Source organism: Hyperoodon ampullatus (assembly GCF_949752795.1).
Source record: "Hyperoodon ampullatus genome assembly, chromosome: 4".
Classification (NCBI taxonomy): Eukaryota; Metazoa; Chordata; class Mammalia; order Artiodactyla; family Ziphiidae; genus Hyperoodon; species Hyperoodon ampullatus.
In genome coordinates this window covers 95,892,317-96,036,495 of record NC_136917.1, presented here as the reverse complement: position 1 = coordinate 96,036,495, position 144,179 = coordinate 95,892,317, and the positions used below count along the sequence as shown (strand labels likewise).

Below are 144,179 nucleotides of genomic sequence, written 5' to 3'. Positions count from 1 at the left end.
TAAGTATGATGATGAATATAAGATAAATGAACTTTATTGGAAAATTGATCCACTGCCACCAGTCCCAGTGCATTATCTGTTAAAACACTTGTCTGTAGTGACATATAGCCCTAGGGGATTTCTTGCATAGTGACTAGTCTTGTAAAATCAATCACAGTTTTACAAAACTATGCAAAATAATGCTATTTATTACATAACTGCTGAAATTTTTTTGAAGGCAGGTAAATGACCAATATCACAGACTGATATTTATTCATATTTATATACCTCCTACCCTTTATTGCTGTAAAGACTAAAACCAAAAAAGATCAATACTGTATGCTTTATTAGAGAGAAAGCAGAATAATTCAGAAGAAAAACATGTCCAAACAGCATGATTACCAGCTATCTATAACTATATAACACCATAACAATTAAAACAGTGTGAAACTACCTCAGAATGAGAAAAATAAGCTAGGAAAACAGAATAGAGGTCAGAAGTTGACCTGAGCATAAATAGGAACTTGATATATAATGGAATTGATCATTCAAATCAGTGAGAAAAGAATGAAGTATTTAATAAAGTGTGCTTGAACTGTTGCTTATTCACATGCAAAAACTGGCATTGTATCCTTACCTCACTCTAGATGAAAATAAATTCCAGATGATTTAAAGACATAAATGTTAAAAGAAAAACCTTTTTAAATTTGAGAAGAAAATATAGATTGATTGATTGATTCATGACCTTAAGTTAAGTAAGAATTTCTTAAACCATATACTAAAAGCACAAGAAGCAAACTACATGAAAAAAAGATTGATACATCTGCAATATTTAACTTTGACATAAAATTTTAGGACATATTATTTTGTTATGTGAACAAAAATATTAAAAAGTGAATCATTGTCAACTTGGGAGAGGCATGAAGGGAAAGAGTCTGAGAAGGTATCCAGGAGATTTCAATTATATCTATAATTTATCTCTCAACAATATGTATAAAAGCATATATGGCAAAATGCTATGGTCTGACAAAGTTGACTTACTGGTGTGGGTTGTATTGTTTTCTATAACTTCTCTATTTTATGCTTAAATAGTTTATAGTAAAAACAAATTAAAGAATGCTTAAGAGGCATGCTGATAGAATGTGAGGTCCATCATACGTAAAACACAGGTTCCAGAAGGGTATGTTAGAGCGAATGGAAGAGTGGTATATTCAAAGAGATAATGGCTGAATATTTTCTAAAATTGATGAAAGACATGAATGAAGACATAAATATACACACACCCTCTCATGAATTCTTATGAATACACACTTTTTTTAAAGAGAAATTGAGTTTGAGCTGAGATCTTTTTGGCTACAATTTGTACCAAGAGAATAAAAGTGTCTGGGATGGGACATAACAAATGTATTATGAAACTTGAATACCAACAATTAAATATTCTCATGTGCCTGCCAATGAACAAATCGCTACTGGTAAAATTCCTTATTCAAATGACACTGTTAGTTGTTATATAATATGAATGGCACATAATGTGGATGAGCAATCATTTTCTTCTGGGTGCTAGTAGATCGTTTACTTCATTGTTAATCACCAGTGGTCAAAGTATGGTTCAGATTTTGGCATCTATGCGATACTTATAAAGTAGAAGTATTTGATGATTTACTGTTTATTTGCTTTTTACTGAAAACCCAGGCTACGTAAGAACAGACTTTTCATTTTGTTAACTGGTTTCTTTTTGAGCCATGATATGGGCCAGGGGTTAGAAAACTATAGCCCACAGGCCAAGTCTGACTCACCACCTATTAGCCTACCAGCTAGCAGTAGCTTTTATATTTTTAAATGGGAAAAAAAAATTAAGAGTAAATTTCCTGATATGTGAAAATTATGTGAAATTAAAATTTCAGTGTTCATAAATACAGTTTTTTTTTAACACAAGCACTTTCATCTTTATATTGTTTATGCTACTTTGATGCCACATTTAGGCCTGCAAAACCTAAAATATTAACTCTCTGGGCATTTACAGAGGGTTTGCTGACCCTCTGATATAGAGTATAAATGTAGCTCAAAACATTCCAGCTGACATGCAGGAAGGAAGAGACGTAAATTGCAAATAATTTATACATTAATGCAAATTTACACACTGCTTTATTTACAGAGAACAGTTATGTAGAATATATGACATTCAATCATGATTTGCCACTAAATGAAGTTGTGAAAATTATTAATATAATTAAATTGTTGTGATGACTACAGCTGCTTTTCATCATGTTATGTGAAGAAATAATAAGTAAATGATTCTGCTTTTACATATCACAGTAAACTGGCTTTTGAAGGGAAAGTTGCTCTCATGAGTTTGTAAAAGGAGAGATGAAATAAGACACTTCATCATGACAATGAAAATGCCAGTGAAGACAGTATTTTTACTTTCATGTTGTGCTATTATTCTAGTGATTAGCCAGAATCTAATAATTCAAGACCAAAATTCCACAAGGCTTAAGGTTGAAAATAAGAATTTGAATGAAAATAATGTTGAAGATAAATTATCCTAAGAAGACAAAATTTGGGTTCAAATCACTGCATTGTTGAGTTTGACTGTTTACAAGAACTCGATTTTTTTTCATCCTTCAGAGAATGAAATCAATGATATATTACAGTACAAACCTTGTCTCTACTTAAATGCTAAAACAGAGCATGAAGAAATGTTCCACAGCTAAATGAAACCTATAAGTTCAACTTTATATGTTGAAGCAATCAACTTTATAGGTTTTTATTGTTGCTAGTGTTGTTTTCAGTGTAATAACTCATCTACACAGTGTCCAGCAAAGTGAGGAAAGTTATTTTCAGTGAGCAATCTAACTTCAATGTTATGTACAATACAAACATGGAAAACTGATTATCAAAACATTTCTCCCATTCTTTTTTTTTTGCGGTACGCGGGCCTCTCACTGTTGTGGCCTCTCCCGTTGCGGAGCACAGGCTCTGGACGTGCAGGCTCAGCGGCCATGGCTCACGGGCCCAGCCCCTCCGCGGCATGTGGGATCTTCCCGGACCGGGGCACGAACCCGTGTCCCCTGCACCGGCAGGCGGACTCCCAACCACTGCGCCACCAGGGAAGCCCTCTCCCATTCTTAATGATACACAAATGTGATTTTCTACTCCAGTTAAAATAGAGATCAAAATAAGAAATACCCCAGATATGGAACCTCATTGTGCTACCTTCATGAAGACTGCAGACACTGTCATTCTACTCCATGGTTTGAAACAAAGATCATTCATGTTTTAAGTATTGTTCCCCTTTTGTAAGTTGTGATGAATTCTTGTTTTTTGATCTGCCTAAAAATTAGTGGCTAAACTTTGGCTATAAAGTGACCCGCAGCCACTGTTAGTTTACATAAAATGTTCAAAATGTAATAAGTATCTTTTTTTTTTAAGAAGTAAATGGTGAAAATGCCACAAAGAAAATAGGAAATAAAGTGGGAATTGAAGGACAAGTAAGACTTTGCTAATAGATATATTTCAGGACTCAGAAATGTACATGCAAAGGTACAGAAGCGTGAAAAGTGAGGTAAGCTTGGGGGTGGTGAGTAGACCAGTGCCTGAGACTGAAGAATTAGTATATAGGAGATTGAAAACAACTGCAAAGGTTATTCAAAGGGCAATTCTTTGTTTCCTCATTGATGACTTATAAAACTTCCATTTACTTTGTTTTTGAAACTTTTGAGCTCTTTTTTTTTTTCAAAAGCTTTTTCAAAGGTGGAAGCTTATATGATCTTAAAGAATTTGCAGATCAGATTGTGAGTGTCTGGCACAATGAATGATTCAAGAAGGAGGAGAAGAATATGTTACAATATGGACAAGGATTGGAAAGCAACATATTCTCCTAAATCATTGGTTTGAAAAAAGAAAAAATGATTTCCAACCTAGATTTTTAAAGCCTTCTCTATTATCAATTAAGTTGCAGATTTGAAAAAAAAGAAAAGATATTTTTAGAAATACACTTTCAAAAACCTAATTCCTATTCGTGCTTTCTCAGAATGCTACTGCAGAATATGTTCCACCAGAATAAGGGGATAAACCCAGGAGAAACTAGGGGATCCAAGAACCAGGAGATCCACTGCAGGAAGGAAGCCGACAGAATTCCTAAATGAGGCCATAGTCATGCAGCAGGCTAGAGGCAGCCCCATCCCAAATAGAAAAGGTCAGAAGACTTTGGAAGAGACTTCTTCAAGAAGATGAAATTGAAACCTAACATGCCTGAACATATTAACTGAGGACATACAATTTAGTTCAGGGGGAGTTTGGAACTGAGTTGAGTACATAGAAAACTATTAAAAATTCCAAGGAAAATGAAATGTTGTGCAGGCAAGACAGAGTAATCACAGTGCACTGAGTATGTGGCTCAGGTGCAGATAGTGTTTAATATGACCCTCATAATGTGGAAACTGAAAGTGTTTCCTGCTGAAGTTGCATCTACACAGGAAAGACTGGAGCACGGGAACTCTACGGGGTGCAGATGGAGGTAAAATTGAACTGAATCCTCATCTTTCATAATGGAAAGTTATAATAGTTAATGCCTAAAACTGTAAGAGAGAAAAGCAGCAATACCCACATTTTATCTTGGTATATGTCGGTTACAATCATAAGATGGGGCAAGAGAGTTAAAAAGGGAGGTAAACAATGCTGTGGTGAGGTGATTAAGACCCAGGACTGTTCTTTTTCATAAAAGCTTTGTGGAGGTATCTCTATCTTTATATCATGAGTATTTTTAATTTCAATAAAAAGTATATTTCAAACAGTTAAAATGCAGAATACAAAAGCATATCTATGATGATAGGAACAAGAATTAGAAGAAGGTATAGACTAATAAACACATTGATTTGGAGAAAGAAATTTCTTCATTAGACCTTAAAATAATATGTTTACTTAGATTAAAATCAGGTTTTGGGGCATGCATACTTCTCAGTTTTCATCTCATGTTCTCAACTCAATTGATTTCAAAGGTCTGGAAGTGAGAGAAGTTCTGTGTTTTCATTTTGTTTTAAGTTAGTTAGGACAATAATCTTCCAACTGATGCACGTGAAGACTTTCTAAGGCATATGTGCATGTGAGTTCCAGATCCTCTTGTTTCATAGGTAGTATTTCTTAGAACTGTTCTGCCTGAAGCCATCCCTGAAGTTGAAGATCATGCTGGTTTTCCTTGCCTGCTCCCTCTTCATAATCAGCCTTCTCCCAATTAACACCTGAAATGCATATCCCTCAACCATCCCTAGTCTTACCATGGAACAATGCTCTGATTTGAAAAACCTCTGGAGCTTCAAGCCAGGGGACAATTCAAAATATTGCTTAAGCAAGTGAATGACTCTAATGAATGGGTAACAATCATTATGCAAATCAAATAGTTTTCAATTATTTCTTAGCACAAAATAGGAAGATCTAATCCAGTCATCAACTATAAGATCATTAAAACATTTCTGATGATCAATCACTATGTGACTTTCAGCATGTAACCTGGGAGGGGTTCAGATAACTTTGTGACATTGCCTGAACAAAACTCCTTCCATTTCCATCTACTTATTGATATGATCGAGTTTGTCAGCATAATAAAAATAAAATTGATGCTGAATCCTGTCTTATTCTAAAATAAATATATCCTCATCCACCTCATTAATATCTACATTTAAAATACAATTTTACTTTTTAGGTTTAATAATTCTATATCAATGTTTATAATACATGTATGCTATTGTGATTAATTGTATATTAGTAATAACTGTAATAATTATGGTCACTTGAAGTTTTTAAAAACTATATTTCGATTTATGTATGTATTTTTGTTGCAGGAAAGTGTGAGAGGGTGATCCAAAAAACCCTACAAGTATATGTGATGTAATGAAAGTGGAATTTATATACAAGTTAAGAAGAAAATAGAAAAATGCAAATTTTCCAATTGCTTAAGAAAGCTTTTTCCATGTATATTTTTTAGGGGTTAAAAAACAAGAGATTGTTTAATTAATAAAGTACAAGGATGAGGCCAGGTAGGGCAGGGGTAGCGGGGAACCACCTGGAGGCCTCCCTCCACTACATCCACCATTTTATTTTTGAATGGATGGTGATGGGTATCAAGTTGCCATGGTATTTAGTTTCCTTTGGATGGGTGGAAAAGGTGATATAAATTTTATTTTAAAATATAAATATTTCAAAATATACCAGAAATGATATCCTTTATTATAACATACAAAAATTATGTCCTTATTTTGAAATTTTTTAGATATGACTTAAACTTTTTGGAGGGATTCATAATTTTAAAAATTATTTTTAAGAATCTCAGAGCAAAAATGTTGCAGAACACCTGTCTTTTCTATGGTTCCTTTTAATGGGTGGATTCATACTGCCCTCTGGTGGTTACAGAGGTTGGAACACATGAAGTACAGATTTGGACCTGTGGCATTTTGGAAACAGAATTCCATTTCCTTTTTGCTGCATTGAAAAAATAGCAATTTGTCGTAGAGATGACTATATTTCACACATAATCAAAGTTTTTATGAAATGTGGATATAGTGACAGGATTTTGAAATTTAGGATTTGACATCCAATGGATCAAAAAAATCAGCTTGTCCACCTTTAATAACTGTAATTTGGCATTGACCAAGCAAGCAGATTTTTGCTTTCAAGAGATATCCAGACAGTACTCAAGAGTCCTCAGACAAGGGGACTTCCCTGGTGACACAGTGGTTAAGAATCCGTCTGCCAATGCAGGGGACACGGGTTCGAGCCCTGGTCCAGGAAGTTTCCCACATGCCACGGAGCAGCTAAGCCCGTGTGCCACAGCTACTGAGCCTGAGCTCTAGAGCCCGCGAGCCACAACTACTGAAGCCCGCGCGCCTAGAGCCCGTGCTCCGCAACAACAGAAGCCACCGCAAAGGGAAGCCCGTGCACCGCAACGAAGAGTAGCCCCCGCTCGCCGCAACTAGAGAAAGCCCGCGCACAGCAATAAAGACCCAACGCAGCCAAAAATAAATAAATAAATAAATAAATAAATTTATTTTTAAAAAAAGAGTCTCCAGACATAATAGAGACATTCCATCAGCTGAATGTACAATCGGGCGTTTAGGTTCGGGTTTTTCTCCATGCAATTGTGGAGCTTTACCTTCGTTTAACTCTCCCTATAGCATCCTCCCTCCTTGCCCTTCTCTGCCCCCTGGGGCTCCATGCCTTGAGGCTGTCAGTAACTGTGATGAACATAATGGAGAAAGTGTGGCATAGTGGAAAGAGTGGGGCATAATGAAATTTGAAAGAACTATATCTGAATTTTATCCCCAGCCATCACTAGCTGTGATCTTGGGAGAATTAACTTCTCTTGATCAGTTTCCACAACAGGAAAACGGTTAAACTACCGGCCTCGTAGGTGCCATGGAAAACTAAAAACCACACAGGTAAGGTGCTCAATAAGAGCAACCAACTGTACTTATTCCTATTTTATACGTTTGAAAGATAAGCAGGTTTGACCATTTGGGGGATAAGAAATAGAGTCACAGGGAGTCACTTGTTGGGGTATCTTGGTCATTTTTATTTAGTTAGTTACAGCAGTGCCATTATATGTATCTTGCTTAAATATTTCTTTCCCCTTAAGAGAAATAATTCACCATTTTCATCTTTATTAAACTTCCTCTCCCTTCTCCATTTCTCAGATGATTGAACTTGGTTTATAGTGAGAAAATAGATACAGCCTCTAAAATTACCAGCCTGTGAGCAATCACACCCATGTGCCACTCACAGTTCTTTTACTATGGACAGTAACTCCTTCCCCTGTGCTCTGAAACTCTCTCTTCATAACTCCCACCTTTATAAAGGCTTGATCCTTGCAATTATCCCCTCTCCTCTGCATCATGTTTTTTTCTTTCTACTGGGTAATTTCCACAAATGAAAAATATCCTCAAGTATCTCCTTCTCTTTCAAACAACTTCCGCCCCTAAAAAATCTTCCTCGATTCCACATAACCTTGTAGTTGATGACCTATTTCTCTGTTCCCCTTCACCACTGAACTTCTTGAAAATGTCTGTGCGTCACAGTTTCTATTTCCTCACCTCACACGCTTTCTTCAATCTACTTCACTTGCAATAATATCCTTCCATTTGGCTGAGACTTGTCAAGGTCAGAAATTTAATTCTCTGTTACCAAATCCATTAAAAAAAAAAAAAAACACCTCTCTGTTCTTATCTTAAGTGACTCAACAACTTTTGACAGTTGACCACATGAATGAGAAAAAATATGGTATGTGAAAATGGCACCGTAGGGATGACTTTGTGGTAAAGAATATAAACTCAGTCAAAGTAACTTAAATAGAAAAGAATTTGTTTGGAAAAAATCTAATATTATCTCACACAGTAAGAGGAGGAAGTACAGCCAAGCCCCATAAGATAATTCACTGGGCTGCTCTGAATGTGCATGGTCTCTTGTTTTTGCTTCTCTCTGCATGTCTGCTTCGTGCTGATGCTCCTTTAAAGATGACCACTATATACACCTTTCTAGGTCAAGGGATCAACAAAGACCCACAAGAGTCCCTAAGTCCCTCATAATAAATTCCCATGAGAGAAACTTGATTAGTCCTGCTTAAAGCGTGCATCTTTTCCCAATTAGCCATGGCCAAGAAGTGGCAGGGTCATGGTGATGGTTAATTTTATGCATCAACTTTGCTAGGCTACAGTACACAGTTGTTTGCTCAAGCACCAGTCTAGATGTTGCTGTGAAGGTATGTTTTAGATGTGATTAACATTTAAATCAGTAGCCTTTCAGTAAAGCCCATGACCCTCCCCCCCCACCCCCATTATGTGGGTGGGCTCATTCAATCTGCTGTAGGCCTTAAGAGCAAAGACTGAGGTTTTGAAAAAAAAAAAAGAAGGGCTTTTGCCTCCAGACTCTGCAACCTAGAAACCCTGACTCACTTTCCAGGCTGTGGGCTTGCCATAAGAATTTTAGACTCACCATGCCCTGCAGTCACATGAGCCAATGCCTTAAACTAAATCGATCTCTGAGAGAGAGAGAAAAATCTATCCTGTTTCTCTGGAAAACCCTGACTAACACAGTCACAAAGAACAAGCTTGGCCATAAGCGTCTCCCTTATGGCTGGCGAGCAGGTTTAGAGCTCAAGATATGGGCAGAAGTGACCCAGATGTATTATATTTAGGATTACCAGAGAATCTCAAACTTATAACCAGTTTTGCATGCTCAAGTAGAGATTGGCCAACACTAATATTAAAATATTAGCATGTGTTCATTACTATTTATTGTGCCATCAGTTCAAATAAATACAATTAATATTATTAGTTACATAATTTAATTTCAATCTCTTCTGTCATTATTGACATAGCTAGAATTAAAGTAGGAAAGATTCTTTGGAACCCTTTGCATTCTTGGAGTAAGAGAAGAGGTGACTGTTTCAAAAGATATACTATATATAAGAAAGGTTCATTGTAATGGAGCAAAGAGATGAGAAGCACAAGGAAAAGAGTAGGAAGGAATCTGACCTCACTTTCTGACAGCAACTAGTCACTAGTAAACCTCTTCTCTTGCTCCCTTCTTTCCAGGGTAGCAAAAGACTATCTTGAATTCCATTCTAAATATAAAATACTTATCCAGATGCTAAAATGACTGAAGAAATACAGATGAGGTGGTGTTTTGTTTATGTCTGTGTGTCTTATTTTCACGTCATTTATAGTTAGAGTAGATCCATAATTTAACTAGAATTCTACTCACTAGAAAATAAGTTATGCAGGAACTGAGGTGTGGAGAAACGGTGTGAGGAAGGCAAATGTGATGCTAAATTAAAAGCTCGGGGTGCTAGAAGACACCCGTTATGACCCTCCCAAGTCAGCTCCCTACAAGGGGTCTTTCTGCCCAGTGTTGCTCCCGTCAACAGAACGAGATGCAGTTCAGTTCAGAAGTAAAGGAAAGCTTTCTGCTTTGGTCAGAGAACAAGCAAGCTCTCTAGAACACGTGCTCTCCAAAGCCCGTGGGCGGGGCTGCTCTGTAGGGCTCTGGTCCACAGCAGAAGGGGCACAGCTGTGAAGGATCTGCTTCACTGTGGTCTCCTCAGCGGGGAGGGGCGGAGTTCTCGAGGGCTGGGGGCAGCTGAGCTGCTCTGGCTCCTGGTGGCAGAGGCCTGTGCCCGCGCTCCGCTGAGCTGAGGTGTCAGGCGCAGCCATTTCGCGCTAGGAGCTCCAGTCTGCAGCTCCGGGTAGGAGGCTCTGCACGCGCCATCCTTTGAGCAAGTGAAATTATATGACGCACGAAGGAAAAAAAAAGGTTAGACTTTATTTTATTACCCAGACTCCATGTTTATTTCCTGGGAATTGTTAACGCGCTTTGCCAGTGACAAATCCGTCCTCTGTCTTTCGTCCTGGTGTTCATTCTTGAGGGGCGCTGCGGGGCGCAGCTGCATCTTCTGAAACTGCTTCCTGCTGAGTCTGTGTGTTGTCATAACCTTGGGTGGAGGAGAAGAGCTTCTCCCCAGTGCCTTTAGATGCGTTTGATGGTCACCAGGCCTTAGCCCTGACTGTTCGCCTTCCTGAGTGACCAGGATTTGGAGCTTTATAGATTCTGTTACTGAACCAAACTTGGGTCTACCGCTCGCCCTTGTGCAGTAAAGCTAAATTACCCACCTCGGGTTGTGGTGAAGAAAAGCGCAGTGTTTATTGCAAGGCCAAGCAAGTACTGGTGGCTAATGGTAAAGAGACCTGAACTCCCTGATGGCTTTCAGGTGTCCCTGGTTTTTAAAGACAGGGTGAGGGAGAAGGTTGCACGGTGCACGATCAGCTCATAGATGTTCTTCTGATTGGTTGGTGGTGAGGTAACAGGGTGGTATTTTGGGAATCAACATCATCAACCGGTTGCTGGTTCCAACCGGTCTGGGGTCTACGTGCTTGTGGGCAGTATGCAGTTAACATCTTCCACCTGATCGGGCTTTTAGTGTCTGTGAAACGGCTCAAGGAATTGGCTCAGAATGTTACCTATGGCCCTTGAGGAGGAACTAAGGGTCCTTGACTTTGTTTAATGGCTAAAGTATTATTATTTTCTCTTGCTTGACTCTTTTCCTTTGTTTCTGTATTTTCTCACTTCTCTGATTAAATTTATTCTTTGGAACTCAGGGAAGGCCTAGGAGGCTAAAGATTTTCTACAAACAAGAGGCAGGTGGAGGACATGGGACAGAGGGGGCTTCTGTCCCAGAAAGGCCCCATAGGCTTCTGCTCCCTTTTATAAAACTTTTGAAGATGAAGGACACCAGACAATTTAGGATGCATGGCCCAAGTATTAGCAAGGGAATCATGGTCATTAGGGGCCCAGGAAAAGTAAAAACCAAATGATGCCAGGGAGGACTTGTTTTACGTTGCTCCACATTTGTTTGGTCAAATTCGGCTGACTGGTTTCTGCTAGTCAAGTTGCTTTTTCCAGTAGTCTGAAATACCTGACAGGGAAATCAATCTGCCAGTCTTCCCCAGGGTGTGCCGCTCTGGCTGAAAAGGCCTTATGTGGGAGCCTCCTCATGGGGGACAGGGGAAGGTGGTCTGGTATTTGTGTTGTTTATTGTGCATGTGGGGCATGTCTCGACTATTCGACTGATTATACTTTTCATGCCAGGAGTTACCATGAGCTCCACTAATCAATTATATAGGGCTTCCCTCCCATAGTCAGTTCTTTGATGAGCCTCCCTGATGGCTTGACAAGCTGCAGTTTGGGAGAAGAAGTATTGCTCATGATCCTTAACTAGCCACACATGGCTTCCTAGATTTCTGTTGAAGCCCCATTTCTGGGCTTTGTCTAATTCTTACTTTGTGTAGATTGGGGAGTAATTGGGTGGATCTGGCCTTCAAGGTATAAAAGGTAGTTGCCAAGTTAGTGGTTCTAGGGCCACCCTTTTGGCAGTTGCATCCACTTTTTTGTTTCCCTTTCTTGTCTCTGCATCTCCTTTTGGTGACCCCTGCAATGAATCACTGCCACCTCTTTTGGAAGCTGTACTGCATCTAGGAGTCTCAATATGTTTAATCCATGTTTCACCTGCTTATTCTATGCAGTAAGCACACCCCCTTTTTAAAAAAAATAGCTCTGTGTGCATGTAGGATGGCATATGTCTTCCGGGAATCTGTAAACATTTAAGATCTTCCCCGTCCCGAGCTCTATGGCCCAGGTGAGGGCTATCAGCTCAGCCTTTGGGAAGAAGTCCCTGGGGGTAGGCTTCTTGCCTCTATGACTTGAGTCTGGGAGGTTACTGTGTATCCCACCAGGCTTTTTCTCTCTCTCATAAAATCACTCCTGTCTGTGAACCATTCCTCTCTGGCGTTTAGGAGAGGCTCACTTCCTAACTTCCTAGGTTGGGGTGACTGTAATAGATCATGTCTATAGTTTCTATACAGTCATGCTCCAGGGACCCCGTTTCTGTGGGTAGCAGGCTGGCAGAATTTAGCGTGTGACAGGTTTCTATGCTAGCCACTGGGTTGTCTAAAAGCAGAGCCTGAACTTGAATCGACCTTCCAGGGGATATCCACTCTGTTCCCTTAGAACTTACTAAAGCCTGAACGTGGTGTGGGGTCCATAGAGTGGCTGGCTGGCCAAACGTTAAGTTTTCAACCTTCTTATCAGGGTTGTAGTAGCTGCTACTGCCCCTAGGCAAGGAGGCCATCCCTCAGCAGTTTGATCTAACTGTTTAGAGGAATAAGCAATCACCTGAGCAAGGGGCCCCAGTTTTTGAGCTGATGCCCAAAGGGCGATTCCCCGTCTCTCATGAAGGGTTTAGTTAAGGTCAAAGGGTTTAGTTAAATCTGGAAGGGCCAGGGCAGGGGTCTCTAGTAATTGCTTTTTCTTTTTCTTATTGTTTTTTTCCTCTGACATCTTGCACTTTATTTTTTTTTAATTTTTATTTTATATTGGAGTATAGTTGATTTACAATGTTGTGTTGGTTTCAAATATACAGCAAAGTGATTCAGTTATACATATATATATATTCTTTTTCAGATTTTTTCCTATAAACGTTATTACAGAATATTGAGTAGAGGTTTATGTGCTATACAGTAAATCCTTGTTGATCATCTATTTTATATATAGTAGTGGGTATATGTTAATCCTAAACTCCTAATTTATCCCTTCCCTCTATGTTTCCCCTTTGGTAACCATAAGTTTGTTTTCTATATCTGTGAGTCTGTTTCTGTTTGGTAAATAAGTTCATTTGTATCATTTTTTTAGATTCCACATGTAAGTGATGTCATATGATATTTGACTTTCTCTGACTTACTTCACTTAGTATGATAATCTCTAGGTCCATCCACGTTGCTGCCAATGGCATTATTTCATTTTTTATGGCTGAGTAATATTCTGTTGTATATACATACCACATCTTCTTTATCCATTCGTCTGTCAGTGGGTATTTATGTTGCTTCCATGTCTGGGCTATTGTAAATAGTACTGTAATGAACACTGGGGTACAACTATCTTTTCGAATTATGGTTTTCTCCAGATATTTGCCCAGGAGTAGGATTGCTGGATCATATGGTAGCTCTATTTTTAGGGTTTTTTTTCTTTTCTAATTATTTTTGGCTGTGTTGGGTCTTCATTGCTGCACGTGGGCTTTCTCCAGTTGCGGTGACCGGGGCTACTCTTTGTCGCGGTGCACAGGCTTCTCATTGTGGTGGCTTCTCTTGTTGTGGAGCATGGGCTCTAGGCACGCAGGCTTCAGTAGTTGGGGCTTGCGGGCTCAGTAGTTGTGGTGCCCAGGCTTAGTTGCTCTGCAGCATGAGGGATCCTCCCGGACCAGGGATTGAACGCATACCCCCTGCATTGGCAGGCAGATTCTTAACCACTGCGCCACCAGGGAAATCCAATATTTTCAGGTTTTTAAGAAACCTCCAAAGTGTTCTCCATAGTGGTTGTACCAATTTACATTCCCACCAACAGTGTAAGAGGGCTCCCTTTTCTCCACACCTTCTCCAGTATTTATTGTTTGTAGACTTTTTGATGATGGTCATTCTGACTGGCATGAGGGGATACCTCATTGTAGTTTTGAGTAGCATTTCTCTAATAATTAGCGATGTTGAGCATATTTTCATGTGCTTTTTGGCTATCTGTATGTCTTCTTTGGAGAAACATCTTTTTAGATCTTCTGCCTGTTTGATTGGATTCTGTTTTTTTTTGAGATAGAGCTACATGAGCTGTTTGTATACTTTGGAGATTAATCCCTTGTCAGTAGCATCCTTTGCAAATATATTCTCCCATTCTCCGGGTTGTCTTTTTTTTTACACCTTTATTGTACTATAAATGCTTTACAATGGTGTGTTAGTTTCTGCTTTATAACAAAAGTGAATCAGTTATACATATACATATGTTTCCATATCTCTTCCCTCTTGCATCTCCCTCCCTCCCACCCTCCCTATCCCACCCCTCTAGGTGGTCACAAAGCACCGAGCTGATCTCCCTGTGCTATGCAACTGCTTCCCACTAGCTATCTATTTTATGTTTGGTAGTGTATATATGTCCATGCCACTCTCTCACTTTGTCCCAGCTTACACTTCCCCCTCCCCATATCGTCAAGTCCATTCTCTAGTACGTCTGTGTCTTTATTCCCATCTTACCCATAAGTTCTTCATGACATTTTTTTTTCTTGAATTCCATATATATGTGTTATCATATAGTATTTGTCTTTCTCTTTCTGACTTACTTCACTCTGTATGGCAGACTCTAGGTCCATCCAACTCATTACAAATAGCTCAATTTCGTTTCTTTTTATGGCTGAGTAATATTCCATTGTATATATGTGCCACATCTTCTTTATCCATTCATCCGATGATGGACACTTAGGTGGTTTCCATCTCCTGGCTATTGTAAATAGAGCTGCAATGAATATTTTGGTTCATTACCCTTTTTGAATTATGGTTTTCTCAGGGTATATGCCCAGTAGTGGGATTGCTGGGTCATATGGTAGTTCTATTTGTAGTTTTTTAAGGAACCTCCATACTGTTCTCCATAGTGGCTGTACCAATTCACATTCCCACCAGCAGTGCAAGAGGGTTCCCTTTTCTCCACACCCTCTCCAGCATTTATTGTTTCTAGATATTTTGATGATGGCCATTCTGACCAGTGTGAGATGTAGTTTTGATTTGCATTTCTCTAATGATTAATGATGTTGAGCATTCTTTCATGTGTTTGGTGGCAGTTTGTATATCTTCTTTGGAGAAATGTCTATTTAGGTCTTCTGCCCATTTTTGGATTGGGTTGTTTGTTTTTTGTTATTGAGCTGCATGAGCATAAAGTGACCATATGTGCATGGGTTTATCTCTGGGCTTTCTATCCTGTTCCATTGATCTATCTTTCTGTTTTTGTGCCAGTACCATACTGTCTTGATTACTGTAGCTTTCTAGTATAGTCTGAAGTCAGGGAGCCTGATTCATCCAGCTCCATTTTTTGTTCTCAAGATTGCTTTGGCCATTCGGGGTCTTTTGTGTTTCCATACAAATTGTGAAATTTTTTGCTCTAGTTCTGTGAAAAATGCCAGTGGTAGTTTGATAGGGATTGCATTGAATCTGTAGATTGCTTTGGATAGTAGAGTCCTTTTCACAATGTTGATTCTTCCAATCCAAGACCATGGTATATCTCCCCATCTATTTGTATCATCTTTAATTTCTTTCATCAGTGTCTTATAATTTTCTGCATACAGGTCTTCTCTCTCCTTAGGTAGGTTTATTCCTAGATATTTTATTCTTTTTGTTGCAGTGGTAAATGGGAGTATTTCCTTGATTTCACTTTCAAATTTTACATCATCAGTGTATAGGAATGCCAGAGATTTCTGTGCATTAATTTTGTATCCTGCTACTTTACCAAATTCATTGATTAGCACTAGTAATTTTCTGGTAGCATCTTTAGGATTCTCTATGTATAGTATCATGTCATCTGCAAACAGTGACAGCTTTACTTCTTCTTTTCCAATTTGGATTCCTTTTATTTCCTTTTGTTCTCTGATTGCTGTGGCTAAAACTTCCAAAACTATGTTGAATAAGAATGGTGAGAGTGGGCAACCTTGTCTTGTTCCTGATCTTAGTGGAAATGGTTTCAGCTTTTCACCATTGAGGACGATGTTGGCTGTGGGTTTGTCATATATGGCCTTTATTATGTTGAGGAAAGTTCCCTCTATGCCTACTTTCTGGAGGATTTTTTTCATAAATCGGTGTTGAATTTTGTTGAAAGCTTTCTATGCATCTATTCAGATGACCATATGGTTTTTCTCCTTCAATTTGTTAATATGGTGTATCACATTGATTGATTTGTGTATATTGAAGAATCCTTGCATTCCTGGGATAAACCCCACTTGATCATGGTGTATGACAGTTTTAATGTGCTGTTGGATTCTGTTTGCTAGTATTTTGTTGAGGATTTTTGCATCTATGTTCATCAGTGATATTAGCCTGTAGTTTTCTTTCTTTGTGACATCCTTGCCTAGTTTTGGTATCAAGGTGACAGTGGCCTCGTAGAATGAGTTTGGCAGTGTTCCTCCCTCTGCTATATTTTGGAAGAGTTTGAGAAGGATAGGTGTTAGCTCTTCTCTAAATGTTTGATAGAATTCGCCTGTGAAGCTATCTGGTTCTGGGCTTTTGTTTGTTGGAAGATTTTAAATCACAGTTTCAATTTCAGTGCTTGTGATTGGTCTGTTCATATTTTCTATTTCTTCCTGATTCAGTGTTGGCAGGTTGTGTATTTCTAAGAATTTGTCCATTTCTTCCAAGTTGTCCATTTTATTGGCATAGTGTTGCTTGTGGTAATCTCTCATGATCTTTTGTATTTGTGCAGTGTCAGTTGTTACTTCTCCTTTTTCATTTCTAATTCTATTGATTTGAGTCTTCTCCCTTTTTTTCTTGATGAGTCTGGCTAATGGTTTATCAATTTTGTTTATCTTCTCAAAGAACCAGCTTTTACTTTTATTGATCTTTGCTCTCGTTTCCTTCATTTTTTTCATTTATTTCTGATCTGATCTTTATGATTTCTTTCCTTCTGCTAACTTTGGGTTTTTTTAAATTCTTTCTCTAATTGCTTTAGTTGCAAGGTTAGGTTGTTTATTCGAGATGTTTCCTGTTTCTTAAGATAGGATTTTATTGCTATAAACTTCCTTCTTAGAACTGCTTTTGCTGCATCCCATAGGTATTGGGTCGTCGTGTCTCCATTGTCTTTTGTTTCTAGGTATTTTGTAATTTCCTCTTTGATTTCTTCAGTGATCACTTCGTTATTAAGTGGTGTATTGTTTAGCCTCCATGTGTTTGTAGTTTTTACAGATATTTTCCTGTAATTGATATCTAGTCTCATAGCGTTGTGGTCGGAAAGGATACTTGATACAATTTCAATTTTCTTCAATTTACCAAGGCTTGATTTGTGACCCAAGATATGATCTATCCTGGAGAATGTTCCATGAGCACTTGAGAAAAATGTGTATTCTGTTGTTTTTGGATGGAATGTCCTATAAATATCAATTAAGTCCATCTTGTTTAATGTATCATTTAAAGCTTGTGTTTCCTTATTTATTTTCATTTTGGATGATCTGTCCATTGGTGAAAGTGGGGTGTTCAAGTCCCCTACTATGAATGTGTTACTGTCGATTTCCCCTTTTATGGCTGTTAGTATTTGCCTTATGTATTGAGGTGCTCCTACGTTGGGTGCATAAATATTTACAATTGTTTTATCTTCTTCTTAGATCGATCCCTTCATCATTATGTAGTGTCCTTCTTTGTCTCTTCTAATAGTCTTTATTTTAAAGTCTATTTTGTCTGATATGAGAATTGCTACTCCAGCTTTCTTTTGTTTCCGTTTGTGTGGAGTATCTTTTTCCATCCCCTCACTTTCAGTCTGTATGTGTCTCTAGGTCTGAAGTGGGTCTCTTGTAGACAGCACATATATGGGTCTTATTTTTGTATCCATTCGCGAGTCTGTGTCTTTTGGTAGGAGCATTTAATCCATTTACATTTAAGGTAATTATCGATATGTATGTTCCTATTCCCATTTTCTTAATTGTTTTGGGTTTGTTATTGTAGGTCTTTTCCTTCTCTTGTGTTTTTTGCCTAGAGAAGATCCTTTAACATTTGTTGTAAAGCTGGTTTGGTGGTGCTGAACTCTCTCAGCTTTTGCTTGTCTGTAAAGGTTTTAATTTCTCCATCAAATCTGAATGAGATCCTTGCTGGGTAGAGTAATCTTGGTTGTAGATTTTTCTCCTTCATCACTTTAAAGATGTCCTGCCAGTCCCTTCTGGCTTGCAGAGTTTCTGCTGCAAGATTGGCTGTTAACCTCATGGGGATTCCCTTGTGTTGTTTTTCCCTTGCTGCTTTTAATATGTTTTCTTTGTATTTAATTTTTGACAGTTTGATTAATATGTGTCTTGGCGTGTTTCTCCTTGGATTTTTCCTGTATGGGACTCTCTGTGTTTCCTGGACTTGATTAACATTTCCTTTCCCATATTAGGGAAGTTTTCAACTATAATCTCTTCAAATATTTTCTCAGTCCCTTCCTTTTTCTCTTCTTCTTCTGGAACCCCTATAATTCGAATGTTGGTGTGTTTAATGTTGTCCCAGAGGTCTCTGAGTCTGTCCTCAGTTCTTTTCATTCTTTTTTCTTTTTTCTGCTCTGCAGTAGTTATTTCCACTACTTTATCTTCCAGGTCACTTATCTGTTCTTCTGCCCCAGTTATTCTGCTATTGATCCCTTGTAGAGTATTTTTTATTTCATTTATTGTGTTGTTCATCATTGCTTGTTTCATCTTTAGTTCTTCTAGGTCCTTGTTAAATGTTTCTTGCATTTCCTCTACTCTATTTCCAAGATTTTGGATCATATTTACTATCATTATTCTGAATTCTTTTTCCGGTAGACTGCCTATTTCCGCTTCATTTGTTAGGTGTGGTGGGTTTTTATCTTGCTCCTCCATCTGCTGTGTGTTTTTCTGTCTTCTCATTTTGTTTATCTTACTGTGTTTGGGGTCTCCTTTTTGCAGGCTACAGGTTTGTAGTTCCCGTTGTTTTTGGTGTCTGTCCCCAGTGGCTAAAGTTGTTTCAGTGGGTTGTGTAGGCTTCCTGGTGGAGGGGACTAGTGCCTGTGTTCTGGTGGATGAGGCTGGATCTTGTCTTTCTGGTGGGCAGGTCCACGTCTGGTGGTGTGTTTTGGGGTGTCTGTGGACTTATTATGATTTTAGGTAGCCACTCTGCTAATAGGTGGGTTTGTGTTCCTGTCTTGCTAGTTGTTTGGCATAGGGTGACCGGCACTGTAGCTTGCTGGTCGTTGAGTGAAGCTGGGTGCTGGTGTTGAGCTGGAGATCTCTGGGAGATTTTCACTGTTTGATATTACATGGAGCTGGGAGGTCTCTTGTGGACCAGTGTCCTGAAGTTGGCTCTCCCACCTCAGAGGCACAGCACTGACTCCTGGCTGAAGCACCAAGAGCCTTTCATCCACACGGCTCAGAATAAAAGGGAGAAAAATAGAAAGAAAGAAAGAAAGAAAGAAAGAAAGAAAGAGGCTAAAAGAAAATAAAGTAAGGTAAAATAAAATAAAGTTATTAAAATAAAAAAATGATTATTAAGAAAAAAAATTTCTTAAGTAAAACAAACCAAAAAAACGGATGGATAGAACCCTAGGACAAATGGTGAAAGTAAAGCTATACAGACAAAATCTCACACAGAAGCATACACACTCACAAAAAAAGAAAAGGGGAAAAAATAATAAACCTTGCTCTCAAAGTCCACCTCCTCAATTTGGGGTCATTCGTTGTCTATTCAGGTATTCCATAGATGCAGGGTACATCAAGTTGATTGTGGAGATTTAATCCGTTACTCCTGAGGCTGCTGGGAGAGATTTCCCTTTCTCTTCTTTGTTTGCACAGCTCCCGGGGTTCAGCTTTGGATTTCGCCCCGCCTCTGCGTGTAGGTCGCCGGAGAGCGTCTGTTCTTCACTCAGACAGGACGGGGTTAAAGGAGCCACTAATTCAGGGGCCCAGGATCACTCAGGCCGGGGGGTGGTAGGGGTACGGAGTGCGTGGCGAGCCTGCGGCGGCAGAGGCCGGTGTGACATTGCAGCAGCCTGAGATGTGCCATGCGTTCTCCTGGGGAAGTTGTCCCTGGATCCCAGGACCCTGGCAGTGGCGGGCTGCACAGGCTCCCCAGAAGGGAGGTGTGGAGAGTGACCTGTGCTCGCACACACGCTTCTTGGTGGTGGCAGCAGCAGCCTCAGCATCTCGTGCCCGTCTCTGGGGTCCGCAAACAGCTGCTATTTTATGTGAGCTGTTCCATGACTTGATTTGAAATGCTTTCCTATAGTATATCCAATGTCATTTTAAGAGCAATGAGAGACTCATGACATATTTTTTGGACTGTCGTGCATCTCAGAAGGAAAATAACTTTGATAGATGGATGAATGTTGTTAATGGAAATGTTTTCTTTCAAAAGGGAATTGTTAGCTTGAAATTGTGTGCTCTCAGGGTGAGTGTGTAAATGGCACAACCTCGGAATACATGTGCAGGTCAGACATCTAGAGGACTTTCCCAGAAATGCATCCTGTTTTAGGAGCAAACGGCTCACTTGCTAGTTTAATGTACCTCACCTCTGGAGTCAGCCATTCTCGGACACTATGTAACACAGATATAGTGAGATACACATGTAATTCTCCTAGATAGAAATTAGCATAAGCAGGACAAGGCAAAATCAGCCCAAGAGACTTGTCTGCTCACCCCCTCGGACAGGTCTCTGGGTTGTCTTTTCATTTTGTTTATGTTTTCCTTGGCTGTGCAAAAGATTTTAAGTTTAATTAGGTCCCATTTGTTTATTTTTGTTTTTATTTTCATTACTCTAGGTGGATCTAAAGAGATATTGCTGCAATTTATGTCAAAGAGCATTCTGCCTATGTTTTCCTTTAAGAGTTTTATAGTATCCAGTCTTACATTTAGGTCTTTAATCCATTTTGAGTTTATTTTTGTGTATGGTGTTAGAGAATATTCTAATTTCATTCTTTTACATGTAGCTGTCCAGTTTTCCCAGCATCACTTATTGAAGAGACTGTCTTTTCTCCATTGTATACTCTTGCCTTTTTTGTCATAGATTAATTGACCATAGGTGCTTGGGTTTATTTCTGGGCTTTCTATCCTATTTCATTGATGTGTAAGTCTGTCTTTGTGCTAGTATCATACTGTTTTGATTACTGTAGCTTTATACTATAGTTCGATGTCAGGGAGTCTGATTCCTCCAGCTCCGTTTTTCTTTCTCAAGACTGCTTTGGCTATTTGGGGTCTTTTGTGTTCCATAAAAATTACAAAATGTTTTGTTCTAGTTCTGTGAAAAATGTCATTGGTAATTTGATAGTGATTGAATTGAATCTGTAGATTGCTTTGGGTAGTATAGTCATTTTGACAATATTGATTCTTCCAATCCAAGAATATGGTATATCTTTCCATCTGTGTCATCTTCAGTTTCTTTCATCAGCGTCGTATAGCTTTCAGAGTACAGGTCTTTTGTCTCCTTAGGTACGTTTATTCCTAGGTATTTTATTCTTTTTGATGCGAAGGTAAATGGGATTGTTTAATTTCTCTTTCTGATCTTTTGTTGTTCGTGTATTTGAATGCAAGAGATTTCTGTGTATTAATTTTTTTATCCTGCAACTTTACCAAATTCATTGACTAGCTCCAGTAGTTTTCTGGTGGAATCTTTAGCATTTTCTATGTATAGTATCATGTCATCTGTGAACAGTAACAGTTTTACTTCTTTTCCAATTTATATTTCTTTTATTTCTTTTTCTTCTCTGATTGCCATGTCTAGGACTTCCAAAACTATGTTGAATAGAAGTGGTGAGAGTGGACATCCTTGTCTTGTTCCTAATCTTAGAGGAAATGGTTTCAGCTTTTCACCATTGAGTACAATGTCAGCTGTGGTTTGTCATATATGGCCTTTGTTACATTGAGGTAGTTTCCCTCTATGCCCACTTTCTGGAGAGGTTTTATCATAAATGGGTGTTGAATTTTGTCAAAAGCTTTTTCTGCATCTATTGAGATGATCATATATTTTTTATTCTTCAATTTGTTAATGTGGTGTATCACACTGTTTTGCGGATATTGAAAAATCCTTGCATCCCTGGGATAAATCTTACTTGACCATGGTGTATGACCCTTTTAATGTATTGTTGGATTCAGTTTGCTAGTGTTTTGTTGAGGATTTTTGCATCTATTTTCATCAGTGATATTGGCCTGTAATTTTCTTTTTTTGTGGTATCTTTGTCTGGCACAGGTGTGCTGCTCCCAGCACTCCAGATCAAAGTGCCAGATTCTTCACACAGTAAGCTGCTGCCATCTTGAAGTGTCCTGAGCAGGGCTTGTGCACACGGCCCACTGAACTGAAATGCATGTAACCATTTTGCACTAGAAACTCCAGTCTGAAGCACTGAGTGCAAAGCTTCTGCACACAGCACCCTATGAGCAAGTGAAACTAGACTAAGTGCAGATTCTATTTTCATTTCCCAGGAACTGTTAATGGGCTTTGTTGGTGACATAGCTAGATGAAAATATCCCATGAGCTTCTAAAAACAGCACTCTAGAGTTTGGGAGAGGTTACCATTACAATGCTGTGGAAACCATGCTCTGAAACACAGTACTTAAAGATAGGAAAGTCAATGGGATTGCCAAGGGAGAATGTGTCAAGTGAAAAAGGAGAGCTTTGTACATTTTTATGGATTTCAAACAGGGAAAGAGGTCTGAGATAAGGGAGATAAAACATGCACTATGTAGCAGGCACTATCGTTTGCCTCTCAGGCACATTTTTCCTCTTTCATTTTTGCTGTCCAAGTCCCAGTTTATTCCATGTTGCCGTACTTCACTCAGGGAATGGTGAGCTACTGCCAGCTCCAGGGGTAAATTCTAAGTGATCTATGCTGATCATCATGCTCCATTCCTCTTGCTGTAGATTGATTTAGGCACATACACATACATATATACACATACACATACATGTATACATATACACAAGTCTGGCCAATGGATTATGAGGGGAAACCTGCTGTGGAGACTGCCAGGAAAGACATATTTACTACTAATAAAAAACACATGTGAAGAGGAGGTCCCCTTCTCCTGTGGTTGTTGTGCCTCTTTGAACTGCTGCAACAACCTTGTAGCAATGAAGGAAACTAGCTCAAGGATGGCAGAGTAGAAAGTGGAAGGAATCTTGGCTCTTGATCACATCACTGAATTGTTGTTTACCCTAGAGACAAAATATTTCAGAACTATGGGAGGTAACTTCTCCCCAGCATTTTTAAATCAGTTGAGTAAGATTTTCTATTACTGTATTTGCAGCCAAAAATGCAAATTAATACATGAATTACAGTCAGAGCCTTCAAGTCAAGGTGAGTAAGGATAAATAGTGTCAAATGTTTCTGATAATTCAAGAATAAGGGAAAAAAGTCATTGGTCTAGGTTGAAACTCAAAACAAAAATCTAATTTTGTAAGATACACATGTGCTATATTAAATGAATGCAGGTTAGAAGTACATTTTAATCATACTTGTGTGAATAAATGAAAAATATATCAGTCAGAGTTTAATTAGAAGAAGAATGACTAGGAGGTAGATGATGGATGGATGGATGAATGATGAATAGGTAGGTAGATAGATAAAATAAGGGCATTTGGTACAAGGATTTGACCTTATTGATTGTGAGAGCTGGTTAAGTAGTCTCTATAAGGTTGTTGACTTTGCATCTGATGCTGTAGCTTGAAGTCCACATAGCAGACAGTTGGGAAGGGAAAATGGATATAAAGTGAGGAAGAGCAAAAACAATCTCAAACTCACAAGCATGAGCTAGAGCCCATGAGAACAGTCTGACAAATGTGTCTGTTCTTGTTGCCTCTCACCTTAATGGAATGACTGTCCTGTGGGAACCAGGGCCCTTCATCAAGTCAGGGAGACAGAGACACTAACTCCAGGGGTGGCAGCCTCCAGGGGTTCAGTCCTGGCCACTTCCTCACCCTAGGTGAGCCAGCAGATAAGGAACAAGATGTCTAACACACATATGGCTGCTTCTTCACCTCTGCTCTCCAAATACCCCACAGAAATATTCCTTGTGGCCCACCCTAACTGGCAACAAACAGGTAAAGGAATTTAGGGGAATGTAATGTAGCCTAGCCAAGGTGGCACATTACAAAGTCATCAAAACTTGCCTGTCTCTTATGAAAGAAAGAGTCAATAATATCATTGTGTTACTTTTTGTAATCTAATAAGATGGCCTTTGGAAAGAACATTTAAATATTAACATGCATCCTTACCAGAGCCTTTTAGTAGCATCTGTTTTGAAAAATACTTGCACCTGCTCAGGCATCCTACTATTTCAATTAGAAGTTATAAATAAGAGAGCATTTATCACCACTAAACTTGGTGAATATGCAGATAGTAAGAATATATATTCTGAAAGCACTTGCTTTTACAGACATATATTCCTTGCTCTGATGGCAAGAAACTTCTATCAAACTTCCATCCTCTAGTCTTAATTTTGCCCAAATTTACCAAGAGTACTGTTGTCCCCACACAGAAGATTTAACCCCATAATGAAGGTCATGTGGGAACAAAGTAAATGTAAAAAAGATATTATTTAATATCTGAAAAACCTATTTTGCCAAACATGTTTTTCTATGTTATAGTCGAACTAAAGTCTCAGTGGCAAATAAATCATAGATATGTTCAGAACTATATAAAAGGCAAAGTCAAGAAGTATGTATTTTCTACTGATTTCACAATTAATTAGCCTATATCCACTTAGGCAGGTCAGTTGACCTCTTTGTGTCTCTCTTATTTATTAATTGAAACACATGAAGCAAATTCTAAGATTAATCTCTGACTCTGATTCTATATAAATAAAAACCTTTAGATGTATCCATATATTTCATTCCAAAATATTTAGGGAGTATAGAATAAAACAATTTAAAACATAAAAATACTTCTACTAATTCCTCTGACACTGATATATATATAGTGTAAGCTTATCATTAAAAGAGGCATTAACTATTTTGTTTTATTTGCATAGACCAAAAAACATAAATCCAGCCAGAGAAATTTTGCATCAATTGTATCACACATTTTTCCGTACACATTTTTATTTGTACAAATTAATTAGAAACGTTTAGTCCCAAATAAATAGACAATATGCAAAGAAAATATATATTGCTTAAAGATACATATGTGACCACATCAGCTTTGAGAACAGCAAAGAGGGTAGATTTGCCCTGCTACATAATAACACTTCTGTGATATAATAATAAAGTGGTCAGACAAGTGGATGATGCAAAAAAAATAGGAAGCACAAACTTAGACTCACGTCATGTATACGTAGGAACTTGATATATCGCAAAGTTTACACCACGGATCAATGGGAATAGGAAGGACTGTTACCTGATAGTGTTAGAGGAACTGGTTCACAATATGGAGAAAAGTAAACCTATATTCTCACCTAAAACTATGAACAAAGTAGCTTCTAAATGAATTAAAAAGTTAAATGTGAAATCTAAAAACTATAAAAAGTGAATAGAAGATAATGTAGGAAAACATTTTGTGACCAATGTGCAGATAAAGGACTTTTGTACCAAAAGTACAAACCATAAGGCAAGGAAAAGATAATGGACTTGATTATCATTAAGAATTTTTATTCAATAAAAAATACCATGAAAAAGTTAATGATAATAAATTGGGAGGTGATATTTACAATATTTTAAACCAATAAGGGACTAATTTTCTGGCATCCCAAAGGAATTAAGAATCAACAAGAGAAAAGAAAAGCAATAGAAAAAAATGGTCAAAATATATGATCAGGCAATTCACAGAAGAAACATAAATGAATATGAGATATATGAAGATATGTGAAGAGGATGCTCAAATTCACTGCTAATCCAGAGAAATGCAAAACAAAAATGAGAATTAAAAAAATAACATATGGAAAGACGTTCATCATCATGTATCATTAAGGAATTGCAAATAAAAATAACGATGAGATATTACTACACCCTTATTAGTGTGACCAAAATCCAAAACACTGACACCACCAAATGCTGGAAAGGATGCAAAGCAGCAGGAACTCTCATTCACTGCTGGTGAGAATACAAAATGGTAGCCACTTTGGAAGACCGTTTGGTAGTTTCTTACAAAACTAAACATACTCTTACTATACAATCTCTTTGGTATTTACTCAAATGAGTTGAAACTTAGGTCCACACCAAAACCTGCACATGAATGTTTATATGAATGCTTCATTCATAATTGCCCAAACTTGGAAGCAACCAAGATGTCCTTCAGTCTATCAAGGGATAAGTAAACTGTTACTTCTAGAAAATAGATTATACTTCAGTACTAAAAACAAACAAAAAATTATCAAGTCATGAGAAGATGGAGGAAACTTAAATGTATATTACAAAGTGAAAGAAGCCAATGTGAAAAGTCTACATCCATAAGATTCCAACTGTATGATGCTCTAGAGATGGTGAAACTATGGAGAGAGTAAAAGGATCTGTGGTTGCCAAGGGTTGGGGGGAGGAAGGGATGAGTAGGCAGAGCATAGGGTATTTTTAGGGCAGTGAAACTATTCTGTATATTATAATGGTGGATACATTTTATTATACATTTGTCAAAACCCATAGAATGTAAACAACCAAGAGTGAACCCTAATGTGAACTATGGACTTTGGGTGATAACAGATGTGTCATATAAGTTCATTGATTATAACAAATTTACCACTCTGGTGAGGGATTCTGGTAGTAGGGGAGACTGTGCATATGTAGGGGTAGGGAGTATATGGGAAATCTCTATACCCTCCAATCAGTTTTGCTGTGAAACTAAAATGTCTCTATAAAACAAAATCTATTTTTTTTAAAGACAGAAGCAAAAAAAAAAAAAAATCAATAAAACCAAAAGCTGATTTTTATTTTTTAAAGAGCAACAAAAATGGTAAACCTCTAGCTAGACTGAAGAAGAAAAGAAGAAGCTACAATGTTCCTGATTAATATCAGGAACAAAAGAAAAGGAAAACATTACTGCAGATCCTACAGAAATTTAAAAGATAATAACTATAGCCCCAAAAATTTAAAACTTAGAGAAAATGTACAAATTCCTTGAAAGACACAAATTGTCAAAACTGAAAAAGTAGAAAATCTGAATAGTACTGTATCTACTAAAACCAGTCCACATGGCTTCGCTGGTAAAGTTCTATCAAACATTTAAAGAAGAAATAATATGCCTACACAAACTGTTTTAGAAAACAGAGAAAAGGCACAGCAAAGGAAACCATCAACAAAATGAAAAGACAACCTACTGAATGGGAGAAAATATTTGCAAATGATATGACTGGTAAGGGATTAATATCCAGCATATATAAACAGCTCATACAACTCAACATCAAAAAAACAAACAACCTGGGCTTCCCTGGTGGCGCAGTGGTTGAGAGTCCGCCTGCCAATGCAGGGGACACGGGTTCGTGCCCCGGTCTGGGAAGATCCCACATGCCGCGGAGCGGCTGGGCCCGTGAGCCATGGCCGCTGAGCCTGCGCGTCCAGAGCCTGTGCTCCGCAACTGGAGTGGCCGCAACAGTGAGAGGCCCGCGTACCGCAAAAAAACCAACCAACCAACCAAACAGACAAAACAAACAACCCAATTAAAAAATGGGCAGAAGAATTGAATAGACATTTTTCTAAAGAGGAAATGCAGATGGCCAACAGGCACATGAAAAGTTGCTCAATATTGCTAATCATAGGGAAATGCAAATCAAAATCACACTGAGATACCACCTCACATCTGTCAGAATCTGCTATCATCACATCTGCTATCATCAAAAAGAACACAAACAGCAAATGTTGGTGAGAATGTGGAGAAAAGGGAACCTTTGTACACTATAGATGGGAATGTAAATTGGTGCAGCCACTGTGGAAAACAGTATAAGATTTCTGAAAAAACTAAAGATAGAACTACTATATAACCCAGCAATTCCACTCCTGGGTATAGATCTGAAAAAAAACAAAGACATTAATTTGAAAAGATATGTACACCCCAATGCTCATAACAACAATATTTGTAAACTGTAATTGCCAAGATATAGACGCAACCTAAGTGTCCATTAACAGATGAATGGATAAAGAGGTTGTGGTGTATATATATGGATGGACTTGGGGTGCATTATGCTAAGTGAAATAAGTCAGAGAAAGACAAATACTGTATGATATCACTTATATGTAGAATCTAAAAAATACAACAAACTAGTGAATAAAACAAAAAAGAAGCAGATTCACAGATACAGGGAACAAACTAGTGGTTACCAGTGGGAAGAGGGAGGGGCAATACAAGAGTAGGGGATTAAGAGGTACAAACTATTAGATATGAAATAAGCTACAAGGATACATTGTATAACACAGGGAATATAACCCATATTAACTATAAGTGGTGTATAACCTTTCAAATTTTAAATCACTATATTGTACACCTGTAACTTATATAATATTGTACAGCAACTATACTTCAATTTTAAAAAAACTAAAAATTACACAACACCATAAACAAAATGACAAACGGTTAATACCCCAAATATGTAAGATCCCTTATAAACCTGTAAGAAAATGACAAAATATTCAAAATCAAAATGGGCAATTAAAAAATTAGCCAACATATTTTAAAAAATTTTCACCTTCACTATTTTCAGTCATCAAAAAAGGAAACAGGGATCTGCTGGTGGGAGTGGAAAATGATCTCTCAGAAAGGCAATTTGGAAATATTTGCCCCAAATATTAAGACCCACAAATTCCACTTCTAAAAACTTATAGTAAGGAAATAGTGATGTGCCAGGTATATTTATTAAAGTTTTATTTATAATAAGGAAAAATAGAGTCTATATGCCCAACAGTGGGGATTGGTTAAACAAACTTGTGTTATGCAGTTATTAAAAAATATATAAAACCCATTTTATATCATATTGCTGTTATATCACATTGTAATATCACATTATTAAGTGGAAAGCAGGCTATAAATTAATACACATCGAACATATAAATACACATACATGTGTGACCACAATATTTTAAACATTATATTTAAAATATTTAAAAAAATATTAACAGCGGTTACCTATAGACAGTGGGGACAGTGCTGGAATTTTTTTACTCTTCTTTGTATTTTCCACATTTTCCAGATTTTCTACCATGGGAAAAGATACTTTTTTTTCTGGGAGTATGAACTTTGCCATTTTCACTATGTCTTATTTTCACAACTTTTGCCCTTTATTTTTGATCCCAAATAAACATTAATAGCTCAAAAAAAAAAAAAATAGAGAAAAGGAATATACTTCTCACCTCAACCTACAAGATCAGCATTATCCTACTCAAACTAGAAAAAGTTGTAAAATAATACAACAAAACTACTGACAAATATCACCATGAATATAGATGTAAAAATTTAAATAAAATATTAGCAAATTGAATCCAACAGTATATGGAGAAGGGAAATACACCTTGATAAAATAGGGCTTATCTGAGGAATGCCAGGTTGGTCTGACATTTAAAAACCAATGTAATTCATATTAATAAGAAAGAACAAAGAACACATCTCAACAGATATTTATGATAAAATGTCTCCACAAACCAATAAGAGAAGGTTAACTTACTAAGCCTGATAAAAGGCATCTATGAAAAACTTACAGCTACAATCATACTTCACAGAGCAAGACAAATGCTGAGATAAGGGATAAGCCAAGGATGTCCACTCCCACCCCCTCTCCCATATCAACACTGTACTGGTGGTAAGGAAAGGAAAAAAGTATACAGTTAGGAATGAAGGAATTACAGCTGTTTTTATTTGCAAACAGGATCATGTACATAGAAAGACCTGAGGAAATTATCCTCCCCCTCCCTGCAATCTACTGGAATTAATAGTTTAGCACATTGGCAGGATGCAAGGTCAACACAAAAATCAACAGTATAACTATACACTGGAATCAAAAAATTGGTAATTGAAATAAAGTACTTACAATAGCATCCAAAAATAAATAAATTTGGGACTTCCCTGGTGGTCCAGTGGTAAAGCATCTGCCTTACAATGCAGGGGATGCGGGTTCCATCCCTGGTCAGGGAACTAAGATCCCACATGCTGTGGGGCAACTAAGCCCGCGCACGACAACTACTGAGCTCAGGCGCACCACAACTAGAGCCCGCATGCTGCAAACTACAGAGCCCAAGCGCTCTGGAACCCCCGCACCACAACTACAAAGCCCACGTGCCCTGGAGCCTGTGCGCCACAACTAGAGAAGAGAAAACCCACACGCCACAACTAGAGAGAAGCCTGCACACCTCAACGAAGATCCCGCGTGCTGCAAGTAAGACCTGACGCAGCCAAAAAAAAAAAAATCCTATCAAAAGTCATCTAAAAAAAATACTAAATTTGTAGAGATAACTTTAACAAAATAAATGTAAATCTAATTCACTGACAACTAAAAAAACACTGCTGAGAGAAATAAAATATATAAATAATTGGAGAGAGAAAGCATGTTTGTAAACTAGAAGATTCAGTGTTTTATTAAGATGCCAAGTCTCTCCAAATTTATCTGTAGATTCAACAGAATTTCAATAAAATCCTAAGATTTTTTTGGTAGAAATTTACAAGCTGACTAAATGTATAAAGAAATACAAAGGACCTAGAGTAGCCAAAACAATTTGGAAAATGTACAGAGTTGGAGTACTACTCTTAGTACCTGACTTCAAGAATTATTTATAAAGCTACAGTAATCAAGATCATTTTATTTTGGCCCAGGGATATTAGATATATAGTCAATAGAAAAGAAGAGAATGTCCAGAAATAGACACACACGTGGTCAATTTTTTTTTTTTTTTTATAAAGGAGTCAAAAAATTCAATGAGGAAAGGTTACTCTTTTCAATAAATGATGCTACAGAAACTGGACATCTATATGGAGGGGAAAAAATGAATCTCAACTCTTCACATTGCACAGAAAAAATTAACTTGAACTGAAACAGTGACCTAACAGAACAGCGAAAACTCTTCTAGAAAAAAAAAGCTTTGAGATTTTAGGTTAGACAAAGATTTCTTACATGGGATACAAAATGTATAAAATATTAAGGAGAAAAATTAGAAAATGGACTTCGTAAAGATTTAAAACTTCTATTCTTTGCAAATTACTGTTGGGAAAAAAAAAGGCAGATCATAGATTTGGAGGAAATATTTACAATATACATATCTGATGAAGAACTGGTGTTCATAATATATTAAAAGTGCTTATGGAGGATGTTGATAATGGGAGACGCTATACGTGTGTGGGAGCAGAAGGTATATGGTAAATCTCTGTAGCTTCTGCTCCATTTTGTTAACCTAAAATTGCTCTAAAAAATAAAATGTATTTAAAACTACAACAGAAAAAAAAGCTTACAACTCACTAGCAAGAAAACAAACTACAAAACAGGCAAAAGATTTGGCAGGTACTTTACATAAGACATACAAATGGCCAAAAAGCACATGAAAAGAGATCAATATCATCAGTTATCAATAAAATGCAAATTAAAACCATAATATGACTGCATTACACAACTATTACAATAGCTTAAAAAAACTGACAATAGCTCATGCTGACAAGGATGCAGAACAACTGGACTTTCATACATTGCAAAGTGACACAGCTGTTTTATGTAAGTTTGGTAGTTTCTCTAAAAGTTCATTAAGTACTTACCATATGACTTACCAACTCTTTTCCAAGGTATTTAATTAAGAAATGAAAACATGCAAAAAACGACTTGTAAAGGAATGTTCAAAGAAATTTTATTCATATTAGCTAAACACTGGAAACCCATTTGTGAGGTGAGCAGTATATCCATACAATGGAATTTTACAAAGCCATAAAAAGGAACGAACCACGATATATGCAACAACATGAACTAATCTCAAAAACACTATGCGGAGGAAAAGACAAAGTGCATACACTGTATGATTTTTATTAATTTACGTATTAAACTTGTTAGACAAATCTAATATGTAGTATTTTAAAGCAGACCAGTAAGTAGTTTCCTGGGCTACCGTTTAAGTATGGAGATTGACTGGAAAGGGGCAATGAAAACTTTTGGAGTGACGAAAATATTCTATGTCATGAGTATATGTTTCTCAAACCTCACCAAACTGTACACTTACAGATCATGCAACTTATTGTACGTATATTACACCCCAGTAAAGTTGACTCAAAAAACCTCTCATTTGAGAGTTTCTCTTCTCAGGATGTAAATAGCTCCAAGAGAACATTCCTCCTGTCCTAACAAGAAAAAAGATGGTTAATCTAAAAAAAAAAAAAATCATAGTTTTTCTTGAACCCATTAGAGAGCAGAGGTCACCAGGCAACCAAGTGAGCCGAATTATAAAGAATGGCAAGACTCTCCAAGAGGAGCTAATATACATTAACTGTATACTATATTTGACATATTATGACAGGAAGAGAGAGTTTATAAAGCAGGTAAGAATAAATCAGTTCAGTTTGAATGAATTCTTAAAGACTGTGTGTGGGCTACTGCTGTGGTTTGCAAATGCAGCAAAAACACAGGGATGCTTCAGGAAATTTTAAATTTTCAAGGGAAACACAGTGACAAATATCTACTGGCCCCAAACAACACTAACTACCAGCTTCAGATGGTTCAGTTTCATCATTATATCCCATTACATTGCAAAGCTGTTTTTTGATGGTTTCTTTGATAAACAAGTACTGGGAGAAAATCAGTATGAAACAGGTGATAAGGGTGGCTGTCTCCAATCTGATTCCATGATCTGAGAAGTTGTACAACAGGTACACATATCCCATGAAAAAGTACTTAAGGTTATTTTAAGAATAAAAAACAGGGGCTTCCCTGGTGGCGCAGTTGTTGAGAGTCCGCCTGCCGGTGCAGGGGACACGGGTTCGTGCCCCGGTCCAGGAAGGTCCCACATGCCGCGGAGCGGCTGGCCCCGTGAGCCATGGCCGCTGAGCCTGCGCGTCCGGAGCCTGTGCTCCGCAACGGGAGAGGCCACAACAGTGAGAGGCCCGTGTACCGCAAAAAAAAAAAAAGAAAAAAAATTCTTTTAATACTCCAAAAACTAAGATTAGAAGAGAACTTCCTTAACATGACAAAGGTCATATACAAAAAACCTATGGCTCATACCATACTCAGCAGTGAAAGACTGAATTCTTACCTTTTCCAACCCACATGGGAATAAGGTAAAGATGCCCATTTTTACCAACATTATACTAGAGGTCATTGAAAGGACATTAAGGGAAGAAGAAAAGGCATCAAGATTGTGAAGATACAATTTTTTTCTTTTCACAGATGTGGTTATCTACGTAGAAAATCTCAAAGAATCTGGAATTAGAACTAATTAGTGAGTATAGCAAGGTCACAAAATAAGGTCAAATCCAAAGAACAATGAACATTTAAAAATTGAAATTAAAAAAAAAATAATAGTAGAAAAATATGAACTACTAAGGGGTACATTTAACAATATATGTGTAAGATTTGTACACTGAAAAACCACAGCACCTGATGAAATTAAAGACCTAACAACGGACATATATACTGGGTTCATAAGTCAGAAGTCTCAATATTGTTAAATTGTCAATATTCTCCAAATTGATTATAGATTTAATATAATCTCAATAAAGATCCCAGCAGGCTTTTTGGTAGAAATTGAGAAGTTAATCCTAAAATGTATGTGAAAAAGCAAAGGAATTTAGAATGCCAAAACAATTTTGAAAAAGAACAAAATTTAGAATTCATACCACTTGATTTCATGATTTACTATAAAGTACAGTAGTCAAGATAGTGTGGTGTTAGCATAAGGGCAGAAATATAAATAGGCCAGAATAGGGAGCCCAGAAACAGACCCACACGTATATGGACAACTGATTTTCAACAAGGTGAAATAAAAATTCAGTGGAAGAGGACAGTCTTTTCAATAAATGGTGCTGGAAAAATGGGATATACATATTCCAAAAACAAAATACGAAAAACCCACACGCAGTTTTGATCCATATCTCATACTACATACAAAAATCAACTTGAAATGAATCGTAGACTTAAAAGCAGTTCCTAAAAGTATAATCCTTCTAGAAGAAATCACAGGAGAAAAAATCTTTGTGACGTCACGTTAGGCAAAGATTTCTACACACAAAGAACGAATCTTTAGAGAAAAAAATGGATAAACTGGACTTTATCAAAATTTTTTAAATTCTGCATTTCAAAAGACTGTTAAGAAAATGAAAACACAAGCCATAGATTAGGAGAAAATCTTTGCAGCTTTTCTGATAGATGACTTGTATCAACAATCCTGTTTTATGAAGTTGGAAAAAACGTGAACATACTTTACCAAAGAGATAAGGATGGCAAATAAATACACTAAAAGATGTTATCACTAGTCACTAGGGAAATGCAGATTAAGTTACCACTGCACACTTATCAGAATGGCTAAGATGCTAAATGCTCACATGAGTAGGGAGTAATAAGAACCCTCATCTATATCTGGTGGGAACATAAAATGGTACATCCACTTTGGAAAATGGCAGTTTTTTATAAAGTAAAACATATGATTTACCATACCACCCAGCAATCCCACTCCAAGGTATTTACCAAAGAAAAATGAGAATATGTCTATCCAGAGACCCTTACATGAAATGTTTATAGCATCTTTATTCATAACCCGAAGACTGGAAACCCAGTTGGTGAATGGTTAGAAACAAACTGTAGTACATCCAATATGAGAAATGCTACTCAGTAATAAAAAGGAGGGGGTTTTTGCTATTTCACTTGAAAAATATTGCAAATGCAACCTATTTCTCTTGCATTATAGTGTCTTTACAAGTTGTGTTCTTTACTTGTGAGTAGGAAAAGATAGTGGCATGCCATCTAAAAACATAATTCCTCTCAAAAGATAAATAAGACAAATCAAAATGTTTTATATTTTCCTACTACATACCACATCTCTGAATATCTTTTCACAAAGTATCATTAAATTTCTTAAGTAACCATAAATAACAGAAACCAATTTTTCATTTATATGTAAGCACATGCATATTATTTGTAACAGTGGAATTAACCTCTATTATTCAAGTCAATAAATATTAAAATCCCTAAAAATATTACTTGGGCCCTTCTCTGCCAATTTTAATTTATGGAAATGACACTTAGGTGTTTCTCTATTTCTCAAGTGTCTCAGGTGATTTGTCAGGTTTAAAATCTGGAAGATAGTAAACAGACTCTAGTAATAGAGATGCTGATAAGGCATACAAAAGTTTCCAATAATACTAAAAGATCACGTAACAATGACAAGAAAGAAAAGTTTGGTAATGCTAGCCATTTATGGAACATAGCATTTCTGGGAGCCATCAAAATAATAAAAAAAACAGATATGTGAGGCACTGTTTTAGGTGCTGGGGATACAGCAATGAACAAAATAAAGGCCCTGCCCTACTAGAACTACATTCTAGTGAAGAGACAACGACAAATGAAAATAATAATAATAATGAAAAAGTCAAGTAATGGTTAAGCGTTAGAAGAGAAAGCAAGATAAGGAATGTAAAAATAAGGGCACAATACTAATCTGGAGACCTGAGATGACATTTGAGCTGAGACCTGAATTGGGTGAGGGAACAAGTTTTTTGCAAATCAGGGATAAAAATATTCTTAATAGAGGAAACAACAATCCAAAGACCCAAGAGTATTCTCGGGTGTATTCTAAAAACAATGGAAGTAACATGAGTGAGGCAAAACAAACAGAAATAGCTAGGGAGAAAGTGTCATAGATTAGAGAGCTGTGAATGCTGGGTCCATTCATCAAAAATTATGGAACATCTGGAAGTTGGTTTTTTTCTTTTTTTTTTTTTAACTGTCAGTGATGGAGAAGAGTTGAATCAAGTTTTATTATTTTAAAATTAGGTATCTATTAGATATCTAAGTGGAGATGACTTCATGGGGAGTGGTTGAAGCTGAAGATACTCAGCACAGAAATGGAAGGAGAAGGAAAAACAGTAAAGCTGTTGAGACAGAGAAAAGAAATTCAAAAGTCGTACGCTAGCAATACCATAGGAATTCCAAAAAGTAAAAAGAACTGGGCAAGAGGCAAGACGTGAGCAAATAAATAATAAAACCACACCTAGACTTAGCACAGTGAAACTGCACAACACCAGAGACAAAGCAAAGGTTTTAAAAGTAAAAAGAGAATAAAGCAATAAGTGCCAATTCAATTCCATAGCTCATTATACAGATTGGAAACCTAATGGCAGCCTACAATAATGAAATTACAATGCAACCCACATTTCTGCATGTGAAGTATGTATGTCATCAATACAATCGATTATCCTTAGCTCATTTAATAGAATCATTATAAGCTAGGGAGCTTCTTGAAACTGTTTATACCTCTTCAATTTAATTTTTAGATCAAAACTCAAATGTAGAATAGAATTTGGAATTAAATTAAGCATCTCCTTCATCTGGGAGTTTGAACTACCAATCCCATTTCAAGTAAAGGTTGGGTTTTTTGTTTTTCTTTTTAACTGAAGGACAAGATGGCCTTTTACGATAGAAAATCTGGCACATGAAGCCCCACTGGAGAACTTGTATGGATACTTGAAAAAAATCTGAAAAGTATTTTTAAAATTCTACTTTACCAAGTAATCTCATCTTTCATTATTTAACACAGGTACTATTTCCTAAATCTAGGTCTTTCTTTATAAAGAATCCAAAGATTTTCTGTAATAAAATCTACCTATTAGGTAGGTGCTAAAAAAAAAAAAGAAAAAAGAAACAAAATTAGCATAAAGCGTTCTGCAAAATCACTCACTATCAATATATAGTCATTTCCAGGAGAAAATGTAATTTCAGTTGAATTATTTTCTTTTAAATGTCTAAAATAAATGCCTTAAGAATTTAACACAGACGTTTTGACACTGTCTCGATATTTTTGTTGTTGCACTATTGCCTAGTTGCTTCCTTTTAAACATGTTCCATCCATCAATCTTGCATAAAGTGGTGCAATAATATGTAATAGGTTTTGTTTGTATTTTTGAATTGAGTCTTGAATGTAAATAATCTGTTTGATAGAGGTATCTATGTTAATATGCTTGAATGTATCAATTCAGAAACATTTAAAAATATTTTTTTGCATTATTTGCTAAGTAATGAACTACTCAAAATTTTAACAGTTAAGCCACATTAAGCAGTTTACATTTAACTTTCAGATAAAGCTGGGAAAGTCTAAGAAAAAAATCCTATGTTTAATGATTAGTTGCTTTTTCAAATCCCTCCACCTTAAAAACCCTCATAAAGTTATTTATAGTCCAATGATCATTTTCTAGTCAGAAACAGTAATGTGGTGCAAAGACAGAATTATGCCGTTTACCCTTTGTGCATACTCTTGATAAATTTCAAGGAAATGAAATCTGTGTAAACCAGCCTATAATCTACACAAAACTTTCATTACTTAACCTCAAAAACAGATCACAAAAGGGAAATTACATAGGTAATCTATGTTTTATGCAACTTTAAGGTTCTAATTTTATTAAGCCCACTCACTGTGAAGTTAATGAATCATTCACCCTCATTTTCCACAGCTTTCCAGTCTGAAAATTATCTTCTAACATACCCTAAGCAAATAATATTTTCTTTATATGCAAACAGGCCATTGCTTTTAGTAAGAATCATTTATTGTATATTATTAAGGTGGAGGGTTAATTGGTACAGTACTATGCATAATCTCTCATTCTCAAAAAATTAAACACAAATGGATAAAAATGGCAGATCAGAATGAGCATGTAAAAAGACAAAAATTAAGCATATTTTATAGAGAATTTTTCCCGTTATATCTATGTACTAATGTTCTTCTCCATGTGTCTTAAAAATGGCTTGTTCCTTTTCTACATAATTGCTGATTCTTAAAAATAATGAACATATTTTCCATCATTTAATAAATGTTACAGTTTTAGATTTTTCATTCAACTCAGCTATTAGTTGACTGAAATATTCAACTAAACGTAGCATTATTAAGAAAGTTAGAGCCCATTCCATTGTCTCAAAAATGTAATAAATACTGTTTTATGAAATTTTCACAATAGGATATAATGCAAATGTCCCAGCTACAAAGTGATGAATTAAAAATGCCAACCCTGATCTGTTTGCTATGTTAATATTATGATTTTATTAAGCATTATAATTTTTTATTAATGCTATCTTGTAGAATAAAGTAATCATTTATACTAATATAGTGGGAAAAAGTGAAAAAGCTTAAAAAATGTGTACCAGCACTAAACTGTTTTATCACTTTTATATGTAATTATAATCAGATGTTTAAAAATTTGAGTTATTCCTCTTGTTACCTGACATACCAGGAAAAGACATTCAGGGTAACTCTGGGTCGGGGGTGGGAGGTGGGGGATAAAGAAGCTCTGTTTTGTACACGTAGTGTAAATTTTAGACCTAATTGGATAAAAGGAAAATATTAAAAAATATATCTATGGACAAATTTCTGTACATCACTCCCACAGCTAATCAAGAGATACATTTAAGAATATTATAGGAATATATCAATATACTTATATTTGTTAAAGTTAAGGTTCAAATTTATTACATCACAGCACACATCCAAGAATGTATGCCACATGATTAAAAAATTCCCACTGAATATAACAAAATAAAAAAATCTGTAAATAAATACAAGGCATTCTAAAATAATATCTGCAGAAAATCAGGAGTCCAACAGAGATTTCTATGATCTAAATTTTACTTCATAGATTCATATATTCTTCAAAATAGATTTAATTATAGTGCTACACATTAACAATATTCAACTGCTTATCAAAATATCCTTTTCTATAAGCTAAATGTTACTACTTAAAAAAAAAAGTTAAGTGCTTGAGGGAATAAGAATGCAGCAGAAAATTACAGGAGCCCACATATCCTTTTTCTTAAATTTAATTTGTCATATATAAGGTTTTTATATACAATCAGTGTGCATTGTAACAGTTTTTATTAAAAGTCAATCAAGTTTATCTAAAATGTTACCTGGCTGCATAGCACATTTGACATTATTGCCCACATGAAAAGGAAAACAAATGGATTTACAATAACTTTTGGCCATTTGGATTCTGAAAGTGTTCATACACCTACCCTTTTAAACCAAATGCATCTGAAAAAAATGTTTCCAGAGCATGCAGTTTAGATTTTACATTATCATCTCACCATTTTGTTACACAATATTGACTAAAAAAGGGAAAGGAAAGAAATAACATGTATCTAATAAAATAGTCAATATAAAAAGGACTAATGGAATTAAGTGGCCCCTTTCCCCATTTTTTTACATTCTAAACAATGATTCCATCAAGACAAATCATTAAAAAGTGTTATTACACTGATATATATTTTTTTAAATGATAAGAAGGCCTGAGTTGGTAGGGAAAGGAACAGTCAAAAAAAGCCTGAGAAGGGGAAGGAAGTAAAGGAAAGCTCATTTAATCCATTTACAGTAATTTACAGCCATTGTTTGTGTGTGTAAAAAGGCATAATAATAGATCACAAACAGGAAATTCCTGGCTATTTTACAGATATAAGTACAGAATTTAAATATTCAAGCTTGTGATGAAAAGCGGCAAGGTGGTCGCAGTGTACATGTAAACAAGTAGCTTTGGAAAGTGAATAAAGTCCTTGAGTGTGTTTTCTTTATTAAGAAAAGAACTCTCTTTCATTCCTTCCTGAAACATGATCACAGGTCAGAGTAAAGTTCATATACAAACATAATTTAAATGGATGTCAGTCTAAAACCACTGACTTAAAAACAGTTTTATCCAGCCTATATGGAAGGGCAGTGTTGAGGTCCCTGTAATAGTAAACATTTTCCATTTCTTTAAAAAAGAAAAGAAAAAGTACTACAATATTTGTAGTACAGTGCAGCATAATCCTTAAATATAAAAATATTTTCTCTTCTGTTGGGATAATAGACCTTGCATCCTGGAAAGAAGTAACAATACTGCTACTGATAGAAGATCTGTTTATATCTTTCAAGTCATGTAAGGCAATTACTGTGTTGGTTTATGATATATGGCTAAAAGAAAAGTCCAGAAAGACACTATCAGTTTTTGTTATGTTTTCCGACTACTCCAGGTATGCTCAGGTGTACTTCTGTGTTCAATTGAGTGTTCAAATGGAGATCTGGAGCCATAAGGAGACCTCTGATCTAGTGGTGATCTAGAGCCACTACTGGAAGCTCTATGGTCCAATTGCCAATCTGAGTGATACCTATAATCCCTGGAAGATTTATGGTGTGTATATTCAGAACTTGACCGATGGTCTGAATGCAACCGATGATCTGAATGAGAACGATGATCAGAATGAGTTCTGTCTTTTAAACTTCCTTCCAAATTTGACCTGTGGTCTCTACTCCTGTGATCATCCAGTTTTCTGTGTTTCTCTCTATCATTATAGTATCTAACAAAAGAGAAATTAGGAATTTTAGTTAAATTAATAATGCTAATTAAATGTTTCCAAATAAAATCTTATTAAAAATAAAACAAAATTACTTTAAAGAATTGTATACAAATTCAGTGTTTAATCACAAAACTTTATAACTGAGCTTAAAAATCACTGGAAATATCTCTGCATGCCTTTGGAAAAACTATTCCATTCATTAAATTAAAGTGAGACCATACAAAGCACTTCAGGTAGCATCTAATTTCTCATGCTCATTTTAGATTGGTTGCTACTTTTTATTCTATGCATCATTTGTCTTAATACATCTTAACTATCTGAAAGTTGGAATTAAGATAACTACATGAATCTAAAATACCCCTGAAATCAGAGCCTTTTATGAACCTGTAAGCAGGAAAAAAAATAAAAACCTCTAAAACAGTCTATGAAATAAATTTGTAAAAGAGAATTTTTATTGGTTGGTGATGCCTATTAAAAGCTTCCTTAATTTGATTACTTATATAGTAAGACTTGATATATAAGTCATTGTGAAATGTACTCCATACATAAATGTGGCAGTTGGCTAAAAAAAATTATGGCAGTTTAATGAAGAGTAATCTCTAAAATGTTTGCCTTTTCAAATAAAATACACCAAATATATTTAATTTAATGGGTTTTGGTTCACAAAAGGTCATTATAAACAATATAAATTGTTATGTAAGTCTGTGAAATTACAAACATTTACCACTACAAATATGGCTTTCCCCTTTCATTGTGTGCCTTTTTCCAATTTTAAGAGCCATTATACAATTGACATGTTTATAATGTGGCTGCGTTTCTCAGAAGAAATTACTGCAGTCAGCACAACTAAAATACAAAAAAACCTACTAATTTCCTTATTTCTGATCTTTACTTTTACTCTTCTCAGTATTTTTGTTTGGCTTACAGTAATGATCACTATAATGAAAATATTCCCTTACCAACAAAGGAGTAAAATATATTGTTATTATATTCCAGTTCTTTACTACTTAAAGGCTTCAAAAAAAAAATAATATATGGAGAAAACTTCCTGATTTCAGGACTATCTCAGATTGCTTTAAGTTTAACCTCAATAAATTGTTTTCACATAAATCTATTATTCACATAAATATTAGGAGTTTTTTTTTTAATGGAATAGAATGTAGAATTCATCACCACCTCACTTCAGCCACAGTCCATCAATCTTTTATTTTACCTTACTTACTATATTTTGAAGAGTATTTGAGCCAATATTCTCCAAAACCAGCAATAATGAATCCCATGACTTACAGAACTCCCTATACTAAACTTTTTCTCTTATTGTATACTTTGATCTTAAATTTATAATTAAAAATCCATTTTTATAGAGAAATTCAGCTCTTAACCAAAAGAACTATATTTCAGTTTTTCTTATTTACAAAAAAAACCTTTACCTTACATAAGACTTATTTTGATTACCTGAAGACTGAATTGGCCGATAAAGTCAAATACAACAAATAAAATAAGACATCAATAAGCAAAATTTTAAAACTGTCAAGTTTACCTGCTGTCTTGCTTGTAGTGATCCCAGTCACGATGATCTTTACCATTACTAAAAGAAGAATAGGGTCTTTTCCTAGAGTCACTCTTCTTATAAGAATCTCCCTGATGTCGGTCTTTATGATGATCATGATATTGAGATAAGTGTCTATCAGATGAATAACTGTCCCTGCTGCTATCATCATGATTTGTATTCTCTTTTAATCTTTCCACATCTGTTAGATAGAAGTGTCCAACTTTTGTTAATGACTTAAAAAAATACATGGTAAACAAAAGTAACTTCACTGCTAGATTATAAGAACTCCTGTTTCAACTCCAACTAACAAAACCAGTTCTCAAATACAGGCAGTTACAGCATTTAGAAATGGCTTTATAAAAGCCATACTAAGGCTTACAAATAGGTTACTTTAATCTGAAATGTGAAAAATCACAACCGAAAAGTATAAGGCCCTTTTCCTTCTCAGACTATACTTTTGTGACTCTTACACAGAAAGAATACATTATTATTCCAAATAATGTTTTTTTAGAAATATGTTCAACAATTATTCTATAATTTCTAGAAAGTGGTAATAGGTTGATTTATGGGAAAGTTAATAATAAGCTAAAAAGGATTATTAAGATACTAGATTCGATATAATAACATGGGTATATATCATCTAAAACACCCCCTGCCAAAAAACCTCCCCAATTTTAAAATTTACTTTCCAAAACAATTAGTAAGACTTACTTACCTGGATTTCTAATCACTTGAGTATTCAAGTTGCTGTTCTGGTCATTATTTTGCTAAAATAAACGCACATATGTAAGAATCTTTTAAGTGGCTTCAAACACCCTTATAAAAAACAGGATACAGAAAATCCTTATGCTAAAAGAAGTTCTCACTTAAGATATTAGAATGTATAAATGTAATATTTGCAGATACTTTTTAAAAGCATAAACTATTTGTCCCATGACTTTTAAAAAAAGTTTGACTTTGAAATAATTTTAGACTTACAGAAAAGCTGCAGAAATAGTACTGAGGGTCCCCATATGCTTTTTGCCAGCTTCTCCTACTGTTAATATCTTATATAACCATGGTATAATGATCAAAAGTAAATAATTAATACTGGTACAATACTATTAACTGAACTACAGACTTTATTCAGATTTCACATTTTTCCACTGAGATCCTTCTCCTCCAGAATCCAATCTGGTACTCCATTACACTCAGTTTTCATGTCTTCTTAGTTTCCTCCAAACTGGGACAGCTCTTTAAGTTTTTCTTGTCTTCCATGACCTTGACACTTTTGAAGAATACTAGGCAGCTATTTTATAGAGTATTTCTCAATTGGGGTTTGTCTGATATTTTTTCATGATTGGACTGAAGTGATGCTTTTTTGCTAGGAATTCCACAGAAGTGATGTACCTTTTTCAGTACACAGTGCAGGGGGTTCATGATGTCAATGTCTTATTACTGGTAACATTAACTTTGCTTGTTTAAGGTGGCGTGAGGCAGGTTTCTCCTCTACAGAGCTATTATTTTTCTCTTTGTAATCAATAAACATCTTGGAGGAGACACTTTTAGACTATGCCAATATCTTGTTTTCTTGCCCACTAATTTTAGCTTCCCTTGGAGGATCTTACCTGCAACAATTTTTATTGCGAGATTTTCTATTTCCTTCATTCCTTCTACATTTATTAACTGAATTCTTCTGTAAGGAAAAATATTTCAATAACATAAAGAAAAAACGATGCATTAATTTACCTGAGATTCCTGCCGTTTTTTAATAGCATGCTTATATAATTTATGTAATTTTCTTGCATCAAACTCAGTAAACTTAGATACAAAAATCCACAGGTTTCTAGAAGAAGAAAAGGCAAGTTAGTCTGGTGGAAAATATTTAGCTTTTTAATGAAATCCCTTCCCTCTACACAGAAATACACACATCTTAGCCCTCTATGAAACAAGGTCTCGGGAGATTATTTCTAGCATTTTTTTTTTAACTTCATATATGGATAAGATTCCAAATAAAACTGGACATTGTTAACTTTTACTTCTCTTTCAAATTCCTTCATTTTACAATCTTTGGATTTGAAAAGTAGTAATCAATCCTAATTTGAAATCAAAGGGAAGTAAACTTACTTACAAATCAGGAAGGGACTCACATTGTGGTTCAGATTAGATACAAAAGGAATAAACTGTGTTAATAGTTTGAGTAAAGATACCATCAGATAATATGGATTAAGCCTGTGAATGAAAGGTCCTGAATAATGCATTAAAAAGCAACTGTCATTTTATAATTGTGATGTAATCATCATGAGAGTAACATGATCAGACACTACAAACCAAGGACAGTATTGTATCTTTAGGTCTCTCTTCCCATCCCAAGGCTGGGATCAGTAATTGATCATGGTACTCCTTCATGATAAATTCAGATGCAGTCTCTGAATCCTTCTCAACGCAGCTTCCTCAGAGCCACTAATAATCAGTGACACTTGAGTTGAAGTCTATCTGCCATCACTGAAAAAGTAACAGCTTCATATATTTACAATTTTTTCTTGAACCACTAGCTTTACAGTAGGTATGTTAAAGATTTTGAATCTTGCTTATATAACCAGAGGAAAGAAATTACTAATTAGCCAATGATGGAGGTTTAGTGGACTACCCAATATCAACATCTTTGCTGAGTCAAGCAATAGATTTTAAGTGATTTTTAAAAAATAATAAAACTCTGTGTGTGTGAATGACATCCCAAAAGAAAGCCATCTCTCAGGATATTAATGGAAGAAAGAAGGCCTAAGGAAGCAAAAATTCTTAGCTAGAAAATAACTATTCTCATTCTTTTTTATGGGAGAAATGAAGTTATACAGGAGCACTTAATTGGGGGATTTTAAAAAAAAGATTTATTTATTTATTTATGGTTGCGTCAGGTCTTAGTTGTGGCACGTGGGATCTTTCGTTGCGGCGTGTGGGTTTTCTCTTCTCTAGTTGTGGTGTACAGGCTCCAGGGTGCATGGGCTCTGTAGTTGTGGTGTGCGGGTTCCGGAGCGCGTGGGCTCTGTAGTTTGCGGCACGCAGGCTGTCTAGTTGAGGTGTGCGAGCTCAGTAGTTGTGGTGCGTGGGCTTAGTTGCCCCACAGCATATGGGATCTTTGTTCCCTGACCAGGGATCGAACCTGCGTCCCCTGCATTGTAAGGCAGATTCTTTACCACTGGACCACCAGGGAAGTCCCAATTTGGGGATTCCTAAACAGCTGAGACATATTTCTCTCAAATACCAAGCATCAATTGCCTATGACTACAAAACATACATTGTTACAAAGGCTTGAATGAGATAACTGTATAAAGTACCTAACCTGTGTCTGGCTAGGTACTTTATACAGTTTTCATATTTTCAAAGCTCTTTTCTATTACTTAATTCCACAAATAACCAGCCTTTAGGTAGGCACAGTCAACGTAGCAGACAATTTTTAAAATAAATGAACAAATGGGGTAATGAGGCTAAGTGACTTGCCTAAACTCATATAGCTAGGTAAGGCTAGAAGGCAGGGCTCTGGCTCCTAATTCTCTTTCCACTAAGATGAGTAATTCCCAGCCTTTTGATTTTGGACATTGATATGTGTGAAGAGCTGCTTGCTAGTAAACTCCTAAGTGTTAATAAATTTTGGAAATCAGAAATCTGTGAGTCATACAATAACTGCAAAATTATCCAAGCATATGTGCATACAGAGATGGATATCTGGTGATTTTCTAAAAGAATTCTTACCAGTGTTGTTAAGATAGTTGTGGCTTTCTCAAGTGTTTTCTTTCCTTTTTATTAATTATAAATTACCATTTATAATTCATTTAGTTTGTGACAGCTCTTTGCTTAACTGTGTATATGATACCTATTCCTTATCAATATTTTGATCTATAATTTTACAAAAACTAGCCTATAAAATTGTACTGCAGTTTAAAGAGCAGTCACCCAAACCCTTATATTTAATGTGCATATGTGTGTGTAATACTCTCAAAATTTGCTTCTATAGTGATACTTCATATAGCCTGTAAAATTGGGCTATTAAAATATTATGGCATATTAACAGGAATATCAAGTTATAAAGACTAATATTAGCAGGCTATTTTAAACTAACGGGACATTTTCATAATACACATGCATAGACTATTTTGTTTCTTAATTTTCAACATCATGAAAACCTTCATACATCAAAGATAAAAGAACTTTACAATGATCACCCACCCATATACCTAATACCTAGATTCTCTTATTAGCATTTTACTGTGCTTGCTTTATCACATATGATTCCATTATGTCCATCCCTCTGTAAATCCCTCTAGTTTTTGTTTGATACATTTCAAAGAAAAATTATAGGTATTAGTATATCTCCCCCCTAAATACTTCAGCATGCATATCATTAACTGGAGTCAATATTATTTAGTTTTTTCTTTTGAAACGCTCTTTAGATTATACTACTCTCGGTAATCAATTATCAGTGAAACGAAAGAATGAAGAAATAGCTAATACTGAGTCAAGAAAGATAATTCTTTCAACAAATTTGATAAAAGTTTATCAGATGGCAGTTGGGAAAATGAAATCATTCAACAACTTCAATACTAAATATAGTAAAAAATCTCTGTAATTTACATCTAACTTAATTAGCCAAATCCTATTATTATCCATTGTTTGACATTAAATTAGAACAGCTTATTTAAAATTAAAGTATCAAAATGCTGATTAAAAATGGGCAGAGGACCCGAGTAGGTATTTTCTAAAGAAGACATACAGATGGCTGACAGGCACATGAAAAGATGCTCAACATCAGGGAAATGCAAATCAGAACCAAAATGAGATATATCACTTCACACCTGTCAGAATGGCTATCATAAAAAAGGAAAAACAAGTGTTGACCAGGATGTGGAGGACAAGGAGCCCTCATGCACTGTTGGTGGTAATGTAAATTGGTGCAGCCACTATGGAAATCAGCATGGAGGTTCCTCAAAAATTAAAAATAGAGCTACCATATGATCCAGCAATTCCACTCCTCCGTACTTTTCTGAAGGAAATAAAAACACTAATTTGGAAAGATATATGCACCCCCATGTTCACTGTAGCATTATTTTTACAATAGCCAAGACATGGAAGCAACCTAAGTGTCCAAACATAGATGAATGGATAAAGAAATGGATCTCTCTCTCTGTCTCTGTCTCTGTCTCTCTCTCTCACACACACACGCACAAATATTACACTGCCATAAAAAAGAATAAAATCTCGCCATTTGCAACAACATGGATGGACCCAGAGGGTATTATGCTAAATGAAATACACCAGACAAAGACAAATACTATATATTTCACTTATACGTGGAATCTAAAAAAACAAATGAACACGTAACAAACAGAAACAGACTCACGGATACAGAGAACAAACTAGTGCTTGCCAGAGGGAAGGTGCATAGGTGCCTGGGCAAAACAGGTAAAGGGGATTAAGAGGTACAAACTACCAGTAAGAAAATAAATAAGTCACAGTGATGTAACATACAGCACAGGGAATATAGTCAATAAATACAACAACTCTGTATATTTACAAATCACTATGTTATATACCTGAAATAGTTATATACCTGAAATTAATAGGGTAAGTCAACTATTTTAATAATAATAAAGTAAAATGCAAATTTGGTCCTGTTTAAAAATAAATGAAATTAAAATTATGACTAGGGCTTCCCTGGTGGCGCAGTGGTTGAGAGTCTGCCTGCCGATGCAGGGGACATGGGTTCGTGCCCCGGTCTGGGAAGATCCCACATGCCGCGGAGCGGCTGGGCTTGTGAGCCATGGCCGCTGAGCCTGCGCATCCGGAGGCCGTGCTCCGCAGCGGGAGAGGCCACAACGGTGAGAGGCCCGCGTACAGCAAAAAAAAAAAAAAAATTATGACTAACGTTCATGGGGTTCTATTAATTTATAAAATACTTGAGTTATTTATTAAAGATAAATGAGTGTAATCTGGTTTTCATTTTGTTACTACAACAAAAAGCTAAAAAGAATCAGCATGTCTTTAAATTGTTAAGAATACTGTGTTAGGGCAGTGGTCACCAGAAGATATTAAAACTTTCACTATAGGTATGACATTAACCTTGAAATAAAATTTATAAGCAAACTTAGAGAAAATTAATTAAATGATACCTGAGTGAAGTGAAATCCACAGCAGCTGAGAAAATTCATCGCCTTTAAATGAATTTATAGACTATCTCTAGACTATCTACATTCTATAGTTAACTCAAAAGAGTAAAGAGGTAGGAATTAATAAACTGTGTTTTTGTTAGTAATTAAATTTCTTTTTAAGAATACTTTTTCCCTAGAAAAAATCTAGCTGAAATTAGATTCTGGTCCTAATTATATCACCTGCTTAATTGTGTGATCTTGGGCAAAACTCCAGACCTGGAACTAGCGTAAGAGTGAGCGCCTTGTTGTTAAAGTTCATGCCCTATGTGCCTCCTTGGCCATACCCCAGTCCCAGATCTACAAAGCTGTTCACCTGAGTCCATTTTTTTCTTCTGTAAAAATGGAAGTATTAACTATTAAGATTTCCTAAATACAGCATTTTTAAAAGGATCAATTAGAATGAAGCATATGAAAGTACTCTAATATACAAACAAAACACAAATACACATTATTACGGTTATCACTTGATTGTAAGTGATTTTTAAATAAAAACTAGTGTTGCATTTCCTCACCAACTATTTGGCCAAAATATTTATATATAAACATCTATAAGCAAGAAATAAAGCAGATAATTATGGTTACTGTAAAAATTTGCTTAACGTCAACTGCTGTATAATTATGGGTGAAGTCCCTATCTTTAAAATTACAGGTAAGGTCTTGCTTGATCTTTCCTTTTGTAGAATCAGTAACTGTAGCTGTGTTCTGTGGGTTGGAGTGGAGTAGGGCAGGGTGGTCAGAAGTTCAACCTTAACACAAGGGACTCTCCCTTGCTTCTACATTTTCCCCCAATCTTTCTCTAAAGACAGCACTCAGACCAGAGCAAAAACTAATTTGTTTTTGAAATATTTTTCAGTTGGGGTCTTTCTGTTCTCCTTTCCCATTTAAAGGAATCTGGTATAACCAGAGACAGTGGCAGCAGGAATAAGTACCAAGGAATATGAAATCAAGGTAGATTGGGAGAAAAACAAAAGCTAATTTGCCCAGCTGGGTAAAAAGAGGAATAAAACCTTGGGAGGCAAGGGTGAACACAAAGAAAAATGTCTCCTGGCTATCTGGTCTCTCTTCTTTTAACGGTTTTTTTACCCCCCTCCCCCATTTCCTAATAACAACCTAAACCTGAAATAACATCCAGTTGTATTAGTCGACATGTAATTTCAACGAGATGCTGCTTATTTCTAATCTAGAAAGCAGGTAAAATAGATATTCTGCCTTCTTCACAACCTCAAAAAGCTAAACTCTAATTATATTAAGGTTTAAAAACTGGTATGCAGTACACAATTAAGTTTTGTCAGAGAGAAAATAAGCTCCTTTACACTAAAAAGTAGAAAATAACTTTAATATAATCCTTTAAATTAACTAAATTTAGCTTTAAAAATAACTCACTGCATTTCCTTTTTTTCCCTAATTTTATCACAGACAAGCAACAATTAAGAATATGTCCGGGAGCCACTGACAGAGAACATTTATTTAATTTTGGATCTTGAATATAAAAAGATAGAGGAATTCCGCTATATTCTCATTTAATCCTAGTATATATAATTAAACTCTACTGTATTCATGTCCTGTGGTTCTGTACTTTAGGGGTCCCTGTATGAGTTGATAAGAGCTTGAGAAGGATGGAGTAATTCTATTTGATGGTGTTTAAGGAAAGCATTAAGCTCCAGTGTATATATATTCCAACCATAAATAAAAGATTCAACTAGACACTATGAATAGTCCTTGAGAATTATTGCCTCTCATTCTGCATAATATATCCTATCATTATCCTTCAATAACTGAAAAATATGCAGTGCCTTATCATTTTACAGATGATAATACTGGGGGGCTCATAGATACTGGTAACTGTTTAAGGTCACAAAGCCAAAAATTAGCCAGGATGGAACTAAGCATGCATGTCTTGTGATGCCAACTCCAGTGATCATTCTATGTCATTATAGGCACATGACTTTAGGCTCTTCTTCATGTCTATGAATGGCTTCAGTTTCTTTAGACATGAGCTCAGTTTCACTTGTTTTCAAAAGCCTAGTGATCACGATCAACTTCTATCTCCTCTTTCTAAAATGGGGGTCCTGGTTGAGTTTAAGAAGAAAAGGGACTTTTGTGTAATCATCATGCCTCCTCCAGAAATGTGTCATTGAAGTTTTTTGTTTTGATATGTAGCTGCACTACATGTAGCAAAGAAATCAGAAGGAGGCTAATAGACAGATGTCAATGACTGGTTTATGCTCATTTTATTTCTTTCCTATCCTGTCTAGTAGTCTGGCTTAACAGTGTCCTGGATTTGGTAATCATTAAGTGATTAGTATCATATTATAGCAGTTCAGATTTATAATTCTAAAATCAACTGTAATTTTAAAATCAATCAAATTGCTGCCACTTCTAAGATGAAGAGGAAAACAGAAGTCTGCATTTTACATTGCTTGAGGACATTGAGTTTACAAGGCTTTACAATCATACTTAGAAGATGAATTGCTAAATTTATGTAACAAATTGGTACACCAACCTCTGAAGATATTACTGAGAATAATTTGGTAAATTGTGGAGATTTTTAAAAATAAAATGCAACTTGAATTTTAATGAAATGCCTTTCACTATTTAAAGGCAGAGATGCCACCTGTGGTTTATCATGATGCACAATTAAGTAATCACTTATTTATAAAAAGCTTTAAAGTTAAAGGAAAAAGTGAAAGCAATCATCCTCAGGTTACCTTTTTAAACTTTTTGTTACCTAAACTTCAGAAGTAGAAAAAAAATTGAAATACAAGAGACAAATAGATGGTTACAAAATTACAAATTTAACACTTCCTGAAAAATACATCACTTACTTTCTCCACTGCTTGATTTGTTCAGGATTTGTATACTCTTTCAGACATTCCGTGATATGGTCTCCAATTTTTATTAAGCACTGTCTAGTATGTTCCAGTTGTTCTCTTTCTGAAAGGCCTTTCTCGGGCCTATCAAGTTGCTTCAAAGCTGCTTTGACAGGCCTCATTCTTTCTTTACACTTTAAAACAGGAAAATAAGAACACAAATACATGTATTAAAACCATGAATTCAACAAAGATCTACTTCTTTCAATGATACTTACTTACCTGAGTAAATATAGCATTGTCTAACGCTAAAATGAGCATTAACTCTCACCTCACGGCTCTTAAACATCAAGCATTTTTCCTTCAGACTTTATTCAGAAAGCAAGGCTTTCCATTATCACTTAAAATCAGTCTTTGCCTAAGTAAAAGCCTTGGATTTTACTTACTTTTTATAAAAATGGTTACTTTTTACACTCTAGAACACCATTCTAAACAGACTTAAAGAATGTTAAAAGATAACAAAATATTTCAGAGTATAACAATATTATGTATTGACTATAATATAGAATAAAATGTAAAAAAGATCTTTATATATTGGCAAAGCTATTTTTATATATAAATACATAAATAATAATCTTTATATAATATATTGGCAAAGCTATTAACATCAATATAGCTACAAGTATAAACTGTCTATTCTTGGGGCCAAAGTAGCTAATGATGAATTTTGCTTCTATCATATTTGGGCAGTCAGGGACGTGGGGGTGGTTGATGGAAACCAACCTCTTCCTTGGCCTACAGAGCACTAGCATGCTAGTAAAAGGACAACACACCCAAACTGTACCATTCAGTAAAGTCCAATTTGTGTAATAAAAACTGTTAATCTTATACCAAAACCAGAATTACAATATTACTAAAAAAAAACAAACTGCAGATAAATTTTATTGTATACAAATGCAAAAACAACTTAATAGTAATTATATCCATGAGTAGCAAGTTGGGTTAGTTTGGGGAATGTAAGGATGGATCAATATATTTAGTTGACCCAATGCCACCATTTATTTGAAAAAAGAAACCCTTACATCACTGCTGTGAAGGGCCTTTCTTATTATCAATTAAGTGTCTATATTATACGTGCGAATTTGTTTATGAGTACTTTATTGTTTTATTGACCTATTTCTCCAAATCTGTTGGGAAACTTTCCATCTTTTGTCAGGAATAATTTAAATAACACTGGAATCATTTATTCTTTAGTTAAGAGTAGAACTCAGCCAAGCCTAATGTCTTTTTTAAAAAAGGGAAATTTTTAATTTCCTTTCTAAGTTTTAGTGTTACTCATATTTGTTCTCTACATTTTGTTTCTTGTTCAATTTTCTAGTTTATATTCTGCTAGAAAATTATTTATTCAACATATGTAGGCTGAATACATACTATATTCTAGGCGTTGTTCTAGACCCAGAAAACAGAGTGGTAAATAAAACGGAGACCCTGCTTCTATAGAACCTGTAGTCTAGTAGGAGAATAGAGCCAATAAGTAAACAAGACATAGTGTTTAAGATGGTGACAACCATGATAAAAAATAAAGAAAGCAAGAAAGAACAGGGAGCTTTCTACCTTAGTTAAGATTTCAGAGAAGGGTGATGCTTGAGCAAGTGTCTAAAGAAAATGAAGGAGTAAGCCATTTCAAGCAGAGGGAAGAGCAAGTAAAAATGTCCTATAACTTGTCTGACATGTTCAAGGGAACAGGATGAATTCCAGTGTTGCTAGAACCAAGTGAGTCAGGCAAACAGCAGGAGATGATGGGAGTAAACCAGATGCTGTATCTTTTAGACTACTGTTATGAATCTTTTATCCTGAATGAGAGGGAAAGCCATTCAAGGGTTTTAAACAGAAAAGTAACACGGGGTGACTTTATTATCCCTATAACAGTTATTGTCAGTCTGGGTTGCTGTGTGGAGTACAAACCGGGGTATGAAAAGGGTATAGGGTGAGATGGGAAGGGTGAAAGCAGTGAGAACAGCTATGAAGCTATCGAAATAATCTAGGAAAGAGATGGCTGTGGCTTGAACCAGTGTGTTAGAGCCAATATGATTTACTCATTGACTGAATGTGAGTGGAGAAAAAAGAGGAATTGATGACTAAAATCTATGCTAAGGTCAAGGCCTGAAGATGGGAACTGGAGCAATGATAACTAATATTTATAAAGCACTTATTAGGTACCAGAGGCTGTGTGTTCGTTGCTTTAAATTTGATTTTGACAATAGACCTTCACAATACCATTCACTCTATTTTATAGAAAAAGAAACTGAAGCTTAGAATGAAATGACATCTGTGAAACCCAGTTTTGACCTCACTTTCTTGACTGCTAAATTATACTGCTATCTAGGAAGACAGATCAATAAGACACAAGAAAATCAAGAGATGCTAAATGAGGCAAAGATGTCAAGGAAAATGAAGACTGAGAAAAGACCAGTGAATTTCTTAATAATCAGAGCTATTCCCGAATACAATAAAATGTATATACCAAGAAAATCTTTTTTTTTTTTTTTTTTTTTTTTTTTGCGGTACGCGGGCCTCTCACTGCCGTGGCCTCTCCGGCTGCAGAGCACAGGCTCCAGATGCGCAGGCTCAGCAGCCATGGCCCACGGGCCCAGCCGCTCTGCGGCATGTGGGATCCTCCCGGATCGGAGCACAAACCCACGTCCCCTGCATCGGCAGGCGGACTCTCAACCACTGCGCCACCAGGGAAGCCCCCAAGAAAATCTTAATCATACAAGCTCAGAAAATCTGGCTCTGGAGTCCATGTTTAAAACTATTCCATTATTCCTTTCCATAATACAAGAGATTTTAAATCATTTATGAAGGTTAATGAAGAAGAAATTCATACACTGGGCACAAAAGGAAACTTTCCATTTCACTGGTTATATGAACAAGTCAGATGGCTAAGGAGGAAATGTGGCAAAGAGGCAAGAGGTGCAATTTCACCTACCTCAGTAATGGAGCAGATAGTGTAGGGGAAGCAGTTCAGAAGATTTCAGTGTTTTCACCTCAGAAAAGCAAAAGCACACCATCACCCATTCCCACCCAATACAGAGGGGGTAAAAAAAAAAACAACAAAACCAATAGGAAATGGATAGAGAGGCTAGATTAAGATCTAGGCCATAAATAGAAAGGTTAGCCTTAAAAGTTGCTAAGGAATCACAACATGTGAACCTGGAGAAAAGATAAAAATGAAAGTCAAGGGCTTCCCTGGTGGGGCAGTGGTTGAGAGTCCGCCTGCTGATGCAGGGGACACGGGTTCATGCCCCGGTCCGGGAAGATCCCACATGCCATGGAGCGGCTGGGCCCGTGAGCCATGGCCGCTGAGCCTGCGCGTCCAGTGCCCCAACGGGAGAGGCCACAACAGTGAGAGGAGGCCCGCGTACCGGGGAAAAAAAAAAAAAAAAAAAAAGAAAGTCAAGAGATAAGATATATGTTCATTCAAGTAAGTAAGATGGAAGACAGGAGCTGCAACAGCTTACTTGGGAATGTCCCCAGTATTCTCAGAGATCAGAGGGATGTAAACAGTCAAAAGTGAGGAGGACAAGAAAATTGTGGTAGGAACTATGTTATTTAAAGAGCATATCTGGAACTATATTAGGGCATGTAATGGAATCAGTAGGAAATGAATAAATGCATTCTCAGTCTTAATATCATCTAGTCAGAGTACACAATAGGAGAAAATGGGACATGAAGTTGAGCTGGGGATCTAAAAGGACGTAGTAGGTCAAACACAAATATAATTTTAGAAGGTGAAAATTTCCATCTTTCAAGTATAGCATTTGATTAGTATCAGTGATAAAACTGACTTAAGATTACACTCATATGATTATTTGGGTTCCTGAATATATACAGGAAATAAACCCTTTGGAGAAAGGCCAAGATAGATTCTCCCTGACTTTGATGAAAATAAAAGCATGGTAGCATGTAAAACCAGTAATATTTTAGACGAGTGTTACTCAAAGTGTGGTCTATGAACCTGTGTTAGTCCAAAGCAGGATAGGTACAGAAATTTTAGAAACCTTTATCAGTTTGACAGTGCAAATTTATACCTACTGAATCTAGTAATACAATACCGGGGCTTATATTTTATATTCTTTTATTCCTATTTTCATTTTTATTTTCTAAAAACACTGGTCTGTAAAAGATTAGAAAAGAAGGGTCCTTCACTGTAGATAAAAAGCACTGTTATATGGATAATAGGCTAAGGAATTGAAAAGTTTAAAATTCTAAAGTTGGAGGAAAAAAAGTTTATTCCCTAAATACCTCTTCTTAAAATCTTTAATTTATGAAGAAGTTTTTCTAGGTTGATTCTAAATTTAGGATACCTTTCAAAATTTAAATCTATTGCTTTTGTCAACTTGAACTGCAATGCTATCAAATTCAAACACATTTCTAAAGTTCAAGTTTTAAAAGATGAATATAAATTAAATAAAATGTTATATGAATTATTCCTAATAACCAGATACTTTACTACTTACTATGCTGAATGTCTTCTGATCTAGCTCTTCAGATTCTTCAGATATGGGAACTGGTTCACCACTTGCAGTGATATGAACTGGAGCATCCAACACTGAAGATTTCTTAGATCTTTCCCTGCTATCAGACTTGGATTCACTCAACTGATGAAAAAGAGAAAATAAAACAAAAACACAACAACAACAAAGGCAAAAATGATTAACACTTCCAGAAGAATTATGGTCTCATTTTATTCTATAAAGTTTACTCACATTTAACATTCTTATCTATTTTATCTTTCCCCCATTTTATTTGGGAAAACCAAAAATAAAGCTATTCTGTAACATTACTTATTAGGTAAGGCATCTAAAAAAGGATTCAAACCTGTTCTTCTCCTCTACTAGATACCCATATGCATTTTTAAAGAACTCAGTTATTGAGACTAATTGGGCCGACAGGCAATTTATTCTCCTAAACTGTAAATATGCTGTTGTGTCACTTTCTGAATTTTATATTATGATTTGCATACCTTTTCCTCCTTTATGTCTTTTTCTTTCTGTATAGCTTCTTTTACTTTGTTTTCTCTTTTCTCTTTAAAATCTTTTTCCTTTATATCTTTCTTATCCTCTTTTTCTTTTATCTCCCTTTTAAGTTCTCTTTTATTTTCCTTTTCTTTTGCTTCCCTCTTTTCTTCTGGTTCCTTCTTTATACAAACATCTGGCTCAGGTTTTTCTTCACTGTCTCTTTCTGTTTTAACTTTTTTATTTGGATGTTTCACAGAAGTGATCTCATCCTGAAAAGTGCAAGTATGGCCAATGTATTACTAACCAAATCTCGACAAAGACTAATTTCTTTTCTTTGCATGACTACGGATTGCATGTATGTGGATTCTGAGAGAAGTAACTCAGAATCCCATTAGTAATGATACATGCAATATTTACCTTCCTATAAAAATTAAGGTAAGCCAATCCCATTCAAAATTCATAACAAAATTAAGGGAGACAGAATGTCTTCAAATGGCAAATGTTTGAAAAGGAAGGACCTTTGCTCTATCCCTCTAGTGAAATATAGTATCTATTGGATGGGTAGAATTCTGTTCTGTAAATGAGACTACATAACAAACTATAAAAAAGAACTTCAGTATCTTTAAAGTTTCAAGCCTTACTTCAAACTTCAAATGTAAAGCATACTAAAAATATGCCATGTTCCCTTTCTATATAACAGGTTGCTTTTCTAAAACACATTCTTACCTTATCATCATCTTCATCAGACTTTTCTGAGGGCAGGGGAGAAGAATCGCTCTTTATTTCCTCTTTCATTTTTATAGACTTCATTGCTTTATTCTTCTTAGCTCTTACTTTCCTCCTTTTTGAACCTCCCTAAAAATAATTATTTTTATTCTAACCAACCCCACAGATTCCATTAAAAAAAAATCTTAAATACCACATCTATAAAGCTAAAGAACACACTCTCCAACCCAATCCTTAATCTGCTGGCACTAAGCTACACCTATCTTAGAAAGTTATTATCAACAAAAGTGATATAACTTAATGAATCAAGTACAAATTAATGTGAATAAATGCTAACCAACTGTAATTATTTCTTAAAAAAAAAAGAGTAGAGAGAAATAGGAGGGTTGTTCACCTTCCTAAATTATTATTATCTTCAACTAAATCCAATGTCACCAGAGATAGCCTTAGAAATTATTATTCTTATATATATATTTATTTATTTATTTATTTTTGCGGTACGTGGGCCTCTCACTGTTGTGGCCTCTCCCGTTGCGGACCACAGGCTCCGGACGCACAGGCTCAGCGGCCATGGCTCACAGGCCTAGCCGCTCTGCGGCATGTGGGATCTTCCCAGACCAGGGCACAAACCCGTGTCACCTGCATCGGCAGGCGGACTCTCAACCACTGCGCCACCAGGGAAGCCCAGAAATTATTTTTAATAGTACATAGGTAGTTATTGACACTGTGGTCACAGGTAAACTTTCAAGGGTTGCTTTAGTTTCCAATCACCTCTCTTTTAGTGTCTTTTTCCTTCTTTTGTGAAACACCCTCATAAATAAGCTTGGTGATCTTTAATGCTATTCCTTAAGCTGCCCAATGTCTCCAAATGAAACAATAATGGAAGCCTGTCCTCTCAAAAAGCACTCCACTCCACTCCAAAAGTTGCTCCCACTCTTTCTAAATACTAGGAAAAAACAGATCCCATTCTGAAAGATAGGACTCACTAGAGTTTTAACATGAATGCTGAGATCATTTAAGGCAAAATATTACCATATTCAAATAAAGCTAAATTACAGATAAACATACTGATGAGCCCATGCTAACCATGGGTGTCTAGGGTGATCAGAAAACTAGATTTATCTTATTTAAAAGTAAACTGCTCTTAAGCATATGTTAACTTACTGCACCAGAAAGCCTCTGAGCTTCTTTTCTTGCAAGATCTTTACTAAGTAATTTGATGAGGTAGTCTGCACGTGTCTGTAACTGTTTTGCTTGTGGTTTTTTATCAGGATCATCTGGAAGAATCTGAAAAGCAATTAATTTTTTCATCTTGTCTTTAATAAATAACATGAGAAATAATAATCATCGTTTAAAAAAGGCTTACTCATTTAAAAAATATGTATAATTCACTAACAAGTTACAACTCTTAAAATCTGTAGGAATAAACAGCTTAGAATGCAAAATACATTTTTTATAGCTATGCCACAAAGATTCAATTTCTCTGGGAATGAATTCTAAGTACACGAGAAAAATATCCCTCTATTCAAAATGAGACTATACAGTATGAAGTTAGAAATTTCTTTCAAATATGTAATGGTGTATTGGCATTCAGTGTTATTAAACATCATAGTATTCTTAGATTTCCTTCTTTCTCAACAGTATATTTTAACTATAAAGTATACAAAAATTCCTAGAATATAAAGTATCATCTGTCAGGACGTCCAGGGTGGCGCAGTGGTTAAAAACCCGCCTGCCAGTGCAGGGGACATAGGTTTTGATCCCTGGTCCAGTAAGATCCCACATGCTGAGGAGCAACTAAGCCCATGCACCGCAACTACTGAGCCTGCGTAACACAACTGCTGAAGCCCGTGTGCCTAGAGCCCGTGCTCCGCAACACGAGAAGCCACCACAATGAGAAGCCCGCGCACGACAATGAAGAGTAGCCCCCGCTCACAGCAACTAGAGAAAGCCTGCGTGCAGCAATGAAGACCCAACACAGCCAAAAATAAAAAATTAAAAAAAAAAGTATTGTTCATGTAGACGATGACCCAAAGCATGTACTGTGAGGAAACTCTTACAATGAAAACATAAACTAATTTTGTTTCACAGTAGCAAATGACAAATATTTGAAGGTTCCCACTTGTCCATGAAGAAGTAAAATATAAAAAGATAAATGAAAAGCATAGGGCAATGCTTCCAATGTTTTCCATTCTAGGCAAAGAAATGATTATAACTAGTGTGGTGGCATCAAATCACCAAAACTCCTAAACACTTTGTTATTTAAAAAAAATATATAAACACACACACATAAAAAAATCCTTTTTTGCTCTTGAATAATATAATGACAGACAGGTTTACTTTTAACCTGATACTATGAAGAAAAATATACCTATGCCTTAATAACAAAAATGTAATTTCAGAGGTAAAGCAGAATCTAGAGATCATTTAAATTCAATCCCTTCATGAAAACCAGATTCCAAAGAAGCCAAGGTCACACAGCTAACTAGAGCCATGGTTTCCTGACTCCCAGTTGAGTTTATTTCTAACATAATTTAAAAGCAAAAAATTCAATTTAACATCAGTGGTCAACAGAATCAAGAAATATTTAAGTACCTTGTGTGTCAGACTGAGGTCAGGATCCATTTTAATCATTTCCCAGCTTCCATATCCATATTCGTAGATACCAATTAACAAATTGGAATCATCTTCTTTGCCCCAGTCTATATCAAAATGAGCTGCCTTCGTGTGGCATGGGATGATATACCTATCATTAAAGTTAACAGCCACTGTCAAGTTATAATTGCCTTATTAAAAATTAATTTTGAAAAACATATATGAGTCATTACAACTTCAAAATACTATGCTTTATTTTATTTTTAAAAACATTTTATTCAAATTGGCCAATGGCATAAAAAACATTTTTAACATACATTCATATCCAAATTATTGAATAACAACAAATATTTTACAATGGTAAAAGTAAACAACTCACTGCTTTCTTTCTTCTGGATCTGAAGGAATGGATTTGTGCAACGGTATTAATTCTTCTTCATGGGAGATGACTAGCTTGGCATTCACCTGTACTCCTGATATTCGGAATGTTGGACCCTTTACTTTTCCAAGTCTACCACCTTAATTTATTTGGAAAAGAATATTAAAAAGTATAAAATATATACTACAAAACACAAAGCAAAATGTTATTACTTATATAAATAAGTACTATTACTTATTTACCTATATTTTATTTTATTTATTTATTTATTTTTTAAATTTGTTTTTGCAGTACACTGGCCTCTCACCGTTCTGGCCTCTCCCGTTGTGGAGCACAGGGTCCAGACGCGCAGGCTCAGTGGCCATGGCTTACAGGCCTAGCCACTCCGCGGCATGTGGGATCTTCCCGGACTGGGGCACGAACCCGTGTCCCCTGCATTGGCAGGTGGACTCTCAACCACTGCGCCACCAGGGAAGCCCCTACCTATATTTTAAAGTATTACTTATTTGTGTTAAGGGGAGGCTTGCTGGCAAACCCTAAATTTCACTCGAGATTTTTCAGTACATACTACTGATTATAATATAGCACATGAAGATTCACAAAAAGCATTTCATATACTTTAGCAAATGCATAAGATACATCAATCTATTAATATGTCAGCCTTTCTAAATAAGAGTTCCAGTATGATTTTTTTTCAGTACATCTAATTACTGAATCTTATTTTTATTTAGATAGATGAATTACAAAATAAGTATAATGAAGTAACTATGCTAAAACCATTATCACATGTGTACACTTATGATATCTCATCTATACTAAAAATATAGTACAACTAACAATAACTCCTGATGTTACCTCCCAGCCAGAAAATATACCAGGCAAATGGATTCCACTGCCTTCAATAATACAATTCTGCTGCCCATTTTCTATTACCCAGAAATGGCCTTGCTTTGTTGTATAAAGCATCTTTTAAGACTAATGAATAGGTAACTTAAGATATAATACCTAACTAACTCAATAAAAGCATATTTTGAAAATTCCATTTACCTCTTTAAATCACTTTCATTTTAGTATTACCTGTTCGTTCTGTTCCTGAAGAATTGTCCTTTAAAGCTTTAATACAACCATTATGTACCAATTCTCCTAGTCGTCTGAGGTCTGTCTCTGACTTATCAACTAATTCAGCATCTCGAGCAATTGCATCTAATCTGTAATAAAATAATACAATTTTCAGGTAAATATGCAGAATAAAATGGAGCCATTTAAGACAGATATTATAAGAGTAAAGTTCTATAATTTTTTATTACTATACACTGAGAAAATATGAATAATAAATGTTCAAAACATTTTTTTCATCATCTAAAATAATTATATAAGTATTTCATTGTAACTTCATGCAAGTCATCTCAAAATAAAACAGAAAATATCTCTATTTTAAGATGGAGTTTTGGGGAGAAAAATAGAATTAAACCAATTTGAGTCTCTGCTACTCTATAATTAAGATAGTGGTTATAGCAGTTATTGAGAATAACCATTAAACAAAATTGGTCTTTAAGTCAGAGGCTAGGTTAGCAACTTAGCTTCTCTACAGATGAATCTGCTATAAGCTTGTGATGAAAAGGTAAGAAAACACATTTGAAAAGTAGCTTACAATTATAAAAATGCAAATGTTTTACAGGCCATGTATTTTATAGAAAACTTCATTTGTAGACAAAACTTCAGAGACTAGAAAGGATTAAGGATAGTACAAAAAGCTTTCAAAAATCAATCTGAAATTTGCTTTCTACAGGTTAACTTTGTAAAAACCTTTTACAGCAAATTTAACAATAGTATAAATAAAGCTGACAGCATGTGATACATTCTATAATTCTATTGAGAATGACAGATGTATTTACCTTTCCAGAGGGCCACCAAATTTCTTGTAACTCTTGATAAACCTAACAGAAAATAATTGTTTGGTTTAAATGTGGGCTTCACTATTTGTTAAAAAATAGATAGAAATATATAGAAATAGTACTTGTTAGTGTAAAAATTAATTCAAGGCACTGTTACTAACAAAAATGAATAAACTATGCTAGAATCAAAACATTAAAACAGTAAGATAAACCAAGTAAGACAAGATATATTTTTTTAACACCCAGGATGATGTTTAGAAACCAATATAAATAAAACAGAAGCTAAATTTTATTTTAGAAATTATTTTTTTCACAAGACAAAAAAGGTTCAAGGCTACCAGAGGAAGTGTCTCCAGAATTATCAATCATATTACACCTCCTCACATTTCAAGTGTAGCTAAAAGTTTACTGAATATAGCTTTAATTCAGATGTATGGTATTATACCAACAATGGAAAAATAAATACTACTTAAGAACAAAGCTACCCAAGTGGTTGATGGATGAGGGAAAATATCCAGGAAAAGTAGAAGTTGAAATGCCTCTTCAACTAGAGACAGAAAGTCCAGCAAATCAGGTGGTCATAAAAGTACCCTAAACAAAATCTAACAATATATTTAGTTTTCTAGTAGAAAAAAATGAGGAAGAACTTTATCAGTCAGATCTATGATTTAAAAGAAAAGAATTACAACAGCTTGAAAGAAACAACAAACTCTCAAAATACAACAATGAACAACCTTTCACAAATTTCATATGCAAAAATATTACATAAACAAAGTAAGCTGCTATACCATTCCCCTTAAATAAATCTGTATATACGAACAAACATATTTTGAAAGAAAACTACAATTTATCCTGCCTGGCTAATTTAACCTCAACTCCTATTTGGACATATCAGAAACACTTTTAATATGGTTAGTTTCAAAAAACCAATCACCTCAGTGTAAAAGAACTAGAAAAATATGGAACTAAATTACGCCCACGTAAAGAGTAATGTTGGGAGTCATAAATACAGTCAGAATTTTTAATAATCTAATGTACTGAAATATACATTCATTATTCAAAAGGGCCACTATTCTGAACCACATTAATAAAACCAAAATAATTTAGCAGTCTAAATAGAGTACCGATAAATAACACAGCAAAGATTAATGTCAAACTTTTTTTTTTTTGCGGTACACGGGCCTCTCACTGTTGTGGCCTCTCCCGTTGCGGAGCACAGGCTCCGGACGCGCAGGCTCAGCAGCCATGGCTCACGGGCCCAGCTGCTCTGCGGCATGTGGGATCTTCCCAGACCGGGGCACGAACCCGTGTCCCCTGCAGCGGCAGGCAGACTCTCAACCACTGCGCCACCAGGGAAGCCCCCAAACTCATTTTTTTACCCATAGTTATAAAGAACAACCAAAAGCAGAACCACCCAATCCCTACACAATTATCATATATTTGCCTCCTCTAAAACTTTCATCTTAATCTTTAAAATTTATGGAATTTGTTTTAATTTCACCCCCTACTAAAAGCAAGTTGAAGTAAAAATGGTCCTATGTCATCTTACCGCCGAATTTCTGCATCACTAAATCCTTTAATATTTTCCCGAGGGATAGTTCGCGGTCTTCCACGTTTCTTTGGCCTTTTCCTTTCTGAGACTGAATCACTATCAGATCCAGAGTATCTCCTACTTCTACTGCGCCTCCCTTCACTTCCATTGAAACTAATCTGGAATTTGAAAATAAAATTTTGCCCAAGTTTAGGTAAAGCAGACTTCTATGTTAAGGGCAAAGAAAACATTATAAAAGATTGACAAAATTAACAAATATGTATCAAAAATATTCTATAAACAAAATTAAAAAGCAAACAAAACAGAAAAAATATAGCACATTATTGACAAAGAGTTATTAACAGCCTTAACACTTAAAACATTCTCATAAATCAGCAGGAAAATACCCACTGTCCTTTTGTAAAAATATATGAAAGGTTATTAAAAAGCAATTAATCAAATAACATAAACACAGAATTATACAACCTCATTGGTATATTTCTTAAAATGTGAATTAAAGTTACAATGAAATGTAATTCTTTCTTTAATCCATCAACTTGACCAATACTAACTAAGCAATAACAGCCAATACTGGTACTGGTATAGAATAACAGTCAAACACCTCTGGTGTGTATTTAAACTGGGACAGAGGGCAGTTTGGCAATATTGTATCAAACGTCTTAAAATTTATCATTCTGCTGACCCAGCAACATCCCTACTAGGCATTTTTCTTGATATCAGAAATGTAAAGGCACACTGGCCAAGTCATTTTCATCATAAAAATAAAAAAAAATTGCAAACAATCTAAATGTTCATCAAAAAAAAGATCAGACAAATAATCTATACAATAGAAAGCTGAGAAGCCATTAAAAATTTTGTAGAATGACTAACATTCATTATATACTGTCAAAAGGAAGAAAGCAAGTCCCAAATTAATGACTCCAATTAAACCTGGCAAATGATATGTATTTAAAAAAATACTAGAATTGTGTATACTATATACTGTAATAATATTATTACTGTGATATCTCTGAGTGGACATTTTTCCTGCAAGTCTTTGGAGTTCTTCCAAAGCCTCAGTACATATTCTGAATCCCTAATACGCTGAAAGCTAATTGAAAGTCAATGATGGTATTTAGTTCTTATTCTAACCTTCTCCCATCCTTTCACTAGATCTAATATAATTCTGTGCTTCCCTTGCACTATAAAAAGAAACCACTAAGGGGTTTGCAGAAATAAACACAAACAAGAAACTACACATACAATTACTCTCAGGCCAAACACAAATTACTTGGCTCCATTTCTGCCTGGGATGTAAAAGTTGGTAGGCTGCTCCCGCCCTAACAACAAATCTAATCTACAAAATCATAACTTTTATTACACACATCAAAATCACAAGGCAATCTAGTAGTCTAAAATATAAGGAAATAAAAGCAGATTATAAGAAGAGATGGAACTTGGACACTGGCTCACTTGTGAAGAGCATGAATGGCAGACATCAAGTACCATTCAAGCAGGAAAGAGGAAAGTCAGCTAACATTTGCTAAAGACTGAGTGTGAGCTACCATGAGAGCAGAGGATCCCTGGGAACCAAAGACACAGGGAGAACCTGTACCCACTCTCAGGCGCTTCTCCACAAACTTCCACCAGCTGCTCATGAGACAGACTGGAAACAGGGCTGGAGATTACAGAAAACTTTCCTTCATGGTGAAGGCCTAGATAAAGAGAGTAGTCACCTTTGAGGGGACAGGCAGAAAGCCTGGCCAGACCCTTCTCACCTACTGAACCGAGGACACAGAAGAAGACCTAATATGGTTGTAGGAAAAGAAAACGAAAACAAAAAACTAGCAGGGCAAGGATTAGGGTAGGGTGGGTTCCTCATTTCCCTCAGACTCAAAATTTAAGGAAATACCAAAAAATTCAGTAATCAGGACAAATAATCTTGTAATGCAACAGTAGTCTAAAAACAGAAGTTAACGCAAAGAGCTCTAATATTAAAGTTTTTCCTTTTGCCACAGGACCCAATATAGCTTGGCATGGCGCTGCTACCATTATTTAAAAATCTACCATTTTGTTCATTTGGGCCATAAAATAAACACCAACAAATTTCTAAAAATTCACACAAGGTATGCTCTCTGACCATAAAAGAATTAAACTAGAAATCAATAGCAAAGATACTTGACAAATCTCCCAAATATTTGAAAATTAAACAACACACTTCTAAAAAAAACCCTATGGGTCACAGAGGAAGTCACAGAAGATATCGGAAAGTATTTTGAAATAAATGAAAATGAGAACACAACAAAAATCAGAATTTAGGAGATTCAGAAAAGGCAGTGCTTAGTGGGAAACTTGCAGCATTAAATGCTAATATTAGAAAAGGAAAGTCTTGATTTAATGATCCAAGCTTACACCTTTAGACACTTAAAGGCTTAGATGGTTTCCCTAACACTGCCAAACATATAATGAGAAAATAATAACCTATCCTACACAAACTCTTCCCAAAAATAGAAGAGGAGGGAACACTTTCCAACTCATTTTATGAGACAGGCATTATTAAATCAGATGAAGTTATTACTAGGAAAAAAAAAGCTAAGAATCAATATTTCTCTAAACAAAAAAGACAGTCCAGATGTAAATACTCTTACAATACAGAAATATCTTTTAAATTAAAAAGTCACCTGTTTTGCACAGTTTCTCATTCTGGGGAGCATATAAATTTCTTCAAGTTCCTTTTGTCTTTCTTCCTCTTCTAATCGTCTTCTTTGATCTTCTGGAATGATTTCTTCCCAATTCTTTGAATTTCTTTCAGGTTCCAACTCAATGTCATCCTCATCCATATTTGAAAAGTTGGCAACCTGATAAATTCCAGAATTTTAGCAGAATAAGATTAAAGAAGAACTCATCCTTAAATTATATTTTTCTTTTTTAGCGGGAAGGAAGAGGCATACCAGAATAAGATAATATAACTTAAATAGCCTCAGGATAATGAATATGACTATGGGTTAAACCAAATATGACTGCTAAGTTTATTTCTTCATGAGGTCAAAGTAGATCAAACCAAATGACTTCTAAGAATTCTCTTCCAGGAATGATTCTCTTTTGCCTTGCTTATCAACAAAATTATTACTAATAACAGAACTAAAGGAAGTTAACAGAGTAACAACAAAGTAATTTATAGAGTAATATGCTAAATCACCTTCTGCAGAAATTACCACACCAGTCCATTAACTACAAAGTGCTATAGAACAACCCAAGATTGTTATTTTTATGATCATAAACGAAGTACCTAAAGAGCTAATGACAAGACACAAGGAGCTCTGAGACCATAGATAAATTTATTTAGGTACCCTAAGCCCTAGTTTATTCAACTCTGAAAACAGGGGGCTAGTAAGAGCTCACTAACTTTTGTCAGGATTAAGTAAGATAATGCATTTAAAGAACTGTGCAGAGTCTGGTACACAGAAAGCACTCATTAAAGCTAACTGCCAATACTAGTACATTAAAGCTTACAGATAACTGAAAAGACAAGAAAACTATCCTCATGCTATACAAGGAATGGGGCTGAAAATATAGTGCTTATTCTCTCATGTATGCTATCTAAATGTTGATGATAGCCTTAAAGCCAGCTGCATATGAGTAGCAACTCACTGGTATAAACATAATCTGTATTTATTCAAGTTAACTTATCAGTGACTTTTTCAAATTGCCAATTAGTCAAATTAAAAGCAAATAGTATAACAATGTTTTAAAAAACAAAAGCTCATTAGACAATACCCAGAGTGAGTGCCAGTTCCAGAAAACTTTACCTCTCACCAGGATTACTGAAATAGTCTTCTAACTTTTCTTCCTGCTTCAATTCTTGCCCACTACAGTAAATCCTCTGCACTGCAGCCAGAATGATCCTCTGCATTGCAGCCAGGGTGATCCATTAAAATTGCAAAAGTTTCTATTCACTGCTGTGTCTGTGTGTGGCACATTGTAGGTGCAAAATAAATATGTGTGAAATGAATGAATGACATTAATTGACCCTTAAAAACCTCAGGTTGTAAGAAATGGTTAGGATATAGAGGAACCTGCTTCTTTATGCTAAACAATTGGCACACACTTTATGAGGCTGGTTGACTTTAGGACTCCTTGCAACCTTTCACCCCTCACCTAACCAGGGTATTTGTCAGTGTTACTGCTTACTTTGCTTACTTTGTCTGATTGATTTGAGTCAAACTTGAAAACTTGAGTTTTCTTAGTTGTGATAATGCTTAAACTAATCTGATGTCAAAAACTGCTCCAATAAAGATTAGCTAAAGTCTTCAGTCATGAAAACGTAACTGTTCATAAATGATTTGGTCCCTTTCAAATCAGGTCACTACTGGTTTGTCAGAATAAGAAAGAAAAATTTATATACACCATAGCAAATTTTAAGACAAAGATGTTTTTAACTTTTTAGATTATCATGCTGATCCTGCTTAAAGAAAAGATGAATAAAACACTAAATGACCAAAAAAATCATCCCTTATCAATTAATATAATTATAAAGAAAAATTAAAAAAGAAAACTACCTTGAACTGAGAAAGTAATTCATCTCCTACAGTTAAAGGTCCTGGTTCATTTTCATGAGTTTCAGCCCTCTTCAAGATTTCATCTATATCCATTTCCTAAAATAAGAAAGAAATCTTTATTTTAAATATGCTTTATGTTTTAAAATAAATATACTTTACATTTATAGCTTAAAAAATGACACGTTTTGAGACAAGTTTGTTTTTGTTTGTTTTACCTGGGGCTCTTGTTCTTCCCCCTCGGGCTCCTTAAAAAGTTCCTCAGCACCAAACTTTAAAATGGCTGATAACTCTTCTTTATTGAAAGGAGTAGAACTAAAATCAGGACAAACAAAAATACTTACCACTAACAGTCACAAATTTAACATTTACATAGCACTTCTATGAATTATTGACATAGTCACCTTTACAACAGTTAATATGACATAGGTAAGTGAAGCATTACTAGTATACTTATTTTAAAACTAAAGAACTTGAAGCTTAGGGTTTTCCCCCAAGATTACAAAACTAGAGTGGTGAAACCATGTACTGAATGTATGCCATTGACTAGAAATTAGCTCAGTGCTTTAAAAAATAAAATAACACTAAATATAGTACTTCAATGACCTGTTTACACTATGTAACATTTCAGAAAAGTGAGTATAGTATGATTCTAAAATGACTTTTTTTTAAGTAAAGTAACTACCTTGAGGGAGCAGAACCTGTGTGTAATACTGTCTTCCCAGTTGTGTCCATTCTTTGAATCACAAGATGATCTAAAACCATCTTCTTTTTGGCCCTTTCAAGAATATCCTCTTCAACTGATCCCTTTGTAACTAGACGATAAATGTTCACCTGTAAAGATACACACGATGAAACTTAAAGTGCAGTAAAAAGGATTCGTTTTGCTAATGTTAAACGCCCAAATATTGGTACACAGACTGATGTTCATCCAACGTGAAATTTTCACTGTTCAAAAGCTATATGAAAATTTAAAAATATAAAACTAAGTTTCTCCAATTTAAAGACTGAGAGTATGTCCTTCCTTCTTACATTTTGGTTAATAGACTTTGTTTCTTTTTCTTTTTTTAAAGGAATGACAGTAATTTTTAAATTATCTTTTAGCTGGGAAGGAGGGGGTATGGTAATAAACTTATGACAACCTTATACCAGTTCCCTTAATTCTGATTAATGTTTCGTCATTCCAATAATCCAAAATTCCACAAATCACTTGCCAAGTTAATGATGAAGCCCTGCCATTAAAAAAAAAAAAAGAGGGGCTTCCCTGGTGGCGCAGTGGTTGAGAGTCCGCCTGCCGATGCAGGGGACACGGGTTCGTGCCCCGATCCCGGAAGATCCCACATGCCGCGGAGCGGCTGGGCCCGCGAGCCATGACCGCGGAGCCTGTGTGTCCGGAGCCTGTGCTCCGCAACGGGAGAGGCCACAGCAGTGAGAGGCCCGCGTACAGCAAAAAAAAAAAAAAAAAAAAAAAAAAAAAAAAAGAAAAAGTTTTCCAAAATAGACAAAAATTGATGTGTAGTAATTCTGCCCTACTTCTCAAGGTCAGTGGTTCTATATCAAACAATACCACCATATAGGGATATTTTGAAAATTTATGGAAACATTTTTAGTTTTCAGTGATTAGGTGGGCTTACCAGCATTTAGAGCACAGGGACCTGGGATACCAGGCATTCTTCATTAAACTGGACATTTTGGCTCAATGAAAAATTATCCTGTGCCTTTTGAGTCTTCCAAATGAGTTTTAAAAACTGTTCTAAATTATCATGAGTCTAAATTATAACTATTTTAATATAAACATGAAGCGCTTTTACAAAGTTACAATACACACTAATTTTTTCAGGATTGGAACTACTGTGTAAATCAGTAGATAACTGGATATTGTATTATTTGCATCTTTATCAAAAGTTATTTCTAAACATTTATAGTATTGGGTCACCAATAAAACTCACCTGTATTAGTAACCTACAACTACTCACTTTGTAGTTGCTGCATGCAAATATTTAAATGGAGATCTTAAGACTCCTTTGATCAGATTTAGAACCAACTACTACTAAAATAGCAAGTACATGAAGCACAGGAATCTTATATGTCACCAATAATGAAATAATAAAGAATTTACCTCATTAATAATAAAAACATATTTCATATACATACCTATGTTTAAAAATTTTTGTCAACACAATGGTAAGAAATCTGTATTGCATTATTTTGTGATCTTATTTAGGTATTCATCCCAGAGTTCTACCACACAGCTTTCTATAGTATCTTGTCTTACTGGTTCTTTTCCTAATATGTATCCTCTATTTTCTATCCTGTATTAGAAAATGTGGTAGCCAAGGTCTTTAAGTAGTATAAGTGGAATGTTTAGTCTAGCCACGTGTTGAGGATTTCAGTATAGGAGGTATCTGTTCATTGCAATTAATCACTTTTCTCCATCTCATTCAGAATACAGGAATATGCTGTTTTTTCACATATACATTAGGCCCAGCTCACCTGTGAGAATATCCTATTTCCTCACTTCTCATCTTTGACGGTCTATAATTTGTCTTGGCACGTTGTTATCCCTACTTCAAGTTTCCCTCTCTTTTATAAGAATTATCTGAGTAAAACATTTTTTTAGTTTTATATTATGGATTTATTTTTCAGTAGAAAATATGAATGTTTAAAAAGTAAATAAAACATGCCTTTTTGTGCTACTTGCTCATATCTCCTGCTTTGAAGAAGTTTGAGAACACTACTGTAGATGGAGGTAAATGAATTAAAATTACAAGGACCAAGACATCAAAAGGATGACAGATGGTTTTTCTCAAGGGCTATTACAACTGTGTCAGACAGTTGTACAAAACTTATGAGAATGGCTTTTTTGCATGGAGAATCTTGTGGGCACATGGATAAAACACAGCCTAACAAAAAGGAAGCAATGTACTAAGCAAAACTCTTTCAATAGTTAAAATAAGTATATGAAGACATTTTATATACTGAATGAAGAACATTGTATTCTATAGCTGTAAACAGAATTATGATCAAAAGAGAGTACATGATCTTATTTAGGCATAGTTTTCTCAGTTCTGTCAGAATTTCCAGGTGATTCTGGTAAATTTGAGTTCCTCAGTATCCTATCTGTTCAATAGCAATATGACTGTTCCAACAATCTTACCAGAAGGATAAACCAAAATCACTTCTAAACACTGATCATAAAAAAGATTCTAAAAGAGTAAAATATAAAATAGGGCTTCCCTGGTGGTGCAAGAATCCACCTGCCACCGCAGGGGAAACGGGTTCAATCGCTGGTCCGGGAAGATCCCACATGCCACGGAGCAACTAAGCCCGTGCGCCACAACTACCGAGCCTGTGCTCTAGAGCCTGCGAGCCACAACTACCGAGCCTGTGCTCTAGAGCCTGCGAGCCACAACTACTGAAGTCTGTGTGCCTAGAGCCTGTGCTCCGCAGCAAGAGAAGCCACTGCAATGAGAAGCCCACGCACTGCAATGAAGAGTAGCCCCCACTTGCCACAACTAGAGAAAGCCTGCGTGCAGCAACGAGGACCCAACACAGCCGAAAGTAAATAAATAAAATTAATAAATTTATTTCTTAAAAACTTAAAAAAAATAAAAATAAAAGAGTAAAATAAGGAGAATAAAAATACCTGTTTCTTTTGCCCAATTCGATGAGCTCTAGCCTGTGCCTGAAGATCATTTTGTGGATTCCAATCAGAATCAAATATAACAACAGTGTCAGCTGACGCTAAGTTAATTCCTAAACCTCCAGCTCTTGTGGAAAGCAAAAAGCAGAAATCCTGTAAGGAATTACAAATAGGCACAATTTTAAATTTTTCTAAACTGGGACTGTGAATAATCAATGTGAGAATTTTACAATTGAATTTCTGAATTTAAAAAGTATTTTACCAATAAAACTGAAAGGTAGTTTTAAAAATTACTAATAAAATATATAAACATAGAGCAAAACCAATCAACAAGACTCCAAAATACAAATATATATATGGGAATAATAAACAATTCAAAAAGAATTCTAAATCAAAGTGGGCTAATTTATTTTGAAGCAAATCTAACTGTCCTGTATTGTAACAGTATTGATATGAAAGGGTAAAATTCCTCAGATTTAACACAGAATACTGATTTAAAAACCTCACTTGCAAATCGAAACTGGCTACCACCAATAAAAACCTGAAAGTTATGTATGACTAAAATAATGACTAAAACAATTGATTTACAATTTTGAAAGCATTCATACCTCTGATCCTTCAGCATTAAAATGATCTAGAGCTTGTTTCCTCAGCTCCCCTTTTATTGATCCATCTAATCTCTGGAATAAAACATTAAAATACTGCATTGTAACAGAATCAAAACTTTAAAAAGGAGTTAAAATCAATTATGAAATTAAGTATGAAAATGCAGCATCGCTTTTGCTAATACTAGAAGGTACTAATAGGTAGGAAAGCAACGCCCAGGAATTCTGTCTCCAGAATTTGTGCTCTTAACCACTGGAACTACTTTCGCTAAGAGTAAATAATAGCACTGGCTGTCATTTTACCTGAGACCCACCGTAAGAATACATTTTACATGTGAATGAAGTATACAGCTATATGCCCAAAGAAAGTTTCATGACACAATGTACTGTGATATACCCTCATTGTTTTATGATTAAAAAAAAAAAAAAGTTGGTACAACCCATTAAACTGATTCCCAGTTCCATTAACGGGTTATAGCCCACAGTTTAAAAAACAGAGTCCAGTGTGCTTATGGACCAACACATTGATGTCGCCTGAGAACTTAGAAATGCAAATTACTGAGACCCATTTCAGACCTACAGAATCAAAAACTGTGAGAGAGGGATCCAGCAAAAGCCCTCTGTTTTAAAGTATGAGAATCACTGACTTGGGGCACCATGGCTCTAGATGAATAGCCCACATTTGATTATACTGAATATTCATGGGTGGCTTGAGCAAGTAATTTGCTTTTTTCTCCTTGTAAGTTTCCTTCTCAGTAAATGGACATAGGAAGTAGTGTACTTCCTTCATACAGAGGATTCAGTTAGAGAACACAGTAAAACACTTAGCACAGTGTCTGACATATTGAGTGTTTACTAAGTATTACCTAAACAAGAATGTCCAAAATCAAAAGTTTTTAAAGTACTGTTTCTTTTTCACTAAAAATTACAATTAGTAAAACCTTTCATTCTTTTTACTTTTTCCCCTAAATGACTACATGTATCTCAATCAAGTTTATATCATCCAACACCTGCTCTTCATAGCACTTACCAGAGTCGTAACATTACATTTATTTGTAATTACCTACTTAATGGCTATCTCCCACACCAGATTGTAAGCTCCAACAGAGTAGGGATTATGTGTATTGAGGTTCATCATTATAATTCTACTTCTATTTTACTGCCTGTACTAAATATACATCATTTATTAGCTGTATATGCTGAGTGTCTGCGATGTTCCAGGTACTGTTCATAAAATTGCTCTAAGGATTAAATAAATTAGATGTAAAGTGCTAAGACTGACTCTAATATTAAACACTCATTCATATTAGCTGTAATTATATTGAATGAATTTCAAAATAAATATTGAATAGATGGAATATAAGCCCACTTTGGTCTTTGGTATATTTTCTAAAGTCATGTAAGTTTTATTCAGCAAACTATGCATTAGAATAACTATGAGCTCATAATCTCCAGAATCTGCAACAGTCCTGGCAACATTCACAAGAACTGCTCTCTCTTGTCCTTCCTAAGACTAAAGCCTAATACATAAGGCTGCCCCTTAGGATCTGAACACAGGAGAGGAATACAAACTTAAAAGACTGCTTTGCTATAAGGTCAAGAAGAAAAAAAAAAAGAATGACAAAATTTTTTTTAACAGATCTATTTTCTTAAAAAGAGTATGATTTATATAAAATCTATTCTTCATTTACAAAAGAATTTCAAAGGTAATTTTGTAGAACACGCCCAGGAATTAGATGAAATTTAAATCAACCAAAAAGACAAAATGAAATGCTTACTTGAAAGGGGAATTGACGATACTTCAAATATTCTGCAAGTATATCTAACATCCGCACCATTTGAGAAAAAATAAGAACTCTATTGCCTCGCTCTCTTAGGCGAATTAACAGTTTGTCAAGAAGAATTAATTTTCCGCTACTACGGATTAAGTGCTATAAAGAAACAATAAATTACAACTGTTATGACATGTTAAAAGAACTATATCAAATTAAACAAATGCCCCACAACACCTGTTTCTTTAATTATTTTAAATTGAGATTTTAAATTTTCGTAACGTTGGAAATAGTTTATTTCAGTTTTTGAAATTTTCTAGAAGCTTTATCAATTTGCTCTATGACTTAAGCTAAATTTTCCTTGCCGTTTAGCACCTAGGTTTTTGCTGTATTTTCTGGAGACAAAAAAACAAAAGCACTGTTTCACTCTATTTGCCAGTTATTACACCATTTCTCCAAAAATCTTAGCTGAAAAACAATACACTGAAAGAAGCAACAACTAAGTAATCAAAGGTCTTGAAAGAGTGAGAAAATGTATTCTAATTTATATATGTAAGTCACTGATAGCCCTTCAAAGCACTACTATGGCTGGATGACAATTGTGCCTTCTTCACACTCTTCATTTGTCTTCCAGAAGTGATAGGAAAGGTAAGATCTAAAGTCCAGATGCCCTTCTTAAGACTACCATTTGCCATGTCACGAATTCAGCACAATCACTATTAGTGAATTTTTTCCACAATGAAAAATACACTAAGGGGTTTTTGCTGGATAAAGTGTGACAGCCCATGGTTAGAGAGATCTGTTTTTAGAAAAATGATCAAAATGATTAAATTATAATTTTAAAATCTTTTTATAAAGACTAAAAAATAAGCAGCACCGTTATTTAAATATACCAGTAACCAAAGAGAACTTCTAGCCAATATATTAAAGTATTGTGCCATTTTCAGTTAAAACTGAAATAAACCTTCCTAGAATTCTGCTTTACCATAAAGTTATAAAATCTTAAAATTCTTACTTGTAAGGCCTCCTGTTTATTATAGAATTCATTATTATCTGGTGGTTTAATGAGGTAGCAATGGTTACAACATTTCTTTAGCTCCATCATAATATTCAAAAAGCCTGAGGTACTGCCCTTGGAACCTTTGCTGAGGGCTTTGTAATTCCTAGTTAATATCCATCTGTTTAGAAAAATGATTATGAAAATGATGTAGCAGAACAATTATCAGGATGAATTCTAAAACCATAAAAAATCAATTAAGTACCAAAGCAAAACTGCATCATTAAGAAGTTCAACTGCATATACAATGGACCAAACTTTGTTCACAAGACTTATGAACCTCATTCATAAGACTCATGAGAACACATAACTTGTTATCCGAACCATTAACTATACAAAGTAAAGGCTTAACATAACACAATGAATATAGTGTATTAATCCCTTACCCCAAAAATTTATTTTTAAAATGGTAAACTGTATTATCTATCTTAACCTTCCCACAAATTTCACTACACTGGGCACCTAATACCTCATGAGGCTATCTGGTTTAGCCCCATTGCCTTCTCTAAATTAGTTACACAATACACATGCAACTTAGAGAAAAACTGTAAGTGGTTATTTTATTACTGCAAATTACATATAACATTTCCTCTCACCATGATCTAACTTGACTAACATCTTTTATTTTCTTCCTTTTTACAAAGTTAGTCTTCGAAGGGACTTGAAACAATTACATCTGATTTGCCTCAAAATGACAGAAAATAGGGGAAGTGGGGGTGGCTAGAGATAAAATAAGACTGGCTATGAGCTGAAAACCAAGCTGAGTGATGGAGTTTAATATATTACCCTATTTTGCATATGTCTGAAATTTTCCATAATAAAAATGTAAAATTTATATAATAAATATATTTTTTAAGTGGATGACACAGATTTGTCATAAAATATGTTTCTGAGAATTCAAATGCATGTAGCAGTGCATTTTATGCAATTAAATGTTTAAACAGATATTAGGACAGATATTTCTTTTTGATTCTTTGAAGTGTTACTATATAGATCCAACATACATAATTTATACAAAATATGATTATTAACATTCTTCAAAAAGCAGGGGAAGCCTAAAATTTTGTTCTAAGTTTGTTTTTCTGGCTTCTTCTATCTGTCAATTATATAGTCATCATAATTACATAATAATGCCTTGGTATCATGGCAATCCTAACACTTAAAAAGAAACCCTCCATAATGTAACAGTATGAAATAGAGAAAAACAATTAATGATGTGTTATAAGATGAATTATTTAGTCTTATGTCACCCGTGATCTTGGACATGCCATTAAATCTCTCTGCCTCAATCAATATGCCATGGAATAAACCCATTCTAAAATTCAAGAATTGTTACTGCTCTAAGACCCAAATGGGGCTGGGGGACACCTGGATGAGACAAGGACAGGGGTTATGTACAATTAAATGTTCAGAACATGTGCTCTGTTTACAGCTTACTTGTAATATTGTTTCTGTAAAGCACTCATTTCCATTCTTAAAATCTGCTCAACTTTGGCAGGAAGAGATTTTTCCACATCTTTCTTAACCCTGCGTAACAGAAATGGCTCAAGCTCCTTGTGGAGGCTTGCATAACCATATTCTCTGCCTTTGCCATGTTCTTCTTCAAAATCTTCCCAGGAAGAAAACCTTAAAAAATTAAGCAAATGGAAGAATCACTAAAAGAAGTCAAATTGCATTTGAGATTTTTCAGGATAGTCAGATGTAAACAAAGTACAGATTTTTAGAAAAAAAAAATTAGCTAAAATTAATCACTTCTAATAACTATCCTTCCAAGAAATCTATTGTATATCTATATAGAGGTAAAATATAAGGAGTTGTTTTATAAATAACTTTTGACTTTCCTTGAGTTAAATAAAGATGAAATATTTTCAAATACGGGAGTAATTATCAATAAAATATTTCTCAAAGAAAGTTCTGAATCTATTCAAAGAAAATATGTATGTGCACTTGGATGAGTTGTTTATCCTTATTTAGTCTGGTTTTCCTCATTTAGAAAATGGAATTTTCTAAGAGCACCTTGTTATTGTTGTTACTGCTACTGTTAAGTACTAAGAATGATACTATTTCCATTTTTTAAGCAAGGTATATTTTGAACCCAGGCAAAATCAACTGTTGTAATTTATTATACGTGGCTCAAGCTTATTTACAAAATTGAAAAATTAAAGTATTATTTCAAACATGAAATATTCCATCCCATTTCCATTTCTTTTCTTCTTAATAATCCCTGGTCCAATGTTTGGGACAATAAAACCTCCTTCTGACCTTATTACCTACACTAATTATTTTCCTGCTAAACTTAGCATACAAAATTAACACTAACATTGTGTATCGCAATTTATCTTACTTTTCTGGCATAATGAAATGTAGCAAAGACCAGAGCTCTTTGAGGGAGTTTTGCAGAGGAGTTCCAGTGATAAGAAGACGGTGATTGGACTTAAAATCTATTAAAGTTTTATACAGAAGAGAATCATCATTCTTTAATCGATGTGCTTCATCTACACCTATAAATGCCCAATTTAGACCTCCAAGGAATGCCTTAAAATAAACAGAAAAACATAGTTAATATTTCGAGAGAAACATTAAAATGGGGCAAATTTAAAAACAAACCTATGTCTAATATTCAGATAAAAATTATGTATTATTCTAAGATTTACTGGAATCTTCAAGTAAACTCAACATGCAAAATAAAGTTCCTTCCATGACTAATTGAGCCATTAGAAAAACAAAGTATAATATAATAAAATGAAAGTTTTTTTTTACCAGCTTACATATTAAAAATAAAAACTATAGTATCATTTAAACATTTTACAGAAGATTTTTAAGCCTAAGCCCAGTAGAAACCTCTATTAATGTTAATTTGGAGAAAATAAACTTGGAACAGTGTCTTACTCCAAGTGTAGTTATAATTTACTGTATAATTTTTATGAATTGTATATCTCCAATATATAAACGTGGGTCTCAGAGACAAACCTGATTCTGCTACTTAACAGTTGCATGACCTTAAGCAAGTTCATTAACTTCCTTGAGACTTGACTTTTCTTCACAATAGGGACAGCAGTATATTATAAAATATTTATGAAGAATTAAATAAGACAATAGGTATAAAGCATTTTACCCAGTGGTAGCATAATCCTGTTAAGTATCATCCTCCTCTTTAAAGACTTCACAAATCAACAGACACTACACCAAACTAGCTTCGTATTCTTTGGCTTGTTTTTACAACACTTTAAAAATGTAAAAATCATTCTTACTTCAAGGATCATAAAAAAAATAAACAGATAAGCCAGATTTGACTCACAGGCTTTAATTTGCTGACCCTTGATTTATCTTCTCATCCTATCCACAACATATGGTAAAGGAAAAACTGATGTACACCAAACAGAGAAACACAGATAATACACACCTTATCCTTCAATAAGATTTCATAAGTTGTTAACAGTATATTAAATTTTAACCGTTTGGTCTGAGGATGCATCCATTCATGAGTTCTTATCTATCAAGAAATTTCAAAGACAATTTTAAGACAAACAGTAAAAAAAAGAGTATACTGTTACTTGAATATCTAAAATAAAATCCATTCAAAATACACAAAAATACACAAAAAACTATGTCTATATGTTTTGGTAATAAAATAATTTTAACTATTCTTTATATAGTCCAACATATATTTATTTATCATAAATAAAATATAAATACTCCAGCATATGAAAACCTTCTATAAAAAAAGACACATTTTTAATATACACTTTTTACTGAAGGAAGTTCTCATTTGACGAAACACAAGTGATTTTTTTTTTTTGAGGATGAAATATTATGTCTGGGGTTTGCTTCAGAATAACTGGGGGGAAAGTACCATGTAGAGGTACAGATGAAACAAAACTGGCAAGAGTTAAAATTGTAAAGTTGGACCTATGCACCTGGAAATTTATTACACTCTTCTGTAGGCTTTCATGTATATTTGAAACTTTCAATAAGGCAGGAAAAATATATATATAAAGTAACACTAAGCCAAAAATTAATTTTTATTAAGCCAATGAAACACGTATTGAATCTTACTGTGTGGCAAGTTTAATGCTATAAATGTCTTTATAAAGACAAATCAAGATGTGTCCTCAAAGACAAGTTTGTCTAAATTTCTAAATTTGTGGCGAAACAACTTACCATATTTCTGCTGTTGATGTCACCTAAATAAACCACAGCATTCATTTGAGAAGCCCATGTTTGAATCTCCCTTTGCCAGGAAGTGAGAGTGGAGAGTGGTACTACTAATAGAAAAGGTCCATATAATTGGTGTTCATGAAACAAATAGTTCAGAAATGAGATCGTCTGTATTGTTTTTCCAAGGCCCATTTCATCAGCGAGTATGCAACTATTTCCTCTACAAAGTTAAAAACAAAAATCATGTATGCAATAAAGATTCAAATTTACAAGAAACCTTTTTACATAATCCACGTACAAGTTTATATGAAGTTAAATAAGATGAATCTGATTTTGTATTATGTATAATATGCCACTTTTATTAACTATAAATAATAAATGTCAAGGCCATTATAATAGTGTAAGAGAAGAGTTTATCATTTTAGACCAGAAGCAGCTAAAACATTAACAGCATTACCTATAATCAGATACGTAGACAAGAACACAACCCATCTACAAGTGGTAGAGCCCAGATAAAACTATAGCTATGGTAAAGTTTAAAAAAAAAAATTGCACCTCAGTCACCTATATTGCCAAGAACAGAGTAGGGGACATAGGAGAGAGGAAAGAAAAATAGAGGCCTAAATGGATATTGAAATAACTGGAAGAGAAATAGTCCAGGACTACTGTGAAACAATGTATATATTCTGATTTCAATTTCAATAAAAACTTATTTAAATACTGCAATGATCAAAAGGTTCTTTCTTCTTAATATGTAATAAGTACTGTTTACATAATTGGAAATTCAAAGACCTGCATATAAACACCAAAGGGTCTTATTCTTTACGTTGGTAGAAATCTTTTCCAAACCCTGTATTTGTAAAATTTTTACCCTCTAAAATAGACAATTCAAAATATACTTACTTGCACCAAGAGTGAGCAAGCCAATTTAAACCATTCAGTTGATAATCTCTTAATTCTAATCCCTCATGTCCTCCAATATAGGATGGCTGCTTCTTTAGGGCTACAAATCTTGGCCTTTGTTTTAAAACCTTTAGTAGAAATAAATGTTAATATGAAGAATTCTTAAACATAAGAAATCATATTAAAAGATGAAGATCTTTTATCTTTTACCATAAATTTTAAAATTTCATTTCAAATCATCAAGCCCAGAAATTTCATGACTCAAAATATATCTGAGGATTCAGTCAAAGTAGACTGTTTTCTATTACTGTAACAATGTACAGTAAAATATTTTGCTCTTTTGTGAATAAAATGATAGATAAGTTCTTACTGAAATACTTGGGTCTCACATGTTTCACAAGCAAAAGCTATGTTAAACTCATTCATTTAACCATTGCTCCAGCCCTGACCTAGAAATAAACCATAAAACTGGTTTAACTTCCCATTTGATTTCTGATTTCTAAATTACCATTATGAATTTAATTCCATCTTGTAATAAGAAAACAAATTCTAGTAGTACAGACCCAAAACTATTACTAATATTAATTTTAAGTACAAAGATATTATATTAGGCAAGGTAGTCCTGGATACTTTCTTATGGGGACATCCTTCTTTTCCTACCATCACGGAAAATATTAACTACTTTAAAAAAAATAAATAAATAAACAAATAAATTTATTTATTTATTTATTTATGGCTGCATTGGGTCTTCATTGCTGTGTGTGGGCTTTCTCTACTTGTGGCGAGCGGGGGCTACTCTTCGTTGCGGTGCACAGGCTTCTCATTGCAGTGGCTTCTCTTGTGGAGCGCGGGCTCTAGGCACACAGGCTTCAGTAGTTGTGGCAGGTGGGCTCAGTAGTTGTGGCTTGTGGGCTCTAGAGCACAGGCTCAGTAGTTGTGGCGCACGGGCTTAGCTGCTCCGCGGCATGTGGGATCTTCCTGGTCCAGGGCTCGAACCTGTGTCCCCTGCATTGGCAGGCGGATTCTTAACCACTGCGCCACTAGGGAAGTCCTTCACTACCTTTTAAATCAAGCATATACATCTAGTTTCCAAGTAATTTTCCCTTTTTGATATCCCTAACCCACTCTCCACAACTACCACCACCAATTTATTATCTTTCTGACACAGATTTACTCACCAAGGCTAAAAGACAGTGCCACATGTAAGATAGCATAGCAATTACAGGAACATCATTTCCTGTAAGACCTACCATCCAAGCAGTTCTCTCCTTTAGCCTATGTGAAATCAGGATCCAACTCTCTATGTAGGCTTGTAATATTTATGATACATAAATATATTTTCAATAATTTAAAATAGCAAACAATACTCACTTTGCAGTCTTTAAAAGGAGTGGTTTTTGATTGATTCCTGCTGAAATACTCATCTATGCACGCTTGAAACTTTTTGGAAATGAGCGCTCCATCTTCCCAGCTGCACTCTGAGTATGGAAGGCCCTGCCATTTGCAATAATAATCAGGATAGCCAGCAGCTGACTTTTGATTGGAATGAGCTGTGAGATAAATCAGGTATTTACTTTTTACACTGAATTTTATCCAAGGAATAATTCTTGGTTAAAAACTATACAAGTAAAAATAAGCCATCTGATTTACGATACTCTATTATTATTATTATTAATATTTTTTTGCGGCACACGGGCTCTCACTGTTGTGGCCCCTCCTGTTGCGGAGCACAGGCTCCGGTTGCACCGGTTCAGCGGCCATGGCTCACAGGCCCAGCCGCTCCGTGGCATGTGGGATCTTCCAGGACCGGGGCACGAACCCATGTCCCCTGCATCGGCAGGCGGACTCTCAACCACTGTGCCACCAGGGAAGCCCCTATTATTATAGTAAGAGCAAGCTACTGTATTTGATGTGTAAGCAGTAAATTTAAGATTTTTTTCAGATGACTTCAAGCATGGAAAGATAAATTTAATTAGAATCATTTATTACTAACCAATTATTCGCTCCACTATTTGATACTGCTTATGGAGATCATCTGTAAGTTCTTGCTGGCAATTATAATATTCCACATCTTCTGGAGAAGCATTTTTCAACCTGAAAGATTATTAATCCAAGAAGAGACTTAAAAATCTCCCCCAATAACCCATCCCCCAAACACCATCTGTAGCACAAAATCTCCCATTTTGCCACTCATCATGTGAATCAGTTTGAATAATGAAGAAACTGAAAAAGAAATAAAGTTAAGCATCATTAATTTTTAACTCTAATATAAAACATACCATCTTTTTGTTTCCTGATCTTTTTTCTTATAATTATCTAATTTTTTCATTCCTCTAACATTCTGCTGCTTAAGGGTTTCTTCTGTCTCCCAAGTATTGTGGATATGTGACCATCCTTTCCATTTAATTAAATACTGGATCTCTCCTGGTTCCTTGTTTTTTTCAAATCCTGCATTTGGGTCACCATCTGCTTCAATTGCATAGATGGTTGTAGTAGCACCAGTAGCTGGAAAAAAAAAAAAGCACAATACATTCCATATAATTCTGTTACAGAAGCATTTCAACTCAAAAATTCAAGAATATAAATAGAAAAATATACGCTCTTTTAAGTAACAGGGTGTAAGAATTTACGGGAAATTATATTTCACATTTATAAAAGAAACTGAATTCTAGAACAGAAAGATTATCTAATTTAATCCCCTCGGTTTTAAAATTAGAAAAAAAAGGTCAAAAAGACAGCAGCTCACATGAGATCATACAGCAATATATGATAACTGACGATTGAAACATTAATAATTGGAAATTAAAATAACTAAAAATCATCTTTAAAAACTACATGCCCAAAATCACTATGTGGAAAAGATATCTGCACCCCCCTGTTCACTGTAGCATTACTTATAATAGCTAAGACACTTTGGAAAGAGCGTTAAGTGTCCATTGACAGATAACTGGATTAAAAAAAACATGATACATACGTATACATATACATGTACATGTACATATACAATGGAATACTATTCAGCCATAAAAAGGAGGAAATCTGCTATTTGTGACAACATGGATGGACCTTGAAGGCATCATGCTAAATGAAATAAGTCAAAGAAAGACATGTTGTGTGATCACACATATATGGAAAAGGGAGGGAGGAAAGGGAAGAATTCATAGAATGAGAGATCAGATTCAGTTACCAGAGTAGGGAAAGTATGATGAAGGTGGTCAAAAAGTACAAACTTCCAATTATAAGATAAATAAGTACTGGGTATGTAATGTACAACATAATGACTATAGTAAACACTCCTGTATGGTATATCTGAAAGCTGCTAAGAGAGTAGATTCTAAAAGTTCTCATTACAAGGGAAATTTTTTAAAAAATTCTATCTATATTGAGATGACAGATGTTAACTTATTATGGTAATCATTTCACAATATATGTAAGTCAAGTCATTATACTGCCCACCTTGAAACTTATACAGTGCTGCATTGTCAATTATGTCTTAAAAAAACTGGAAGGAAAAAAATATGTCAAGGTAACTAAAAAATAACTTACATATTTGAGATGGAAGAAAGAAGTTTTAAACCAAACCATATGTCAAACTGAAAATACTTAAAAAACAACTATTTATTTAGGCATGGTAACAGAAAAACTCAAATGCACAGGTTAAAAATTCCCTAATATCAGCAACGTATGATGAGATCAAATGGATACTTCTTGGGAATAAAATATTCAGGCTAAGCAAAGTACATTTTATAGCAAATAAGTAAAAAGAAAAAAATCTATCCTCTTGGCTTTCAAAGTTGAAAAATCTTCAAGAAATACTTTACTCTAGTAAATATTACTGAAACAACCAAAAAATAAATGTTTTTTTAAAAAAATACCTCCTTTTCTCCCAATCCGACAATCCATAAACCGTTCTATTGTTTCAAATTCCTCTTCCTCGGGCTGAGGAACATCCTCTCCACAGACTTCAAGTAGGTCATCAGAATCTGTTTTCATTTCTTCGTCCTCCTTATAGCTAACATTGACAGTTGCTTGTCGACGAGAGCTTCTTTTATCATTATCATAGTCTTCTTCATCCTCCTCCTCCTCCTCAGATGAATCAATCTGTCTCTTTTTTTGTCCAATAATCTTTTTTCCATTTTTTGACTTAGATCTAGGGAAGACCAGGGGAGAGAGGTGTTTTACAGAAATACTGGCATAAAACAAGATTTGAGAAACTGTGAGAAAAAAGAACGAATACCTTCTATAACCAACAATTTTCAGAATCAAACCAAGAACATATTATACTTACCTATTTTGAGGTTTTCTACTTTTAACTTTGTTTTTTGGCTCATAATCAGATTCTGTCTCATCACAACTACTTTTATCTCTTTCTTCTTCAGATTCTGAATCTGAACCAGACTGAGATGGAGATCCTGACCCAGACATCTGCCAATCTTCACTGTGTGTAAAATATATAAAGGATGTTTATTCATACTTATCATATAGCAAATTATGTCTGATAAGATATAAAAATAATCAGGCTAAATTACATTCCAGCTGATATCAAAAATATTGCTTTCACCCATTATAAAAATATTCAAATGTCTATAGAATAAGAAAAATGCTAGAAAATATTCTTCATAGATTTCTCCAACTCCATAGTTTCTATTATTTAGTTATACCTCAATGAAAGGCAAATTAAGTGGATGTTTTGATTATTAGTATAGATGAAAACACAGTATGTTAATTTGAAGAGTCACAGTGTTTAACTTTGAAAACCTTGTATAATTATTATACTTGCCATTTCAAAAAGAGATTCTAATCCCTTTCATTTTAATTTTCTGGAGATTGTGATTTTTAAAAACATAGCCTTCAAAAATGATTTTTAAAATACAACACGTTCATTAAGAAGCTTAAAATAAGGTATCAGAAAATGGAAAAATAAACAAACAAAAAATTCCATCTTAACCAACATTCAGTTATTACCTTAACTTTATTACTATTTTTAGTCTATTTAATTCCAATTAACATGTAAAGAAAAAAATATTGTATGCACTGTTAATATTCTGCTATAATATAAACTTCAAATGAAAGATACACATTAAGTTCTTACGTATACACTACATCCTGTCTCACAGCTGCTGTTGCTACTCCACTGCTCTGCATGGCTTGCATCAATTATGACTGTGTTAAGGGTTACACAAGCAAGCACACATGACAAAATTTGGTTTATGATAAAAAACATAATAGAGATGCTAATTTTTTTATCTTGAGATTTTTTTTCAGAGTTAGCACGTTAGACAATAGCAAGAGGCAGGATATATGAAAAAGTCTCCGTTTTACACTTTTATAATAAATATTATGATTTTTATATCCAACCAAATCTATCCATCATCCCAAATTACTTTTGTTTTAAAATATTCTTTGCTTGCACCCAGGCTAAGTTCAGAAATTACTAACTCAGTGGAAGAGTTAAACAGTTGATGAGACACAGTAGTTGAAAATACACTTAGTAAAACAGAAGACAGATCTGAAGAAATCAGCCAGAATGTAGCATAGCAATAAAAGGATAAAAAACATGATACAGTAAGATTCATGGATAGGATGGATGATCCAACAAATATATACAATAGATATGGTCCAGTAAGACAAATACAATATATATCTATTAACTGTAGTAACAGAGAAGATTTACAGAATGGGAAAGAGAAAATGCCTAGAGATACAATGACTGAATTTTCAGAAACTAGTAAAACTCATGAATCTTCACATTAAAGATGCATAAAATAAAGTGCATAAAGTGGGATAAATAAATAACAAATCCAAAGCTGGATGCACCAAAGTGAAAGTGCAGAATACCCAAGACAAAGAGAAAATTAAGAGACAAGACAATGGAACAATGAGAAACGAGAAGAAAAATAACTCAGACCACCTAAAATATTGGAACTGAGATCTGAGGTACTCTTAACACTTCCTGGGTCAAGATCTTTAAGAAATTACAGTGAGTTTCTAAATGAGTTCTACAGAAGAAGTAAATTTCATGTGCAGATAAATAGTAAGGATAGCTATTAACATCAGAATCACCTAAAATCTATCATCTGTTGGTCCCTACACTCCTATATAGGTTTCTCAAGTTATCAAGATTTTCTGATATTGTGACTAAGATCTTTGAAGTTTAAAAATATATAGGGGAGAGGGGTTATAGGAGATAAACAAATGGCACAAAAAACTCAGGTTGTCACAGAAAGATAAAAGTTAAAAATTAATGGTTTAAATTAACCTAATAAAATGCCATGAACCAAGAAGTTCACTTTTGGCAACAATTGTTCATAAAGGAAGAAATATAAAATCATTAGGATTTTCTTGATATAAAAGTAATCAGTTGAACAAAACGGCATACTCTTTATGCTTTTTCCTTTTGACCTCACTCGATGAGTCATCGGAATCTTCACTGCTAGAAGAATCCTGTAGAGAAAAATATATAAAGTTAGTGTTATTAATGATTAGAATTTAACCATAATACATTTTTATTACTTTTATTAACTTTTTATTACTTTACTACTTTTATTACTTTTTATTAACATTCACTTTAATAATAAAAGCTCTTTTTTTCCATGTTATGTTTATACCATTAATTAGCACATAAAGTAATAACATTTTTATTTCAAATATATAACAGCCAGTGAAATTAGGTAAACATCACAATGCCAGCATTTTGTATAAAATCTTATAATCTACTGTCTCTGGAGACTATTACTGTTGCCTAGTATGGCCTCAAAAAGGAATCCTAATTGTTGGTACGTCAAATTTTCATTTAATATTTTTCTTCCTCATCAGGAAGTTTTTGATATACAAATATCCCCCACTCTTTGAAAGTTCAATTTCTACCACTTTTACAAAAAACCTTCATTGGTACCTGTTTTCACTAACTGAAAAAAATCCAAAGAGAATTTTTACTTTTACAAAAACCAGCAAAAAGCAAAAACAGCGTTCAGCATTTATTTTGCAGAGAGCTGTTATAGAGGCGGCAAGGATGCGGAGCAGTGAGCCTCCAAGCTCCTTCCCTGGGAACTACACTCTGCATCTCAGCACTAGCTGCCATAATTCTGAACTGTGTCTGTGAGCATCTGTGCTTTATCTCCGTTTATTCTGCACAACAGTTAGCAAGATGTGTCCTAAGGAAATAGTTTCTTTGCTTTACACCATTTGGCTTAGGGAAGGAACACTCTACCTTCGGATAGCACACATGCAGGTATGTTTGCTCATGTGCACACAGGAACTACACTGTTTACAGTTGCAGCCTATTCTTTTAAAAACATGTTGAAAATTCTCTTATTAATGTTCTGTACAAATATGATTTAACAGTACGGTATTTCTTCATTCATATATGTGAGTGCATACATGTGTGTGTTTGTGTATGTGTATTTTCCTAGTATTCATATTTAGTTTATTCTAGTTTTGCTGTGATGAGCAAATGCACACAAATTTCTGTTGTTTGTTTTAGAAACAAGAAGGAATTTGGATAAAAATATGTCTACATTTCAAGGCTATTGATACACATATTTAAATGTAGTTATTTTCCTATCCTTTTAAAACCCTTCCTGTTTCTAGTAATTTCATAAATAGCTACCTAAATGATTACATATCATGTCTACTTTTCAGATAAGAGTTTTCACAATGAAAACTCACCTCTTCTGATCCACTATTAGATGAAGCTTGATGTTGCTGCTGCTGCTGCTTCTTGAGCATTGCAGATCTCTGAACAGCCAGAATACTAGGGCTAGATTTCCAAAACTATAATAGAAATATAAACAAGTGAAGAACAAAGTTTTGAGAAAACTGGAAAAAGGTTAATTTATTGAAAAGTAGTACCAACATTTTCACTGCCTCCAAATAATAAATTAAGACTATTTTTGTTACATTATATGTAATACAATATTTTTGCAATATAATTAAAATAAAATGCTGAGCTTTAGTTATATATAAATAATTTATGGTGTTTTGAGTTTCACAGACAATCAATATGTTCTTTGGTATTAAGACTATTATTTTCAAAAACAGTGTGATAATATATGACACCAGTGCTACTCAAAGTGCGGCTGCTATTTTTTTAATTGGTGTGAGGTGAAGAAGAGGAGCTTGAGTCAGAATGCAAATCAACTAAGCACAGTTTTAGTTCAACTGACTTTGTTTTTGTTTGTTTTTGGTAGCAAGACTTCCTGAATGAAGGAAGCTGTATGTATATTCTGGCCCAAGCATCTTATCATTACTGATACTCTAAGTAACACTACTGTATACTATTCTGAGGTATAGACAAGTTTTAGTAAATCTTGTGATAGGCTTTTTTAAACAGAATGGCCCTTAGCCGATTCTACCATGTATCTTCAAGGAAGCAGAGTTCTATTAAAGTCTCCTATTAGCAATAAAGTATCTCCTCTGAAGATCTTGAAAGTAGAGATCACACTGTAAGATTAACAAAAAGACCTCACAAAGCCTTAAATTTTTATCCATGAGACAATGAATGTTTAAGCAACAATTTCTGCCTCAAAAAGAGAAAGTTTTGTATGTGTTCATTTTTGTATGTGTTACAAAGTTTTGTATACTTACAAAGTTTTGTATGTGTTCATATAGTTACACACTGCTTCTCTTCCAAGCCAATCAGTCCACAGATACTGAACCACAAGTTTGAGAATCACTTAAAGTGTATTTTAATATTTGATATTAACATTTTCTAAAAGCTAGATTAAGAATGCTCTAAACCAAAGCTATAAGTTTTCCCAAAGTAATACAAGAAATCTACCTTTCATTGGATAGTTTATTTATTACCTCAGCTCCATCAACTTTCGGTGGTTTTGCTTGAACTTTATTTTCTCGGGAATTGTCTGACTCAGACTCTGACTGACTGCCCGATTCGGATCCAGAGTCAGAGTCACTGCTACCTGACTGGCTACTGCTTCCATCACTACTGCTTCCAGAACTTGAACCAGATCCAGAGCCTGACGCTGACCCAGAATCATCATCCGACTGGCTACAATTTGAAAATAAACAGATTTCAAACAAAATTCATTAAAAAATTTAGTTTTTCTTAACTCAGCAAAAAGCCCCAAATCATTAAACCTTGTTTAGTTCATATGTCAACTGTCTATAACCAAACAAATAGAAAAAGGAAGTAATGTTAATCTCTGGTAATAACTGACATACTAGATAGATTTAGTATAGTTTGGGATAAAACACAAGCAATCAGATCACAATCTTCCTCCAAGATAATGAACAAAACCTACCAAGTACAGAATCCTGGGCTATAAAGTTGGGAAAACAAAAAGTTTAATTAAGCCGCGGTCCCTATCTTTAAAAGGCTATTTGATGTAGTAAACATAAAGAATGAATTCTGTGAAGAAAAGGTTAAATGTGTTAAAAATTCTCATAGCAAAAGGTAGAAAACAAATTAATTTACAGTTTCAACTTGTTTTCAAGTTTACACTTTATGTTCTATCATCTCAGGGGAATGTAAATTATTACCACTAAACTATGATAAAATACAATTTACTAAAAAATAAGATCAGTAATTGCTTCTCTGAGAAAATCATTGAATCTTTTATGGTTCCTTAGTAATATATCTGAAATAGAAAATTCTCAAATCTTTCCTAGCCTCTATACACACACATGTGAAAGCAATTAATAGTTGAATGAGAATATCTCATTCTCCAGTACTGATTTTCAGTCCAAAGTAGTCTAGAGATGGTCTGTACTAAATAAATGATTGTATAAATTACTATTATCCCAAAGGCCATTTGTTCACTTGGTGTTTACATTTGAATTGTTGAAAACCAGGGCATTAAATTTTTGAAATACATGGTAGACTCAGCTTTTGATGTAATTTCATCTGGCTTCATGAGAAACAACAGGTAATATAATATACACCAACACACAGCAAAACTCAAGCTTCATGTTCTCTTGCTGTAATCTTCAGAAATACCACCAGATGGAGGTATTACGCTAAGAAAATCCTGCAATATCAAAAAGTAATCCCTTTCTAAAAGTAATTTCTCCTTTTCAAGAGCAAGAAGTTTCTACAATGGGAACACAGACATAAAAGTTTTCAAGAAGACTTTTGATTCCAAAAGTTAGATATAAATTAAAATGCTTAAGGTGTGAACAAACATATGCCTATTTTTAAAATCTGGGAATCTAGTGGAATATATGTTTTTCTACATTTCTGCCACAATTTCTACCCTCTAGACACCTGGTTCAAGAACAGCATAGTGTCTTTTAACTAAAAAACAAAAACAAAATTTACCATACTGTATTTTACTTGGATCCCTTGAAATTTCAACAAGAATATCAGAGAAGATATTTTTCCTGACACACAATTTTATTTTTCCTTTAACCCACTAGGCAAGAGACGTTTTTCATTTATTCAATAAACCATACTGAGAACTTTCATTCGTTAGGCACTGGGAAGACTGAGATGAGATAAAGTCCTTACCATTAAAAGAACTTCTAACCTGTTATGGAGAGACAGTCATGTCAACCAATAAATACCACTCTAGGCATATTTAAGATAACTGATCTAGGAGTATGCGGAGCACTGAAGATACAAACAAGTCAGGTACAGTAATCGGGGAACATTTAGAAGAAAGTGAAGATGAACTAATCCCTTAGGAAAGACGAATTAAGCAGACAGGTATCATTTTAACTGCTTACAAGCTTCTTGAGGGTACTGTTTATTTTTCCCAGCATACCTTACACAGGTGGGCGCTCAGTAAATACCTGAAAAGTAAATGGACGGATGACTGAATTTGGGAACTATCATGAGCCTATATTGTTAATTATATCTTGATTAGTCATAAAGTAGCTAGTCAAAATTCCTTGTTAATAAATCAAAATTCTTAAGTGAATGTAGGAATCTTCCTTTCATACTCTCTAGGCAAAAGTTGGCTGGAGATAAAAGCTAACAGCCTGAGCCTAGACTACTCTAAAGGCATAAGTTTATTATTAGAATGTCTTCACCTTAGGTATTAAAAGTACAAAGTATTTATTTTATTTAGTTGTTTATAGCAAGATTAAGAATAGACAAAGAATTAGTAAGGAATATTTTACATACTGCCATATAATGAACTACAGGATATAGCTAGGTAAAAAGAGCAAGATACAAAAGTGTTAATAGTATGTTTCCTTTGTATATGAAGGGGGAAATGTTTACACATAGTTGCTTATGCTTCTGAAAAAAGCAATAATTGCAGCATAAAACAACAATTAAATTAAAAATGGTTACCTACAAAGGGAGGGGAGGAAGAAAGTAGAGGGAACAAGGATTGAAATGAGTTGTCAGTTTCTAAACCATGTAAATGCTTTACATAATTTATTTAAAAAGGAAATCCTAACAATTGAGAGAAAATATATATAGGTTGGGGGGGGGGAATCTATATTCAGACATAAAATTCTGAGCGAAAATAGGTGAAAAGCCTCTCCCTAATGAAGTAATTCTATTTCAGCCCACTGCTGCATATGCTCTTTCTAGACAGCCACTGCTGCATATGCTCTTTCTAGAATAAAAATTAAACATGGCCTAACTTGATAAGTTTTCAGTGTTTCTGTAACAAAGGTCAAACACCTATGAGGTGCAGGAATTTGTCTCTGCCAACCTATCTCCAGCCACTTTCCCACCTAAACCCTTAGTTTTAGTGATGGCAAACTACTTGTAATTCTCTGAGAGCGAGTTTCTCTTCCCACTTCCTGCTTTTGCATAATTACTTCCCTTTTTTTCCCCACTACATAATTTCTACTTGAGCCTCACTTCATGGGTACTTCTCCAACAAATCTCTCTTGACTCCAACATTAAATCACCTGAACATTAAATCAGGCTTACCTCAGCATACCCACAGCATCCTGTACCTATTACTATCTTGCCCATACACACATTATATAATAATCACTGTAGTTTTCTGTTTTCTTTTGTTTTTTGGTATCCTACCTTTGGTATTCTACCATATGTTCCTGGAGTGCTGGAATTCTTACTTGTTCTTTGTATGCTGAGCACTAAATGAAGGGCTCAATATATGTTTGGTGGGTGGATAGATGTATACATAAGCAAACAAATCAAAGATACATATGGATACAATGTCTTGCATAAAATTCACAAATCGAGTTTGACTATAAAAAATATTTCTAAGCTCCAATTAACATTTTATTTATTTAGGTAGTAATCAATAGCACTGATTTTTTAATACAACATAAGTATCTGTATACCACTTAAGAGTTATTACTTATTTTAAATCTCACTAGCCCAACAGTAATAAGGTGGTAGATTATTAAAAACACTGAATTATTTTCCTCACCTTTCTCAATTTACCAAAAAAAAAAAAAAACCCACCATCATGTTTATGGGTACTTTGATAAAATTATAGTTTTCTTAGGCTAAATTAAGTAGAAATACAACATCTAAACATAAAATTGCAATTCAAATTAAAGTTTCTTTTCAAGCTTGTTTCTATGCTCAATTTCAAATATAAACAAGAGAGCAATATAATGAATTACCATTTACCTAACAACCAGCTTCACAATTAACAACTCATACCAATCTTGTTCCAAATAATCCAGCTTCCCACACACAATCTCAAACATGTTAAAATTTCATCCACAAATACTTTAGTACTCATGTGTAAAAACAAACAACAAAAAAACTCCTACTATTTTTAAACATCCACAAAATGAGTATCATTTTTAAAACAAAATCACTTATTCCTTAATGTTAAATATGATATTATTATTAAATAGTATTAAATATCCAGTTTAGTTTATCTCTTTAGTTGATTTTGTTTCTTCATGGACTGGAAATCCAAACACAGTTCATACACTGCAACTGAATCACGTATTTCTTTTTTTTTTTTTTTTTGTGGTACACGGGCCTCTCACTGTTGTGGCCCCTCTCGTTGTGGAGCACAGGCTCCGGACGCGCAGGCTCAGCGGCCATGGCTCACGGGCCCAGCCGCTCCGCGGCATGTGGGATTCCTCCCGGACCGGGGCACGAACCCGTGTCCCCTGCATCGGCAGGCGGACTCTCAACCACTGCGCCACCAGGGAAGCCCAAATCACGTATTTCTTAAGTCTCTTTCATTAACCTGACAGTTCCCTCTCCCTCTTTTTTTTCCCCTTGCAATTTATTTTGTGGAATAAATTAGGCAGTTTTTCCTGCAGACATTTCCTGCTTTCCAGATTTTACTGACTGCATCTCTGTGGTATTATTTGACAGATTTTTCTGTGCCTTGTATTTCTTGTAAACTGTTAGATCTAGAGGCTCAGATTTAAATTCAGTTCTTCTTGGCAAGAATGTATTTTAAGAGTTGTTGTGGACTTCTATTAGAAAAAACAATGTTTGGTTGTCTCTTTTTGTATGAGGTTGTTTGATCTGTGTGTGCAGGTTATTTTCAGCCTTATCCTTCCATTATACAGTTCCTCATAACCCCTACAGGGAATTCATCCACTATTTATTTAGAGGCAGTAAAATGGTGATATTATATCATTCTTTATTTACCCATTATATCATTTCTTCACCAGTAGGTGGAATACTTCTTCTATAAGGAGAAAATTTCCCTCACCATATTTGTTAACTTTGAGGTACAGTTCATACAGGAAATGCACTTACATTTATTTTCCTTCTTTTCCAGCTTTCAAAATGAGTTAAATTTCTAGCATCCTTTCAGTGTAAGCAGACCAGTAATTTTCTAAGTCTCATTATGAACTCATGGATTTGAAGTTATTTGATGAGTTTTAACAATCCATTATCATTGTTAATGCGCAAATTGTCCCCTCTTTAGCGAACAGGAAACCCTTTACTACTTCCTGAATCCTTTTCACAAGACCTCAAGTCGTCTTTGATAGCTTCCTCACTTTCTGGTCTGATGAGATGAACCACGCTCATCTTGTATATTTCTTGCCTCAGACTGTAATTCAGGCATTTCATCAAAAAGCCCTGTTTCTGTTTAAGCTGGATATTAAATTGCAATCTGAGTACTAGGTGAGCCTATTACTACTGGATTGGTCATTGTTTTTAAGATTTTTTTTTTTTAATAAGATGAGCTAGGATACGTGTAGTTTTAGAGACAATGAATTAAGAATTTACACTGTAATTCCAAGTCAAATTTGTAGGTTTTTTTACTTCTCTGATTTTATATTTATACCATCACTTGGGTTGAGTTTCTTGGTTCCAAATGACACTAATAAAATTATTTATTTGCTTTATCTTAGGATATACATAACAGTTTCAAAATAGCAATAACATTGATTAACAGTGTTAACTAAAAGTTAAGATGTCTTAACTTTTAGTTAAGACGTTTTAACTACAAGTTAAGATTTCTTCACAATTCTTCTTGGCCTTCAGGAATACTCACCCCTACTATCAAATTACTGCTTTGAAGCCAACTAAAATAGTGATATTTTATTAGTGATATTAGTTTTGATCACCAAACTTCTGTATGGTCACTAATTTTGTTTAATTAGGGTCATTTGCTTTTTTTTTTCATTTTTAGGAACTGCTTTTTATTCACTTTGATCCAATGTTGCTTTATTATTTACTTGGATCCAAATTGAGAGCTACCAAAGTTATCATCAAAATCCAGCTTCCATCCTTGTATCCTCTACACCATGACCTCTCTCGCCCTTCAGAAATTATTTTTTTAAGTTTTTCACTTATTTTCCCTTTTTCAATATAAGCAAATTATGAATAAGAGTATATTTATATTCCCTTTTCACAAATGATTATTAACATATTTACAATCTTATATAAATGTCATATTATACACACATTGTATCCTGGAGGTCATTCCATAGCAGTGTAGGGATATAGTCCCCTTTCCTTTATGCAACTGCATATACTCCATTTTGTAGATACACCATAGTTTCAACCTGTCCCTCAAAGATGAACCAGTCTTTTGATACCACAAACAATGATACAAAAAAATGACCCTCTGCATATATCTTTTTTGTATTTATGGCAGTGTATCTTCTTATTTGCTATTTATCAACCAATGTAAATATATCCCCTTTGAAGTTTTAAATTTACAATCACCTAGCACCCAGGTCTTGATTCCTAAATACAAAACCACACTTAAGTAAACTAGAAGTCCTATGAGAAATGGCAGATTCTAAGGCTGGGACAGGGAAGGCACCAGATGAACCTAAACAAGCTTGCTGTGCCAAAAAGCAAAATACTAAAGAGAAAAGAAGAAAAAACAGGATATGGAAGCCAACTTGAAGGGGTTTCCATCAGCTCAATCTGATTTGAGCATCAAAACAGACAGTAAAGGATTATTATCTAGTAAATAAAACAGGAATCCTCAAGTCCATGCTGATGATAGGTAGGTAGGTAGAAAGACAGACAGACAGATGGCAGATGACAGGTTGAAAGAATTCCGAATGCCAACTGGTAAATGTGGACAGGGTGGCAGTGTTAGAAAATTACCATTTTGCAATCATCATAGAAAACACTGGTTCAGGCAAAAATCGTCAAAAGATGCTAAATCTAGGGGGAGAGTTTGATGAGTAAGATATTTACATAGTCTCAAAGTATCTTCTCACAAATTGCTTATTAGCTGTATTAATGGATAAGTTAGAAACTACAGTGGAAAAACCAGATATCACCCTGTCTGGGTGATCAAAACTAATATCACCAATAGGGACAGACAGACATTATGAGCCTCCAGATTTGATACTTTTGTGAAAGACATATCATCACTCACACAGTCCTCCAGCCAGGGGATGCAGAGTGCAGGGGATGTATAAATTGCATCAAATCGTAAGTAAACATAAGACAAACCTAAATTGAGAAATATATTCTATAAAATAACTAGCCTATAGCCTTCAAAATGCTAATGTCATGAAAGACAAAGAAAGAGGAATTGTTTCAGATTAAAGGAGATTAAAGAGACATGACAGCCAAATCCAATTTTAGACTGAACCCTGTACTGAAAGATGACTGGGATGATTGACCAAACTGGAATACAGAATAAAGATTAAAGTATTATATTAACGTAAATTTTCCTGAATATAATAACTATACAGGGCTTATATAAGGGAACTCCTTGGTTCTTAAAAATATATATACTGAAGTTTTTTTGCGGTACGCGGGCCTCTCACCTTTGTGGCCTCTCCCGTTGCGGAGCACAGGCTCCAGACACGCAGGCTCAGCGGCCATGGCGCACGGGCTTAGCTGCTCCGCGGCATGTGGGATCTTCCCGGACTGGGGCACGAACCCGTGTCCCCTGCATCGGCAGGCGGACTCTCAACCACTGAGCCACCAGGGAAGCCCTATACTGAAGTTTTAAAAGCATAAATGGATATGATTTTTGCAACCTACTCTCAAATTATTCAGGAAAAAATAAATACATATTACATAAATATCATGTATATAAACATATATGTATAAAAAGAAAGAATAAAAGGGAAATGTGGCAAAAAGCTAAAAATCAGTGCATCCAGGCAGAAGCATATTACAGGAACTATTCTTGCAACTTTTCTGTAATTTGAAATTCTTACAACTTTTCTTTAATTTGAAATTAATTCAAAATTAAAATGTTAATAAACAAAAATAATTTTTTCCAATACCACAAGATTTTGTCACTAATATTCAATATTGTGGTATCTCATATTCACGTAGTAAAAGGTACAAAGATGAGGAAATTTTAAAGCTGCAGAAGTCAAATGCATATGAAACAGGCAAGTAACTAAACATTCAGTGGCATGAAAAATAAAAGTATCTAATATTCAGCCAATAAAATGGCCAAGCTGAATAGGTAAAAATATAACAACTGCATAAAGGTTTTCCTTAAGAGATATGGAAAGATAAAAACACTAAGGAAGGGAAATTAAAGACCAGCTGTATACAACAGCTGCCTTAGAAACTGCTGGTCACCCAACTCAGCATGTCTTCTTTTCCTTAGTAACAGAAATCCCAATGTTATTGTCTACAAAGTATAAAAAAGTGTACAGCAAAAACTCCTTGCAGCTAAGTATGGCTATTAGCTAAAAGTTCTGACAAATGAAACATAAGCAGAAATGTTGGGTTGTACTTCCCAGAAGGCTACTCAACCGGGCTGACTCAGCTAGGAGATGCTCCCTTTTTTGGCCCTTCTGATTTGCCTTCAAAATTTCCAGCTGTCTGACAGTAGGAAAAGTGCTCAAAATTCACATCTGCACAGGTTCTTTTAATATAAAAGCCAATATTCTTTTCCAATATTCCCAAGGTTATGGTAAGTGAATGTTCTTAATAACTTGAGTGACCATGAAAAATTAATATTCTGTTCAGTAAGACATTAAATCAATTTTTAAATTGTTTTATTCAAGCTAAGTTTTTAGGAGCTTTAGTGCAGCTATCGTCAATGGTTTACTTCCTCATGAGTTCCACATAACTAAAATGTTATGATTCTGTATCTATGGATTGGCTCTGAGAAATGCTTTTCAAACTCTAACAAACATGAAGATGACCATCCCTCTCCAAGTTTTCAATTACATATGCCTTGGCCCCATCTCATAGCCTCTGGTGAAGCTAGCACCTTGAGGAGTTTTAATGACTCACTTTTGTTCTTGGGATAAAATGACTAAAATCTGATCTCTGCCTACCTCTCCAATTTATCTTAAATATCTCTATTCTGCACCCTAGTCTCACTAACCTATCCTTTAGCCTTTGAATTTGCCATGCTTTCTCACCTCATAGCCTTGGTATAAAGCAATTCTCCCTACCTGGAAAACTTGTTAATCTTCATCCCACCTTCTTCCCTAGTTCTAGACCTCTTCCCCCAGACTACATTAGACATCTAGCATGGTATCTGGCACTTAGTGTATGCTTAACATAAACTAGTATGAGCACAGGGGTGTTTTACTTAACAACTGTATCTCTACTTTCTAGCACTCTACCTGACATATTCTGAAAATATATTTGTGAATTAATAAATGGCTAATACTACCTCATTACTTTTATTCAAAAACACCATAAGCCTAAGTTTTCCACAGAAATTTTCTTGTTCTTACTCCTGGTTTGCCTGCCTCTACTTTTCTCTTTTGGGTTTTTTCTTCCTCCAAGTCATCTAACTTAAAACTGTTTTGGAGAAAATAATTTTAAGAAGAAATTTTTTCTTCCTTTTTTTTTTATTTTGAAGAATCAGATGATCTGAAAACACCAGGTCCACTTCCCACACGGTCACAATTGTCTATATCTAAGTAGCACTGGTTCCTTTTTTTTTTTTTTTGGTCCGCGGGCCTCTCACTGTTGTGGCCTCTCCCGTTGTGGAGCACAGGCTCCGGACGCGCAGGCTCAGCGGCCATGGCCCACGGGCCCAGCCGCTCCGCGGCATGTGGGATCTTCCCAGACCGGGGCACGAAGCCATGTCCCCTGCACCAGCAGGCGGACTCTCAACCACTGCGCCACCAGGGAAGCCCTCACACTGGTTCCTTTTGATGAAGGATATGACTTCCAATTCACCAGTCACCTCCCCTAAACAAATGTCTTATACCTGGACAGCTTCATTCATTTATGTTATGTTTGGCCCTTATGGCTCCTTTTCTCATTTATACTCCAATTAAGACAAAATTTAAAAAATCTCTTTATAGCTTTCAAAATATTTTGGTAAAATGAATTCCATTTTATCCTCACCACCAAAAAATGTCCTTGGAGGCACGTATAGGGAGACTTTATAAACTGTTTTCAGAGAAGACAACCCTCCTAAGGTCCCAGCTTTAAGGAGACAATTCTGTAGTGAAATACTAAGTTCCAGTCCCAATCCCAGCACCCTGTCCAAGAGGGCCTGTATCCTTCCAAATATCCTGCGTTGCCCTGTTTGCTCAGAGCTTACTGCTCTGACTTTGAGTTCCGTTCTGTTCCTGGCGCATCAAAGTTTTCTCTAAAGTTCAGCTGCACATCTACTTTTTTTTCCTTTGCTCTATATTATTTAGCATTTTCATGTGTTTGTGGGTAGGAAGTGCTTCAGAGTGAGAGTCTATGTTAGCTCAGCCCAGCCTATAACAGAATTGCAAGACCTCTTTTCTCTATACTCAACTTTCCACTCTTATCAGTCCTTTGGACTAAAGAAAACACTACTACCTATACTGAGTACTTGAAAATGATGTACTCTCAAGTGAATAAACAAAGATTCTTCTATGTTACAGGAAAAACATGCTTTTTTATCACAGGAATTGGAAACTAGCCTGCAATGTAACATAAAGAAAGAATGAATAAAATAATGACCTTCTAAGAAAGTGGTAGCAATGGACAGCTGCTTTCCTTACCACCAGATCGCCAACATAAGAAACTGGCCCTGATAAATCTTGGAATAGATTGAAAAGTCAAAAGAAAGTAATACTGAAGTGGGTGTAGAAGTACTGAGGAGGAATGAAAAGAACATCTCAAAACAGTAGCACTAATGAAGAAGAAAAAAACACTGTGTATTTAAACATCATATGTAAATTAGACTACCTTTATCAAAGGCTTAAATCGACAATTTAAAAAATGTATCCATTTGTTTACTTCTTTCCTTCCTAACATGTAAAGATTTTCTTTCTAATATATCACATTTCCGTAATTTTTCTTTCCTTTTTTTAAACTGTTAGAATTTAGATGAATTAGACTCTGGGGAGGAGGAGGGGAAGAGAAGTTATAGGATACATTGATAAAAGGTAAACTGATTTTACACAGATATTATAATAGAGGCTTGTGTACCTGACAATTACAGTAATAATTTAGTTATTATATTACAATAAATAGAACTGTATTTGCAATCAAAGAACTGTACTTATTGTTCTAAAGAACAAGCATAATGCACTAAATTCTCACTTTACGCCTTGCTCCCTTCCTCCTGTTGTGGCCTCTCCCGTTGCAGAGCACAGGCTTCCGGACGCACAGGCTCAGTGGCCATGGCTCACGGGCCCAGCCGCTCCGCGGCATGTGGGATCTTCCCAGACTGGGGCACGAACCCATGTCCCCTGCATCGGCAGGCGGACTCTCAACCACTGCGCCACCAGGGAAGCCCTTTGAGGGAGTTTTTGAAAGAATTTTTTGACAGACATTTGTGGGGAAATTCGGGACTAACTTGATGGTGTTCTGAAATTCAAATGACTTATTTTCTCCTTGCCTCCTAGCCCTTTTGTCTCATTATATGTATATATTTACACCCATTAGATAAGCCTCAGGTTTCTACCACATGGAAATAATAAACATACTTAAGGATTACTGTGAAGATTTAAAAAAATGTAAAGCATATTATCTGACATATACTAGGAGCTCAATATTAATAGCTATTAGAATTTTAAAAATTGATTTTTTTCCCCCGAGTTCAAGATCAGAATCATTACTTCAAAATTTGTGTTAGGTGTTCTTTGGACTGTCATAAGTATAAATATATAAAATCTGTATGAATAAAACCTGTAGAAATACTAACATTTTCAAAACAAACTAAACAAATAAAACAAGGAAGACATGGTGATTACTAACTGGTGCTATGTGCCAAACACTGGGTTCTCATCTAATCCTTTCATTTTCATATAATAAACAAATAAACAAACTGAGGTTCAGAGAAGGCTAAGTGAAGAAAACAAATACTAATATTATGAAGAATTGAAAGAAAATTCAGAAAAATGAAAGCCACTAATTTCTTAGGATGATAGGAGTGATTTATTTTTAATATCCCTTTATGTTGTGCCATATGAATGTTGTCTACTTGCCCCTCCCCACTCACCCAGTATCCACTGTGCTTGCCCTTTGGTATTACATAACTGGCACTCCAGTTTTAAATGGCACATGCCCACACAGCTAAAGATTAGATTTCCCAGCATCTCTTTCAGCTAGGTGTGGCCATGTGAACAGGTTTTGGCCAATGGATTATGGCTAGAAGTGACGTGAAATTTCTACATCTTAGCCTTAAACATTAACTGGCTTGCCTTAAATCCTCCCCATTCCCATTTTCTTCCTGTTGACTGAAGATGGCAACCACTGGAGCAATAGAAGCCACATGTTACAGATAACAAAGCTGTCCTACTAGCCAGAGTACCTGGATAACCTCAAGAGGTAGAGCTCACTTACCTGATAATGAAAAGAAGTAACTATTTTTGAGACCCTGTGTTTTGAGGACTCTAGTATATATGGTACCTTAATTGGTTCTCTAACTGATATGCTATAATAATGTTTTAGCAATAAACACTTTTGAAATAACAAGTTGTATACATATGTAATTTGAATTCGTTTGCTCATCTCTTCAACTAACAAATATTGAACAAGAGTTTCTAGCAGGGACAAAATGCCATGGGAAAAGTAAAACTTGTGAGAATCAATGATATAAGCATGATGATAAAAAAAAAGGAAAAAAAGATATAAGGATGGATCGGTTGTTGATTGAGGAACCGGAGGTAGGGCAAGTGAAATTAGGCACAAGGCTCATGGAGGGAGTTAATTTTAGAGCTGGGTATTGGTGTATTCCCCACACTTTCCCTCTAGAAAACACTTCTTCTCTGAGGCAACTGATAAAACTTCTCACTCTTTAAGATTACTCAAAAATATCCTATCCTTCACGTAACTTTCTCCAATTTCTCTAGGGACAGGTCATTGTTCCAGCCCATGTGTTCACAATATTTTGCTCATATGTTACTAATAATTCCTTCACAATATTACAAATTATGCTTATACATGTATCTCTCTTCTAACTACATCCTGGAATTCATTAAGTTGGGGCCTTTAGTTATTTTTATAGACCATGATCCACTTCAACAGGGCTAGAGAAACAATATGGAAATTAGCAGGTATTGAGTACTTACAATTAAAAAAAAACAAATTAGTGGTCAAAGGCAATGGCTTTTAAACTTTTTGGATCATGACTTAAATAATAAATACATTTTATATCATGATGTAGTATACACATGCACACATGAAACGTAACAAAAGTTTGATGAAGTAATACTCTACAAAAGGAACACTATTAGTTTACATTATTCTCTTTCATTAAAAAAAATTCAGTTATTGTCCTCTAAGGTGTTGCAACTCACTATTTAAAACAGATTAGCATAGAAGCAGTCACTTAGAAAATGAGAAGGGTTCAGCTAGATGATAACTAAGATCAGATCACCTTCAAATTCTATAAAATTACATTGTATTAAAATTTGTTATCCTATCTTTCACTACAGGCTATAAAGTAACTATCAAAGGTTTGAGAAAATCTGGAAAGTATTCATCCTCATGGGTCTGAAAACCAGTTACTGCCTTTGTTAGGAACTAAAGAACACACACAACAGCTCCTTTTAGCATTCTAAATTACCAATCCAATGCAAAATTGTATCATAAACTCTTCTTAAAGTACAGTATTATTCTTAAAGTCTCTAACTGAATAAATGAGAATAAAACTGCTAGAAATAGATGCTAAGAAAGGTAACATTTAGCAAGACTAATTTCAAAGATGACTGGGTTTAGTCATGCTGAATCTGAGGTAAAGACAGTAAACTCAAAAGTTTCTCTAATAAGCATTCAGGGAATCAGATGAAAAATAAGGACTATGTATACATACACTTCAAAGTCACTTAACAAGTTTCATAAAACATGTATGAAATTTGTTATAATATCAATGATATGATAAAACCCTCTAATTCTATTATTTATAATTATAACAAGTAGGCAAAATTTAACGTTTATATTTTTTCCCCATTAGTATTACCTATCATGCGGAAGTCTAACACGTGTAGAAATTATATAATGTTTCAAAACAATCCACAAAGTAATTGAGGGGAGGAGTAGTAGGTAGGATTTACAGATTAAACTAGATTGAACATGAGATGAAATATGTTGAAACTAGATGATGTATACATGAGGGTTCACTTTATTATTGTCACTACTTTTGCATATGTTTGAAATTATCCACAATTTTAAAATTAGCACAAATAATAAAATAAATGTCTACATTTATTTATTTATTTATTTATTTATTTTTTGTGGTATGCGGGCCTCTCACTGTTGTGGCCTCTCCCGTTGCGGAGCACAGGCTCCGGATGCGCAGGCTCAGCAGCCATGGCTCACGGGCCCAGCCGCTCCGCGGCATATGGGATCCTCCCGGACCGGGGCACGAACCCGTATCCCCTGCATCGGCAGGCGGACTCTCAACCACTGCGCCACCAGGGAGGCCCAAATGTCTACATTTAAAAGTTCAATCTTTAAAAGATAAATCATTTGATTAATTTGCTTTTTTAAGAAGGTTTTTAAAATACTTATATGCTTTTAAATTACTTTAATGAATACAAGAAAACAAAGTTCCCAGCACTATATATTTTACTTTCTAACAAAATTATTTGTAATTTGGTATTTCATCACAGTCTGCAGATACCCATGAGAGTGTGCTGCACATAAGAACCTTCATCTACTGTGTCATTTAGTGAAAAAAAAAGTGAAATGATCAATGTAGTACAGTATGACTGAGATAAAACTACTGCACACTAGGTCAAACCTTTGGTATAAAATACATGCTAAAACTGGAATAAGGAGATTATTTACATTTTCAGCTCTCATGTACCCCTAATTGTAATTCTTTTCTTATAAAATTTCCTTTCAGATCAAACTTCTTCCTTTTATTAATGTAATTCAGGATTTAGTAATTTAGAACTGGAAATACTGTAGTATTTGCATCAGATGGCAATCATCATATTATAATCTACCTCAAGCACAAAAACAAGAACAGCTTTCTTTGAGGGAATTTAGACTAACTCCACTCTTTTCCAATGGCCCCAATCCTTTACATAAAAACTCTTCAGCATAATGTATTGCCTTTTAACATCATTTTTCTTCAGTATAAAAAATTATTCTTTGCTTTTTGCCTAAGCCTGTCAAAACGCCTCACCACCATAAAAGCCACATTACAAGGACTTTTAACATGCGTAAAATTTAAGGCTACCAGAGGTTTTAAATGATCTCTCAAAAACAAACAAAAGCACAAAATTTCATTCTGATATTGGGTTTGATACAGATTAACCATCTGTCTTATGATCAAACTTCCTTGTCTCCTACCTTTGAACTGCTGCACACTGTATCTCTCTGTATTTACCATACCTACCTGATACTCAGACATTAAACGTTTAGGTCTGTCTCTTTCTTGATTTTAAGTTTTAGAGAATAATCTCAAATTTTAGCATCTTATGATATTCATCACATAGTAGTTGCTCAATCATCTAAATAACCATCTGAGGACAGAGAAGTGTATTTCTAAAAGCAGTAACAGGAGAGATGTGAAACAGCTAATGGGAATGGTTTTCATTTAGAAAACTGCTCCCCACTATTTTTGTGCCTTATGCCACAGCTCTGATAGATACTGTAGACAGTGGATCCCATAAGCCAGTACTGTTTAGCCAGAACTTTGTGTGTCTCTGTATTTTAACCTCAATAACTGAAACCTCAATCTATCCACACCAAAGAAACTTTCAAATTCAGTTTAACATTTATTTAAAGTTGACTTCTAAGCAGTCACCTCATATCACAATGACAAATAATATACTCCTAATTATAAACAGCAATTTTCTCAGTCATTAATACACAAGAACTTAATTCTGGTACAAGAGATTCCTAGAGTCTCTCTCTGAAACCAGTGGGTCTGACCAGTCCATTCACATGGGTAATATATTCTCCCATGGGTATCTCTTAATACACGTAGTGTTTATTCAGCTATGCTTTCTTTTTTCCTCCTTCCTCCACCTGGGACTAAACATACAAAAACTTCAGCATGACACTAAACAAACCTCAGGGTAAAGAACTGCGAAACTAAGATGTCCAACACATTCTCTGCAATAGGGAACTTGTACTTCTTTTACTGGGGGACTATGAATCCCGTGAAAACCTTCTTCTCCATCATGTTTCTCGATATACACCATTTGTTCTTCTTTTCTTTCCAAACCACATCATTTCTGATCATTAAGATTACAGAAGTTCAAAAGCTTGATGAAGACTTCCCATATAGCCCATTACCTCACTCCAGTAATTTGCCCAATTCCATTTTCTTTCACCTCACCTGAATGCCTATATGACCCCATGAGTTTGAGTACAGTCACTTGATTGTGTATTTAAACTTGGCTATTCCATTATCACCTCTAGATCAAAGTAATCTTTCTGCAACTTAATTTATAATTTCAAAACATGGCAAGATACTGAATGACTCCAGGTAAATAGTTTCATATATATGCATATAAATTTAATATGCCTATACATTTCCTTGGGAATTTTGTTAAAATGAAAATTCTGATTCAGTAGATCTGGGACACAGAGGGCAAGTTTTAGGGTAAAGGAATCATTCTGTACAGTACTGGGGTGGAGAATAAATGATTCTATGCATTTGTCAAAACCCACGAAACTGTATATCACAGAGTAAATGTAATATATGTAAGTTTAAAACATAAACCCATGTGACTGAGGATCCCAGGATAGAATGCAAACTGATATATGAATCTAACTATTACAAATTTATGACATAACCACACTGAAGGAGATGAGGGGAAGAAAGCTACCTTGAGTAACTTTGGAAATCAGTGTTCTGACTAGAAACCATAAGGCTAAATACAATAGGAACTGTACACTGTACATAAACACTGTATTTTAGTTGGTAAATCTGTTTCTTCTGGGAGTATAGCCTAAAAATTCTGAAACTACTTTACTTGTATACTGAGGTTGGAGTGCATGCACAGTGGATGGCAGATGGTGGGAGCCAGGTTTCTCTCTATTAGAGATGGAAGTTATGAAGGTACAAGAAAGGAAGATTAGGATGAATCCTGTAGTATAGGATTATAATTGGAGACAACAGTACTAACTCATGTTTACCCTAATATGTACACAGATGGGGGCTTCCCTGGTGGCACAGTGGTTAAGAATCTGCCTGCCAATGCAGGGGACATGGGTTCGAGCCCTGGTCCGGGAAGATCCCACATGCCGTGGAGCAACTAAGCCCATGAGCCATAACTACTGAGCCTGTGCTGTAGAGCCCACGAGCCACAACTACTGAGCCCGTGCGCCGCAACTACTGAAGCCCGCGTGCCTAGAGCCCATGCACTGCAATGAGAAGCCCGCGCACCACAACGAAGAGTAGTCCCTGCTCACCGCAGCTGAAGAAAGCCTGCGTGCAGCGACGAGGACCCAACGCAGCCAAAAATAAACAAACAAACAAATAAATAAATAAAAATTTAAAAAATGAACACAGATGGACAGACACAGAAACAACTATAGATACACATGGTTTAGTATATATAAACATCTGTAGATTGATATAACTCTGTCTGCTCTGTCTACTGAGAGGGCCTCGAAGCAGTGACACCTGAGTAGCAACCCAGCACCCAAATCTTGGTTTCTAATACCCTTTTCTCCAATAAAAGAAACCAGCCAGGGCTCTTTGGAGAAATGGTTGATTCTAGGGCAAAAGAATAGGAGGGTGTAAAAAGAACACAGAAGCCAACTTGAAAGAGTTCCCAATGGGCAAGACTAAAACAATGTGAACAATAAAATTAACCTACTGGATTATAACCCAAAGAATAAAATATACATAAGTCCATGCTTATATAAGTGAATGATGGAATTAATGAGGGAGAAATTATTTCTTTACAGAATAATTCCATTTAATATTATGTAGTTACTCCCTCCCAGCAGGAGATAGAACTTAATTCCCACCCATGCCACCACTCACCACATCCCTTGAAAGTGGGCTAGACATAGTGACTTACTTCCAAAGAGTACAGTATGGAAAGAGAAAAACAGTAACTTTATAGTGGAGAAACCTGGCAAATACTATCTTGGTCAAATGATAAAGGTTAACGTCCTCAGTAATGTCAAGTGGATATTCTGCTCCCCATATCATGTGACCAGTAGAGCACTTCATCTCTGTGATACTCTTTCTAAAAACTGGTAACTGATAACCCTAGTTTATCCTAGCAAAAAAAATCAGACAAATCCAAATTGGGGGACGTTTTATAGGATACCTGGCCAGTACTTCTCAAGACTGTTAAAGAAATTAAGGAAAGACTTAGAAACTCTCACAGATCAGAGGACCCTGGGGAGAGTTAACAACTGAATGCAACATGGTACCCTGGACTGAATCCTGGAATAGAAAGAGGGCATTAATGGAAAAACAATAAAATCCAAGTAAAATCTGAAATTTGGTTAATAGTTGTTTGGTTTTTTTTTAAGACGTTTAAAAAGGCTATAAATCTGGTTTCCCCTTCTGGAGAATGGGAAACATAGTACTAAATACATCACAGGAATTTTGGAAGGAATAGCTACAATAAATTAATGTAATGCACCATGTACACCATGGCTCAGTCAGAGTAAGAGCTCAATAATTACTGGTTGCCATTATTACTGAGAAATGAAACGTACCCAGCTTCTTGCTTGCATGGCCTATGACACAGTTCTCTGGGGGGTTCCCAGAAAATAAAAAGCATGTGTAATAACGTCAATAACAACAAGTAGCAAGGTGGTGAATGACTCCATGCAAACAGCTTCATATATAATGCATATGAATTTATTATGAATATATATCACTTGGGAATCTTGTTAGAAAGAAGATTCTGATTCAGGAGGTCTGGCGTGAGGTCCAAGGTTGAACAGTACAAACAAGCTCCCAGGTGATGCCAATGCTGCTAGACCAAGTACCACAGCTGGAGCTATAACTTTTTACTTCTGTAATGTTTTTAAATTTTTCATAAAAAATACAAAAAAAAAGTTTTCTGAATCAAACTTTATGTCTTCGCCACAAATACTCATATTTTTAAACACAGAACTGTACCAGCTATAACCCACAAGTCATCAATATCTTAAATAAGCAATGACTTAATCAGTATAAAAAAGGGGCAACTATACATTAATATTTGCCCCCACATTATCTCACGCCTGTGAAGATAAAAATAATGTCTTTGAAAGTCAAATCACATACAATTCTCTTATCTTTACCAATTAAAAATTAGTCTAAATACATTACAGTAATCTAGATTAACCACAATTTTCAAAAGTCCCGGGAAAATTTTAATTCTGTGAATTCTGTTTGGAGAGAGTAACCTATTACCAAAGCTCCTGATTCACAGTTTATTGAGTTTTCAAAGCATAAAAAATGATCTTAATAAGTGATCTGAGATTCAGTAGCATGTACAAGATATTTGAGGAAAGAAAAAACTAGTAGGAAAAGATGAAGAAAGTACACACTGAATCAAGAAATAGGGATTAACAAAATAATGAGATGTAAAACAGTCATACTTTCCTACAATTAATGACATCACAGTTAATTTTAAAAACCAGTTTCTTTAACTCAATGATTTCTAGCCATTCTGGCTTTGTGATTTCACATTTTCCTGTCTTCCTTAAAATGCTTCTTTGCAAAAACTTTTGAAATTTAAGAATAAATTGAACCTTTTTAAAAACACTCTGAGGACTTCCCTGGTGGCGCAGTGGTTAGAATCCGCCTGCCAATGCAGAAGACATGGGTTCGATCCCTGGTCTGGAAAGATCCCACATGCCACGGAGCAACTAAGCCCGTGAACCACAACTGTTGAGCCTGCGCTCTAGAGCCCATGTGCCACAACTACTGAACCCATGCGCCACAACTACTGAAGCCCGCACGCCTATATATAGCCTATGCTCCGCAACAAGACACCGCAATGAGAAGCCTGCACACCACAATGAAGAGTAGCCCCCGCTCACCGCAACTAGAGAAAGCCCGTGCGCAGCAACGAAGACCCAATGCAGCCAAAAATAAAAATTAATTAATTTAAAAAACTCTGAGATAACATCAAAGTAAGCTCAGGAAATACCATTCTATTGCCTTTAAAAAATGTTCAAATTAATTTATTAAAAGAAACTGATTTTGATGGTAAGAAATCTTGCTGGTATGTGTATACATAAAAGCAATGTTTCCAAAAATGGTATACCATAGAAGCCTTTGATAGGATACTAACAGATATATGGTGAAATATGCAGCCCTGTCTTCAAATTAACTTTGATTTGGTGTTCCTTAAATTTAACAGGTCATTTCGACTATCTGGCTTTTTTCTCAAAGCCTTTAAAAGTGTTTTAGTGACTCTGAATTTCTAAAAATGAGATTTTCATTTAGAACATTTCCATTGATCATATTTCCTGCTCACTGCCTACTCAAAACACTTCAAAAATTGAGACCCAAAGATTCTTGAAGCATAAAACAATTAAAATATTTCCAGTAAGCCAAGTAAATTTAATTTCAACAGAGTTCCTCTAAGTAAATATAAAATTTACACACACATATATTTAAAACATATTTACAAGTATATTAGGTCAAGCACTGTTAATGCTATAAAAAGCTATAATATATCAAGGAAAAGAATTCTTTTAGGGACTTCCCTGGTGGTCCAGTGGTTAACAGTCCACCTCCCAGTGCAGGGGACATGGGTTCGATACGTGTCAGGGAACTACGGTCCCACATGCCACCAGGCAACTAAGCCTGTGTGCCACAACTACTGAGCCCGTGCACCACAACTAGAGAGCCTGTGCCAGAACTACTGAGTCCATGCACTCTAGAGCCCGCATGTCACAACCAGAGAGGAGCCCTCGTACCGCAATGAAGATCCCACATACTGTGACTAAGACCCGATGCAGCCAAATAAATAAATAAATAAAAATTTCTTTTAATTCTTTTAGAATCAGGTCAATATAGCTCAGTTGCCAGCTCTAGATCAATTCTAAGTAGGTAAGACTGTTATAACACATCACCAAAATTTCCTTCACTCTGTAATAATTTTTCATAAGCGTACTATATAGACTAATTAAAGCAATTAAAATAAATGCTCAAATTTACATGGACAAATTTGCATTATTGAAAATTTAATCTACAGGCAAGCAGAGAAATTACTTCTGAGTATTAAGCATTTATCAATCATCCAAAAATTAGTAAAATGTAATCATGTATTTCTGGTCTTTACCCACAAATCTATTTCTGGAGCAAATCATCATTCAAGTTAACTTTAAAACAAAAAATGTCTAACCAGGCTTTGAAAAACTTCATTACAAATAACAACAGAAATCTACACAGCTGGGAACTGATGCTTTGAAATCTTCCAATAGTATCTTCAGAAAGCTTAACTTCAGTTATATAATAAACTTTGTGCTAACTTGAAACTGAGGTACAGGTGCATCCTGACACACGTTTCTTACTAAATAAGTTTCAAAATTGTCAGTTATAACATAGCCAAAGAGACATTCTCCTGTGTATTCTTCTTCCTTGCTATTAATGGTTATGGAAAGGTTTTCACATTAGAAGAATCAAAACAGACAGTTTAAAGTAGAAAGCTAATCATACCAACTAAAAATGCCAAATGACTTCTTGCTTAATTCTACTTCATTTCATAAATTTCCATGAAGGAAAAAAAGGAAATCTGAAGCAAAAATATATGTAAAAATTCTAGCCAATAACAATCAAATTCTACAGCATATATCAATTTTAAAAACAAGCATAGGGCTTCCCTGGGGGCCCAGTGGTTAAGAATCCACCTGCCAATGCAGGGAACACGGGTTCAATCCCTGGCCTGGGAAGGTCCCATATGCCACGGAGCAACTAAGCCTGTGCACCATAACTACTGAGCCCGCACTCTAGAGCACGCTAGCCACAACTACTGAGCCCACACGCCACAACTACTGAAGCCCAGGCGCCTAGAGCCCGTGCTCTGCAACAAGAGAAGCCACCGCTGTGAGAAGACTGCGCACTGCAAGGAAGAGTAGCCCCCGCTCGCCACAACTAGAGAAAGCCAACGAAGACCCAACACAGCCAAAAAAAAAATTAATTAATTAAAAAAAGATGTGTGCTTTATTAAAATAAAAAGCATATTTCTCCCCTCATCACTCTATATTAATATTCATAGTTATGGTGACTTTTGGTTTTTGCAAGAAAATCCCTGTATCTATAAAGTTCACCTCACTCTTTTAACTAGGCACAATCTCCCTTCTCTGTACTGCCTTGTTATGAAAGCTTCTGGTATGGGGGCACTGAGGCTTAGTAACTACAGTAGAGCAAAGGAAAAGGACAGCGTAACAGCAGAAAGGAAGAAACTGAAAGGAAAACAGAAGCAGGTCTCCCTTCTTCAGATAAACACCAAGGCAGTTGCAAGAACTAGATAACCTGACAGCCACAATTCTAAGAAGTACATAAAACCTAAATGGTAGAAATAATGACTCAGAATAATTAGAGAATATACATTGCATTTATTTAAAATGAGTATGCATTGTAAAAGATTCAAGTAAATTTGATTTCACAGGATTTAATTTTTTTCATCTCTACTATATCAAATTTGATTTATGACTCCCCCTTTGCTTTACATATGGCAGCAAAATACATAAAAGATTACTGGAAAAGGTAAGGGGTCAGAGTAAAACAGCATGTGATCTCTCTACATGCTCAACCAGAAGATTTACTCTCAAGAGTCTTATTTCCTATTTCGTGGGTAGTTAGGCTCCTGCGTTTCCCCTAGATATTTCTACCTATTAACCATTTCATTGTTCACTAATGAACAAGAGAATGTGGACAATATGACTCTCCTATTCACTTACTCCAGTCAATATACCTGTAGAGATTGGAATCAAAGCTGAAATTCAAAGGTCTTCTAGTTTAGCCCTTCAACTTTGGCACTTCCAGTTAAACTCTGTTGTTAAATACTTTGTATATTAAGTAGTAGGATGAAACTTCAAAATCATTTAATTCAACTCTCCTTATTTTACAGTTCAGAAGTCATTAAGAGAACTAGTTAGTGCAGAGACAGGTCAACTCAGGTTTTGTAACTCCTAGACCAATACTTGTTCTACTAAATCATTTTGCTTCCCATAACTGCTCCTTGTTTTCTATGATGTTCTTGTTATCCAAACAGTCTGCCTGTGAAACTGATAAACTAAAGTATACCTAGCATAACCAGAAAATCCCAAGCCTCAGGTCAAATACATATCCCACTGCTTCATTTTCTATCCAACATTTTCCTGAAGCCCTCTTAACTGCCAAAACTCTCCTGTTCCTTGTCCTTCACATTTCTCCATCACTGTAATTAATGTTTCAGTTATGTAATATTCTATGTTATATAAAATATGATGCTAATTATAATAATATAGAGTGCTCATTATATCAGGAACTATTTTAAGACCTTTACAGGTAGCATTTCATTTAATCCTCAACTTTAAATAAGAAATAATACTATAATCCCCATTTTATAAATATAAAAATCAAAGTCTCAGAGGTTAAAAAATTTTCCCTAATTCACACAGCTAATAAGTACAACTGGGTAAGTAATCAGGCAGTCTGACCCCAATGTCCATATTCCTGACCTCTCTATATGGTAAGCGTATGTAACTACATGGGATTGCATTATTAACGTGGCTGGTAACTTAAAACTGGGGGGCTACAGAAGAATTTTAAAAGTCTTTGTATTTGAAGAAGTTTCTTACACATTAAAATAGCTTAACATGGCTTACTCCCATAAACCATATCTTCTTTGCAAAGACATGGCCCACGTAAGAACTCTTAACTCAGTCATATATAATTAAAACTCAAATTTGAAAAGGTAATGGGGGAAAAAAGTGTTGCAGCAATACTCTAACAAATGTCCAGATCAGCAGTGTCCAAAAGAACCTTTGCCATGATAGAAATGTTTTCAATTTTTCTCTATTCATCACGGTAGCCACTAGCCACATGTGACTATTCGGCACTTGAAATGTGTCTAATGTGACCGAGTACTGAATTTTGAATATTTTGTAATTTTAACTAATTTAAATTTAAATAGCCACATGTGGCTACTAACTACTACACTGGACAGCACAGCACAGGTATAGAAGACAAAATGCCAGAAAAAAATAAGTAAAGAAATTCTTATTGCCTTTATTTGGAGAGTGCAGTAACAGTCAAATCAATTTAAATGTTTTTCTTTACTTGCTCTAGTTTCAATTATTAACCCAAACAATATAAACCTCCAAAGAGATTTAAGTATCCCAAACTTTCTATATTTAAATTTCTCTTTGTGCATCTCAATGGAAAAAAATAATTAAACTCTGTATTTTCAACAAAGCTTTATTTATTAGAAACTTTTTAATGTTTGGAGAGCTAACAGTGAATCTGAATCTGAAAACTCTGCCACCTATTAGAAAAACTAAAAAGAGTCACATAAGTTTTCAACTGTTTTCATAATAAAAACTTGATAATAAAGTACTTACCTTGACTCTCCACTACTGTTTCTAACACTTTCTTCATCACTGTGTCCATTCATTGTAAATATCAAGAAGTTTTAAAATAAAATATAAATCTTCCCAGTTTAAAAGATGAATATAAATACTGACTCCTCTTTGAATATCAAAAATTCACAGATGAATTTTCTTCAACATTCACAGGTTTCCTGGGACCCTTTTGACTCACCTAAAAAAAAGAAAAATTAAGAAAGTGAGAAAATTTCCTGTAGACAAAAAGATAAATAAGTCTATTTGGAACTTATACAAATCTATCTAGGCCAGTTAGATTAGAGGTGGTAAGGAAGGGGTAGGGGTCTTTTTCTCAAAATACCTAGGCTTCTATTAACTACATTCTTGACTACTTACTAGAATTTAGCACACCACTGCTTATTTTTGACAGAAAAAATTAAAATATTTGTGGAGTGATAGAACTTTTAGACTAATTGCAACCGTGTGTATATACCACACAATATAGACAAAAAACTAAAGCAAAATGGTAGTATATAACATATACATACGTTCCAAGAATAGAAAATAGAGTCTTATTAGATACTTGGCCAAACAAATGAATTAAGGAGGAAAAAGGTTACCTTAACCAAGCACTAATTCCTATCACGAAGGACATCGTATACCAGAGCAAGGGGGAGTGTTGAAAATGCTCACATGAGAAGAGGAGAGTAAAAGTGTATCATATAATCTTAGCCAAAAAAATGTACAGGTCAAAATAAATGTATCCTTTCACAGGTAAACCAATAGCGCAGTTTTAAGTTTAAATAATACAGTATATATATCCAGTTTGGACATGCACAGATTCCTCTGGGGGGAAAAGATAACAGAATATACACTATGATCTTTTAAGTAAGGGGTCTAGGGTAGAAATCATGGACCAAGACACAACATTTCCACCTTTCAACATATCAGCACAACACTGGAGAGTTACCTACAAGCCACCCACTAATAAACAAAGGAGATCTCTGGCAGGGGAGGGAGAGGAAGAAGCGGGGGAAGGAGACGTCAGATCCTTCCCCAGCCAGAAAGTACCGAGACAGACGACTGAGAGCAGAGCTGTCCTCCGACCTCAGCAAAGAGAATTTACTCCTACGATTATTTCCATTCCACAAAAAAGGGGGGGGGGGGGGAATAGGCTGCTGCCAACTTAATCATAGCAAACTCTGCAGCTAGATCGGGATTTTAATTCTCCAAAAACTACAGTCCAGTAGACTTAGCAAAAACTGTTATCTAAAAATTATTTCACGCAACATTTATTCCTAATGTTAAATATTAATTCCAACTAGCCAAAGAGATTAACTATTAAACAATTAGATCTTAAAAATCTAGGTACTCTAACAAACTGCCTCTCCCGAAAGTCTCTCTTCATTGAGAAAGTTCACTCCTCTTTTCGTTCTTTCCTTTTCACCTCCCTTTCGCCCCTCAAAATGGCTTTCTCTGTAGTTTGTAAGTTCCTTTCTCCTCATTTTCCTTCTCAGAGTTAAGTGCTCTTTCTGAGCCCCTTCTTACAACCGTAAGTTCTGAAGCTCCAAGCACCCGCAGCTCTCTCCTGCCTTTCACGCGTCTTAACAATGATTCTTCCCTAAGTCGTTAAACCTCTTCAATTCGCCTTTTCTTTGCCCCGTCTTTTATCAGTTGCTCTCCTCCTGCTAAGTTTTCAAGCGGTTCTCGAAAGGAGGTTGGAAACCTTCCTCCCCCGTCCGTCGCAGCTTCGCTCCAATCAGCCTGCCACCCGGACGCAACCCCCCCCCCCCCCCCAATCCCTCCCAGGGCCTCCATCCCGGTCCCGGAGTCTCCCTTCCCGCCTCAAACTTCCTACAGACCCACCCCGCGCCCTCCCGGGCTCGCCCGGGCTGCTGCCCCCTCCCCCTCCCCGCCGCTCCCCACGTGCTGGGAGCCCGGGTGGCGGCGGGACCCACGCACCGGCCAAGCGCACCGCTCGCGTCTCGCAGCTTTCCCCTCGCGGCCCGGCCGGCCCCAGGCCGAGGAAGCCCGGGCTCGACCGCCAGCTGCACGCCCGTCCGGAGAGAGGATGCGCTCTTCGGCGCCGGCCTGCTCTCGCCACTCACACGCCCCCTGAGCGGCGAGCCCATCCGCCGCCGCCGGCCCTCTCAGACCGCCCCGGCCTATGCCCGGCGCCCGGCCGCTGGGCCGCCGCCCGGGCACCGCGCCGCCCCCGCCCTCCGCCTGGCCAGCTCCCGTCCTCTCCGCCACATCCTGACCCGCCCGCCGACCCCTTTCTTACCGGCGGGCGTGCAGGCTTCGCGGGGCGGAGAGAGCCAACTCGATCGGCGGCCTCCCCTGTGCCCGGGCCCGCGGTCTCCGCCGCCGAGAGTCCTCGGGCTCCGGGCGTTTCGGGGTAAGCAGGAGTCCGTGAGGGCGAGGAGGAAGGGGAAGGACGCGGAGGAGAAGGGGAAGCCCCGGCCCACGGCTCCAACGCGCTATCCCCTGCGGAGCGGATCCAACAATCAATACATTATTAAAGCACCAACGGCGAGGTCAGCAAAAGCAAGAAGTAACGAGTCGTCGTCTTCACCGCGGCCGCGCGCGCGCTCCCGCTCCCGCCGCTTATCGGCTCCCGGCAGCCGCCATGACGCCGAGAGAGCGAGCGCAACCGTCTCCGTCGTAAGCGCCTCCGCCGCCGCCGCCGCCGCCGCCACAGAGGTAGCCGTCGCCTCCGCCTCCCGCGCGACGTAAGCTTCTCGGCTCACTCCCCTTCCCCACTGGGCGCGAGGCGGGCAAGCGGGCGCGCGCACGCCGAACTCCACCAACTGGTGCGCGGACAGTGGGAGGGGCTACGTTGTGGAGTCGTGGGGCGTAGGAAGAAAACGATTGGTGCTGTGGCGGGGCGGAGGGCGAGGGCGCGCACGCGCATTGATGGGAACGCGCACGCCGGCCGCGCAGAGGCTGCTGGACTCTGGCTACCGTTGTGGGCCGTTGAGCCTTGCTCGGGCTCCCTCCCTTAGCGGCCCGGAGTAGAATTCCGGGAAGTGGGAGCTGCAGGCTCGCTCCTTGCGGGTATGGACGCTACTGTCACTCGGGACGGTTGCGTAAGGACGTCACGACCGAGAGCCCGAGAAGGAACTAGGGAAACAGGGAGGTGGGGAGTACTGAGGACTGATGGGGCTTGGGGAGCCGCGGAAGGGCTGTGTTGGATAAGCCGAGGGGGCGGGGTCGAACGTGGGGTCGGTAGCCCAGGCCTCGGCCCCGCGCCGGGTCTGAACGCCTGTTTGGAGAGGCGGGGAGGGGGATGCTGCGTCACACCAGGCAGCCTGGGAACCCAACTGTTGGGCCACTGTGGTCACCTCCCGCCGCCTCCTACGCTTAGGCGACCTGAGACAAAGGCTCCCTAAGGGAGGTGCGAGCCGGGCACCTGAGGAGGCGGAGAGAAAACAGAGACCGAGTTGTTGACACCCTGTGACCCTTCTTGATTCATTTGTGGGTAGCCCGTGACCGGTTCAGGAAAAAAACGTGTAGAACGTTTCCAGGTCGCTTCCTGAAGGGCTGGTGGAGGGTGCGGTGCCAAATCACTACAAAAAATACAACGCGAGAGACGTTAGTAACTGTCGCAGGTTAACGTACTGCAATTTAGTTGACGGTTTCTTTCATAACTGTAACTGCGGGCCTCAATTACAACCTTTTAGATCTGTCCAAAGAAACACTATCTTTTCAAGCACGGGAGTGTTCCGCTTCTCTCCTTTAAACCATTTTTTTAAGTCAGAATTATTTTACACTTCATCATTTTTCTCGTCCACAGATCAGTCTTGAGTCAGCCCAGGTTAATGATAATTTCTGAAACTTTCTAATCCCATTCTTCAGTTATTTGATCTGATGTAAAGGACTGCCTTCCAAGTCAAATGAGTTTGAATGCGGTAGCTTCATTCCCAAAATAATTATTTTCACATGTGGGAAATATTCAAGTTTTAGTCTAATGTCTGTTTAAACAGTTTGTTCCGAGCCCTCAAAAAGATCTCCAAACATAACACCAAATACGTATTTATTATATGGAAAGGTATACTCACCCTTGGGGAGTAGGGGAAGGCAAACAGGTAGACACAGTCTCTCGAAAACTATGTGTATGTCTGTGGTCAATGAATAGTGAAACAAAATGAAACACCACCATAGTTTGCAAAATGATCTATGCTCAGCCTCTTTTTTTATCCTAGTTATTAACTAGCTATAATTCTGGGTTGTGAGGAATAAAAAGATCACTCAAATATCCATCTCTGAAGTCCTTAGAAACTAAGTGCTAATTTTTAATACTGTGCTTTAAAATTATGATAAGGTGCCTTGATAATAGGAACTTCCTGTTCCTCGGACTAATTATTTCTTGGATTACTAGAGTGGTAAGTAAAAAATAAAAACCCGAGGAAAACATGGCAGGTAAAGAATTTTGTAATCAGAAGTGTGATTCAGATAATAAAGGCTTCAATTATAACCATATTGCATTTTGTTACCTCACCAAAAAATGATTACTGTATTGACTTAATGTTTTATATGTTTTTTGAAAGCACCTTTTTAAACTGAGTTGCTGTTTGGTTGTGATATGCTACGTATAATTTTGAGACACTTTTTTTGCAGACAAAAAAAAAAAACTTGCCAAATTTGTAATAATGTATTGAACCTTGGAGACTTATATTTCTGGTAAAATTATAATATACTTTATGACTTCACAGGATTTTAGAATGACTATTGAGACTGTGGAGAAATACAAGGTAAGTGGAAAACTGAAAAATCTTACCAGTTCAGTTTTTTAAAAGTCAGTTGATAAATAAGACAAAAATATTTTTTGACCATATTTTATCTGCATAGTTAAATTCTCAGTTTCACTTTGTTTAAACAAACTGTATGTCTACTTTTTGAAAAGTCTACTGAAAACAATAGACAAACAGTAAATAATCTGAACACATGAATAGCAAAAATCCCTGAAAATTAACATCAACCAGGAGGTCTCTATTACTATCTGATTTTCCATTTGGGAAGTTTCATATTCTTTGGAAAGAATATTACTTTTACAAAATCTGGGACAGCACTTTATAGGTTCTTAATTCTGACATGCTCTACTAGGACTAGTTACCAATGGGTATCCTTAGGTGGGAATAGATTGAAAACCACTTACCCAGAATTGTGAGATGTGCAGCATAAAGACAGTAACAACTCTTGCTTTTCTGTTAACATTTTGGATGCCAAGATAGGATTTTAATTCTATAATTATGTTCTTGTTGCCTAGAGGATTTGTATACAAAAAGCTGCTAAAACAATCAGGACAGTGTTAAAATACTCTAGAATCTCAATCTATGACATCATTTCCTGGGTTTTTGCCAAACAGAGAAAGAGTCCTCCAAATATGATAGTTAAATTTACAAAGTCTGCTATAAACAGAACCCATGAAATCCCAAGTCACCTTATAGTGAAAATTTACTGTACATTTTCTATTTTCTTGATCTTAAAAATTATAGGAGAGTAGCTGTGGTTCCCAGTGTTGGTCAGGGACAGGAGTCAGTCACCTTGGAAAGTTTTTCCTAATTACACATGCTGGACACTCCCTTTCTGAAATGCACAATTTCTAGGTTCTAAGCAGTGTTTGGAAAAACTAGATTGTTCTGATAACCACCAACAGCTCGTCCACCTTGTTTATGGCCACTGTATTTGGAGATTTTTACTGATAAATTCTTAAATCATAGTAAGTAAAATTTCAAATATAAAGCTCTTAGAGATGATACTAAGAAGCAACTGTGTATAAAATCTAATAGGAAAAAATAAAAATAAACTATAGAGCAAAAAAAAAAATATCTAATAGGTATTGAAGTGGATACAAAGATTTCACTTAAAAATTAAGTGTGCAGATGGGGAAGAATGTTGTTTAGGTAGCTAACCTCAGAATATCAGATTGGTGCCTTGATGCTGTATCATTCCTTCCTCTCCCCCAAATCCTTTGTTTACTGTCCACTTTACCTCATGTATGTTGTCTTCAGCCTTTCTCCTTAATCCCCACTACTTTGTTTACTTAGATTCTATTCCCTACACCTTTCCCTCCAGGTCACCCTATAGGCTTCCTTCAGATTTGAAATCTAGTGATATCACTCCCCTGCTTCAAATACATATGTTTAAGTGTACCACATATATTTGCATACATAATATTTTATTTACTTCATTCACAATCTGATTCCACCATTGCATCCCATCATACCTAGCAGACACTTGACACTCCAGCCATACATTTCTCCAGGTCATTGGGAATGTATCAGTATCACTGTAAATGGATATAGTCCATCTGTCTTATGAATCATTTTATTTTAGGTGTAAGTAAATCAATAGCTGTTGAGTACACTGACAAATTGTGCCAAAACCTTACGAGACATGTCATGCAGCTCTCTCATTTCCCTTTTAGGAAATTTTGTATTCTGCAAATGCAGCATATCGTTATAGTGTAATAAAGCATTTGTTTCCGTATTACATTGTGAGCTCCTTGAGCAGACTCTGTTTCCCATTGCATTATATCCACATTTATTCAATACATTGCATACCAGGCATTGTACAGGGGTGAGGGAGGGAGGGTTATAATAGAGCAAACACAGACACGTTGAAGAGTTAAAGTCTAGTGCAAGAAACAATCACACTTGGAAATCATAACTGAGAAAAATGGTATGAAGAAACATATAGTGCCGTGAGAATTCATAGTTCAGAACCCTAGTCCCAAAAGTCTCCCTAAAGGAAGTGACATCTGAGAACTGAGAATTTTTTTTTGAATTTTATTTTTTTATACAGCAGGTTCTTATTTATCTATTTTATACACATCAGTGTATACATGTCGATCCCAATCTCCCAATTCATCCCACTGCACCCCCCACCCCCGCTTTCCCCACTTGGTGTCCATATGTTTGTACTCTACATCTGTGTCTCTATTTCTGCCTTGCAAACCATGAGAACCAAGAATTTTAACATGGATTAGATAAAAGGGAAGTGAAGAGCTTCATAACAGGTAAACGGTAACAACATGGCAAAAATTCGGGGGCCAGAGAGATAATATCAACTTACATCCCGGTTTGCCAAGGATAGGTCTTTTTTTACTTTCAGAAGTGTTCTGGTTTGGATGATAAATTATATTGTCACTCTATAAGGGACTAAAAGAAGTACAGTACTGCTGGAGCAACAACTGAGGAAGATGAAGCTGAATGGTGGCCAGACCATTCAGGACCCAAGGCCAGGTAAAGAAGTAGGTTCTTTGCCTGGAATAAAGGGAAACCTTTGACAGATTTTAAATTGGGTGGTAATGATGAGATTTACAAATTGAAAATTTTAACTGTAAATTCCAAAAATGGATTAAAGGTGGGTCAAAGTCGACACAAAATTCTTGAATTAGGAGGCTAAAAGATTAGAAATAACTTTAATGAACCAGGGTAGTAGTATGGAAGTAGAGAGAGTAGATTTGGAAGGAAATGTCCATAGGATTTGTTGATGCAGTTGGATTCAGGGTTAGGAGAAGGAGGGAAGCTGTACATACAATGGAATGGAACTGAATGGTAATATGTTTGGAAATGGGTAGGTGTGAAAATGATAGATTTAGTTTAGAATTTAGAGTTTCTCATGTCATTGAGTCATCCAAGAAGCTTTTGGATAGAAGTCTGGACCTGAGAAGGGAGATCTAGACTGAAAATAAAAACTGTTAAGTGTGTAGGGGAAAATTAAAATCTTTAGTATATGTGAAATAGGCTTGGAAGACAGCCTAGGAGTGTACAGTGAAGAAATTCAATTAATTTTTGGCTAGGTAGAGGAAGATTAGCTGGATAAGGAGTTGCGATATCAGAAGGGTGTTGTGCAATAGAGGACAAAGGTCTGAGTGCTTCAAGGAAGGAGTGGTGAATAGTGTCCAGTGCTATGGTGAAATAAGGCCTGAATAATAGCCACTGGATTTAGTAACATGACGGTCATCAGTTACCTTAGCAAGAACTATTTTGTTGGAATAATAGGGCTAGAAGCCAGACTGGAGTAGAACGTGATAAATGAAAAAAGTGGAATCTGAGTCTAAATTTCTCATTTAGGTGATTTGACTTTGACTTGGGAGGGAATATTTTTTTTTTTTTAATTGCTGGCTTTTGTGGATTTTTATTTAGGTGAAAGATTTAGAGTGTTTCAAAGACAATAGAAAATGTCATTATGAGAGAGACAGTGAATATGAGTTAGCTACAAGAATTAGCCGGAAGGATTACCACATAATAATCATTCAAAAAGAAAATACATGAACATTTCAAAGTAATTTGGGGAAAAAATAGAATTTTTTTTTCAATCAGGAACTGAACACTAGATAACCACTGTTTATAGTTATAGGCTATAGGTGGCCACTTAATTGCTGTGATTTGAGAGTTTCTGTGAGCCTTCTACTCCCCAAATACATGCCTCATGCTCTACTAATGTTTGAAAAGTTGTTGGTAGAAATCTGTTTTAAAGCATATATTCATGGGAGAAGTAATCTGTGAAGAAAGTAGTTCTGAACTGTGCCAAAATTTAGAAATACCTGAGGAACTTCACGATAAAAATGCTGAAGCCCTACTTCAAGGGATTCCATTCCATTGTTCTGAGAAGGGGCCTGGGCATATGCATTCTTTAAACGCTTTTTAAATGATGATTCTAATGTGCCACTGACATTGAAAAGCTATGGACATCATCATGTTAACACTGCATTGACTCAACATTTAGTTTAGATGAAGTAGAGAGAGGCCAGGTCACTTATTTTGAAAACGGTGGTTATTAACGGGGAGATTTTGCCTCTTGGGACATTTGACAAAATATGGAAACATTTTTGGTAGTCACAATGAATGGGAAAGGGTTGGAGCTGCTGCCATACAGTGGGTAAAGTCTAGGGATACTGCTAAAGATACTACAGTGCACTGGACAACCCCCCACATCAAAGAATTATCTGGCCCAAAATGACAATAATGTCACTGTTGAGAAACCCTGCTATAAAATAGGATGGCAAGCTAAGTAGTATTTTTTAGTAAAGTCCTAACGGGTGGGGCTTACAGTTTAGTAAGAGTGCTAATGAATGAGGATCTACCTAACAACTTAGCTCCACGTAACAACTTAGCCTTATAACCAGCAACAAAAGAGCCTCAAATAAAATAAATTTGTAGAACTATGAAGTGTGACTAGCACAATAGACTGATTACATTATTTTCCTAGTTTAAAAAATATAGTGCAACTGAAACTCTTACTGCTGGTGGGGGTATACATTGATTGCAGTCACTTTGAGAAATTAATAGTATCCATTACAGCTGAATTCAGGCCTGTAATTCAGCAGTTTCTCTCCTGAGTGTATATCCAAGAAAATGAGTGCAGGTGTCTTCTAAAAGTCTTGTATACAAATATCCGTAGTAGTTTGATTCATTATGGCCTCAAATAGGAACAAAGTGAAATATATTCTTACAGTGGAATATTACCCAGCGATAAAAATGAATAAACTGCTACACACAATAATATGGATGGATCTCATAGGTATTTGTTGAGTGAAATAGACAAAAACCAATTCATTTTGTATTGGGTAGGCCAAAAAGTTTGTTTGGGTTTTTCCATAAGATGTGATTTAAATTTTGTGAACTTTACATATGCCGTACCCCAATTTTTAAAAATTAAAAATTATGAAAAAAATCAGGAAACCTAATTTTGAACTACTTGAAATCTTGTATCTTAAGGACTTGGTTAAATAAAGGGTTGGCTACCTAACATGTTCTCAACAGATAAAAACAACTCTAGTGCATTGTATAGTGAAAGTAAATTTTGGATTTGGAGTCAGACCTAGTTTTGAACCACACCTTCATCCATTATTACCATATGACTTTGGGCAAGTCCTTAAATTGGGACCTTATGTTTGTGATTATGGAAGAATAGAAGATCAGTGAGTTGTGAGAAGTATAAAAAAATTCTTAAAAAAAAATTCAGCCTTGATTCATGATCCCCCACCACTGAGGAATATCCAGACACGTTTAGGGTGGGCCTCAGCAGCTATATATGTATAGGTATCCCTTTTTCAAAAGTTCACTTTATGCCACTTCACTTTTATGAAAAACATACCTTAGTACCTGTTTTCACTAAACAAAAGAAATCCGAAGAGGACTTTTGCTTTTACAAAATAAGATGAAAAGCGAAAATAGCATTCAGCATTTGTTTTGCAGTGAGCCGTTGTAACAGGTGGCATGTGCCCTGAGCAGCAAGAGTGGCACTTCCAAGCTCCTTCCCTGGGAACTACACTCAGCCTCTCAGCATCAAGCCATCATGCTTTGAACTGTGTGAGCATCAGTGCTTTATCTCCATTTATTTTGTGCATCCATTAGCAAGATGTGTCCTAAGGTAATTGCTTCTTTGCTTTACCTTATTTAGGTTTGCGAAAGGTTTCATAGGAACACTATCCTAGCTTTAGCCAGGATGAACAACTGAACCCTATCTGGACCAATCAGATTGTTCTGAGAATTTAAAATTGGAAAGTTCATCAGACAGCTGATCTTTTCCTGAGAAACATAAAGTTAGCCCAGGGTACTTTGTTTGGAAGCAGCACATGGAGAGTCAGAGTTGTGTTGCAAAAACAAGAATAATCTCAGATTACTTACTGTATCACTCAGTGTTATAAATGTTATAACTCTATGAGATTGGTACTGTTATCTCTACAGGTAAGGAAACTGAGAAGCTTGACTAAAAATAAGTGCTGAAGCGCTGAAGCTAAAATATTTTTCTTTTCTTTCTCTCTCTTTTTCTTTTTGGAAGCTAAAATAAAACCTGGGCAGTTTGAATCCAGTCTGTATTTTCATGAAGTGCTGACATATCAGACACATGTATAATAGCTGCCTTGGTTCCTGGTTCCTGATAGCTTTCCAGTTCCTGAGCTCAGTCCCTTGAGAAGGGTAGTCTGCTCCCTATCTTTGAATTATTTATCATAATTTATCCTTATAATAAAATTTCATGTCTTTTACTAAGTGGATCAGCCAATTGCAACTGAAAGTGTCCTGCGCTAGTTTGACTATGAATGGGAATGCAAATAACAAAGCTCAGAGAAACTAAAACTGACTGAATCGAGGTGGGGCTGCCGGCAATAAAGACTTTCCTGCCTTAAGATGGGAACCTGTTAGCTTCTGTTGTGCAGTAGTGAATCTTTTACCCAGGCTTTCTCCAGTATTGTCTCAGAACTCAGACTAATGTAGTCATTGAGGTAGGGCCTAGAGATCTTGGTAGCCAAATATAAAAAATATTGAATGCATTGGTTTCTATGTGTGGAGTTTTGAAAAGTATGTTGGAAAAGAGGAATCCTAAACAGAGTTCCTAGGTGAAGGTAGATTGGAACGGGTTGTGCCAAATTTAGCAAATTTGATTTAGCAATTATTGGAAGCCAATTTGCCTTTGGGCTGAGAATATACAACTAGATCAAGAGATTACTCAAGGGGCTCATTGAATGGCAACAATATTTTTTTGGTTTTTTTGCCACCTGTTTCTAACACTAAAGTTTTGACATTGAATACCAGAAAGTGAAATTTTAGTAATAGGAATAGGACTCTCAAGGAAGAACAAATGATATTAAGGACTCTAATTCCTCAGCTCCTTCCAAAATATTTTCCACTTCCCATCCCCTCTCATGCTTCACAAAAGTGTGATGATCCTTCACATTGTCTATCAATAGCCACTAGGATTGGAATGCAGTATGTGTCTGGAATATTACTAAATGGCAAACTGCAAACTGCCTTGCCTACTTTTTATCTTGTTTGCTTTGAGGCTAAAGCAGAGAACAACGGGGATGGACAGAGTCTCAACTGTTGCTAAGAAACAAGTCCAGATTGACAAGGAGAAACCAGACCCACTAAAGTCTTCCAAACTGGATATAGACAGATTTTCTAATAACTGACTAGGAAGTTGGTCAGTTAACTCATGCCTTATGAGATTTCAAGGGCCATTATTTACTATCCCACTCCTGCTGGGTACAATATATACTTTAGCGAGCTAGTTAAATTTATATTTAGTCCACAGATGGCAGAATTAATCCAAGTATTTCTTGTATGGGCTTTATATACCTATCCTAGGGCTAGTTACATTCAAAATAGTGTTAAGATGGACAAGGGTTTTTCTTACTTGGAATTGACATTCTAGTTTGAGAAAGGAGAAGAAGAGAGATGAATGAGGAAATAAGCTTACAAGCTGGGATGGGCTCTATAAAGGAGAGAGAGAGAGTGTAATGTCAGAGAGAGTAAAGAGAGACATACTCAGGGCTTCCCTGGTGACGCAGTGGTTGAGAGTCCACCTGCCGATGCAGGGTCCCAGTCCGGGAAGATCTCACATGTCGCAGAGCGGCTGGGCCCGTGAGCCATGGCCTCTGAGCCTGCGCGTCCGGAGCCTGTGCTCCTCAATGGGAGAGGCCACAACAGTGAGAGGCCAGCGTACCGAAAAAAAAAAAAAAAAAAAAAGACATACTCAGATGGGAAGAGCAGTGGGGTGGTCAGAGGAGGCCTCTTTGAGCTATAACTGGAAGAGTGAGGTAGAGCCTACTGTGGCAAGAACCACAAGAAGAGTAGGAAGGAGAACAAGTGCAAAGGCCCTAAGGTAAGAAAAGGTTTGTTACGTGTGAAGAACTGAAGGCGACAAATATAGCTGAAGCATAGCGAGGGGGAAGCTGGGTTGACATGAGATTGAAGAGATGACCAGGGAACCTCCTTTGATCTACAGCCTTGAGGGCTATGGAAAGCATTTGGGGTTTAATTCCAAACACAGCAGGATGCCATTGGAAGTTTTTACACCAGAGAATTGCATAATCTGATTTGCCTTCCATAAGATTGTTCTAGCTGCTGTGTAGAAAATGGATAATAGTAGTAGCAAGAGTGGCTCTCTACTCTCTAGCTCTCCACTTAGGGACCTACTTTAGTGTATAATGGCCTGTTAGGATTAGAGGAGTAGCTTTAGAGATGTAGACAAGATGGAATCAAGATAAATTGGGGATGTTAAAGTAACAACATTTGAGTTGAGGTCCTCATTTGCCATTCATTAGTATCTAAATATGTTAATTGATAAAAAGCAATACAAACATTATTTGGAAATGTGGAGGCATATCAAAGAGCTAGAAATGCTGAAGATAGTTGGGAGTGGAGAGGGGTGGGGGAGAGAATGATATTTTTTGTTATAAATATTCAATATCATTTTCTTATAAAAATTGTATATATATTGTGAATGTGTTTATGTGTAACTTTTGCTGTGAAAAGTTCAGAGGTGTAGTGATAGGTGGAGGAAGTCAGGATTTTTTTTTAAGTAGGAAATACTAATGTATGTGGGCAGAATAATAACTAATGTATGTTGCATGAATAATAACTAATGTATGTTGCATGAATAATAAGCAGAGAATGAAAATTTGATGAAGTGCAGTAGACAAATGGAGTAACTGAAGAAGCAAAATACTGAGAAGAAAAGAAACTATAGGTGTTAAGAGTTAGAATTGCCCATGATAGGAAAAATGACACTCTTTCAATTTTTTACAGAAAAGAGGCTGAGAAGGTGAGTACAGATGCAGAGAGGTGTGAATATTTGTTGGAATGAAAATGAAGTAAATCCTCTCTGATGGTTTCTGTATTCACAATGAATTATGGAGTAGGATCACCAGCTGAAAATGGGTAGAGTGAAGGAGTTTGACATAACAGGAAAAAAATATGACATTTTTACCTCAGGGAATGTGAACATGAACTTCCTAGGGAAGCATAGTAGGACTGCCAGGTTGTCTTGAGTGTTCATTTGCAGTCTGTGGTCATAAATTTCAAAAAAAAAATAAGCTAATTGTATTGTTTCTTTATTAAGTTGCTTGGTTCTCTGCACAAGGAACCAAACTGAGTTCAAGCAGGTCTGGGATTTTGTTAAGTGAGTTCAACAGAGAGAGATGGGAGCCAAGGCAGTTGATTGTGCTTAAAAAGGAATGAATATAATGATGAACCATGAAATTCAAGCTGGGTAAATGTGGGAGTAAATACAGATAATTAAAAAGTAGTGGGGTGAGGGTGGGAGGTGGGGGTCTATGGGCTGGACATCTCTAAGAGGCCAAACACTTATTGCCAACCTAAAATGAGATGGTGGACTGAATAAGATGCCCAGAATTGACATTTCACAGGTAGTGCAGTTATTAGGGCTTACGTGGTCTGGGGTTAGTCTAAGATATGAGTTTAGGTTGTGTAATAGTCTTTGGAGGTGATGAAGTTAGAGAATTAAGTTTTTTCTGGTTCTGCATGTAAGGAGCTTACAAGTTTCCACTCCATCCTAACAGTGAAAAATCAACAACTCTTTTTGGATCCGTAAGAGGGGGGAGGACACAGGACAAACCTCTGTCCCCAACATTGGAGATACAGGAGAATATTGGGAGTCACAGTTTACCTAAGCAGAGATGAGCATAAACCACTGTGGGAACCAGTCCAGGGTAAGAAAATCTGAACTATAATTATGAATTGCTGTAAGCCCAGTTCAGACAACTCTAAGAGTTAAAAACTTCAGGGGACTCAGTCATGGGTGGGCGGGGAGGACAAAATTGTAAGGTTTACCTCCAGGAGCTCGACTAGGTTCCCACAGTAAATATCTGACAAAAAATCTTCTTGGGCTTCCAGCAGGAGGAAGGGAAAAGGACCCATTTTGAAATATCTAAGAGCACTCTGTTCTAAAGAGAGCCTGCTCTCGGGGGAAACTAGTTAACCAGAGCCCAATCTGCTGGGATATTATCAGAGCCTAACTGACCTAGGGGAAGGGAAATACCCAACTCCAGCCCACTCTAGCCATCCTGTCCCACCTAAGAGGGCAGAAAGAAAACTGAGGAACACTTGTGAAGTACACAGTCCATAGGCATAGGCTCACTAAAAGACTGAGACCTAATCACAGGACTAGAGAATGCTTCCTCTGTCCCCACACATCACTGCCACATTGCTGAAGACCATTTCCAGCAGTTTCTTTTACCCGATACAACGTATCTAGCTATCAATAAAAAAAAATTACCAGTTATATCAAGAGGCAAAAAACATAATTTGAAGAGAAAGAGAAAGCATCAGACCCAGACATGGCAAGAATATTGGAATTATCAGACTGGGAATTTAAAACATTATTAGTATCCTAAAGGCCCTAATGGATAAAGTAGACATCATGGAAGAACACATGGGTAATGTAAGCAGAGAGATGGAAAATCTAAGAAAACCAAAAAGAAGTGCTAGGGATAAACAGCCAAACCAAAAAAACAAAAACAAAAACAGTGAAACAGAAAAGAATTAAGGGCTTCCCTGGTGGTGCAGTGGTTGAGAATCCACCTGCCAATGCAGGGGACACGGGTTCAAGCCCTGGTCCAGGAAGATCCCACATGCCGCAGAGCAACTAAGCCCATGTGCCACAACTGCTGAAGCCCGTGAGCCACAACTGCTGAAGCCCGTGCGCCTAGAGCCCGTGCTCCGCAACAAGAGAAGCCACTGCAATGAGATGCCTGCTCACCCCAACTAGGGAAAGCCTGCACGCAGCAACGAAGACCCAGTGCAGCCAAAAATAAATAAATTTTTAAAAAAAGAAAATTAAGAGACTGTGCTGTTGGATGGGCCATCTACATATATTTTTGAAAGTCACTGGGAATGACTGTATATAGTCTTGAAAAGGGAAAGTATGATAGTAAACCAGGAACTAAAGTTGATAATAAGAGAGTAACCAGAATGGACAGCTACAGAGGACTGATCGGTGGTAAAGCTGATAACATTAGCTTCAAGGGAGCATATATTCTTGGAGAAAGGAGAATAGTGTTCCCAGATCCTAACCCTGAGATTCATAATACAGGAGCAAAGAAAGTCTTCACTTGAAAAGGATATAGTTGAATCATTATGAGTTTAAGACAGCCTAGACTCAGTTAATGTTAAGAATATAGGTCTTAATTTGAAAAGGACACACTATTATTCAACAACTATGTGTTGAACATCTGTGTATTGTGCTTTTTGTTTTAAGTGTTTGAGATACAGCAATCAACAACAACCAAAAATAGTCCCTGCATTGTTTGGGGCTTATATTCCTGTGAGGGGAGCCAGAAAATAAACATATGTTATACCTAATAGTGGTAAGTGCTATGAAGAAAAGAATCATATATATATGTGTATGTGTGTGTGTGTGTGTATACACACACACACACACACACACACACATATATATATATAGAGAGAGAGATGGGGATGGTATTTTAAACAGAATCACAGAGAGCTTCCCTGAAAAGGTAATAGATATGTGAGCCAACACCTGAATAAAGAAGAGAGACTTGCAGATATATTTCAGGGGCAGGGGCAAGGGCAGGGGCATTCCACCATGTAGAAGAGTGAGAGAAAGCCATAGACTAGAGTGGGCTTATTATGTTTATGGAACAGCAAGGAATCTTACGTGATTTCAGTAGCATGAGCACTCACATACTAATTTTAAAAAATTGTTTGTTTGCATTTATACTAATTTTTGTGTTAAGACAAATTTTAGGAAGTAAGAATGCTTATTTAGCTAGAAGCTTCTCCATATTTTAAATTATCCATAGATTTTAATTTTTCAACCTGAAATTTGAAGTATTTGGAGACTTGGTATAACAGTTATAATAAAGCATAAATGCTTTATTTAAAAAAAAATCAGTTTGATTCTATGGTTTCTTAGTATTATTTGTAACTATGGATCACCTATTTTTTCCTCTGTTCAGTTAATATCAGTTTAATTAGAGAAATGTAAGTAAAAATTACATGAAACTATCAATTCATATGTATCACTAGCAAAACTTTCAGAGTAAGTGAGCCTACGTGATTCATCTGAAATAATTAGCCAAGACAAATAGACATATTTGAACGGAAGGAAAAATAAGTGTGAGTACCTTGTTTAAGTTTGATGTCCTGTGGGTCTTTATAGTTAAAATTAACATTTAATTTAAAGTGACAATACTTTATTAAATAAAGCTGATTAGACATTTTCAAAACTGTTCAAAACCATAATTCAAAAAGAGTCATGTACCACAATGTTCATTGCAGCTCTATTTACAATAGCCAGGACATGGAAGCAACCTAAGTGTCCATCAATAGATGAATGGTTAAAGAAGATGTGGCACATATATACAATGGAATATTACTCAGCCTTAAAAAGAAACGAAATTGAGTTATTTGTAGTGAGGTAGATGGACCTAGAGACTGTCATACAGAGTGAAGTAAGTCAGAAAGAGAAAAATAAATACTGTATGCTAACACATATATATGGAACCAAAAAAAAAAAAAAGTTCTGAAGAACCTAGGGGCAGGACGGGAATAAAGACGCAGATGTAGAGAATGGACTTGAGGACTCGGGGAAGGGGAAGGGTAAGCTGGGACGAAGTGAGAGAGTGGCATGGACTTATATACACTACCAAACATAAAATAGATAGCTAGTGGGAAGCAGCTGCATAGCACAAGGAGATCAGCTCGGTGCTTTGTGACCACCTAGAGGGGTGGGATAGGGAGGGTGGGAGGGAGATGCAAGAAGGAGGAGATATGGGGATATATGTATATTTATAGCTGATTCACTTTGTTATAAAGCAGAAACTAACACCATTGTAAAGCAATTATAGTCCAATAAAGACGTTTAAAAACCCTCTTTTTTAAAAACTGCATTTATAGGACAAAAAGTACAGTCCAGTAGAATTGCTATGAGGAAGAGAGTGGCGGTAGTACCCTGCTTGATTTTCATACTTCCATTTCTGCCTTACCCTGCCCCCTACCTTCCATCCACTCTCAATATAGAAACCAGAGGGGTCTTTTAAAAACATAAAGCAAATCATATCACTCTACTGTTGAACACCCTTTCAGAAAAAGCCAAACTCCTTTCCATGGTCTTCCAAGAGCCTGCATGATCTCACTTCAGTCTAGCTCTCCAAAGTCTTACCCCCATCATTCTCCCCCCTACTCATTATGTTCCAGCTACTTGGCCTCATTTCTATCCTCATGCCTGCCAAATTGTTTTCCACTCACTGGCTTTTGCTTTGGTTGTTTCTAGGCGTGGAATGCTTCTTTCAGCTCTTCTCATGCAGGCTATTCGTTATCCTTTGGGTCTCAGGCCAGATGTCACTTCCTTACAGAGGTCTTCTAAACAACATACTCTAAAGGGGCCTTCCTTAGTGACTTTTCTAGTTACTTTTTTTTCTTCATAGTAATGATCATGATTTACAGTGACTTCATTTTACTTGTCTTACTTGCCCATTGCTTTCTCCCCTTCTTACTAAGAAGGTGAGCTCCTTGATAGACTGCTACAGTGAAACATTTGGAAAAGTAAAGGATATGTGGAAAGTAAATTTTGTAGGATTTTCTTTAAAGTAATTAAAAAGTTACAGGTAAAGTAAAAGTTCTACAGAAAGGAAATAAAATCCTAGTACCCTATGGCCATCTTTTCCATGGTCATGATAAAGTTAACACTGTTACTGTTTTAGATAAATATGATGATGTAATTCTCTCTGTGGTTGGGGTGGGAGGGGTGTGTGAGTGCTAGATGCCCACAGTGGAAGTCAGCATTGCCATTCAACATCCCTTCCACCTTTCCCCCCTGCATAGTGGCCATGTACTTCAGCTTTAGAAGTGGGCCTGATTAATCCTAATTGACTCATGTAATCCAATACCCGTGGCACTCTAATAAATGTATAGGTGGGCAGGTGTAAGCCAAAAAATTCATGACATTCCTTAGGCCATAGGGGATGATTCAGGAATGAGCTGTGACCCAGTTTGTAGTATAAAGCTGTCTAGGAATTCAGAAAAAGATTTCCTTATTCCAATGTGAAAGATCAGAGAATGAACCTCTTTCTTCCTCTGGATTTTGGGTGTGTCAGTGTGAAACCAGGAACTGTTATAGGTCTTTGCCCCTACAGGAGAAGCAGTCTAAGGATGGGATGTCACCCAGAGGAGAATAGAACTGAGGTAATGACAGAGAACTGGAGCTAGAGCCACTGAATGAAGCTGACTCAGGTTCATTGCAAACTCTGGGCTTCTAATTGTGGAAATCAGTGCATTTCTTAATTTCTTAAACCAAGTGGGATTGGGATTACTAGAAATTGAGGCATCCTAACTGACAAAATCCAACTCTCTCTTAACAAGTCAAGAGATTTAAAATATGTAAATTATATGTATATATGTTAATATGCATTATTTAGAAAAGTGGAGCCTGCTAACAGAAGAAATAGCTTTAAATAGTTGAAGTGTTTTCTTCTTGGAAACAGGGTCGTGAGATGGAGGGAAGGGAGATGAGCCCCAGGCTATTCTTTTTCATTGTTCGCCTTACAAAACTATTTGATTTCTTAAACATGTACCTTAATTATTTAGATTTTTCAAAAAGAACCTAATGAAGTTTAGAATTTTAAATTGAGTCCATTTAAAAAATTATTTCTTTAATTACTTTTTTTTTTTTTTGGTCCTGCCGCGTGGCTTGTGGAATCTAGTCAGGGAACTAGGGATTGAATCCAGGCTCTCGGCAGTGAAAGCGTGGAGTCCTAACCACTGGACCACCAGAGAATTCCCTTTAATTACTATTTTAATAAGGCAGTTTAAAGATTAAAATATTTGGTGTTCTAGATGTAAAAAGGATAAAGAAGTTTGAAGATGTCTTTGTTTAAGTGCCTAATGGCCAATATCTTTAAATATATGCACTATGCTGTGAAAGTGTTGAACAATCGAAAAAGTACTGAATGCTTGTTTATTAAGACAGATTTCTTAAAATGAAATGGACATTTTATATTTATGGTTATCATAGCCTGTTTCTGACTGGTAAGAATATCAGCTTTTCTTTTTCTTAGGGTGATATTGATAATACACTTTCCCTACATAATATTATGGCCCATGTTCCTCTTGTAAAATACTTTTTTATGTAAAGCAAATTTATTACTCCCCAGTAGATGTTCACAGTGCTCTCGTGTTCCCTCTACATAAAATTTCAGATAATGTTTGATACTTTCCTCCTCCTACTACAAATTCACTTTGTGTCTTTTCTCATCCAGATTTCAAATGTCATCTGACTTATATTTTAGTGGAGTGTTTCAGTATCTTCCACAACCACTTAATTTTTATACAGTCTAAATAGTTGGAGACACATTGAGTAATTTTTTTCAGTACACACAGAAGTGTCCACATGAGGGGAAAGCGGTGGCTGAAATCCAGCCTGTGTCCACACACTGTGCAGTCTGGATTTTGCTTCCAGGAAGAAAGGGCACATTTTGTCATTCACACCAAGTTTCTGTATGTATTAGTGGTGAACAAGGTTGGAGAGGGAAATAAAAACAGCAATAGGAGAAGGTCATAGAATATATAATCAATTTCAGCTAAGCTTTTTGGAGCACAGGCTGAGTGTTAGGCACTGAGATGACATTAATGAAGCAATTGGTGGGCCCATAATGAGTAGGGGAACCATAGACCTGTCTGCATAGCGCTACCCCAGTTCATACCTGTTTTCTCATTGTCCCATCTGATTAATGTCCCCTTTCACTCTCAAATGTGTACCAGTTTGGACAGTAAATTATGTAAGTCACCCTAAAAAGAAGGAAAAAAGTCATTCTAGACTGAGCAGCAAAGTCATGAGTAAGTGAAAAAGCATGATATTCTCTGGTTTGGCATGACAGGGAGGTTGGTGGGGGGAAATGGCATGAGGTAGAAATATGACTGAAATGATAGGGAGTCTGAGCCGGTGATGGGCCTGATACACTGCTTTTAAGGAGTTTATTTTTCTTGAAGGCATTGGGGACTGATGGTGGTTTGGAAGCAGGCAAATGATAAGATCAGATCTTTTTAGCATTGAAAAAGAGCAAAAGTACATTCCCCTACCACTATTCTCCATGCTCCTCCCACACACATGGGGGAAGGGAGAAAGAGATGAGAATCATGTCCTTTCTGAATGTAAATACACTCATAACTGAGCTCCACTTAATCTTTAAATCTCCTCTAACTCCTTGGAATGAATAACAGATCCTCTCCTTTCCATCTGTAAAACACACTGCTGTCACTGGAATGCTGAATTTCTAAATGCTTACAGGTGGTAAACTAGTACCACATACATTTCTCCTATAAATTGAATTGTGTATTTTAAGAGATTATGTTTTTGTTCTTAAGGCTATGTTTGCTACTTGTACTTGTTATTGCAATTATGTAATTGAAAAAAATTATGTAAACTGATGAACTAAGAAGGCAAACGGTTCTTTCCATGAAATTTTTGTGGAATGCTTTTTAAAAACCAAAGGCAACTGACGAAAAATATTCAGATAAGTGAGGTGTGGATGAAACAACTATAAAAACAACAACAACAAGAAACAAAAACAGGAAAATAGCATAAACATTCAGGACGTTCTGTGCTCAGTTTGCTTTTTCACATACAGTATACCTGAAGCCGTGTTAATATGCTTGAGTAAAGAGACAATTCAAGGCTGCCACCTACAATTAGGGCTGCTACTTGGTTCGGCTTGCTGTTGTCTATGGTCATTCTCCAGGATTCATCCAGTTTTTGTAGGAGACAGGTGAATTAAATAGGGATATGTATGATAGGGACTTCCCTGCTGGCACAGCGGTTAAGAATCCGCCTGCCAATGCAAGGGACACGGGTTTGAGAGCCCTGGTCCGGGAAGATTCCACATGCCGCGGAGCAACAAAGCCCGTGCACCACAACTACTGAGCCTGCACTCTAGAGCCCGCGAGCCACACCTACTGAAGCCCCGTGCGCCTAGAGCCCGTGCTCTGCAACAAGAGAAGCCACCGCAATGAGAAGCCACCGCAATGAGAAGCCCGCGCACCGCAATGAAGAGTAGCTCCACTTGCCGCAACTAGAGAAAGCCCGCACACAGCAACAAAGACCCAACGTAGCCAAAAATAAATAAATAAATTTATTAAAAACAAATAGAGATATGATAGGGACCATACTAGTCAGGAATCTCCAGAGAAACAGAAACAATAGGATATCTATAAATAGAGATTTATTGTAAGGAATTGGCTCATGCAATTGTATAGACTGAGGTGTCCCAAGATCTGCAGTTGGCAAGCTGGAGACCCAGGAGAGCCCATGGTATAGTTTCAGTCCAAGTCCCAAGACCTGAGAACCAGGAACGCTGATGGTGTAAGTTCTAGTTAGAGTCTGAGTCTGAAGGCAGGAGAAGACTGATGTCCCAGTTCAAAGACAGTCTGGGAGAGAGCAAATTCTCCCTTACTCAGCCTTTTTGCTCTATTCAGGCCTTCAACAGATTGCATAAGTCTCACCCACACCAGGGAGGGCATTTTGCTCAGTCAAACAATTCAAATGTTAATCTCATTCAGAAACACCCTCATAAACACATCCAGAATGTTTAACCAAATATTTGGCACTCTGTGACCCACTCAAGTTGACACATAAAATTAACCATCACAGATGACCCTTGTGATTTTTGAGTGGCACTGATCTCCACCATCCTCACCTAAACTATATGTTGCTTTTGGTTTATTTTGTCTGAAGTGGGCTGGGTATAAGTTTCCCAGACTTCTGCTTGGCCTTCCCCACTATGATAGCTCTTACTTCAGGAGCTAAAACCCAGTGTGGGGATTACTCCAACTGCCAAGTGTGTCAATCACAATTGTAACCTTCAGGGACTGAGGAAATGACCACTAGCTATTTCCATGGACCCAGTACCCACTGTGAGCCAGGATTTAGCCAGGACTACATTTATTTCCTGGCCCCTGAGTGGTTCTTGGTTCTACCCTTAATGGGGAGGCCAAGATGATGATACTCCAGATCTCTTAAGTATCAATGTCAACTCAGACCCTGTGTCTGATTTTCCATGAACTGTCCGGATATTCCCTGTTTCTCAGTATGCAGTCACCTGAGAAAATGGCCTAGATGCCTTTAGGGAAGGACTAGAAGAATTATTACAATATACACTTGCCGTAGTCTTGTGGGGTACTTTCCTCCAGGACCTGGCCACTTCTACAGTCAGCACGTTCTGGGTCTGAACGTTGGCTCAGATCTGGGAAATGGGCAAGAGATCATGACATTCTCTTATTTTAGTAACTACCCTCAGTCTCCTCATCCACTCTTGCTTTCTTTGGTTATGAATGGTAGGCAGTACTCTTGTTGCCTGCCCATCGGTTTTTCTCCTCGTTAATACTGGTGTCTACAAAACATCTCAACTAGTTCCAGGTCAAGCTCCCTTAACTGTCAGTCCAGTTTTGTTAGTCATTATGATAATTGTGACTGTCCTGATTTTTGGCATTAAGTTCTGCCTCCTGGATCTACTATGCTTCTAGGCCCCATCATTTCCATTGCAATTTAATACACCAAGCCTGTGATAGCATCTCCTACTGTGAGCCTTGACCCTCAGAGGTGAGCTGTCACTGAGCTTCTTAGTGAGGGTAGTTATCTCTCTTAGCAGGGCACTCCTGATGACCTTGGTGAAGTGTGTACCCTCTGGCCCCTCCCATGGAACATAATCTTCCCTGTGGGCTTCTGGCCTCCCATAATATATTCAGTCCAGCCTGCCCACTTCTCTGAGCTTTTTAATCCCACTCTCCACTGTCTGCGATTCAAGCATTTCAGCATCTCAGCACAGACTATTACTTTGTGCAAACTTTTAGGAACCATCCTAACAGGAAGTTGGCACCATCCCCTAGTGTCAGGGTAATAAATCCCATATTCCAAAAATGCTTCCAACTCAATAAGTTCACCCTTATCCAGTCTCACCTTCTAGCTCTCTTGATCAAGCACCCTCAAAATCCAGTCCCAAATACTCCCCTGTTTCCTGCCAGTATATGCTGACTAATTCTTGCAGTTTCTTTGGGGGTATAGATCAGACCTAGCACATTCCTATGTGGGTTATGCTGTGATTTGCCACTAGTTGTTGGTGTGGCAGCCCTGAGAGGAGGTGGGGTAGTTTTTTGAGAGGCCTTCTGTTGTCTTGCTCAGAAACGCTAACTGCAGCGGCTTTTCTGCTTAGGGGGAGTGCTAGCTTTAGGTGGGTGACCTCTGCAGGCTCCGAGTGTTCAGAGGAGTCTCAGGACCCAGAATCTTTGGGGGCATCCACCCAGCTGTCCCCATTCTGTGTGTCAGGGTACCAAGTTTTCCAACAAGTTATCTATTCTTGGCTTTAATGACCTTTAAAGCATCTTGATGATTAAGTTCTGAGTTTGGTGTTCAATTTTCTGTTTTTCCAGAGATAAGGCCTTCTCTGGAAGCTACTAAAGAAGCCATCAGGCAATGAGTTTTCACTTGTTTGTTAACTGCTTTCAGGTTTTTTATTAACTTCCTGTAGGCCTCAATGCAAGTTAATAATGACTAGCCAATAATAGCCTGTATCCATTGTTCCATACACATACACAGAACTGCCTGCATTTTTCCCCAGCCAGGGCATTCCTCCATATCAGAATGATCTTCCAAGTCATAACTGGTGAGAGTTTTAGTAATCAGGCCACCACATTCTGCCAGGGACTATCTGTGCCCCAAACACCATATGGAATGAGGTTCATTGATAGTGGGACAGTTCTGATCTAGCCAAACCCCTATCTTACTGCCTGCTTTCCTGGACTACTACTTTTACCCACTGTGTCACACTGGGTGTTCTAAGAAATAGAAGATGACATGAAGTTAGGAGTGCAAGAAGTCTACTGTAAAAAAGAAAAAGAGGGAGAAGGCAGGAATGGGAAACATCTTCAGATTGTGCTACAGATATGACAAAAGCTCAGTCAACACAATGTGGAGCTCTGGAGCAAATATTGCCTGTCATGGAAATCCTACAGTGGGCAGAAATGGCTCGACCCTAGTACCATCACATGCTCAGTCACTGGCTGAGGGCTGCTAGGGAAGAGATGGCCTCAACTGGAAGTCTGTAGCATATCTTAAAATTGCTGCAGATGGAGGCAGTTAGCTTATTAGCATTCATGGCAGCTGAATGGCAAAGTTATATCTTGAAGGGAGATCGACGAAGTGCACTTTCATGGCTGCCCTACTGATCTAGCCTGAGAAGGTTCAGCGGGTACCAGCAACTGGAGCAGGAGAACTTGATCGGGGGAATGGACCTTCATGAAGGCTGGTTGAAAGCTGCTGAAGAAAAAATGAGAATGCTAGATGTCCCCAACTTCTTATCACTGGGTAAAGGCCAACTGCAAACTGAAGTTTCATTAGAACATAGCCATGCCCATCTATTTACATATTTATGGCTGCTTTCTTGCTATGACACAGAGTTGAGCAAATTGAAAACACTTAGTACCTGGCCATATACAGAAAAGTTTGCTGACTCCTGACCTCTGTTCTTAAGTTTTTTAAGTCTGCCTTATTTCTGTGGTAGAAATACTATAAAATGCTGTGCTGCCGCCTATCTCTTCCCAACTCTGCACTCAGAGGAATCACATTGGTAGCTGACATTGGCTGAAATAGGAGACTTATTGCCAAAGAAATAAGTAAATGCTAAAATTCAGGGCATTTTCTTTTTGGAGAGCTGCTTATTAAACATTTACCAGCAGCATTTATTGCTGCATGGTGAGCACTATGGACTGAATTGTGTCTTCCCAAAATTCATTTATTGAAGTCATAACCCCCAGGACCTCAGAATGTGACTGCATTTGGAGATAAGGTCTTTAAAGAGGTAATTCAGTTAAAATGAAATCATTAGGGTAGGCCCTACTCCAATATAACTGGTGTCCTTATAAGAAGAAATTTAGAAACAGGTACAGAGGCAAGACCACGTGAAGAGTTGGGGAGAAGATGGCCATCAGCAAGCCTAGGAGAGAGGCTTCAGAAGTCTACCCTGCTGACACCCTGATCTCAGGCTTCTAGCGTCAAAGGACGCTGAGAAAATATATTTCTTTTGTCTAAGCCACCCAGTCTGTGGCACTTAGTAATAGCAGCCCTAGAATATAGTGAGTGACCCAAGAAAGCATTAAAGTTTCTACAGAAGTAAATTTATTGAGATGACTTTCAAAGAGCTTTGATCTAGTGAGTGTCTACACCCCACTCTTTTTACTCCAACACATTTTGGTGACACTTAGTACACATGTTGGGTACTCCAGGTGCCAAGTCAGCCTTTCATACTCCTTGAAGGCCACTTGCCTTAGGAAATAAACAAATACTTGCTATCCTAGTAGTAGAACTATGCTAGTACTAGAATATGTATTTGAATAGACTTTTTAGCAAAGCATCTTTATTACTTCTTTAGACATAATTTGGCTTCAAACACTTTATAAATACTTTGTTTTTAAAAATGAAGTACTCTAGGGAAGATGCTATTCTACTTTCAATTCAGATTAATATTACAGAAACTATGTCAGAAATACATTTTTGAATGTGGATAGATTTGCATTCAGTAAATAAATATAGTCATCTACCCATGTGTGGGTTTTTTGTTTTTTTCTCTGTAATTTCAGAACCTGAACTTGAGGTCAGTAAATGAAAAATGCTTTCTTCAGGGGGCTTTCAAACATGGACAATATATTTTAAAAAATCTTCTTGCATGAAAAAAACAACAATTCCTAAAACATATACCATGTACTAAGAAACCAGTTTAGTGTTTAGGTGGTGTTGAGCAGTTTTCTAGGCAGGATATTTAAACTGTGTGTGCAGTCCTAGGTATGTACCTCCTCTGGACACTGTGGAGTAGTTTAGCAAATGCCAAAAATTTTAAATGTGTTTTTTTTTAGCAGTGAAGCTATTTTAAAACAAGCTTGCTTAGAATCTTATGAAGTCAAAGCTGTTAGAGTAAGTTAAGGAGAGATGCAGAGGTTCTTCTACTTAGCCACCCCTCTATCATCCTAGAAGCGCTGTAGGTTTCTCCAAGAATCCTGGGTCCCTGAGAAATATAGTTTGCAAACTATTCTAGAGGAACAAGCATTAGGTAAGAATCTGAAAGCATTAGGTAAGAATTGAGCTGGACACTAACTCTCTTATGGTCTTTGCTTTCCTGATCTGTACAGTGGAGATATAGGATATAAATTATCTCTAAGGCATCACCCAGTTCTAAAATTCTATGATCTCCTCTTCTACCTGGTGACAAATCATTCCTCATCTGTCCAGCTAACACCAGAGATTTAGTCTATGCTCACGAGCAGGCCAGGCTATGCAAAGGGGAAACAGTTCTTGACTCTGCACATTGTATTGTTTTTAACTTTGGAAGCTTATTCTATTTTTCACATTGGCTAAATTCATCTCTGGTCAGGAACCGGTGATTATTCCAACATTGCCTGGTTTATCTGGCATAGCTATGAAATGTTCATATTGTAATTAGAAAATTCTGACTTCTAGTACATGAATATCAAATTGAACAGAAACCTAGTACATAATAGGCCTTCAATAAATAGTTGCTGTCCCTTGTGGCTAAAAACCACTGAATTGTACACTTTTAAAGAGTGAATTTTATGATATGTGAGTTAAACCTCAATTTTTAAAAAAGTTGTTGAATGAATAAAATAGTTGTATTTTGAATGTAGAAGTAAGAGAATTCATTGCAGTTTTAAAATGCTGATTTCTGAGCTTGGAATAAAACGATAGCAACAACCAAAACAAAAAAACAAATAAATAACACAAGATAAAAACGAAGGAAATTTAAATCAAATATCTAAATAGCACAATTAGTTGTCAGGAGACATTAAGGATACGTGGGATACATCCTTAAACTTTGAGATTTGGCAAGCATATATAAAATACAAATTTCTTTGCTGCCTTTTCAGAGGCAAAATTGTGACTAGATCAACTCTGCTCCTTTTTTGGCATAAAAATGTTCTTATGCTTTGTAAGTATTACACTTATATTTAATGACATGAATTCATGATGCCTAACATGTTGCATATTATTTTCTTGGGTAAATTTCTTAATGCAATGATAGCCATGGGCTTTCTCATTCACTGTAAAATTTTACAATCAAACCCACATGAATGTAGTATTTTAACATATTTCCTCCTTTCTGAGTAAGTGAGTATTTGTCAGGATGGGTGGTAGGAATCTTATAAGTTAGTTTAAAGTAAAGCACTCTGTATTTGGTTTGTTATCTTCACCATATAATTAACAGAAGAGGGCAGTCATAGACTACTTTCAGGAATTCTATAGCTTATATATATTTCAGAGGCAAAATCCTGTAATTCTGCTTTAAAAACTCTTGCTTCAGTAACAGGTGCTTCATGCTATCTAAACTCATTGCTGATGAATCGTTTATACATTGGTTGCCTTTCTTAGACATGAGGGGTCCTTAGTAATTGTCTAACTCTCTCATTTTTTAAAATTGAAGTATAGGTGATTTACAATATTGTATCAGTTTCAGGTATACAGCAAAGCGATTCAGTTATACACTCACACACACACACACATATATATGTTTTTTTCAGATTCTTTTTCATTATAGTCTATTACAAGAAACTGAATGTAGTTCCCTGTGCTCTACAGTAAATTCTTGTTGGTTATCTATTTTATATATAGTGGTATGCATGTATTAATCCCATACTTCTAATTTATCCCTCCCTCCCTCCCCTGCCTATCCCACCCCCACCACTATCCCCTTTGGTAAACACAAATTTGTTTTCCATGTCTGTGAGTCTGCTTCTGTTCTGTTAATAAATTCATTTGTATTCTTTCTTAAATTCTACATATATGTGGTATCATATAAGATTTATCTTTCTCTGTCTGACTTACTTCACTCAGTGTGATAGTCTCTAGGTCTGTCCATGTTGCTGCAAATGGCAAAATTTCATTTTTTTTATGGCTGACTAATATTCCATTATATATGTATATATACATACCACGTCTTCTTTATCCATTCATCTCTTGTTGGACACTTAGGTTGCTTCCATGTCTTGACTATTGTAAATAATGCTGCTATGAACACTGAGGTGCATGTATCTTTTCAAATGAGAGATTTTGTCTTTTCTATATATATGCCTAGTAGTGGGATTGCTGGATCATATGATAGTTCTATTTTTAGTTTTTTAAGGAACCTCTATACTGTTTTCCATAGTGGCTGCACCAATTTACATTCCCACCAACAGTGTAGGAGGGTTCCCTTTTCTCCACACCCTCTCCAGCATTTATTATTTGTAGACTTTTTGATGATGGCAATTCTGACTGGTGTGAGATGATACCTCATTGTGGTTTTGATTTGCATTTTTCTGATCATTAGTGATACTGATGTACCTGTTGGCCTTTTCATGTACCTTTTCATGTACCTGTTGGCCATCTGTGTATCTTCTTCAGAAAAATGTCTATCAAGTCTTCTGCCCATTTCTTAATTGGGTTTATTTTATATTGAGTTGTATGAGCTGTTTATATATTTTGGATGTTAACCCCTTATCACTCAGATCATTTGCAAGTATTTTCTCCCATTCAGTAGGTTGACTTTTCATTTTGTCAGTGGTTTCCTTTGCTGAGCAGAAGCTTTTAAGTTTAATTAGGTCCCATTTATTTATTTTTGCTTTTGTTTCCTTTGCCTTAGGAGACAGGTCAAAAAAATATTGCTATGATATATGTCAAAGTGTGTCTGCCTATGTTCTCTTCTAGGATTTTTATGGTTTCCAGTCTTACATTTAGGTCTTTAATCCATTTTGAGCTTATTTTTGTATATGGTGTTAGGGTATGTTCTAATTTCATTCTTTTACATATAGCTGTCCAGTTTTCCCAGCACCACTTATTGAAGAGACTGTCTTTTCTCCATTGAATATCCTTGCCTCCTTTGTCATAGATTAGTTGACCATATGTGAGTGGCTTTATCTCTGGGCTTTCTATCGTGTTCCATTGATCTATATTTCTGTTTTTGTGCCAGTACCATATTGTCTTGATTACTATAGCTTTGTAGTATAGTCTTAAGTCAGGGAGCCTGATACCTTCAGCTCTGTTTTTCCTTCTCAAGGTTGTTTTGGCCAACTCTAACCTTTTTTCTGAGATCTAGATGAAAATTTCCAAAGGCCTTTTTCACCTCTCAACTTGAATTTTCTACAGGCACTTCAGATTTATCATGTTCAAAATTAAACTCATAAAGGTACTGAGTTTATGGAGGAACAAAACTGCTCCCTCACAGAGTCTCCATCTCTTCTTATACAATCACTACCTTCCCAGGTTCCCTACCTTCCCAGTTTCCCAAGTAAATTACCTTAATCATTGTTATTCTTCCTTTATATCATACTAACAATTGGTCACCAAGTGTTTTTTTTAAATTGAAGTACAGTTGTATGATATTATGTAAGTTACAGTTGTACAAATATACTGATTCACAATTTTTAAAGGTTTTACTCCATTTGTAGTTATTATAAAATTTTGGCTATATTCCCTGTATTGTACAGGTCACCAAGTCTTGAAAATTCTAATCAGAAGAGTATCTAAAATCTATTTTTCCCTCTGCTTTATTCAGGCCCTCACTATTTTTTCTTTTATTGCCCCAAACCATACCTACATATCTTATTTCTTTAATCATCCTCCATTTTCTCTTTCAACCTTGCATCTCTTAAGGAGTGTTACTCACCATGCCACTTACCTGTAGGCTATAAAAGAAACTACCCATTGGTGTTTGCAGAAACCATTCTGGCCTCCACTTCCTTGGTTCTGGCCCATTTCTTATACATATTGTGATCCCTCATTCTATCTCTTCTACTTCCTAACCTTGGCATTTATGTGTAAGTTCTGGCCCTTAATCTTGAATTTGGGACTGTGAGTTGGCTTTCTCTATTCTGGACCTTTGCAGGTAATTTAGTCACCATAGTCATGCTCATGCCCAGTGGTCTGCAGCCCAGGCAAGCCTAATTCCCAGTCCCTGTGTGGAGACAATGGATATTTTGCTGCTAACTGTTGATTCTAGGAACATAGTCTTTTAAAAGATATATGCAAAAAATACACTTTAAATCAGCAATTTTTTCAACAAATATTTTTTGAGCCCACACTGTATGCTAAATGCTATTCTGATTACTAATGATAGAGCAGTCAACAAAAATCCTTACATTTTAATGGGATAAGTGCATCTGTTGAAGCTCAGATATGAGGGAGGGGAATGCTGACCACAATAGTTAGACACACCCACTTGGCTTAAAAAGAGAAACTGCTTGTCCTGCAGGTATCAGCAGCTCCTCCCACAGCTGTCTAAGGGATCTGCAAGCCGTCACTGCTTCTTCTCCTCAAATATGTCTTGGGGTCACTAAGAAAAACTGCCTTTTTTC

At 36.2% G+C, this 144,179-nt stretch overlaps 1 protein-coding gene across 2 annotated transcripts; it reads right to left on the bottom strand.

Annotated features, from left to right (window-relative positions):
- Positions 1-40,125: 40,125 nt before the first annotated feature.
- CHD1 (chromodomain helicase DNA binding protein 1) lies at positions 40,126-113,087 on the bottom strand (the record flags this gene model as incomplete). 2 transcript variants are annotated; one of them, XM_079704033.1, is made up of 36 exons in its annotated part: positions 40,126-40,471; positions 42,012-42,222; positions 42,739-42,790; positions 43,752-43,848; positions 51,031-51,209; positions 55,536-55,676; positions 56,042-56,305; positions 56,763-56,891; positions 57,927-58,049; positions 59,358-59,508; positions 59,737-59,875; positions 60,814-60,944; positions 61,632-61,673; positions 63,181-63,341; positions 65,844-66,020; positions 67,722-67,817; positions 67,937-68,033; positions 68,404-68,552; positions 71,365-71,514; positions 71,970-72,041; positions 73,745-73,897; positions 74,754-74,916; positions 76,233-76,421; positions 77,140-77,330; positions 78,199-78,288; positions 78,957-79,173; positions 79,857-79,984; positions 81,228-81,406; positions 81,850-81,950; positions 82,136-82,361; positions 83,732-84,006; positions 84,145-84,294; positions 86,236-86,300; positions 87,525-87,629; positions 88,662-88,863; positions 113,035-113,087. In XM_079704033.1, the coding sequence occupies 36 exons, from the start codon at positions 113,085-113,087 to the stop codon at positions 40,126-40,128; spliced, it is 5,394 nt and encodes a 1,797-aa protein (XP_079560159.1). The 2 variants fall into 2 exon arrangements, with proteins under 2 accessions (XP_079560159.1, XP_079560160.1); XM_079704034.1 differs by lacking the exon at positions 56,042-56,305.
- Between the last annotated feature and the right edge of the window lie 31,092 nt (positions 113,088-144,179).